The 139,953-nt window shown below is 41.4% G+C and overlaps 25 protein-coding genes across 25 annotated transcripts; 16 read left to right on the forward strand and 9 right to left on the reverse strand.

Annotated features, from left to right (window-relative positions):
• Positions 1-13,424: 13,424 nt before the first annotated feature.
• K441DRAFT_545313 (uncharacterized protein) lies at positions 13,425-14,398 on the forward strand (the record flags this gene model as incomplete). The annotated part of the gene is given in 5 exon segments (XM_067642805.1): positions 13,425-13,501; positions 13,514-13,589; positions 13,648-13,704; positions 13,829-14,092; positions 14,195-14,398. Coding segments are annotated over 5 exon segments (678 nt in total), but the record flags the coding sequence as incomplete, so codon positions are not given.
• A 42-nt stretch (positions 14,399-14,440) lies between these two features.
• Positions 14,441-18,221, forward strand: K441DRAFT_654789 (uncharacterized protein). The gene is made up of 3 exons (XM_067647740.1): positions 14,441-14,503; positions 14,553-18,086; positions 18,137-18,221. Exons 1-2 carry the CDS (start codon positions 14,500-14,502, stop codon positions 18,008-18,010), a joined length of 3,462 nt encoding a protein of 1,153 aa, XP_067507434.1. The 5' UTR covers positions 14,441-14,499; the 3' UTR covers positions 18,011-18,086; positions 18,137-18,221.
• A 1,537-nt stretch (positions 18,222-19,758) lies between these two features.
• K441DRAFT_693798 (uncharacterized protein) lies at positions 19,759-20,797 on the reverse strand. The gene has a single exon (XM_067652673.1). It carries the CDS (start codon positions 20,616-20,618, stop codon positions 19,902-19,904), a length of 717 nt encoding a protein of 238 aa, XP_067507435.1. The 5' UTR covers positions 20,619-20,797; the 3' UTR covers positions 19,759-19,901.
• Positions 20,786-21,716, forward strand: K441DRAFT_654790 (uncharacterized protein). Its single transcript, XM_067647741.1, has one exon. The coding sequence runs from the start codon at positions 21,107-21,109 to the stop codon at positions 21,293-21,295; it is 189 nt and encodes a 62-aa protein (XP_067507436.1). The 5' UTR covers positions 20,786-21,106; the 3' UTR covers positions 21,296-21,716.
• Positions 21,717-22,349: 633 nt separating this feature from the next.
• K441DRAFT_454632 (uncharacterized protein) lies at positions 22,350-22,568 on the forward strand (the record flags this gene model as incomplete). Its single annotated transcript, XM_067641728.1, has 1 exon — positions 22,350-22,568. A coding segment is annotated over one exon (219 nt), but the record flags the coding sequence as incomplete, so codon positions are not given.
• Positions 22,569-53,827: 31,259 nt separating this feature from the next.
• K441DRAFT_629748 (Pro-apoptotic serine protease NMA111) lies at positions 53,828-57,558 on the forward strand. Its single transcript, XM_067646246.1, has 7 exons — positions 53,828-54,181; positions 54,232-54,288; positions 54,344-54,461; positions 54,512-54,634; positions 54,686-55,432; positions 55,482-56,429; positions 56,484-57,558. Exons 1-7 carry the CDS (start codon positions 53,879-53,881, stop codon positions 57,236-57,238), a joined length of 3,051 nt encoding a protein of 1,016 aa, XP_067507438.1. The 5' UTR covers positions 53,828-53,878; the 3' UTR covers positions 57,239-57,558.
• Positions 57,559-57,805: 247 nt separating this feature from the next.
• Positions 57,806-58,892, reverse strand: K441DRAFT_674614 (oxidoreductase ucpA; the record flags this gene model as incomplete). Its single annotated transcript, XM_067650772.1, has 5 exons — positions 57,806-57,892; positions 57,992-58,072; positions 58,130-58,237; positions 58,296-58,691; positions 58,803-58,892. 5 exons carry the CDS (start codon positions 58,890-58,892, stop codon positions 57,806-57,808), a joined length of 762 nt encoding a protein of 253 aa, XP_067507439.1.
• A 2,453-nt stretch (positions 58,893-61,345) lies between these two features.
• K441DRAFT_510452 (uncharacterized protein) lies at positions 61,346-61,583 on the reverse strand (the record flags this gene model as incomplete). Its single annotated transcript, XM_067642092.1, has 2 exons — positions 61,346-61,420; positions 61,479-61,583. Coding segments are annotated over 2 exons (180 nt in total), but the record flags the coding sequence as incomplete, so codon positions are not given.
• Positions 61,584-63,630: 2,047 nt separating this feature from the next.
• On the forward strand, positions 63,631-64,299 carry K441DRAFT_685006 (uncharacterized protein; the record flags this gene model as incomplete). The annotated part of the gene is made up of 1 exon (XM_067651835.1): positions 63,631-64,299. The coding sequence occupies one exon, from the start codon at positions 63,631-63,633 to the stop codon at positions 64,297-64,299; it is 669 nt and encodes a 222-aa protein (XP_067507441.1).
• Positions 64,300-68,064: 3,765 nt separating this feature from the next.
• Positions 68,065-68,556, forward strand: K441DRAFT_501961 (uncharacterized protein; the record flags this gene model as incomplete). The annotated part of the gene is made up of 2 exons (XM_067642017.1): positions 68,065-68,201; positions 68,265-68,556. Coding segments are annotated over 2 exons (429 nt in total), but the record flags the coding sequence as incomplete, so codon positions are not given.
• A 1,798-nt stretch (positions 68,557-70,354) lies between these two features.
• On the reverse strand, positions 70,355-73,402 carry K441DRAFT_685008 (uncharacterized protein; the record flags this gene model as incomplete). Its single annotated transcript, XM_067651836.1, has 4 exons — positions 70,355-71,315; positions 71,365-71,583; positions 71,645-72,949; positions 73,005-73,402. 4 exons carry the CDS (start codon positions 73,400-73,402, stop codon positions 70,355-70,357), a joined length of 2,883 nt encoding a protein of 960 aa, XP_067507443.1.
• Positions 73,403-73,691: 289 nt separating this feature from the next.
• Positions 73,692-75,861, forward strand: K441DRAFT_703534 (glycosyltransferase family 33 protein). The gene is made up of 3 exons (XM_067653478.1): positions 73,692-74,106; positions 74,170-74,366; positions 74,646-75,861. The coding sequence occupies exons 1-3, from the start codon at positions 73,767-73,769 to the stop codon at positions 75,591-75,593; spliced, it is 1,485 nt and encodes a 494-aa protein (XP_067507444.1). The 5' UTR covers positions 73,692-73,766; the 3' UTR covers positions 75,594-75,861.
• A 176-nt stretch (positions 75,862-76,037) lies between these two features.
• K441DRAFT_629765 (uncharacterized protein) lies at positions 76,038-78,833 on the forward strand (the record flags this gene model as incomplete). Its single annotated transcript, XM_067646247.1, has 6 exons — positions 76,038-76,145; positions 76,202-77,234; positions 77,343-77,723; positions 77,774-77,945; positions 78,009-78,424; positions 78,483-78,833. 6 exons carry the CDS (start codon positions 76,038-76,040, stop codon positions 78,809-78,811), a joined length of 2,439 nt encoding a protein of 812 aa, XP_067507445.1. The 3' UTR covers positions 78,812-78,833.
• Positions 78,834-79,122: 289 nt separating this feature from the next.
• K441DRAFT_693806 (uncharacterized protein) lies at positions 79,123-80,981 on the forward strand. Its single transcript, XM_067652674.1, has 2 exons — positions 79,123-80,110; positions 80,424-80,981. Exons 1-2 carry the CDS (start codon positions 79,571-79,573, stop codon positions 80,865-80,867), a joined length of 984 nt encoding a protein of 327 aa, XP_067507446.1. The 5' UTR covers positions 79,123-79,570; the 3' UTR covers positions 80,868-80,981.
• K441DRAFT_339587 (uncharacterized protein) lies at positions 80,942-81,679 on the reverse strand. The gene has a single exon (XM_067641259.1). It carries the CDS (start codon positions 81,457-81,459, stop codon positions 81,016-81,018), a length of 444 nt encoding a protein of 147 aa, XP_067507447.1. The 5' UTR covers positions 81,460-81,679; the 3' UTR covers positions 80,942-81,015.
• A 25-nt stretch (positions 81,680-81,704) lies between these two features.
• Positions 81,705-83,395, reverse strand: K441DRAFT_629769 (mitochondrial carrier). The gene is made up of 4 exons (XM_067646248.1): positions 82,941-83,395; positions 82,838-82,886; positions 82,773-82,789; positions 81,705-82,720 (listed from the first exon to the last, which is right to left on the reverse strand). The coding sequence occupies exons 1-4, from the start codon at positions 83,196-83,198 to the stop codon at positions 82,073-82,075; spliced, it is 972 nt and encodes a 323-aa protein (XP_067507448.1). The 5' UTR covers positions 83,199-83,395; the 3' UTR covers positions 81,705-82,072.
• Positions 83,396-83,979: 584 nt separating this feature from the next.
• On the forward strand, positions 83,980-85,342 carry K441DRAFT_546038 (arginine N-methyltransferase 2; the record flags this gene model as incomplete). The annotated part of the gene is made up of 2 exons (XM_067642843.1): positions 83,980-85,128; positions 85,187-85,342. 2 exons carry the CDS (start codon positions 83,980-83,982, stop codon positions 85,340-85,342), a joined length of 1,305 nt encoding a protein of 434 aa, XP_067507449.1.
• Positions 84,913-87,265, reverse strand: K441DRAFT_604659 (NTF2-like protein). Its single transcript, XM_067645348.1, has 5 exons — positions 86,780-87,265; positions 86,573-86,664; positions 86,139-86,490; positions 85,187-85,936; positions 84,913-85,128 (listed from the first exon to the last, which is right to left on the reverse strand). Exons 1-4 carry the CDS (start codon positions 86,907-86,909, stop codon positions 85,398-85,400), a joined length of 1,113 nt encoding a protein of 370 aa, XP_067507450.1. The 5' UTR covers positions 86,910-87,265; the 3' UTR covers positions 84,913-85,128; positions 85,187-85,397.
• Positions 87,266-93,710: 6,445 nt separating this feature from the next.
• Positions 93,711-97,407, reverse strand: K441DRAFT_654805 (Pet127-domain-containing protein). The gene is made up of 4 exons (XM_067647742.1): positions 96,236-97,407; positions 96,127-96,190; positions 95,116-96,070; positions 93,711-95,066 (listed from the first exon to the last, which is right to left on the reverse strand). The coding sequence occupies exons 1-4, from the start codon at positions 97,356-97,358 to the stop codon at positions 93,891-93,893; spliced, it is 3,318 nt and encodes a 1,105-aa protein (XP_067507451.1). The 5' UTR covers positions 97,359-97,407; the 3' UTR covers positions 93,711-93,890.
• A 429-nt stretch (positions 97,408-97,836) lies between these two features.
• Positions 97,837-102,105, forward strand: K441DRAFT_339710 (leucine rich repeat protein-like protein). Its single transcript, XM_067641260.1, has 6 exons — positions 97,837-98,470; positions 98,519-99,169; positions 99,218-99,469; positions 99,545-100,396; positions 100,559-101,070; positions 101,117-102,105. Exons 1-6 carry the CDS (start codon positions 97,941-97,943, stop codon positions 101,797-101,799), a joined length of 3,480 nt encoding a protein of 1,159 aa, XP_067507452.1. The 5' UTR covers positions 97,837-97,940; the 3' UTR covers positions 101,800-102,105.
• Positions 102,106-102,410: 305 nt separating this feature from the next.
• Positions 102,411-103,182, forward strand: K441DRAFT_685016 (uncharacterized protein; the record flags this gene model as incomplete). Its single annotated transcript, XM_067651837.1, has 3 exons — positions 102,411-102,500; positions 102,739-102,821; positions 102,984-103,182. 3 exons carry the CDS (start codon positions 102,411-102,413, stop codon positions 103,180-103,182), a joined length of 372 nt encoding a protein of 123 aa, XP_067507453.1.
• An 837-nt stretch (positions 103,183-104,019) lies between these two features.
• Positions 104,020-105,636, forward strand: K441DRAFT_629785 (DER1-domain-containing protein; the record flags this gene model as incomplete). Its single annotated transcript, XM_067646249.1, has 5 exons — positions 104,020-104,054; positions 104,131-104,309; positions 104,363-104,460; positions 104,825-104,867; positions 104,929-105,636. The coding sequence occupies 5 exons, from the start codon at positions 104,020-104,022 to the stop codon at positions 105,348-105,350; spliced, it is 777 nt and encodes a 258-aa protein (XP_067507454.1). The 3' UTR covers positions 105,351-105,636.
• Positions 105,637-106,446: 810 nt separating this feature from the next.
• K441DRAFT_693814 (RNA polymerase I associated factor, A49-like protein) lies at positions 106,447-108,571 on the reverse strand. The gene is made up of 5 exons (XM_067652675.1): positions 108,400-108,571; positions 107,942-108,279; positions 107,279-107,883; positions 107,089-107,214; positions 106,447-107,027 (listed from the first exon to the last, which is right to left on the reverse strand). The coding sequence occupies exons 1-5, from the start codon at positions 108,530-108,532 to the stop codon at positions 106,859-106,861; spliced, it is 1,371 nt and encodes a 456-aa protein (XP_067507455.1). The 5' UTR covers positions 108,533-108,571; the 3' UTR covers positions 106,447-106,858.
• A 139-nt stretch (positions 108,572-108,710) lies between these two features.
• K441DRAFT_654809 (uncharacterized protein) lies at positions 108,711-110,033 on the forward strand. Its single transcript, XM_067647743.1, has 2 exons — positions 108,711-109,034; positions 109,114-110,033. The coding sequence occupies exons 1-2, from the start codon at positions 108,885-108,887 to the stop codon at positions 109,678-109,680; spliced, it is 717 nt and encodes a 238-aa protein (XP_067507456.1). The 5' UTR covers positions 108,711-108,884; the 3' UTR covers positions 109,681-110,033.
• A 5,340-nt stretch (positions 110,034-115,373) lies between these two features.
• Positions 115,374-116,125, forward strand: K441DRAFT_654814 (uncharacterized protein; the record flags this gene model as incomplete). Its single annotated transcript, XM_067647744.1, has 3 exons — positions 115,374-115,447; positions 115,513-115,723; positions 115,965-116,125. A coding segment is annotated over one exon (153 nt), but the record flags the coding sequence as incomplete, so codon positions are not given.
• Positions 116,126-139,953: the final 23,828 nt, after the last annotated feature.

Raw genomic sequence — 139,953 nt, forward strand, 5'->3', positions numbered from 1 at the left:
TTATAGCACCCTTACTAAAACAGAATAAAGGCGCTATGCTATTTATCCGGGCGTTTATGGACTTTACTATACTATCTTAATATATATTATATAATGAATTAACTATTTAGTACCTAGTAGTAGCTATTTATAAAATAGACAAGATAAAGGATGTATTTCTTTTATTTTAACTAAGCAAGGTAGGACTATTATACTTTAATATTCCTAAGCTATATGCTATTACCTACTATCTAAAGAGTATCTAGCGACTAGGAGTAATTAGAGGTATAGATATAAAGTATTTAGAGTAAGTATATAAGCTATAGAAGGCATTTTACTGTAGGACTAATAAATGGAATAACTATAAAGAGTAGATGCTATAATATAATACTATATATCTTAATACTATGCTTTAGAACAAACTTAAGCTATAGGCGTTAACTAATATAATTAATATAGTAGACCTAATAAGCGTAATATAGATAATATAACTAGGCCCTATAGTTAATATATGCGCATATCGCTTATATATATGGAACTTTAACAACTATATAACTTAGATACTTTAAGACTAGAGAATTAATATATCTATCTAGTATATAGTTAAGGAGGTATAGCGTCGGATAGAGATTACCGACCTTATATCTAAACTAGCCCCCTTTATAAGGGAATGCCGTAAGTAGATTAATAGAATCTGGTAAATAGACTAGGACGTTAACTAACTAGAGGCCGATAACGATTAGGTATTAAAGATGCCCTTAAGCATCTATTATAGCATTATATGCTATATTTACTTTAGGAAGGATACTACTAATACTAATAAGCTTAATAAGGTGTTTGCTTAATATACCCTATTATAGGCTGATACTAAAGCCCCCCGCTATAATGCTGTAATAGTATAAGAATATAAGTGGGTAAATGATAGCCTCCATAATAATAAAGTAGGGAGGCTTTATTTACTACTTATAATCTAGGATACTAGGCGATTAAATAGTAAGGGTAAATACCTAAAATATATTAGTGCGTTAGTAGAGACCCTCTAAGTTTATAATAGTGGTAAAATTAATATAAGAACTAGAATGCTTAGAGTATAGAGTATAAAGCTATCTAATAGTAGGATAAAACGTATGCTGGATGCCCTCTAGATATATAATATTAACTATATCGCGAGGCCTATTTTACTTATACTAATAGACATTAATATTATAGACTGTTTCTTTATAAATAACTATAGTAATTGGGATATATATAATACTATATATAACGAAGATTTTAAGTAAATAAATAGGGTATAGGTTAATGCATATATAAGGAAATAGGCTTATACTAGGCGGTAAATAAATATAACTTAGCTAAAATAGTAGTAAGTTATAACTAGTGGCGCCGAATTATAATAAAGGGGTAGATTGCCGTAACTATAATAAACTAGAATATAACACTACTACGTATTGCCCTCTACGCGCTAGCTACCCTTTATATCCTATATACTATACTATTTACTTTAAGAGTAGGTAAATATCGTGAGGAACTAGGCTTCTATGCGGTATAGAAAAAATATTATATAAAGTAGAACCCTATACTATAGTAAGGTAATCTAATTACCCCATTATAAAGCCTAATAAGTAGTTAGGCCGCCCTTCTAACTTATTATTATAAGTTTATTAAAGCTCCTTTTTATATACTTAGTGAGAAATACCTAATTTATATTATAAAAGTTAACTAGGTTATTGTTTAAAGTATATTAGGTATAAGACTTTAAACTATTTAGTGTTTTTTAGGGAAGTAAGGTGCGTATAAAAGCTAAATAGTTCTACTAAACTAATATACTTATCCTTTACCTATCCCGTAGAAAAGTAAATAAAGACGTTATAAGTTAAGTAGTAGCTCCTAAGATAATCTAGATCTTAAAGGGGATAATATTAAACTCTATACTATAACTATCTCTATTAAAAGGCAAGGCTGTTATTAATATGCTATAGTACGACCTATTATTATTAATTTTAATAATGTTATCCTAATAGACAGTCTTGTTCTTATTAGATAAAAGCCTATAAACCCTAAGCGACCATAAGATATCTAAAACCTATACTTAAAAGAAACGTATATATTACTTAAATAAATAACCACTATAGGATGACTTTAGACAATATATAAAGCAGCTACTTAGCCTAGTTAATATAATAATATATAGTATTACTTAGATATATCTTATTATATAAGTAATAATAGGCTCTATACCCGAAGAGCTTTATCTCTCTCCTTAGCTAAAAATAAATATAAGCGGTTTAAATACACTAATAAAGCAGATGTGGAAAGAGGCGATTATTATTATAGACCATTATAAAAACCTAATAAATGGAGCATTAAGTATGCTATTAGGGCTGGCGGCATATAAGGTTCGCGGTCCTTAGATTTAGTAGTACTATACTAACTAATTTTCTAGCTATATAACTAGCTTAGCGTGTTTTAGTGTTATATAATAAATATAGTGCGCGATACTATTACTAGGAGCTATAACTGCCTTAAACTAAATACTAAGGCTATAATAGAGGAAGTAGTGGAACTACTTAAAGATAACCGCTTTACGCTTAGTAGCCCGGTTAGTACTCTACCTTTTACTATACCTAACTAACTAAGGCTAGGATAGAGAGATAAGATTTAGGGCGCTAATTATTATATATTATATTAAGCGCGTATTTTTTAATACTAGGCTAAGGTTACTTGCCCTTAATAAGAATAGTACTAATCTTTTCTCGCCTATTATAGCTAATACGATATAGCTTATATATATAGTAATTTAATATACTTTTAAGGACTATAGAAGTAGAATATAAGTTATTTATAAGTTTAAAGCTAACGCTATAATTATAGATAAATCTATAGGAAGCCTCTTATTATACTTACTAAAGCGTATTATAGATAGTTAGGAGCAACTATAGAATACCTAAAAGAGCTACTAACCTAAGTATAATAAAGGGCTATATAGGCTACTTTTATAATAAGTTAATAAGATACGGAATATAACTAGAGATAAGATATTATAAACTTAGTAGGTAATTAGTAATCTATTTAAGGATATTATAGAAGATTTAGAGAAACTAGATCCTAAGTATAATAATAGGTTTATTTAATAACTGTATACTATAAGTGTAAATATATAATATTATATTAATTATATCGCAACGTTATATTATAATACTCGCTATATACTATAGCACTTTACCGCCGTTTCCTATATTATAATATTACGCTATTTTAATTATTATATATGGGCTAATAAAGATAATATAATAGGACAACGGTAGCCTAGTATATTTGTTATAAAGAATAAACCCTAAAACTATATATAAGGTCTCCTTCTTATAATATACTAATAAGATAATTTTAATGCTATATAACTATAATATTAACGCTATCTAAGCGCGCCTTAAATAAATTTAAGGTAATAATAAATAGGAAATAGGAATTAATTACCGTATTTTATAGTATACTTTTGCCAGTAAGTCTAAGGTTATAGATATTACGGATAGTGCTATATTAGAGGATATAAAGGCCTACTTATAAAGTAGAGATAAACTAGTAATACTAGAATTTACTAATAAAGAGAATAAGAGTAAAAAAGGCAGCGGAATAAATAGGGAAAATAACAGCGATAAAGAGAATAAGAGTAGAGAAGGTAGTGGGATAAATAGGGAAAATAAAAATAAAAATAACGGCGAGAATAAAGACGGTTAGGGGTTTAATATTATAGTGCTACTATTATAGTGGGACTTATATAAATATTAAACTTAAAATAGTAGGTTAACTAAAGGGCATTATTAGGCGTATTAAGGCTATATTATATTACTATTAGGTTAAAATATATTCTTTATATAATATATACTAGGCGTATAGAATAAGTAAAGGGTACTAACTATATAGAATAAGTAAAGGGTACTAACTGCGTAGACTAAGTAAAGTATATTAATTATATAGAATAGGTAAATACTACTAACCGCGTAGATTAAGTAAATACTATTAAATACGCGGGAAGAGCAACGCTTATTTATTACTTAAAGTAAGTAAAATATATAGAATACGTAAAGGGGGTATTATATATTAATTGTATATTAAGTATAAAGAGAGCTTAATAGAATAAAGGCACTACTTGCCTAGGTAGCTATAAATGCGCAATTAGCTATACCGCGTTATTGGATACGGCAGTATGCTATACTGCGTTATTAAATGCGGTAGTATACTTGTACCGCGTTGCTAGATATAGCAGTATGCTATACCACGTTATTAAATGCGGCAGAATACTGCACTATATTGTTAGATGTGGCAGAATGCTACACCGCGTTATTAGATGCGGCAGAATGCTGCACTGCGTTGTTAGATGTGGCAGAATGCTGCACCGCGTTGTTAGATGCGGCAGTATGCTTATACCGCGTTGCTGGATGCGGCAGTATGCTGCACTGTGTTGTTGGATACGGCAGTATGCTATATCGCGTTGTTGGATGCGGCAGTATGCTGCACCGCGTTGTTGGATGTGGCAGTATGCCGCACTTGAGTTGATACCATATGTTACACGTTATAGTGCGCGGATTGCGCATTTGGCCGCCAAATGCTGCCAAATGCTGCGAAAATGCTGGTAAATTTTTTCCTAACGTACTATAGTTATACAATCACCAGCTAATCCTATTTTATAGCAAGACTAATTAGTAGCGGTAACGATTTTAATAAACTAGATATAGCAGTAGAACTAATAGATGCTATAATAGGTGTAGAATGCTATATAGGTGGCGATACCTCCTTCTATATAACTAACTATCGCTAATAGTTATTTTATAGTGGACCCTACACTAAATATAAGATTCTCATTAGTGCCGTTATTATAGAGCGCTCTATTGGTTCTAGCTTTATCCTCTAAAACGCTTACCTATTATTATCTACCCCTAACTATACCTATAAGCCTACTACCTAGTAGCCCCGCCTATAGTAATATTAAATAATTAAATAGTAAGCTTAGTGCCTTTACTAAATAGCTATAAAGCTATTACCTAGTTATTACTAATACCTTTACTAAAGCGGAGTCAATTTTAATTAAGGAGGATTATAACTTTAAGTTACTTAAGTACGTGCTACTTAATAGTAGTATAGGCTATATAAAGCTGTATAGGATTGGTTTAATATATAGGCTTATTAATTGCATAGTAAACTACTTAGAAGACTTTAGAATAGATTAGTAACGTTCTAATACTATAGTAAAGGCTTTACTTAATGTCTTAATTAGTAAGCACCCTATATAGATATATTATAAAAGACTAGACCCTTATCCTTTTTATACTACCTCTTAATTCCTACCCATAAGAAATGGCTTTTTGCCCTCTTATTAAACCCTTATTACTCTACCATGTGGCTTAAAAAGTTATTAAAGTTATTCTATAAATTAGCTTTAAATTAATAAGCACGCAGCTACTGCTTTAAGTTATAGAAAAAAGTTTTAATTGGATTAAAATTAGGTAAGTAAGGAGGAAGATATTTAAGCCTAACACTAGCAGTATTACAGAGGCGTTAAATTTCCTAGGTTTAAGTATGTCGGGAATGAGGTAAGTTGCCGTCGTATGAAGCATATTGCCGTCACGTGTCGACGTAGCCCTAGCGTGGTGAGGAACCTTAAGTTCCTTACCCCTTTCCTTATTCCTATTAATAAGAATTAACCAACATTACTATAACCCTACTCGAGTAGTTATTATTAGTAAGTTACCCTATGTTTCTAATATTGATTAGTGGTTAAATATACAGTCAACTATAGAGCAGCTAGGTTTTTAAATAGAAGAGACAGTCTTATATAGGGGTGCTATATGCGCTTATATGGAATGGATCCCGGTAATACTGTGCTACCTTAAACTTACGGAAAACTAGTAATAAAAGTGTTACTAAGTACTAGGAGATACTAAGTTACGTCTATTATATAGAATAACTACGTTTACGAAGATTTGGTTAAGTACTTTAGGTTAGAAGTGTTACTAAACTTATGGTCCTAAAATTAACGTTTAAAACGCGTTAAACAACTACGTATATAAAGATTTGGTTGAGTACTTTAGGTTAGAAGTGTCACTAAACCTATGGTCCTAAAGTTAACGTTTAAAACGCGTTGATAATATCTTAATTGCCTACCTTTTAATAGTAAACCTACGAGATTCTATAAAGCTAAAAACCCTACCTACCTTCGATATACAACACCCCGTTAATTCTATACCTACTATGGCGTTAACCTACCTAAAGAAGTATGAGAAAAGTATTAACCTGGAGATATAGGATATAGATATTAACCCTGTAAACGCCGAGGAATAGGACCTGAACGGATTCTTAGTATACCGTATGGTATACTATACAGACAGCGAATACAATAATACTAAGCTATGGTGTTATATAAAGGAGGACTTTGTTAGATAGATAAAGGAAATATGGGCTTTTATAAAGAAGGACGTTATATAAAACTTCCGTAACTTCCTTTAGGAGAATAGAGTATTTGTCCCTATGGATGGGGGTGCTATTAGAGACAATATCTAGGAGTAAGTTATTAACGTAAAAGAAGAGCATAAATGGACTCTATAAGAGGTTAAGCACTAACTATATACTAAGAGGAAGCTTAACTTATAATGGAATCTAAATAATACGCTAATAAAGACGCGCTCTAATTCTATTGCTTTAGGTATAAGTTCTTATATTCCGTATTTATCGCTTCTACCTCTATTTCTAGCTCCCTAGGATCTACCAATTTAACTAGCAATATTAACTACTACCCCTTAAGAGCAAGCGCAAGATCCCCTTGCTTTGCGATTTAATAACCTTTAAACTCTACTATAGGAAGATTAGGTACTACGCTATATTCTACTAAGCCCTATATCTCTACTGTAGCCTATAAAGTAATCCCCACCTTAATCTTTAATGCAATTTTAACGTGGTTTAATACTACTTGGAGGCACCTTAAAAATGCTTATAGAGCTTACGAAGCTCTATACGGACTAGGAGAAGAAGTTTAGCGGGGAACTATATAACATCCTTAATTCGAAGCTGCGTATCTTCTATAACTATTGCTAGAAGGTTAGACTAGAACCTAACTAATATTATAATACTTATTCCGTTATACTTAAGGGCCGCGCCAGTACCTTCTATTATAATTATTTAGTAGGAAAAGGATACGATTTTAACCAAATAATATATAAGATAAGATGCTACTTTAAAATAGAAGAGAATAAGCAGCAATATATGTTGGAGTAGAGAGAGACTACCTTCCTAAGAATTATTGCTACAAACCTAGGTGTCTCTTAGCTTAATTGTCTTTAAAAGCTCTTTAATTAACTTTAGATAATTTAGCGTGGTTTATCCAAATTATATTAAAAGGACCTTAGCCTACGCGATTAAGTTATTAGCGCATACCGAGGTATTAAAGAATATAATCTTGCTCTCTTTAACCCTATAAGTACTTATAAAGGAGTATATACTTAATTAAGATCCTCTATTAGCACCGCTCTACGCTCTTAAAAAGTATAGTAATTTAACGCCTAACTCTAACCTACCTTAATTAACCCGGCCGACTAATATAATTATAACTAGACTAATTAAACATATAGTGGACGTGGTAGGGGATACGGTAAAAGGTACAATTAACATTAACTATAAGGCAATTATAGAGGTCCTTGTAGAGGTTTACTTCGGAGTAATTATTAGAAGAAGTGCTATATTTATAAGAAGCCAAATTACTAATTAACTAGACACCCTCTTAATAGATAAAAGGAGGCATATAATAGGTTTCGCTAAAGCGCACAAAATGTTGGAAACTAAGAGGTTACTACGGCCTACTTTTAAAACTTTTTAGTTTAATATAAAGGTGAAGAAGATCTTAAGGGTAAGGTTAACAAGGCTAAATAGCTCCTTATAGATATAGAAATTAAGGACTACTCTCCTAACTAATACTTTACTAANTATNGTAAGGTAAATGGNATATAAACNATTNCTATNCTTAATAANNAATCTANGNTCNATTNTATTATAAAGTTAGATATCTTTAATAAGCTAAAGGAAAGTTCCGCGTTCTCCTTTAATAATAGATACTCGGTGAACGTCTTCTATAGTATTATACCAGATACTAGAGCCACAGGAGTATCTATAGTAGGAGAGCCTTAAGTTTAAGCTCTTTAGCAGCTTAATAGCTCTATTTAAATTAACTAATTAATAGTAGGCTAATATATAATTCGCTTTAGTAAGGGTACTATAATCTCTTTTAGTATAATTAAGGTCCAAACCCCGTTAGGATATATTACTTTCTATATTATCCCTATAAACACCCTATTCCTATTCTGCATTTAAGATATAGATAAATTAAGTATTAAGCTTAATAACCTTAAGAATATACTTATCTAGGGAGATAATTAGGTGCCCGTTATACATAAGTAGGGTTACCCTTAGTTGCTCCTTTAATAGCTAGAAAGGAGCGTTACTTAAAGCCACCTAACTAAGTCAGAGTTACGTTAACTACACCGTCGTTTTAGCCACCTATCTATTCACCAATTGCTTAGGGTCCTTTAGCGAGTAGGTTATAAAGTTAAGGTTAAGGTAATTAAACATCTTATAAAGTACTGCTACCACTGCTAAATGAACTAGAAGTCCCCTAGCTGATTTAAGTTTACTCTTAAAGATAACTATAACTTTAACTTCTATATTATTATAGATGTTATATATCTTAGCGGCAAGCCAGTACTCTAAGTTATTAACTTCTTAACCTCCTTCTAAGCCGCACGCTTTTTAAAAGATATATTAGCTAGGAACGTATAGGATACTCTTTAATTATACTAGATTAATATCTACCTAGAACCCCCTAATTAAATCGTTTATAATATAGGAAAGAACTTCTTATCTATAGAGTTTTAATAACAGGTAAAGGCAATAACAATTAAGGTTAAGGAAGTCCCCGTTAAGGCATATAATAGTATTAAAAAAGTAGAATAATATTATACGCTATTACGCCGCGTATATAAGATTATTTCTTTAGAACTAGAGGGTGTTAGCGAAGAGCTTATCCTATAGATGGCTGTTAAAGCTATTAACGATACCGCTGGCCTAGATGGGCTCGTACCTATATTACTAGTCTTTAGCGCCTACCCTTGAATAACTAATAATTCTCTACTATTTCCCTTTATTGTATAATAAGCTAAGGCTATTTATAAGGCAATAAAGGAGGTATAATATCTCTACGCTACGCGCTAGGTTAATAATGTACTAGAAATAAGAAATGGCCTAAATACCTTAACTACGCTTAATCTGCCACTCTAATCGGAGGTACGCGTATAGCGTAAAAAGGGAGGATAATTAGGCCTATATAAACTCATTGCAATTAATAGTTAAACTTACACTCTTTAGATGCCCTATAGACCCACTTAATTCCGCTTAACTGTTATTAAGCCCTACTATAGGGATAATAGCTCTAAGCCTTTATAGGATGCCCTAGAGGATACCCTAGAGGAGAACTATAATTAATATACTTTAGAAGGCGAAGGCGATTCTAATATAATTATAGTAGATATACCGCAACTATAACGCGGTAGAGGTCGCCTAAAGGGATTATAAAATTACTAATATCTTATTAATTTTAAAGAGTAATTTGTTACCGCTATTAAGAATAGAGATAAACTATTAATGGCCTTTATAACAGCTAAAGAGAAGGCTAACTTTAAACTCACAAAATAGCTCTAAAAGGAAGGCCGTATTATAACTTTAGGAGCTCCTTTCTAAGTATCTAATAAGTAGGAGATCGACGGTCTTATTATAAGAGAAGTCTTTAAATTTAAGAAATATAACCCTACTAAGTTTAATGGAGTCCGCATATTTAAGTTAAGAATAGTTAATAAGATTAAAGGCAAAGCTACTAATACCCCATTTAAGAAGTTAAGGCTAGTTATTTAAGGTTATAATAATAACGGTAAGGAAGTAATCCTTATATAATCCCCTATAATTTAATAAGCTAGTTAATAAGTTATTATTACGCTAGCTCCCTCCTTAATAAAGAATAGGATAGCGGTTTACCTATAAAATATTACTTAGGCCTATACCTAATTAGAGACGCGCCTTTAGCGCTTAATACTAGCATACCTTTTAGAGTAAATTCGCCACTAATATCCCAAGGATATAATTATGGTTATACTTAAGCCATTATATGGAATTGCAGAGGTAGGAACTTATTAGTGGGCTACCTACAGTAAGCACTATAAGGAGAAGCTTTTAATAACTACTTTTATATTTAATCTCTACTTCCTTATTATAACTATAGAAACTCTATTTAGAATTATTGGCATGTAAATAGACAATATAATCATCTTAGGAGATAACTAATTCTTAGCTCTTAAAGAAAATAAGCTAGTAAAGGCAAACCTTATAGTAAAGCTAAAGGAAAGACTTAACTTAGTAACACTATTACTCTTTAATGGATGTATCCTCTCCCTAAATAAGGGCTCTATTACTCTACGCCAGAAGGGTTAAAGCAAGAAGATTAACGTTATTAATATTAATTTTCTGAAGTAAGGATATGTAGAGTAACGCGCTTATAGAGCTTATATAGCTTTTATTTGTTAACCTAAGGCTTCCTTTAATCTCTCTGTTGCTACTTAACACTAGAAACTAACTAAGGATAACATTTTTACCCTAAATAAGCGTCTTTTTTGGCAAATAAACCATCTTAATAGGGGACTACTCTACATGCCTATTAACCTTCCTACCGCTAAGCTTTTTATATTCGTTAATAGATCGTTTATAAATAATAAAGATTTTAGCTCCTAGCTAGGATATAAGATTATTATTATAAATGAATCTACTAAAGAGAATAATTTTATAATCTACGGTAACCTTATTTATTAGAGCTTAACTAAGAATAAGCGTGTTATTTAAAGCGTTCTAGTGTTAGAGATATATAGAATGGTCGGCGGAGTTAATATAGCAATTGTAATTGGAACTACCCTTAAGATAATTATAGACCGGCTCAAACTTCCCGCTATCCCTATAATTGTATGCACCGACTTATATTCCTTTTATAAGTGTTTAGTTAAGCTTAGTACTATAAAGGAGAAGCGTCTTATAATCGATATTATGGCACTTTAGTAGTCCTACGAGCGTTAAAAACTCTTTAAGATCTAATAAATTAATGGCTAAGATAACTTAGTAGATATAATAACGAAGGCAAACCCAAATAAGGCACTAGAGACGTTTATTAATATAAATACTCTATGTGTATAAGTTAAAGGTTAAGTTAAGAGAGAAATTTAGAGAAGTTAAGATCTTATAGAACTTTAACCGCTAGTTAAAGTTGTCTAATTGGTTAGATCCTTACTAAGAGCGCCACGCCTAATTAATTTAGGTGGCGGTGTGGACTTCTGCCAACTAATTAGGATTTTCTATGCCCGGCATGGAAAATCGCCATTGGCTTGCTTACTACTAGCGTCTTAGCGGCCCACCCGTTTTCGCGTTATTTATTAAATTCTGCTAACTGCCGCATTATCGTATATTATCTGGTTTTGTTATATATTATCTAGTTTTGTTGCATATTGTCTAGTATTATTATATACTGTCTATTTGTATATATATATATAGCAACCACAAAAAGAAGAGTTGCCAGTGTCGGGAATAAGGTAAGTTGCCGTCGTATAAAGCATATTGCCGTCACGTGTCAACGTAGCCCTAGTGTGGTGAGGAACCTTAAGTTCCTTACCCCTTTCCTCATTCCTATCAATAAGAATTAACTAACATCACTGTAACCCTACTCGAGTAGTCGTTATTGGTGAGTCACCCTGTGTTTCCAACAAAGTAAGCAATAGTATTAAAAACCTATCCTTTATAGACACTATATACCTTATTGCAATAGATTAACATATTATCTATTACTAGAACTAAACGAGGCTATAAATAAGGCTGCATATAAGTAAGAACCTTATTCTTTATCCACTTAATAAATATTAATCCGTTAATAGCGCCTTAGTATATTAACTAGCTAGGTATATAGCCCTAATAGGTATACGCTAGCAGCAAGCTCTATCTTTTAGATCTCTTTAATTTTAATATTTCTTTAGCAGGCTTATTAATTAGCACCCATCTATACTTCCTATCTATTATCTTCTTATTATAAGCTAATTTATTAATAAAGATAAACTAATTATATTTATAGCCACAGATTCGAATAATCTAGTTATCCTTTAGGCCTAGGTTACGCTATTATACAATTATCCTTATAACCTTTCTACTCCATTTTCTTCGCTTTAATCTAGCCGACAGTATGCTTCGTGCTACTATTATATTATATTCATTATATAGAAACTAGAGTATCTCTTTAAAATAGGCGTCTAGGCTATATATAAGGTATTTAAGGAGGCCCTAATTAGTACGCGTTTATTAGTAAAATTAATATTAATATTACCACTTAACGTTATACATCTAGAGCTTTATCTATAAGTAGTAGTGGCCTACTATTTCCCCTAATCGGTGGATTAATCTAGCCATACCTCTTTAAATTCGCCCTCTAGCGTTAAAGAGTAGATAGAGGAACGCGGGTCTTAACTTCTATATAGAAGTTATCGCAGCCGAGGTTAATTAGAGCTTATACAATCGACTTCTGTTTGGTCGACTAGGCGGGTTTACCTATAGCTTTAAATAGAAGATAATAATAAGGCGATGGGTGGTGTTATGCGCGGGTATAGAAAAGTGGTTCAAACAGGTGAGGATTCGGTAAATTTCTGTACTTGATCATGGTTTCTGACATAAACCCATCCTTTTCCGAAGCGACGTATGCACATGCGGCACAGCAAGCAAGGCTAGCGAACCACAAAGATATTCCAACTAGAGGTATTCTTACATGCTTATCCAAGATCACCCTCGAAGAAAGGTATCAACAGTATAAGAAACTCAGTAGCTAGAAGGTTGGGACTCCATGTGTGCGAATAGTCTATGAACAAACGTGCAATTCGAGGGTTTGCTGACATCAAGTCTCTACCGGTCGGTATTGGTTGGAACTGCTAGGCTAGGCGCTTGGGAATCTTCACTGCAAGCCGCAAGTCGCAAGCTTCAATCTACAGGCTTCACAAGGCTTATTTGCATGTGGTTATTACTGCCTAGAAAAAATATCTAGCATTATACCTTGAAATATCACGAATTCGAGAGTGTCAAAGACCGCATCGCCACCGCGCCTGTTTCTCAACGCTGTTGGCAACATGGCGGCCGCAGCTGGTCGACCATCACGGCCTACAGTGCACAACACTGGCATCAGTGTACTCTACGACCCCACTACAGCAGACACAGAGCAAGCCCCAGAAACGCAAGCATCAGGCCAAGCCTACTGACGAGAACGCAGTATCGTCTTCATCCATGGCATTCAAGGCAACCCCAAGCGAACGTGGACTGCGAAAGGACCTTCGAACACTTTCTGGCCGCTCGATCCGCTGCCCACGGACTGCCCAAACACGCGGATTATGACATTTGGTTATGACTCTGTTGTAACGTGAGGGTTGAGAGCTGTTAATCAGAACGATATTTTCGCTCATGCGCAAAGTCTGCGCCGCGAGCTTGCTCGAAAGAGACGAGACTGTGTAAGGGCACTAACGTCCACAGAGGAAAAAGGCTGCAGGAATTGTTGACATGCTGTAGACCGAAAGGCCTATCATCTTCGTGGCACACTCTCTTGGAGGTATGTCTCTTCTGGCAGTCTTGGCCACATAATCCACCTCGCATGATGACGCTAACAGAGACTTCAATTAATTAGGCATCTTGCTGGAAGATGTACGCATCTATGCACCCCGAAACGCGGCCCTGTTGCTCATAATCCTAGGTACTTCGAGTTTCCGGCCAAGGTTCAGCTCCTCTTGACGAGAAAGACATTTACCTCTCAACCTTCGCCACGCTTTTCCTTGGAACGCCATTTAGAGGAAGTAGCGCGGTAGAATGGGCGCTCATTGCTGACTCGTTCGTGAAGATGATTGGCATCGGCACAAACAGCAAAGTCTTGAAGGAGCTGAAACTCGACACTGGTGTTCTGAACATCCTTAGTAGTGAGTTCAGGGAATGTGTCAAGCAAAGGGCCATCAATGTGCGCGTCTTCCAAGAGTCAAAAGGTCTGTCGGGCATCAAAGGCCTCAACGAACGGGTGAGTTAGTCCCAGCCAGCCAGTGCACATACACCGCTAAGCATCGTATAGATCGTCCCGGAATATTCTTCCAAGCTCGATGACGATACGATCGCCCAGCCTCTCAACTACAACCATATGGAGATGTGTAGGTATGCCACACGGGATGACGAGGGTTACAGGATCGTTGGGGATGAAATAAAGTACTGGGTAGGGAAAGCCTCCGAGTTTCATGGTCACTATGGCAGAGGTACTGTTCTTGGGAGCGGAGATTAGAATAATTCTTGTTCTGTAGGCTCACAGTAATAGCAGTCAGTGCGAGCGGCTTGCAGAACAGCTCACTCGGAAAATCACATTTGTCTTCACCGGAGACAGTAATGAGTCAGTTGGTTCTCAGATATGTAACTATCATCTTGACTAATTCATATAGCTTCTCGTGAGCTATTTGAGGCATCCGAAGAAACCCTGCGAGCATTTCTCCGACCTGCGACCGTTGGCGACGACCTGGATGACCTGCTGTATCGTCGCCAGAATCAGACGGGGCTCTGGATCTTTGAGAACCAAGCACTGCAGGACTGGTGTTCAGGTGTTAGCACCAACCTGTGGATCACAGGAAAACCCGGCTCTGGGAAGTCCACGCTTGCGGCAACAATCATTGACCGGCTCCAGATAGATAGCCATATGGTTGCGTACTTCTTCTGTCGCTTTCAGGACGACACTAAGAAGAGTTTACCTTCAATCCTGGGAACGTGGACATGGCAAATCCTTAAGCAATTCCCTCAGTTTACTGACACGGTGCTGAGACATAGAACGAAGGGTTCAGGCATGCGCAGCCAGGATTCAAATATCAAGATCGCACTGGAAGAGGTCCTGGCAGCTGCTCCTAGCCGAATCTTTTTCATAGTGGATGGACTAGACGAATGTGAGTCTGTGCCGGAGGTTTCCAGGAAACTGGAGCGATTCGTTACCACAGTAGGTCGCCGTCATAGCTTTCTCGTTGTCAGCAGAAACAAGAATTGGGCTGCCCAAGGTTTTTACGGCGACACTGAGTACGGAAAGCAAAAGCCGTTCAAGCTTATTTCATTGGCAAATTCCGACACTGCGTCAGGTATCGAGTATTACCTGCAGGTTTGTATTCGATCTCTGCAACTTTCGAGTGAGCTAGAGAGCATCGCGTTGAAGAAGCTGATTCAAAGAGCTGATGGCATGTTCCTTTGGGTGGAGTTCCAAATCAAAGCGTTGGCGGAGCAATTCCTGCAGGAAGATGCCCGCATGGTCCTAGAACAGGATCTGCCTGACGGGCTAGATGCCACCTACCAACGGATGTTACAGTCGATTCTAGCGACCCCCAATCCGTCCCGCCGAGCAAAGGCACTGCGAATATTGCAGTGGATCACAGCTGCAACTCGGTCGCTGACACTTGATGAACTGGACTTCGCCCTAGGTATCAAGCTCGACACAGACCACTCGCCCCAAGGTCAAACGCTCATGCGTGGGGCTCAAGACGTTACCCAAGCCTGCGGGGCATTCGTAGAGGTCACAAAGAGAAAGGAGATACGCCTGATTCATGCATCTGCCAGAGAGTTCCTCACCTCCAAAGGCGTGCACGTCGGTCTGGGGATATCCCAACCAGGCAACCCTACAGAGGACGCTCTGAATGCCACGTACATCGCCAGGGCCTGCATGACCTGTCTGTCCTTCACTGACATTGGGTATGTCGGTGGGCCGCTGTCCAACAACTCGTTGAGACTTCAGATACAGCAGCACATAGTGAAGCACCCGTTCCTGGGGTATGCCTCTTTGAATTGGTGGAAGCACCTTAGCGACGTACCATCTTTAGAGCAAGGGGCTTTAGCATCCACGGTGGCACGATTTTTGGGGTCATCAGGACATGTGGTCAAGTGGCTTCAGCTTTATCAGTATTATACGCAAATACCCAGCCAAAGGCAGTCTTTCCATCCACGGCAGGAGCCCTGCTGGAAATCCATTTCGAGTGGTTGGGAAGCCAACCTCGGTTTTAATCCAGCCGGACTGTTTAACCGCTGGGAACGCTGGTTGATCGAGATCTGGTACGCCTTGGGAGTCTTTTGGCCTGTAGTGCATATTGCCGCATTCTTCGACTTCCAAAGTATCCTGGAACACGAGCTGGAAGCCGGCGTTCCTGTCAACTTCCGAGACGATTTGGAATTTACTCCACTCCTTCAAGCTGCTCATGGAGACAGCAAGAATGCCGCATTAACTCTGCTGGATCACGGTGCAGAGCTCAATGCACGAACACGATATGGATATAGCGCGGTCCGATATGCTTGTCGAAACTCATTGGACGTCCTCCCACTCCTGTTAGACAGAGGTGGTCGTCTGGATTTTGTTGACGGTGATACTGGCAAAAGTGCGTTACACGAGATCTCTCAATCAGTTCTTTGGCACCCACTGGTTTTCAAGTCCATCATGAAATCACCTAGCGCCCTGGAACTCGTCAACTCAAGGTCCGTGGTGACAGGTGAGACACCACTGCATCTGGCAGCTGCTATAGATGCTACGTCTTCTGCGACGCTCCTGCAGCAACGTTACCGGCGGGCATTGGATCCCAGATATCAGCGATCCGATGCAAAGCTGGGAATGCCTACTTGCGACCTCTTCTCAGCACAAGGCTCAAGGGCAGTGCAGGTGCTGAGAGAGGCATGGGCAGATCTTGGTGTCCAGACCCCTTTTCGAAACTCTGCTGATTGCTTCCTGCGCATGGTGATTGCCTGGAAAGCCCGACTTGTCCAAGACCTATTGCACTACGGAGCGGACGCGAACCTTGCGGATCGTAGAGAACACCTACCATTGCATCGAGCTGTCTCATCCATGTCTTCCAAGGAGGAATCCGTTGCCGCTTCGTTGTCCGAATCAATGCCGGTTGTGGTTCTTATCCGTAATACTCGGGATCTTGATCACCAGTTTAAGAAGGGAAGAACCCCGTTGCAGATCGCCATGCATAGGGAATTATATTCCACAGTACGGATCTTGATTCAGCATGGAGCTGGGCGCAGAACATTCACGGAAGAGGAACTCCGATCGATAAACGCCAATGCGGCAGTGCCTCACTCTTCTGCGTCCGCACAGACGGAACCGTGGACACGATCAGACAAGCACTCATCAATTAAAGTACTCGACGTCATTTCAGTCCTTCGTTTGCTTTCGCCCAAGCTCTCAGGCGACATACTCTCACGCATTGTGGACCACGCAAAAGTTTGGACCGCAACAGAGTACTTCAATATGTTTGGATGGTATGATAGAGACATAAAATGGCCTGCTAACGCAGTCCTAGTGACAGAAGAGATCACTGGTGCGGCACCAAGTCCAGTCCGAGAGCTTAGTGTCTGGGCGCGGAGTCGCGACCATGATTGGGGTTATCACCTACGTACAGGAGATTTACAACATGTGGAGTACTATTCTCAAAGTAGTCTAGACGCCTATATGGGCAACTCCTATTCCCAGCCTCGGTCTCGGTTTAGCGGCAATTCTCGTGCACGGCATGGCGGCTCCGAGACTCTAGGACTCGAGAGAAATGTTGATCTCCAAAGCGAGTATGACTATGACTCAGTTCTACTCCAGGTGGCTGTGCTCAGAAAAGGCGAGTCTACAACACTTGAGTATGGTCCGGGCATTTCTTCCGCTATGTCGTCTACAGTCACTTGGAGCTTCAACCCGACCGACAATACCGATGAGGCGGCCCGTAGCTGGCTGAAAGGACTCAGGCCTGGAGATCGAGTTGTTATTGCTCTTCGTTCAGAGGCGGCCTCCTTTGATATAAGCCTCCTGTCAGAGCTGCGACTGAACATTCGAACATCGTGGCTGTCTGATCTTAAGCCAGAATTGGATAAGCCTCGGAGTGATGTCTGAAGAAGGTTGATCAGCTCTAAGCGCCGCTCTGCGGCGCTGCAGAGGTGCTGGTAGTCACATCGCCAAAGATTTTAAGGTATGCATATGGTTAGCTAAGCGGAACTGCCGCAAGCTCATGCAATATAGTTCAATTTTCACAAACGGAGATATAGGGTATATTTAACTCAACACTATGCCAAGACTTGCGATGCAGCTTTAACCTATAGGGGCTTAAAGCTAGGGGGGTGTGTTAATTAAGATCGGATTTAATAATTACCCTATTCCTGTTCTAGTTGCCTATTACCTTATAACTTTACTATTTCTATTACCTTTTTATTACCTACTAGGAATGTTAATTAAGTAGCTATAAGGTAACAGTTTTAAATCGACGTTAGTGTTAACGTTAGTCTTTGCCACTTATCTAGTATATATATTGAGGCTCTAGAGCCTCTTGCAGTAGAATAGAGTCCTTATTCTATTCTTACAATTAATGTATAGACTACCGATTAATAATAGGATTGGCGAAGCAAATTCCTACTAACTAGCATCTATAGGTTAAAAGTCTTCTTTTACTAGTAGTTTAACAGCTCCTCTATAGTAAGGAAGTCTAATATAGGTATAAAAAGTAACAAGTCTGCTTTAGAAGCTATAATATTTAATAATTTATCCGTACGATATTAAAGTTAAAATTTTTTAAAGGGGTGCCAAGAAGATCTGCAAATGTTATAAATACGGCCAATACTCGCCAATATTAATTAGTAACAATATTGATCAATCTGATTGGCTAGTGATCTATTTGGACTGGGGCGGCGTGGAGCGCCAGTTTACGTTTATCAATTATAGGTTTAGCGCTTTCCTAAAATAGATAAACGTAAACTGGCTCCAACGGCGCTCCACGCCGGATCCACGCCGCTCCAGTCCAAATAGATAACTATGATTGGCCAATATTGAAAATGAAAACCACGCTGCCTTATCTATATAGAGAGCTTCTAGAGCTACATTTAATAAGACGGAGTCCTCATTGTACGTTTGACAAGAGGTAATAGAAATAGTATGAAGTTATAAAGTGATATGCAACTAGAATAGTAACAGGGTATTCACCAAAATCCGACCTGGATCGACACTACCTATATACATAAAGTAGGTGGCAAGAGGCTAACGACAATGCTGACGACGATATATAATTATTACTTAATTGCTACCCGGTCGATATTGCTACTCAGTCGGTAATAGGTAATAAATAGGTAATGGAAACAAGTCGATAGGTAGACATCAAAGACAGTAGTAAGACGGTTGGTAAGGAGATCCAATTTAAGTCAACACCTTGGGTCCGTTAATTGACTCGCGACTTCTCTTACCTCAGTTGGAGATAGTAGAGATAGTGGAGCGTTATATTTCTTGAAAAATGATGACTCGCGGAACACAACATTCTCGTCGTAAGGGAAAGGCCCATACCCGACCTTGTCCGAGACGGAAAAGGACTCCGATGGTTGATCTAGCTGTTCTTAGGCTCCCAGTTTTACGGCTTATTAGGCATATGTGATATTTAGCCTGCCCAATCCGTATTGTAGAGACATATTATGCAGTGTACTTCGTAAGGGCTAAGGGCTAAAGTAGTTTACATACAGAAACATCGTACGAGGTACGTACTTAATGGGGGAGAGGCTCATGTAATCTAAGACCAGGGCCATTTTAGGCATAACACCGGGCGAATAACCCTCGGTTCAGTTCAGGTTGCATTTACGAAGTATTAATGTTAGGTTAATGATCGCATTTTTAGAGGCTAGTAAGTTACATATAAGGTTTTTCCTAACTAGGTTAAAAGTGTCTCCTAGCCATTCAGCACCCCTACTTTACAATAATGCACACCTTGATGGGTGTGTGCGTGTGTCCCTTGAGAGCCGGGAGGAGTTCAAGTCCATGCATCAAATGTCCAGGAAGTAGGATTAACCGACGTGCCACCCGGGATTAGGCACATCTGTGAAGTGTCCTCCGGAATCCGCTCATATCCTGTGGGATCGTGTACCATATGTTGGACATAGTTTGACGCGGCATACTGGCCCAAACGCATGGCCGCTGTCCAAAACATCGTAACCGCATTCCCCGAGGCAGTATCAACGTAGCTGCCCTCCAAATCGACATCCGCGTCCACCCAATAGCCATTAGCGGTGTTGCCAGATACAGAACTTGTAAACCCTTTTACACACAGATTCACGTTCTGTAACTTCGTTTCTCCATCTTCGTAGAGTGTCGATGTTAATGTCTCGCGGCCACTCAAATCCGTGTGATATACTAAGGAGAATTTCCAGGTCAGCGCGGCGTTGGCGAGATGGATCGAAGTGGCGACGGCGGTCGACAGCCCGACGACCAACCGGCGCTTCAAGTCAGCTGATTGCCAGGGAATGGCGCGGGTTTGAAGGCTGCGGGTGTCGAGGTCGTCAGTGGCCTCAACATCAACGGCCCTCGAGTCTAACATTTGGTGCGTGGCGGCGTCATATAGAGCCGCGCGAGGGAGATTCCAGACAGCTTCTTTCGTATTGGGTGTAGAGGGCGACATGCCTGGCAAAGCAAGAGCCTGGTGCCATGTGAGGAGGATGAGTGCCGAGAGCGTTGGAAGCGTGAAGCGCATTGTTTCTGGAAGGGGTATTCAAAGGCGAGATAGCCTGATGTAAGGTATTGGAGTGTATAGGAGCGACGTATTGGAGTATTTGGGACGATGTATTGGAGCGTATTGGAGTGATGATCCTAGAATATCTACTTGTCGGCGCAGGTAGGCCGTCTTTATACATCCCCCCCCCCTTCCCTGGGACGGAGTTGTTTCAAGTGTAGCGAACCGTGACTAGTTAGCAACGGTAAAATGTGCGTTGGCTGTGAGCCTGGTAAGCTCTAATTTCCGGTTAAACTGCAGTCGATTTAGGGTGAAACAGTTAATAATGTCAAAATGACGCTGTTTGTGAGCCCAATCTAAATTCCGGCTTAACTGTGGTCGATCTATAACGACGGCAAAAGAATTAGCTGGGTAGGTTAGATCCGGGAAATATCGGACCCTTTTGTAAGCCGTGTCGAACAGAAAATTCGTTAACGCCAGGCTATTATGGATCTCGCGGTTTCAGAGCCATGTCAGAAAACATCATGGACAAGTTCTCATCACAACTGCGCAGGATTGCTATCACGGATAGATTGGTTCCTATCCCTCCTACTAACCAAAGTAGTGCATCCGTTATCCCTCCTCGTCTACCTGCTTTGCCCGTTCTCAAGTGTCCTGCTACACCCGTAGTCCGTCGTCCTGCTTTGCCTGTAGCTTAATGGTCTCCATGAACTGCTCGAGGATAATGAGCGCGGACAGGTCGCGGACTCCGCCGCCATCGAGCGCGAGCAGGCGGGGATCCTTGCCTAGCATCGCTGGGAAGTAAAGGTGGCGCTCAGTAAATATTGAGTCGCCGAGTTAGCATGTAAAGTTTAGTTGTTGAGTTGGGAAGTAGAGGTTGGATCCAAGCTGGCGCCTATATCGACTCAACTGAACGGCGTAACGGCGTCCTCGCGCAAAACTAGCCAATCGCTGGCAAAACACTGTAGAGCTGTGGGCCATTCGACGTTCATGGCAGTGGGGGCCGATGGCTGCGGCTGCAGCAGAGTTGAGCCATATTTATTTTTGTCGCTAAAGGCGCATCCCGATGACGTTGGGACGAGTCCCTGCCTCATCATACGGACTACCAGACTGCTCACGCTAGGTAATCCATTAGCCAGCCTGATAGCATCGACGTTTACGGCAGTTCTACCATCTTTGAGTGTGCTATTCTTACGGTAAAGAAATTTGGTAATATTCTAATCCTATGTTATTACATGCGCAGAGGTATTAATCGTAGACCAGAGCGAAGCTGTCTAACTGGGTGAGATAGAAGCAGCTAGCCAGAATGATACTAGCCATAGAAACTTCTTGGCAGTGTGGCTTAGCACAAATTCTCTAAGTGTTTAAGGCGGAAGCCGATTTCGCTAGCGACTGAATGGCCCGAGATGATGAGCTCGACACTCCTCTGCACCTGGCTTTGAAAGACCGTGGGGCAAGTCAGTTTTCTAGTGGGTGTCTCAGAACTGTGTAGTGGTTACTCATCAGCGGGGCTGATACTCGGGCCCCGTCGGGTTCTTCGAATGCTGCGCAGCCCCCACCTAGTGGGGGCCTACACCCTCAACACAAAAACACCCTCAATACAAAATTAATCCTATATATACAATCCTACACGTATTTTTACGGCCACAACCTTCCTGCGCACCCAAAATGACGAAACGGAAGGTTAATGCATATACTATTAAAGCTCAAAGGATTGTAGAAATTGTAAAGGAGCTTAAGGCCCTGCCGTATAAGCCCAATTTAAAGCAGGTTTCAGACGATTGGAAATGCGACTACGATAAGCTCTGGAGGGCCTATCAAGGTTATAATAGCAGGTCTACGCGTCGTGCACCTAATAGGCGCTTAGATAATGCAGAGGAGCTTGCCTTAAAGCAATTTCTTAACTATGTAGATAGTATTAGATTTGGAATTCAAAAGGAGATAGTACGCAATGCGGCCAATTTAATTTTGGCCTAAAATTACACCACCCTATACAACGACGACGAACTTCCTCTATAGGTTAAAATACACTGGCTATAACATTATCTGGATAAGTCCTTATATAAGCGTACGAAGGCTAAGCCTATAGAGACTGCCTGGAAAAAGGTATAGGAGCCTGCCTATATTAAAGGATGGTTTAATAACTTCTTAGTCTATTACCAAGAACATGGAATTATACCAGCTAATTTCTGGAACTTTAATAAGTGCGGCGTACGTCTTGGTATTATAAAGAATTAATTAGTTTGGACGAAGAAAGGACGAGAGGTATTTATTCCTTATTTAAATAGTCGAGAGCTTATAACTCTAGTGGAAACTATACGCTTAATTAGCGATTATATTACTCTAATAATAATTATTTCTGGCCAGAATTTAATAGAGGAATAGTTTACAGACTTACTAGCTGGCTATTTAGTAGCTAGATCGGAAACTGGCTATAGTAATAATAAATTGGCCCTTAATTATATACGCCATTTCTATCATTAAACTAAGGGCTTAATCTAAGGCAGAAATTGGCTTCTCTTAATAGACGGTTATAGCTCTCATAATACGTACGAAGTTATAACATATACTCAAGGCCATAGAATACACCTATATAGGTTACCCCCTTATACAACGCATTTTCTGCAGCTATTAGATATAGGTTGTTTTTAGCTACTTAAATATTATTATAGCCAGGCTCTTAATACGGCAGCTCAGTATACCGGAAGGGAATTTATAAGAACTAAGTTCCTAGCAGCTATAGGCCAGATCCGTTATAAGACCTTTACCTAGCGTACTATTATAGGCGCCTAGTAGAAGACTGAAATAGTTCTATTTAAACCTAAGGTTATTCTTATATGGCTACGGCGCTAAGAAGTGCAAGTATACGAGGAAGCTGAGCACCCGTACGTTGATCCTTCTATCCTAGATAAACCCCTAGAGAGGGCCTTAGAGACCCTTAGAGGCCCTTCTATAGGGCAATCTAGCCCTAGAACAGATGATATATATTAGGTCCCCTAAGATATATAAGATTTTAACCGACGTATAGCTAAGGCAGGTAGAAGGCCTATACCTCCATCACCTGGCGGCCAAGATTGGCATACCCCGTTAACTATTCGTACGTTAAAGCGCCAATCTAACGCTCTTTTAGATGACGAGATTTGGCCCAAGTTACCTTATCGTTCGTTTAAAGCAATTAAGACAACTCTTAAGGGCGCCCGTGTACAAGCCTATGCTGGCACCTTATTTAAAGAAGAGCTATTAAAGACGCAGGCTGCGTAGGCTGCGTATAATAGCCGTAAATTAGGTAGCCGGAAGATCCTCCTAGTTGGAGGGCCTATATACGCTAAGGACGCTTAGCGTATAAAGAAACAACGCCAAGATAATACTTAACAGGAAGAAGCTTTAGCTCTTATAGCTAAGCTAGAACTCTAAAGAAAAAGGGCTAAGCAAAAGTTCTATATAGAGGTTCTTCCTGCGCTTATAAAGTTCACTTAAAAGAAACTCCAACCCGTATATATCTTTAAGGGCGATTACCCCCCTCTGTCGCGCGTATTTTGGGTGCATAACTATAGGCCTGAGGCCCTTCCTGTATGCACGAGGGGCTTTATACGTAAAGCTATGGGCCTGATGACCCAGGTAGGAAGGAAACGCGTGGCTAAGATAAAAGCGTACGCCGTGGCAAAACGGCCCCGAAGTGCAACACCAGAAGAAGATTAGATAGAAGGGGCCCTTCCAATAGATTCGCCACGCGAATAGCTTTAATTCTAGCCTAGTTTGGTGGCAATTGGCCTAATATATATAAAGTTACGAATTATTTTGTATTGAGGGTGTTTTTGTGTTGAGGGTGTAGGCCCCCACTAGGTGGGGGCTGCGCAGCATTTGAAGAACCCGACGGGGCCCGAGTACGTATGCTCGCAATCGGAAAGGACAAACACCAGTTAGCATGGTAATGCAAATCAAGGGCTCGGACGTCGGATGTTTGTTCAAGAAGGGGTCTAGAATTGCGGTCTACAAAGCCGGCTTCCAAGGCTGCGAGCCGGGGTGCAGATCGACGTCGCTGCAGCGGCTATGGGCGGCTTACCCCGGCAACTAAACCGGAGCAGCCGTTGAGGCCTCGAGGGTAAAGAGAATCCAGGCAAATGCTCGGGAAGAGTTCGCTAAGCACAAGCTGCAGATGCAACAAGAATGAGAAGCCAGACGTCGCCATGCTGAAAATCACAGGCAAGTCGAAGAGAAATTAAGAAAAGAGAGGTAAGAGAGAGCTAAGGCGCTTCGAGAACCAGCAAGAGATGAAGGCTTCTCTCACACAGAAACAAGATGCTCTTCGGAGAGCCTGGCTTGATTTGAAAGCGAATGCCGAATGCGTAAACCAACCGACGGACTCGGTCGCAAAAGGCGGGTTAGTAAGTTGCAAGCAGTGCTTTTATCAATATTCAGCATTGATTGGTGAATATTGAATATTGAATATTGAATATTTTTGGAGTTGAGGTAAAAATAAGGTAGATATATCGGTAAATGGCTCTCGGGCCTCCTAATAATACGTACACAGATTTGTTAAGATCGGACCCTGGAACTCGGTTGCCCCCTGAACTCGGACGCCTAACTTAATCGGTCACCACCTCAATTTGAGCTATCTACACCTGATCAGTCAAGGTTGATCACCTCTATATACATAGATTTTGATATATTGGCCTTGGCCTTTCGAGTAGACACTCTTTGTCTCCTTTGCCTTTACACGTGTCTCTTCCTTCTCTACCTTACCTATCCCTTCGGCTGGTAAGGTTCTACGATAGTTGGACCGTGCGCGAACACCAGAATCAAAAGTACGCGTATGGTTACGGGGCCTTGATCCTATTGATTCTATTGGCTGGTTCTTGTCGATAACCGTAGGACCAAATCTACCAGCCGAAGGGATAGCTTCCTTAATCGAATCTACATTTGCAAACTTGATATTCAGATCTACGGCCACCCGCTTACGTTTTTTTAGGCCCTTAAGGTCCTTAAGCTGTGATTATAAGCTCTAAATTTAAGTCTCCTTATATACAACGTGCGCAGTAAGTTACTTAAATCGTCGGGCTACTTTTTATAAAAGTGCCCTTGTCTTCTAATTAGGCGTACGCTTAGCGCGAAGGCCCTATATTATCGAGTGATTTCTTTAGGGTGGCAACAACGTTAGATTAATTAAGGCCACTGCTAGCCATACACCCCCTAAATGATACGCGTACACCCCCCAATTGATACGCATACACCCCTACCTCATTTGGTTTGGACTTCCTTATTAAGTTAGAACATCACGTGCGTTTGACTTGTTTGCGTCTGCATCGCGAAAATCGAAATACGCGCCTATCCAAATCAACACCTCGCATTTGCCTCAACTTCGCATCGCCGCGGTCGGCCAATTGGCTCTATAACTAGCTCTACAATTGCCAATCGCGTTGACAGATTTACTTGTAGAGAGCCCTCAGCATTTGAGCGAAATACTGGCTAGACTACCAGGCGCAGGCGCAAGGCGCGGGCGTGGGCGCGGAGGCAGCTTGCAGACATCAAGCAGAGGTGCAGCACCTAAATCAGTTCGCGGGGTGCAGCTCGCAGGGTCACGGAAAAGTTGAACGGGGTCACCGATGGAGCGCCGGAAAAAGGTCGGCGGGGTCACACTTTTACCCATACAGAACGCGCATCGGTAGCCACAATTTAGCTTTAGCGACCTTATGCACTGAATATGCGATGCATATGCTAAGTATATACATATACCTATAAGAATATACCGCGGTAGTTAAACGGCTTATTAATAGTGTATATGCTTAGTATATATAAAGCATACACCAAATATATAGATACTCTAGCGCAGCCTATCTTATATAAGTGATATGGTGTATAAGTTAAGTATATGCTTAGCATATGCTTAACCTATACTTAATATATACAATGCAGATATACGCGCTTATATTTATAAGATACCTATATTGCAGTAGTTAAACAACTTCTTAATAAGTAATAATATAGGCATATGCTAAGTATATGCTCCGTATATAGAACTATAGCATAGCCTACCTTATTAAGCGTATAGAGTATGCATATACTTAGTATATGTAACGCATATACTTAGTATATGTAACGCATATACTAAGTATATGCATACACCATACACCAATAATCTAGCTAACCTATTTAATGCTCCAGTTAGTAGGAAGCATATGCAAGGCATATACAACTTCAGCGTTATAGAATTAATTTATTTATTTATTAAATGCTTTAAATTCTAAAAGAAAAATTATTTATATATGCGCTGCATATGCATAAAGCTCAGCGGGGTCACAAGTTGAGCGTGGTTAGAAAGGTTGTGACCCCGTTGAACTTTGTGACCCCGCCGAGTTTTTCCGTGACCCACCCGAGCTGTAAGCCCGACTCTACTACTTGTACTATAACTAAAATCAAGGCTTGATCGTGGTGTCGCGGTCATGGAACTTACATGGCGCGCACTTTGATTTTCGCAATGCAGGCACAAACAAGTCAAACGCACGTGCTGTTCTAACTTAACAAGGAAGCGTCCAAACCATATGAGGTAGGGGGTGTATGCGTATCAATTGGGGAGTGTACGCGTATCATTTAGGGGGTGTATGGCCAGCAGTGGCCTTAATTAATTTTAGGTTGCCTAAAGCTTAAAGCCTCCATTAGAGCCTTTTTTTAACCTAAAAGGATTCAAGACCTTTTGTAACGTGTCCCGCTCCATGTCGCCATACGGCCGAAAAGACAGTACTCGCGCACTTGTGCAACTCTCGTCGGATCTAATATATATGCTCTTACAATTGCTCTCTATGACGGCACTGTTACCCGTTATCTGAACATGGGCCTGGTCAGGGGTTCGGCTAAGGATTTGGCGGGTGACAGAAAAAGTGACCCTATAAATAATACAGGTTACAGGGAACATCAAAAGTCACTTAACTCTATGGATTTATTAAGCCACAATAACGTAGGTTTTTTAAATTTTAAATAGATAAAGGTGTTAAGGTACCTTAAAGTATTATACTTATATTTTTATTATTTTATATATTTTATAGTTATTATATTATATTAGTAGTGGGGGGTACTTAGATAATCTTTTTAAGCTTAGCGGCGTGTTACGTAATAGGCCACGTAATAGGCCACGTAATAGGTCACGTAATAGGTCACGTAATAGGTCACGTAATAGCGCGCGGGCTATTGTGTAGATACCTATTATATATTAAGGGGGGGTCATTTAGCGTGGTTACGACCCGGGTTAATACGAGGTTAGGGCCATCCCTACTAATAACGCGCCTAAACCCCACATAAGGTCGCGCAGCGCCTGCCCCCAAGTACCCTCGCACGCAATTTTAGGCGAAAAGGTATATAATATAAGTTTAATTGGTACTTCTAAGCGGCCGCGTAATATTGCTCTAAATTTATAACACTTAAACATATTCTATTCCTATATTAAGACGTCTTAGTTACTATAGTATAGTCTTATATTAAGGCGTTTTAGTTACTATAGTGTAGTTATATATTAAGGCGTCTTGGTTACTATAGTGTAGTCCCGCATTAAGATATCTAGTTACTATAGTATAGTTATATATTAAGGCGTCTTAATTACTATAGTGTAGTTATATATTAAGGTGTCTTAGTTACTGTATAATAAAGCCTTATAGGAAATACTACGGTAGACTTATTAAAGGGCTAGGTATATAGGTATAGAATAGTTAAACAATATAATATAACTGGTGAAGTAGGTTACCTAATAGATTAACTCTAATTATATTCTAAGATTTATTATAAAAAAGAGAACTATCTAGGTAGGGACTATAGTCCTTTAAATATATAATACTACGCCTAAGAAATATACTAAGTACGTTAGTACGTTTATATATTAGTATATTGTCTACATTTCTATATTCTAAACTTATAATATAACTACCTATATAACTTAGCTACCCCTTATTCTATAGCTTAATCGGTTTTAGCGCCTCCTATACTATCTTAATTAACCCGTTTATATCTCTTCTTAGTAGTTCTATTACTGCTAATATAAGGACTGTAATACTATCCCCTTCCTTTTTACTTTTGTTCTTAAAGATTTCTTATATCTCTAAGTTGTTTATTAAAGGTATAGCATTCCTATTTTTAATTTAATAACCTTTATTATTTTTAATGCCTTTTATTAAATCCTTTATATCTAATTATTATAACTAGCTAGTAGCTACTATATTATCGTTTAGTAAGGTTATACTATTCTATTCTTGTTATATAAAGAAAAAGTTAGTATACGTTATAATTACGGCTCTATTTAGTTGCTAACCTTTTTCCTATACTAAGTATACGCGAGTAAATATATAATTATTCTATAATATTTGTTGGTAGGGGGGGGGTACTTAGGCAGTCTCTTTAAGCTCAGCGACGTGTCACGTGACAGCGCGCAAGCTATTGTATAGATACCTTCTTAGCGTCTAACAACCTAGTCCTAATACTACCCCATTAAACAACGCGAACTAATAACCGCGGACGCGGTAACTATAGAGTCCATTATAGATGTAGCGACTGCGGAGCCTATTATAGCCGCGGTGGACAACCCCCCCCCCCCTTTAACCCTATAGCTTAGTTACTCTAAACTATACCCTATATAGGAGCCTAACCCGTTAATAACGCCTAGTATTATTGACTTCGCGCTAGTAAATACAAACACGGCTATATTATCGGCGAGGTATTATCTTTCTATACCCTAACCAAAACTAAGACTAACACTACTAGCCAGATAGACACTGGACCGCCCTATTAAGATAGCCCCATACCCTAGTTATTAAAAGGTAAACCCTTAAACTAAGTTACGTCTAAGGGTTTAAACTATATAAGGAGGAAAACAAGAAGATTAGGGCCCTATTACTAGATTAATTAGTCCTTTCTATTAGTAAACTACTACTTAATCTTAAATTAGCAAACAGTAATAAGAAATTAATCCTTATTTAAACCTAACTCTCCTTATTACGTAACCTATACCCCTAAGTTTATATTAATATAGTAAGCCTAGTATACTCCGGTAGTACTATAATAGTATTTACTAACGTAGAGTTTATTATAAAAAAGTATAATATTATAACTAAGAAGCTGCTAATACCTAGGCTACTATACCTTATAAACAGTATCCTAACTTTACTTATTACGGACTACTTTACCGCCTAAATATTAATTAGCCTCCATACTAAAGCCATGCTCTTTTTTATTACTAAACTCTTACTTACTACCCTAATTATCTTAGGTATACCCTAGCTTTAGAAGTATAAGCCCCGTCCTAGCTTTAGGAAACTTAAAATCCGCTTTAACTTAGACTACTACTTTAGGCATTACCTCCTATAGGGGATAACCGACGTTAATAGGGACGCCCTATATAGATACTTAATACTATTAAGCCTAGTGCCTAGAATTATATATAAAGCCTTAATAATAGAAGACGTTCCTAATAAAGGGGAGCCTATATAGCTGTAAAGAAACAAGATAGTAAAAAACTGAACTACCTTAGCACTTAAGACTAAAACGGTGGGCTAGCTAGTCCTGCTAAGACTAAGGAAGAAGGTCCGCTTTACGCCACTACTACTAAAAATTTAACCCTAACCCAGGCACTATTTAAACCCTAGCCGCTTAGCCTAATACCTAAAACTAAGCTATATACTATATATGTATACTATAGCTCGCGTTATAGTAAGGACTATGTTAGCGACTTAGTTAATCAAGGCATGGGCACGGCAAAAGGGGGCGCGCAAGCCTATATAATTGGATTGTCTATAAACGAGAATCTAAAGCTAGGGAAAGGAAAGGAGAAGGAGAGTAGCGCCGTTTAATATTTTATAAGATCTTCGCGTCACGTAACCGCAATATACGGCAATCTGTGGCAACTTACCGGTGCGAAGTTCTGCTAAGTTCTGCTAGTGCTATAATATTACCCCCCCCCCTCTAAAAAAGCCTACCCTTAGGCTTTATTACTAAAAGTCTTGGCAAGAGAATCTAACTAATTAAACAACTTTAACCGCCGGTTAAAGTTCCTAGATATTTTAATACCTTACATAACTAAGAAATTTTTAGGGTGTTTTTATCCTTATATTCTTCTAGTAGCTTATTATCTTTATTATACTAGCATTCCATCTACTTATCTAGGTACTTTAGCGGTCTAGGTTTATTAGGGTAACGGCTATAAAACTTTTAAAGCTTATAGGGACTACCTATAAAGTTCTATATAGGGTACTAAGTGGGGTCTAGGTTATATCCTTTCTAACTAATACAATACTTTAACGTTCCCTTTACAAGTTTATAGGCTAGTATTTCTTTAATTTCCTATTTATTATTACTATTAACTTAAATCGGTAGGGGAGGTTTATTCTTTTATCCGGGTAGTAAGTTATTTATAGCTTTCCGTAACTTATCTAGTAAAAAGATAGGGTAAACTTTAATTAAGTCTGGGAGCTTAACCTTATATAAGTTACCTACTTTATTAAAAATCTTATACGGTCCTACTATTTTATAGTCTAGCTTATGGCTAGGCCGTTCTATCTTTTAGTTCTTTATTATAACCTAGACCATATCGCCTATAGTAAAGTTAAGCTTGCGTTTATACTTATTTGCCTACTATTTTATTAATTTCTAGGCCTTTTTTTAGGTTTATATAGACTACTTTTTAGGCTTCTTCTAAGCGCTTAGCGTACTGCTAGGCTTCCTTATAAGATAGTTTTTCGCGTATAGTTTAGGGCGCTTTTAGTCTTTCTTAGTTAAAGCTTATATAGGGTAGGTAACCTATTTCTAGTTAAATAGGGGCAAATCTAGTAGAGTTATGGGGTAGGGTTACTTAGGCGTAGTTTATTAAGGGTAATAGTTTGGCCTAGTTATCCTAGAAGTAGTTAATAAAAGGCCGGAGTCTCTAGTCTAAGTATTAATTTATAATCTCTGTTTAACTGTTTGTCTAGGGGTAATATACTATAAAAAGCTTTAGCTTAATACCTAGAATTTAGGTAAACTTATTCTAAAAGGCTAATATAAACTACGGCCCGTAGTCGGATATAATAGTGTCTAGTAGTCCGTAAATTCGGTAAACGTAGTAGATATATAGTCGGGCCGCCTCTTTAGCGTCAATATTTTTATAATAGGGAATTAAGAACGGGCGCTTGCTAAAGCGGTTAACTAGAATTATAACTATATCATATCCGTTACGGTCTAGAGGTAGCTTATAAAAGTCTATAGAAATATATTACTAGGGGCGGTCGGGTATTAGGAGGGGTTTTAATAGTCCTAGGGTTTTATCTCGTAGAATTATAGACCTACGGCAGTTATTGCAGTTTTGTATATAGCGGTTAATATCTATAATTATTCCGGGCCAGTAGTAGCGGTCACTAATAATCCTACAGGTCTTATTTTTTCTAGGGTAGGCCGTAAAGACCTAGGTATATACTTTGGTAATAAGCCGAGTCCGTAAGTCCTGTTCCTCTACTACTACTAGCCGTTTACAGTGCTTAAGTAGTCCACTTTTAAGGGACTATAGGCTAGAAATATTCTTTGCCTTTTTACGGTACTCTTATAGAGAAGGGGTAGTACGGTTCGCCCGTAGTAGTTTATTAATAAGGTTTAGTTCTATAGAGTTAATAGGGCATATCTCGGCGTCTAAAGAGTCTATATTTAGTTCTGCCCGTATCCAGAAGTTAAGGTACTCTAGTTATAGTAGCACTTAAGTCCGTAATAAAATCTTTACGGCTGTCTAGTTATTTATATCCTATTTACGCCTTATAAGAGCGTCCGCATAGTTAGTAGCGCCTAGCCTATATATAATTAGGAAGTTAAATTAAGATAGGGTGTCCGCCTAGCGCGCCTGTCGGGCCGTAAGGGCCTTTATTATTATAAAATATTCTAAGGCCTTATAATTAGAAACTACCTAGATAGACTTAGGGGTGCCTTTTAGTTAGGCTCGCCAGTGCTAAAAGCTAGAGATAATAGCTAGCATTTCTTTATTATAAATTAGGTAGTTTAGCTTAGCATCTACTATAGTCTTTAAATAGTAAGTAATAGGGTGCTATTCTCCGTCTATCTACTTTTAGGAGTAAACGCCAGCTATAACACTATCTAAAGCATTGGTTTTTAGTATTGTATAATTACAGCACCTGTTGTACCAACCGCGTGCTTACGCGTTTGGTACACTAGGTACGCGTTTACGCGTTTAGTGTACTAACCACTCGCTTACGCGTTTAGTGCACTTATAAAGCACTAACTAATTAGGGGGGAGGCGTATTAGTATATAGACTACGTAGTCTGCTTTATACAATCGACAGTTATTACCATCCTAAAGAGCATATGATACTATACGTATTTCGTGCCCCGGGATATAACTTAATTATATTATTAAATTAATACAAATACTAATTAGTAAGCGCGTATAGATTAGCAATTACTTAATACCTCCCCCGAGCGATATATATAACAGCGACCACCTATTTAAACTCCTAGTACGACCTACTAGAAGGTTAAAAGTCGGGGATTACGGACCTATTACTAACTCTATATATTAATTTAAGTCTTAGTATGGTTTACTAGAAGTTTATAAACATAAATACAGACCTTTACGGAACCCCCTACCCTCCCGCAAACCACTACGGACCTACTAATTACCTTTATAGACCGTTATAAGACCTTACGGAAACCCCTTACCCTCCTACAAACCGTTACGGACCTATTAACCGCCTTTACGGACCACTATAAGACCTTTTTCACCCGCTACGTACTATACTACACAGTATAGCAGATATAAGCAAGCAGATTAATAAAGGTTAAGAGAAATAGAGCTAAGGAGTCAACCTTACGTCCATAACTAACGTTAATAACTATATTAAATACAAAATCCTTAAATACGGATATTTTAAGCTTATAAATAATAACCTATAGGAGCAATATAAGGAAGACTTTGCGGACTTTACAGAAGCTATTTTTAAGGCTTATAACCCTACTGCTATCTGTAACCTACGAACCCTTTTACGTTATTAAGGCGTATAGGTTAAAGGGGACAAACGAGTTACTATTGCATGGTCTCTATACGACACACTACATAAGGAGGACTAAACGGAATGGACTAAAAAGCAGATTTTAGATCACATTAAAACTAGCGACCTCTTTACCTCCTTTAAACTTAACAGAATCTCTAGCCTTATAGCTAACCTATTTAACTAAATTCGTTCTATAAACCCAAGTGGTATTAGAATTAATCTTACTGGCTAAAGTATACCTAATACTTAAGTTACAGACTATAATACCCCCATAACCTAAATTACGGACTATAATACCCCTATAAATTAAATTACGGACTAAACCCCTTCCGTTATTTAAGTTATAGATCTATAAACTATCTAAGTAAAGACCTATAGTAAGGAGCTAGCTAACCTAGCTAAGCTCTATACCGACGAATCTAAGTATAGCGGTAAAAACGATAACTTTAACTTTAAACTGACTATCTTTACGGACCTCTGCTAGAAGGCTGATATTCCTAAACAGGAATTTAGCCAAGCCTACTCTACTATACTGCGCGGCCTAGCCCTTAACCACTACTATACTAACCTTAAGAGCAACCCCCTTGGTGTTCCCTTTAATAAGCTATACGAAGCTATATATAACTACTTTAAAGGACCGGAATATAAGCGTAATATCCTTACCTAATAGAATGCGACTAAGCTACGGACCGTAATTAATAAGAATACTGAAAAATCGACTATAGAGTGCCTACAAATTCTTATTAAAGACCTCCGGCACCTATAGCACGGCCTTAATACTAAGCTTTAAACAGACGACTTCCTGCATAATAAACTTATTACGGCCTACTAGGAAGTAGAGCCCTGTAAGTACGCCTACTATAAGCCTGTAGATACCTTAGCTGGCCTTATTAATAATCTACGCTCCTCTATTATAACGTATAAAGTCTTAAACCCACTAGGTAGCACTTAAGCCTTTATTACAGATATTTAATATCCGCAAATAGACTTAAATGTCTACTTTACAGACCATCGCTACCGCTAGCAGCACCTATACCGACTAAGTCCTACCTATAACCCCCGTAGCAACCCCTATATAAAAACGTACCCCCGTAGATAAACTAGCCAGAAGTACTTCTTATGCGGTAAGAAAGAATATTAGTCTATAAGGTATACCTAGGAAGAACATAACAAGTCTAGGAAGAGACTTAATAGCTATATTAACTAGTTTATTTTGGAATACAAAGGAAAAGAAGTAGAAGAGTCCCCTAATAAGTTAATAGAAGCCCTTATAATTAACTTTAACTTAAACGCTTAGGAATAAGAGACCTTAGAGATATTTCTAACCACTTTCGGACCTTTTATAGATAGTTAAGCCTTTAATATTACGACCGTATTAGCCGACCGTTCCTTTATACACTTAGTTACGAATAAAAACTATTTCGTAAGTACCCCTATTATAGACATTATAGATTATAAGCAGGACCTATTTATATATATTACCACAGAACGCTATACCCCTAAGGAATTCTACGGTGTTATAATCGACATAGGTACCTCTAAGAAGTCTAGCGTAGGTTATAGATAATACCTTATATATAAGACCACTATAAATAATAATACGGATATTAATACTATATAAACTAGGGCCGTAAACGTCTAATTCGGCATTGGCTTAACCGCATTAATTAAATTAGTTAAAGTTAAGACTCTAATTAGCCCAGTTAACTTCCATATAATAAAAGCGGATACCCCTTTCCTACTCTGCCTTGCGGACATAGATAGGTTATAGGTCTACTATAACAACGTTACGGACACCTTAATTGGCCCTACAACTACCCTAGGAAATAAGCATATTACCCTACTAATTATACGACGATTTAGACACCCGTTCCTTATATAAGGAGAGACTCTACGGACCTATATTTAGGAATATTTTAACTATAACCCGTACTACCTTACTAGTACTAAAATCCACTGCCTGTACCGCCGTTTCGGCTACCTATTAGCTGAAAAGCTATATAGAGTCCTTAAACGCTCTAGACACGACGATATTAATAGGAAGGTAATCAACCACCTAACTAAATACTGCTCCTTTTGCTAGAAATATAGACGTTCCTTAGGCTGATTTAAGTTTACTCTTTATAAAGACCTTAATTTTAACTACTTAGTATACGTAGATATTATATATATTAACGGCAGCCTAGTATTACATATAATTGATAAGGTAACCCACTATTAAGCCGCCCGTTAGTTGCAAAATATATCTATAAAATACACTTAGGACATTTTACGGACCTACTAGATTGACATATACGTTAGACCCCCTAAGTATATTACCCACAACGCTAGTATAAACTTTATTAGTAAGGAATTCTAGCAGTATACTATGGCTATAGCTATATTAACAAAAGCTGTTCTAGTTAAGGCGTATTAGTTTATTAGGCTTATTAAGCGAGCTTACCTAACCTTATGGAAAGCTTATTAGATTATTATGGACGAATGTAAGGACATTTAAAAGGAACTAGCTCTATAGATGGCCGTAAAAGCCGTTAATAATACCGCTAGCCCGGACGGACTAGTACCTACCCTTTTGGTCTATAGAGCCTACCTAAGGATAAGCAACCTAGGCCCTCCTACCCTATCTATTACGGAATAAGTAGCTATAATACGGAAGGTAATGGCCGAAATAGTTAAATTACGGACTAAATAAGCAGTTAATAGCGCCCTATATTACCGTAACGGACCAAATATAACCTTAGTTTATAACCTCCCGCTTAATTCTAAAGTCCTTATATAGCGTAAAAGCGGCAATTAGATAGGACCTTACTGTTTATTAGCCGTAGAAAACGAAACGTACTGTGTATAACTCCCTAGCGGACCAACTAGCTTTAGGAGCACGTCCGTAAAACCCAACTTTTGGCCCGAAAACACCTATAACGTTAAGCTAGACAAACTAGAAGCAACTGCCGAACTAGATAAACTAAAAGCGACTGCCGAATTAGATAAACTAGAAGCACCCTTACCTACCCTAGAAGTTCCCTAGAAACCCCCTAAACCTACTAAACCTACTATAAAGCGTGGTTAAGGACGCCCCTAAAAGCACCTTATAACTAAGAACCCCGTAATAAAGAATTACCTAACCTCCGCAGGAATATCTGTAAGGCAATCTCCGCCTATAGATATATTAGTTCTAGTATAGGAAACCCTATTTACGGACTTATAATATAAAGAGATTAACGGACTACTTAAAAAGGGTGTCTTTGCGGTTATAATGGAGAGAGACGTTTCGTAAGGCGTCCGTATATTTAACTTATACTTTATTAATGAAATTAAGCACCCTGGTACTAATAAAGCTTTTAAAAAATTAAGGCTTATTATACAAGCCTATAATGACTAAGAAAAGGACTTAGTCCTTATGAAATTACCTATAATTTAATAAGTTAGCCAATAGATTATACTTATACTTACGCCCGGCCTATAGTAAAGTAAACCCATAGCTCTTTACCTACGGGATATCTCGTAAGCCTATATGTAGTCTAATACCTACCTAAGTAGAGATATCTTTATATGACCACCCTATAAGCTTAACCTATAACTAGAAACAATTCTATAGGTTATAAAACCTCTTTACGGAGTACTGGAAGCTAGGAACTATTGGTTTAAGATATATTACTAGCACTATGTTAGTAAACTTAAAACGGAACAGTTAACCTACGACCCCTACCTCCTATATACCTAATTAAACGGCCTTAATATTGTTGGACTTTAAATAGATAATACCCTATTCCTAGCAGACTAAACCTTTATAAACGCTAAAGAAACCAAACTATAAAAGGCTAAGTTCTTAGTAAAGCTATAAGAGTAGTTAACTAAGCAGAATCTAATTAAGTTTAATGGAGGCCTAATTACATAAAAGGGTAACCTAATTAAGCTAACTTAGGAACGCCAAGCCTAAAACCTAAGGCTTGTTATAGTAATGCCTGCGGACCTTACTAGCTCCTATAGAGAGACCCGTAAGACTATAAAGATAAAGGACTAGTATATTATATAGCGCGTAAGAGGCGCCTATATTACTATAGTCTGCCAACCTAAATCTGCCTATAATTTGTCCTTTGCGGCCTAGGCAGTAGACCTATAAAAAGAAAATATTAAGTAACTTAATAAGCGTATTTAGTGGTAAATTGATAATGTAGTAAGGGGACTTACTTTTGTACCACTAGATCTAAACTCCCTTAGCCTCCTAGTATTTACGGACGCCTCTTTCGCTAATAATAAGGACTTATTATTATAAATCGGCTTTATACTTATACTTACGGACCATAACTAAGACGCAAATATACTGTATTGGTCTTTAATTAAGTGTAAATAAGTAACCCGTAGCGTTCTGGCTTCCGAACTATACGTATTAGCTTATAGCTTTAATATAGCAGCTGCAATTAAATTAACAATTTAGAAGATTTTATAATTAGAGTAGTTACCCCTAGTCTTATATACCGATTTAAAGTCCCTTTATAACTGCCTAGTAAAGCTAAGTACGATATAAGAGAAGAGACTTATAGTCGACCTAATGTGCTTACGTTAAGCCTATGAACGACGCGAGATTACGGAGGTTAAATGGATTAACGGCGGAAATAACCTAGTAGACGTTATGACTAAGGCAAAGCCGTATTAAGCCTTTAAAACCCTAATTAACATAAATAAGCTTAATCTAAAGGTTATAGAATGGGTGGAACGAGACTAACGGAGCATTTATGGTTCGCTTACGGCTTATTATACGGCCTATTCTATGGACCGTAAGCTATTAGGTGGAAAACGGTGGAAAGCTGCGGTGGAACTTAGTAGAACTTATCTGACCTACTAAATTCTACTATATTCTATAAGGGTAGTTAAATCAACTAATTACGATTTTCTATACCCGGTACGGAAAATTGCCATTACAGCCATTTCAATAATATTGTTAACTCGCTTAGAGTCGCTCGTCGCGCGTCACCCACCCTATTAAAATAATATACCCCTTATAACTTTACCAACATAACTCTAATATATATAAATAGTAGCTAATTTTATAGCTTTATTCTAGAGCTATAAAATAAGGCTTTATTTTTAAAATATAACGCCATATTAGTGGAGCTGTAAATAGTGTCTTGTTAAAGTCGCGTATCGCCTACTATATGAAACAATATACCCTCTATAACTTTACTAAAATAGCTCTAATATATATAAATAGTAGTTAATTTTATAGCTTTATTCTAGAGCTATAAAATAAGGCTTTATTTTTAAAATATAACGCTATATTAGTGGAGCTATTAGGGGTGTCTTACTAAAGCTATAGAAATTTAAATTGAGGCTCTGCGAAAGAGCTGTATTGTACCCCACTAAAATTTGTATAAGGGGCAATTCTTTCAATTTTAACCACCACTAATGCGTTAACTACCTACTCTAGGTACCTAAATATTGAAGCTAGCGCGTTACCTAGTTAAGTTAATTATATAGAAATTTTGGTGTTACAACTTATAGCGCCCTAATAGCAGCAGCAGCCTACTATAGCTTTAAGATTAGTACGCTAGATCTCTAATCTCAAAGTCCAAGCAATTAAGATACAGTAGTATTTATCTATTAATCTACAATATATCCTGCCTCTTCAAAGTGGGCTCTTATATACGTTCCATATACTTAATTGATAGCAAAATATAAGAAGCTCTTAAAGCTCTCAAAGTCCTTAACTAGCCGCTAGTTCCTTCTAATCTAAGCCTTAATATCATTAAATATAGCCTTAATAGGATTATAATCTGGCGAGTATAATAGCAGAAATTTTAATAAGACGCTATGCTGCTTATAAAGCTCTCAAAGCCATACCAATTTATGAATTACCGCGTTATTAAGAATAAGGACTAATCTTGGCCCTGGATAAGGTGAACAATAAGGCAGTACCTGCTCCTCTATAAAGGCTTCAAATATCGCAAAGGTAATAGAGCCTTAAAAGATAAGGTAGCTAAGATATCCGTTAACTACTAACGCTAGTAGGATACTCCACCTCTCTAACCTCTTAAGCGGGCGTAATACACCACATATAGTCCCTTCTGGTAACCAGCCGTACTTCCTATTACCAGTCCTCTTATTCGCCACTAACTTATCAAGAAATACAAGCTGCTCTGCTGTCTAGCTCTTTTAGATACCAATCCAGGCGTTATAAAGAAGGCTGCTCCTTTTAGCCACCCGAGCTCTAACTACCTTCCGCGACCAGCGATTTCTCTCAAGGATATTATAGACAGTTGTAACACAGACTTAGGCGTTAAACTCATCAAATAGGAAGGCCTGCATCTTATCCAAATACGCGGTTGGCTGGTCTTCAAGGAAGTCAAAAAGCCTCTAAAACCAGTCAGCAAAAAGCTTAATACTATAACGTAATATATTACCATTTCTTAGTAGGGCAGCAGAGCTCTCGGTCGCCCAAGGACGACAGTAGGAGGAGCGTACGGTTCGCCCCAAATATTGAGGTTCAATCGCATCTTATAAATTGTCGGCTTGGACACCTTTACAGCCTCCGCAATAGCTAGTACTGCCTCACCAGCTTCAATGCGAATCCTAATTCTATAAACAACTTCATCTAGAAGGCGGCGGCCTATAATAACTTTAATTGTGGTGGTTAAAATCGAAAGAATTGCCCCTCATACAAATTTTGGTGGGGTGCGATGCGGCTCTTTTGCGTCCTAAGCAAGTTAACGATATTATTGAAATGGCTGTAGCTCGCTCAATACTAGCGCCTTAGCAGCCCTTAAGGATCTGACTTACGACCAGTTTGGAACACCGTTTAGAAAGCAGCCTAGACGGCACCTTAGGGGAGATTTCCTATGTATTTTCCCTTATGTTTTATGGTTTTATTAAAGCAATTACAGAGGCTGTATATAGGTGGCTTTATTTTTTAAGTACCGCTAGTGTATAATTATAGCACCTATTATACCAACCGCGTACTTACGCGTTTAGTACACTAGGTACGCGTTTACGCGTTTAGTGTACTAACCACTCACTTACGCGTCTAGTACACTTATAAAGCACTAACTAATTAGGGGGGAGGCGTATTAGTATATAGACTACGTAGTCTGCTTTATATAATTAACAGTTACCACTATCCTAAAGAGTATATAATACTATATATATTTCATACCCCAGGATATAACTTAATTATATTATTAAATTAATATAAATAAGTATTAAGGGCTATTTTAGGTTAAAGTAGGCGAGTAAGGGAGTAGAGATCAGTCGTTTCTTAAGCTTGTTAAAGGCCTACCTATATATAGTATTAAAGTGAAAGGGCCGGTCCTTATAGGTAAGTAGGCTTAGTGGCTAGGTAATCCTACTATAGTTCTTAATAAAGCGTTAGTAGAAGTTATAAAACCCTAAGAATAACTATACCCCCTTTACGGTCCTTAGGGGTACTTATTAGTTAATTATAGCTGTCTTTTCTAGGTCTGCCTTAATTCCGTTTATACTAATAATAAACCCTAAGTACTTTATATGCTTAACACTAAATTTTAACTTCTTAATATTGGCTTGGAGGCTAGCTTCCTAAAGCCATTATAGGACTTTATAGACATGCTCTTTATATTCTAGTTTATTTTTAAAGTAGATTATAATACTATCTAGGTATGCTGTATAGAAGTTGTCGAGTTAGTTAAATAGTATATCATTTATATATTATTAGTATATAGCTAGTCTGTTAGTCAGTCCAAAAGGCAGTACTTTATATTTATAGGTTCTGTAACGGGTCTAAAATATAATAAGGTCTTCTAATTTAGGGTTTATCCTAATTTAGTAAAAAGCCTAGCGGATATTAAGCTTCGTAAAGATCTTAGCTCTACTTATTTAGGCTAAAGTCTTATTAAGTAAAGGCAGTAGGTAGCGGCCTTTAAGGGTTAAATTATTAAGCTTACGGTAGTCGATATAAAAACGAAGTCCTCTATTTAGCTTTTTTGTAAAGAGAATAGGTAAGTTAAAAGGGGCTTAACTAGGCTTAATAAAGCCCTTATTTAGGTTATTAATAAAATACTACTTTATAGCCTATAATTCAATAATAAATTGCTATTGAAGGGGGCTATAGCTAAGGGTAACCACCTTATCCGGCTTAATTTTAATCTTATAGTTATACAGTTAGTGAGGCAGGAGTATATTAGACGCTACTTTAGAGAAGGTATTTTTAAATTTCTAGTATTAACGGGGCAGTTTCCGTTCTACTAGCTCCTTATCTATAAGCTCGCCTTTCTCTTAGGCTAGGGCTTCTTTCTCTTTAATTATTTAATTAATTTCGTATAAGCTAGTCGTAAAGGTAATAGTATTAGGCTAAACTAGGTTCTAGTAGAATCCTATAGTACTAATATAGTAGATATTAACTAGTAGGAGGTCCGTAGGTTTCCTTACAAATATTTATTAGGCCGTATTTTGTAGTATAAGGTTTATAGTCTTCCTTAGCTTACGTTTTATTTTCCGTAAGTTATCCTTCCGGTTTATTAGTTTAGTATATCGTCCAATATCCCTAGCCTTCCTTTATAGCTATATAGGGCCTAGGTTCTCCATTAGGGACTTAGCTAGGCTACTACTAACTTCCTAAGTCTTTAGTGCGGGTAATGTAACACAGGTAGTCTGGGGGCGGTGTAATATACAAATCCGTTGCGGATTAAGCTATATATCCTTCTTAAAAGCCTAGTCCCTACGCGTCGTATCGGCCTAGTAAATGGTGTCTATCTGCGGCCGTATAAGGTTTTCTATTATAATACTAATATCTTTTATAAAGGAAGGCGTTAGGGGCATAGTTTTAGGCTAGATAAGCTGCCTATTTTATACGTTAATCTATAAGCCTAAATAGGCTAGCCATTTTCTCCTTAAGATTATATTATAGCTTCTAAGGTCCATAATAAGGAAGGGGATATTATACTACCTTTATCTATTAACGCGGAGGTAGATCCGCAAGATAGTTATAATAGGTAGCCCTATCTATCCGTTATAACCGCAAATAGGAATTAGTTTGGGCAGTTCTTTAAGGGGTGCATTTAAAAAGTTAGCTAGTTTTACAGCGCACTTTGTAATAATTAAGGTAAAGGCATTTACTCCTAAGTCAGCTAAAGCAGAGGTTAAAACTTAATATTTATTACGAAATAAAATATAAGGGATAGTGCAGCTTTTTTTACTAACTAGCTAACCCAAATTAGTATATAATATATCAATCCCTTTTAACCCTAAAGAGAAGTCTTCCTCTAGGGTTCCTCTTTTTCTGGCTCTGTACTATCCTCCTAAATTAACAGGACCTTATTTATCTTTACCTTTATTAGGTAGTTCCTTATAGGGCAGCCTATTTAACCGCATAAGAAGTAAGCTCCTTAATCGCTAAGGGCCTATATATAGGGGTCGCTATATATAGGCCGGGTATACACCAGGCCCATAATAGGGGTAGCTACGCGGCTAGCTACTAGGTTAACTATAGGGGTTACTAATTATGCCGGGGCACTACGGGCCGTACTTATAGTACTTACGGCCTAGTTTATAAGGTTTTTAGTTTTTAGCTAACTAGCACATGCCTTAATTTAATAAAGGCCTTAGTTAATAGCTAGGTAATAGTCCGTAAGTTCCTTTAATATCTATACCGTAGTATAAGCTAATAATACGGCCCGCTATAGGTCTAGGGTAATCTTATTAAAGAGGTTTAGTAGTAGGTCTTTTTAGGGGATCTAGGCCTGTCTGGCTAGGTATAGAAAGCGGGTTTAGAAGGCCGAAAAGGTCTCCATTATTTTTATATTTAGGCTTTTATAGCTAAGGCGGGCGTTTTATACTTTAAAAGGGTCTTTATAAATAGAAGATAAGTATTTAATTATTTCTTCTTTAGAGATAAAGGTGTCTACTAAGTCTTTAGTGTATTGTAGGCGTAAATACGTTTAGGCGTCTTTACTAGTACGGCTAAAAACGTAGGCCATTCTGGCTTGGGCGTTAGGGAAATAGTCTATATTAACTTTAAGCTTATCCTGTAATTAAAGCTTCTAATTATTAAATATAGGGTTGGTTCCATCTATAAGTAGTAGGGGATCCGCGACCTTTACTAACCGCTTCGGTGCTATATAGGCCTTAGTAGATCTACTAAGGCGCTAGAATAGGGCCTAAAGGACTATAACAAGTCTTTAGTTGTCTAATAATGACTTATTATTAGATATAGGGGTATCTCTAGCTTTGAGCAGCTCTCGTAGTTGTTTAATTTCGGTATTAGCAGCCGCAAGCTCCGCCTAGGGGGTTAAAACGTTAATTATTTCTTTGTCTAAAGTATTTAAGGGTCCTATAGCTGCTTTACCTACTACTATAGTTTGTGGTATAGTAGTAGGGGTATTAGGTAATTCTGGGTAATTTCTTTAGGGGTTCTAGTCTATATGTGTCTTATAGGTCCTTTCCTTAGGGTTCTATTCTTTTCTTTTAGGTCCTGTCCTTATGGTCCTAGTAATGCCCTTAAGGTCCTATTCTATGTTCTTATAGATATATTTAAGTTCCTTCTTAGGAAGAAAGAGTAGAGAGAGCTTTAGATAATGTTAGCGACTTAATTAATTAAGGCATAGGCACGGCAAAAGGGGGCGCGTAAGCCTATACAATTGGATTGTCTATAAACAAGAATCTAAAGCTAGGGAAAGGAAAGGAGAAGGAGAGCAGCGCCGTTTAATGTTTTATAAGATCTTTGCGTTATATAACCGCAATATACGGCAATCTATAGTAACTTGCTAGTGTAAAGTTCTACTAAGTTTTACTAGTGCTGTAATAGACTAGCTATAGAACTACTAAGACCTAAATAATAGAAACCGCGCCACTATAACGCCTAACCTTATACCTATCTCCCGCGCGTACTATATAGAGCCACCGCCTTATTTTTGCCCCCCTAGGCCGACTAAGCTATACTAGCTTAGCTATAGTACTAGAGAATTAGATACGCCCTAACCTAGACAATATTAAATACACTTATACTATTAATTTCACCTAGTTCTATAAATAAAAAGACGTAAAGGTAATAAGGATTTATATAGCAGAGCTAGTAAAACTAGTTAAATAAAATAAGCACTAATAGCTACTTAAAGAGCTGCCTATAGGCCTAATAGAAGTACTAAACCTATTAAAAAGGTCTTTTCGCTGGCTAGTAAAAGGCAACTATATAATAAAGAAAGCCCGTAAAGTGCTCCCCCCCCATTTTTATAACTTCCTTAAGATAAATCTAAAAACCAAACCCAAGCTTTTACGTTAGAAGATAGTCGACACTAATATTAAAAAATTCCTAAAAGGTAAACCAGGATTAACCTATGAAGATATTCTATAATGCTTACTAAAGGAGTTTAGTAAATATATTAAGCACTTTCTTTCTAAGAATATAGATAAGCTGCCCCCTTACTAACTATAGGACTATAAAATTAAGATTACCCCTAAAAACTAGGCCCTATATTATAAAAATAGACCACTCTTACCTGCTAAACTTAGGTATATAAAGAAGTAGATTAATAAGATACTAGATAAGGGTTTTATCCGCGAATTAACCTCACTAGCTACCGTACTACTTCTCCTCGCTATTAAGCCCGGCGGCAGTATATAAATCTACTATAACTACTAAGGCCTAAATATAGTTACTATTAAGAATTAATACATACTGCTATTAATCCACAAGACACTTAACGCACTTTATAGTGCTAAGTACTTTACTAAACTTAATATAATTGCTATATTTAACCAGATCCGGATTATAGAGGGCTATAAATAGCTTATAGCATTTATTACCCAGTTCGGACTCTATAAAATACTAGTTATACTATTTAGCCTCTATAACGCACCCGCTATATTTTAAAACTATATTAACTATATTCTACACAACGCCCTTAACAACTACTGTATTACCTACCTTAATAATATCCTTATCTTTTCTAAAACACGCGCTAAGCACACTAAGTATATAAATAAAGTTATTTAAAGACTCGGTAATGCTAGACTTTAGATTAATATTAATAAGTCTAAATTCTACTCTACTAAAATAAAATACCTTAGCTTAATTATCTTAACTAATGGTATAATTATAGACCCTAAGAAGGTATAGGCCTTATAGGAATAAAAGGACCCGACATTAATTAAAGAACTATAATAATTTCTTAGCTTTGCGAACTTCTACTAACAATTTATCTAAGGCTACTTTATTATCGCTATACCTATAACAAAATCCTAAAGAAGGATATTAGATAGCTATAGGAACTAAAATAAGCTAAATTATTTAAGGCCCTTAAGGGAGCCTTTACTTTAGCACTAGTACTAGCATATTATAACTATATAAAGAAAATAGTAGTAGAGACGGACGTATTAAATTAGGCTTCCGGCGGAGTCTTTTCCTAATATAATAATAATGGAAAATTAAAACTAGTTATATTCTTCTCTATAAAGCACTTTACGCTAAAGTATAACTATAAGATCTATAATAAAGAACTCTTAGCTATTATTAAGGCTTTAAAGGAATAGCGTTCTAAGCTATAAGGGATTAAGGAGTTGTTTAAAATTATTACCAACTATAAGAACCTATAGATGTTTATAACTACTAAGCAGCTAAATTAGTACTAAGTCTAGTAGGCAGAGTTCCTTTTATAGTTTAACTTTATAATTATATATAGACCTAACAGCAAAGCTATACTCCTTAATACCCTAAGCTAGCTACTAGGAATAAGGCCTAAGGACGCTAATAATAAACGCCTCCGCTACTAAGCCTAAGTTATTATACCGCCCTAGAAAGTTAATCCTATAATTTTAGAAGAATTATTATATAAGTCCCATAACTCTAATAATATAAAGTTTATAGCCGCTTTAGACCCTAAAATAGCTAAAAAGTTACTAAATAAGTTAATCTAGCTAGGATACTAGGAGAACGAACTTATAAGAGATATAGTGGCAGCCCTATATAATTAGAAAGCTTGCCGTTAGCTAAAGAAGATTAGGAAATTACTCTATTATAATAAGTTAGAATGCAGTATCGTTAATAAATAGATCTACTTCTACTAATATCTCTTTATCCCTAACGCCCTAGACCTTTACCTAGAAGTTACCTATCGCTCTTATAGTAGCGGCCCCACTAATTACCCCAGCCGGGTTAAAACTCTTAACCTTTTAAACTAAATATACTGGTAGCTAGGAATCTCCTAATTTACGGCTACCTTTATTAAAGACTATACCCTATACTTTCGCACTAAGACCTCCTATTCTACCCCGCCCGGTTTTTTAAAGCTACTAAAATTACCTACCCGCCTATAGACCAATATCTTAATTAACTATATTATAACGCTGCTAGTATACTAACGCTATAGTAAGGCATATAAATATATCCTTATTATTATAGACCGCCTAACTAAAATGCGATACCTTATTCTAGTAATAGGACTCTTAATAAAGGAGCTAGTTAATAGCTTTATTAATAATATATATAAGCTCTACGGTGCACTAAGTACAATTATATCTAATTATAGCATATAATTTATTAGCGACTTTTAGCAATAACTAAGTAAACGCCTTAAGACAACCTTATAACTAAGCTTAGCCTAATACCTAAAAACGGACGGCTAAACTAAAATTATTAACGCTGCCGTAAATAAATACCTTTATGCTTTTATTAGCTTTATATAGGACGACTAGGTTAACTACCTACTACTTACTAAGTTTATTATAAATAACTAAGTTAATAAAAGTATAGGTATCTCCCCATTTTTTGCAAACTATAGCTTTAACCCTTGCCTTAGAATTAAGCCTACTAGCCTTTACCTACTAACACTATTAGTATAAGTAAAGAAGGAGTTCTTCCGCGTAGACGCTATAGCCAACTGCTTTAAGCAGATATTAATATAGCTTAAGGCCCTAGCCTGGATTTTATAGTAACGCTATAAAGATAATGCTAATACCTATAGGGATAAGAGCGCGTTATTCTATAAAGGCGATATAGTTATAGTTAGCTTAGAAAATATAAAGATAAAGAGACTTAAGAAGAAATAGGATAACAAATAGGACGGCCTATACCCTATACTCGCAGTATACTAAGGGGCAGTTATAGTAGACCTTCTAGACTATATCTAAGTAAATAAATCCTTTTATATATCTAAGGTCCGCCTCTAGGCTGCTAAAGAGATNCCTAGCTAAGTAAATATTAATACTATAAAGCGCTGTAATATATAAGGATGAGTAGTAAAGAGAGATAATAACGGAAATATAGAAGGAGTTTAAGAAAATCCTTAATATATATAACGAAGACCCCTAGGGCCTAAGTTATAAGATTAAATGGAAATATTATAAGGATATAACCTGGCAGCTAAAGAAAGACCTAAACGGTTGCGAATAAGCTATATAGCGCTTTTATAAGCAATACCCTAAGAAGCTAGGACCCCTAGACTAGGTATAAGATAAGGAAAAGTTATGCTAAGGTTGCGGCCAACCACCATATTAAAATTTGTGGTGGTTAAGATGTTATAGAACTTTAATTAGCAGTTAAAGTTATCTAATTAGCCAAATTCTCGCTAAGAAACGCCACGCGGATTAATTTAGGTGGTGGTATAGAGTTCTACTAACCTTACTTACTAAACTAACTAATTAGGATTTTCCATGCCCGGTATGGAAAATCGCTATTAGCTTAGTTAAGGGCGGTAAGCGGAACTAACATCTTTGCGGTAAAAATAAAAAAATAAAAAATAAAAATAGGCAACCCCATATACCGCCTATTTTTAAGTTATCTATTTAGTTTAGGGACTAAACCATCTAGGGGAGAGGAGTACTGTTACGGCACTGACCTAACGTATACTGTTTTATACTATCTTATACTATTTCCTACTATTGGCTAGCCTACTACTAGCGACTTAGCGGCCGGCCCTACTATTTATATACAATACCCCCTTTCCACCTTCTTCCCCTCTTTATACTACAACGTAGTTATTTAGTCTACTTTATTACAGCACTATAACAACCGCTATATCTTTATAGATAATTTTAGTATTGTTAATATAGGTAGAAATAATTAACCCTTTTTATTCTTTACTGGTGGCGAATATACTATAATCCGCGTATAGATAGGAAAGTCTAAGCTTTTCTAGTAGAGACTTTAAGAGCGTCTCATACCAAATTTAAGGTAATTATTTTAGTCTGTAAAGGGCCTTCTTAAGGCGGCAGACTTTGCCAGCTTCTTTATAGCCTTTTAGTATAATAATATAGAGTTATTAGTTAATCGGTCTATAGAGAAAGACTGTTTTAACGTCCATTTGTTTAATTTTAAGATTATAGTAGGCAGCGATCGCGAATAGAGCTCTAAAAGCTATAGGTTTTACTACTGCGGTAAAGGTCTAGTCATAGTTAACACTGTACTGCTATAGATTTCCCTTAATAACCTATCTTGCCTTATAGCGGAGGACCTCGCCATTACGTCCCCTTTTAACTTTAAATACCTATTTACTAGTAAGAGGCTTAAGGGAGGTAAAGTTAATAAGTTTTTATATCTAGTTCTTAACTAGAGATCCTATTTCCTCTATTATTACTTTTATTTATTCTTCGCTATTTAGGCCGTTAATTGCTTAGTCGTAAGTATAAGGCTTATCTTTATTAATTAAGGTAGTAAATATATATGTTTTAAGATTAGGTAAGCTAGTATATTAAATATAGCCCGCTAGTAGAGCCATAGGATTAACCGCGTCGCGGTCGTTTAAGTGAGGATCTTAAGGTATAGATTGTGAGGGAAAGGTAGATAGAAGGGCTATTAGTTTATCACCTACTTTATCGTCCTAGTTGCTTAGTAGCTTATTAATATTATCGGCCTATTAGTTAAGGCTTTAGTTTATACCTATAAGGCTTATAAGGAAGGCAGTAGGGTTACTTAATAGGTTAATTATTAACGTCTAGCGGCCTGATCAAGTAGTGGTAGTAGTAAGGTTTTTGGGTAGAGACTTAAGCTTATAGGGTAAGCCGTCACGGCCTTCCTTCTAATTAATTCTTTATTGTCTTTTTCTTAATAGAGGCTTTGGCTAAGGAGTAGTAGTATCTTTATCTTCCCTCCCTTATTTATTAAATAAGCTAATAAGTTCTTCTATAAATATAGTAGTAGTCTTTAAACTAATGTCACTTTTATAGATCTTAACGTCTTTAAGGCGCTTAATCTTCTGTTTATTTAGTAGCTAAACGCAATAAATTATCTTACTATTATAGCTAATTAAAACGCCCTTTTTTGCTTATAGAGCAAACCTAGCTAATTTTAGGCGATCTTCTTTAGCTATAAGGGAGTAGATAGTAGATCCTAGAGCCCGCAGGTAGTATACTAAAGGAGGTTTACCTTTAAGTTTTTTATAAGGTAATATACCACTAAGAGCTCTTATAAGGCGTTTGTTTTTAATATATATAGCTATAAGGAGTATATTAGGCTATAGAAAGTCTAGTATATTACTAGCGAGAATTATTAAGCGAGTAATTTCGGTAGAGGTTCACTGTAAGCGCTCTACTACTCCGTTCTCTTCCTAAGCGTATAAGGCGGCAGGTTTAAATTCTATACCTAAATCGTCTATCTAGGTCGTTGCTTTCTTACTACGAAGCTCTACTCCGTAGTTAGTACAAATTCTAGCGATTTTAAGGTCGAATTTAGTGTAGATCTAGTTATAGTACCTCTATAGAGTACTGAGCTACTTATCCTTTATACGGACAGTATAAACCATAGTAAACCTTATATAGTCGTTAGTAAAAGATACGTAGTATCTTTCGCCTTTAAAGCTAACGGGGGTAATATATCCCACTAGATCTGTATAAATAAATTAAAATAGCTATATAGCTTATTTCTAAGGTGTTTTATTATACTTCTTTTTGGCTTTAGATTAAGCGCAGGGCTTATAGTATTTATTATTAATGTTATTAAACTTAATACCAAGTTCATTTAGGTAGCATTTAAGGTTATTATAGTTAATGTAGCTAAATCGGTAATGCTAAATAGGTAGACTTTTGTTATCTTTAATTGTATAGAGGACTAATTCTAATAAGTAGTTATACTATTAAATTAGGTAGAGTTATTAAACTTTAGGCGCGTATCCTATTACCTCACTATTATATTTAAGTTCGTAAGTCTTATTATTAAAGAAAACGCCTATTTCCTTAAGTCGGCCTCTAAATAAAAGGTTTGCTAGTAAATATAGTATATAAAAAACATTATATATAGTAAGCGTGCTTCTATAGCTTCCATTAGGTAGTGCGGTTTATATAAAGACGGACTCTTTACCTACTAAATAAGCCCTATAGGGACCAACTGTCCCTAATAAGGTGTTGTTATTAATATAGTTAAAAAGAAGTCCGCGATCTTTATAGCAGTGGACAGTAGCGGCGGTATTAAGGATAAAGTTGTACCTACTTAGTTAAGCTTATATTACTGCTACTGCAAGCTCTTATTATAGATTTGCGTTAAGCTAGACAGACGCTTAAGTTCTAGGCCTCTTTCTTGCGCGGATCTTATTGCTAATCTCCTTTAGAGCGTTACCTAGCTTCCTCTTCTAATAGTCTTCTTCGTAGTGCGTATGTAACGGAACCTTGTAGCAAGAACTACGATGGGCTCGTTATTGGGCTAGGTGTGTAGGAAATGCAAGTACAAAAGTCAAGAACGTAATAACAACTGGTGGAGTGGTTGCCTAACAGATTAACTCCAATTATATTCTGAGAATCACTATAAAGAAGGAACTATCTAGGTAGGGACTAAGGGTCCTTAAATACATAACCGTACTCCTATGAAATCCTTCTTGTACGTGATGTACGTCTTATACGTAAGGTACGTGAGTTCCTCTCGTTCCTCTCGTTCAATACGTAGCACATCATGNGACCTCGGTTACCATTCCTCGTCACATAGTTCTATCGGCTCCATCCTAGACCGTGCCTGAATCAACCAACTAGCTTCTTCCGTCTCTTCTCCAAGTAGTCGTAACATCGTACTTAAAGCGTCCGTAACAGCGTAGTTCTATTAAATCTTACGCAGTTAGGGTGCTTACATATCCTAACTAGTGCTATTTTTCTCTTTATAGACCCTCTATTATTTAATTATGCTACTAGTATAGAGACTTCTTAATTAAGTTTGCTATTAAAAATAATAAGTTCCTTACCTAAAGCTCGCGGGTTAGTATTTTCCTATATCTAATTCGTTCGTTTTATTATTTTAAACTAAGTGTATTTAGTAGAGTTAACCCTATATAGAAGGGCCGCTTAGGTAAAGAGTTTATAGTTAATAGGTTAGTTTATTTTAATAAGATAATTAAGGTTTAATATAATATAGGAGATAAACTCCTTTATATTCTTAAAGTCTTATATATATTTAGTAAAGAGGGTAGCCATAATATTAGTAACAGCTACTGGATTAAGATCCTTAAAACGTTCTTTTAAGGCCTTCTATTTTTTAAGCGCCCGTTTAGTATTTAATATAAACGGCTTATAAATATTACTAACGCTTTAGTTAATAAAACCGGCTACATAGGCTAGCTGTTCCTTATATTTCTCCCGTTCCTTTACTAGCTTAGCTAGTTTAATTTTTAGCTATTTACTAGTAAAGCCCAAGTCCGCCTATTTCTCCTTAATTAACTTAAGTATAGAAAGAGGCCGCGGTAGATTATTAAGGACTTACTTAATATTCTTAGATCGGAGGTAGTTTTGTACATTAATACTAAATATTAGCTAGTCTTCCTGTTTAACAAGATTTTAAACAGAGGCTTAAGCGGTACGTTCGTCGCTTATATTAGCGGGGCTTTAATTATAGGTAGTTTGTAGTAGGCAGTCTGTAGGCTTAATATATTCCTTAGCTAGTATAGGCAGTTCTAATAAGCTTCTTTTAATCCCCTACTAATACGGATATTATAAAGCTTTATTCTTAAAACTCTATCGTTCTATAATAACGATAGTAAGGTTATTTACTAAATAAGAGGTCCTTCTAAGCCTCTAGTGCCGCTATTTGGTTACGGACTATATTAGGCTTATCCTCGGTAGGATCCTCTTATACATTTGGCGTAGAGTCCGTCAGTAGCTACATAGCTACTTATTGTAGGTTTTTAGCGTTATAAGTTGGTAAACATTTACCGACTTCTATTAACGCCCGTGTAGTAATATTACGACAGCAATTATCGTAACAATAATAAAGCAATTAGATTTAGCTTATTAGGCGCGAACCCGGGCTTATAACCTATTGAATTAAGGTTATATAGCTAAAAACTCTATATATTGCTTATTTTCTATATAGGTGGTTAAAGAGATTTTAAGGAACTTCAACCGCCGGTCGAAGTTGTCTAATTGGTCAGATTCCTGCCAAGAGCTTTCTCCCACAAGTCTCATCACGTGATATTGTTGCGGGCTTGTTTTCCAACATAGGAGGGGGGGCATTATATCCTTCTTACCTTAAACTCCTGCTTTAGATTGTACGTTAAAGACGTATTTTTAGGCCTAGTAGTACGCGTAAGGGCGAGGACATACCACGCGTTAGCGTGTAATTCGGCATTATTAGCGATATTAATCTCTACGCGGTTGGTCGGCGCTATCTTATATAGTAGGTATAATAGTAGACGTACTGCCGCGATCAAGGATTAGGCAGGGAGTACTTTTTTTATATACACTTGGGGCCCTAAAGGCCCTAATTACCCTATGGTCGGCGTTGATCAGCGGCTCGATCAGCGGGCAGCCCTTGATACGCGTATATCCACAGCTTGGCGCTGGTGGCGCTGTGGATATACGCGTATCTGCCCCAGGGTGGCTGGCTGAACACGTGATTTTTTCGCTGACCGACGATCAGCCGAGCCTCGAATAATATGTCATGCGGGCCTGTGCCCCCTGCGCGACCCTAGGGATGCTCGAGGGTTGAGAAATAGGTCGTACGAATATTGAAGACATCCCAACTGCACCGCTGCAAGTCCACATCCTCTCCTTGCAGTCGTGGTAGTCGCTTGCCGCTGCCCTGCTCTAATTCTCTGGATGCTCGTTGGCCGTCCTTTTACCTTGGCCGTTAGAAACTCTCCACGCAGCCTACGTCTTCCCGCCGTTCTCATCGTCCAACGACAACATCCGTCCACACCCTTCGCTGCGCCAAGGCCGCTTCCGTTCCTTTCCTCTCTCTCGACATCTGTGCAATCGCCTTCTATCATTCGCCGGACTCACCTCGTCCGCCCTATCCTCCACCCCCCGCAAATAGCACCTATATCTTCCGCCGCGGCCATGGAGCAGAACGGCGATGCCCGCACCAAGCGCAAGCAGCCACCAACCCCATCGAACGAGCGCCCTATGAAGCAAATGAAGCCAGAGGCCGACTATCACAAGAGGAACGGGACATGCATGTCATCGTCGCAGGGAATACCTTCATCTCAGGCCATGGATGGCGAATCCGACCTCGAGGACATTCCCTCTAGTCATGTCGCGGCTACTCAAGACACTGCGGAGTGGCAAAAGACAATAGAAAGGGTGGTCAGGAATGTTGTCTCGATACATTTTTGTCAGACATGCTCTTTCGACACAGATGCTGCTGTCTCGAGTGAGGCTACGGGCTTTGTTGTGGATGCCGAGAAGGGTTACATTCTTACCAACAGAGTATGAGGCTCAAAATCCACCCAGAGATACTCAGACTAACAAACAAACAGCATGTTGTGGGCGCCGGGCCATTCTTGGGATATTGTATTTTTGACAATCATGAAGAGGTATGTTAAGCTTTTATGAATAAATTTAAATTGCCATCTAATCTATAATATGTAGTGCGACGTCTACCCCGTTTATCGTGACCCTGTCCACGACTTTGGTATTCTCAGATTCGACCCAAAAGCTATAAAATATATGCCTGTTGCTTCATTAACACTCAGACCTGACCTTGCTCGTATGCGCCACCTGGGAATCACTTAAGGAACTAAAACTGACATGGTGCAGGTGTTGGAGTGGAAATCCGCGTTGTTGGTAATGATGCAGGAGAGAAGCTCAGTATTCTTTCTGGTGTAATTAGTCGTCTAGATCGAAACGCTCCGGAATATGGAGAAGGCTACAGCGATTTCAGTATGTCACGCATGCACGCCACTCTTCCTCACAAAAGCTGACAGGTGGCAGATACCAACTATATCCAAGCTGCTGCTGCTGCCAGCGGCGGTAGTTCTGGGAGTCCTGTGGTCAACAAGGATGGCTTTGCGGTTGCACTTCAAGCTGGCGGTAGAGCTGATGGGGCTGCTACGGACTACTTTCTTCCTCTTGATCGCCCCTTGAGAGCTTTGAATTGCATTCAGAAAGGCCTACCTGTGACTCGCGGCACCATACAAGTCCAGTGGATACTCAAGCCTTTTGACGAATGTCGAAGACTAGGGTTATCCAGCGACTGGGAGCAGGCGATTAGGTCTGCATTTCCTAAAGAAACTGGGATGCTGGTTGCAGAAGTTGTTCTCCCCAAGGGACCAGCGGATTCTAGGATCGAGGAAGGAGATCTTTTAATTAAGGTCAATGGCGAGCTCCTTACTCAATTCATTCGCTTAGATTCTGTACTGGATGACAACGTCGGTGGCAAAGTTTCAATGCTGCTTCAGCGTGGTGGTGAAGATATCAGTATCGAACTTGAAATTGGTAATCTTAGCGACATCACCCCTGATAAATTTGTAGCGGTTGCAGGGGCCTCATTCCATGACTTGTCTTACCAGCAGGCCCGACTCTACGCTATTGCAACGAAAGACCCTGGAGTATTTATTTGCGAATCAGCTGGGTCATTTAGATTCGATGGCAGCGACTCCGGTTGGCTTGTTCAGTCAATTGACCATAGAGAGACCCCTAATTTAGATGCATTCGTCGAGGTGATGAGGTCTATTCCTGGTAATTAAGATTCCCCCCCGAAAGTACTCTTGACTGACTAGGGAATCAGATCGTTCTCGTGTTGTGGTGATGTACAAACATCTTCGAGATTTGCACACATCTAATACTAACATCATCACTATTGATCGCCATTGGCATGCAAAGATGAGGCTAGCCAAGCGCAATGACGAGACGGGGCTTTGGGACTTCACCGTTATTGCTGATGCTATTGCTCCGACCCCTCCAGTTCCCCGGAAAGCCAACTTCATCCGAATGGACAATGCCAAGCATCCCGAGGCTGTCGACATCGTTCGGAGTTTTGTTCGAGTGTCTGCTTCCATGCCTGTCAAGCTTGACGGCTTCCCAAGAGCTAGAAAGATTGGATATGGTTTGGTCGTTGATGCTGATCAGGGCTTGGTCATCGTTTCCAGGGCCATTGTTCCTTATAACCTTTGCGACATCTCTCTCACTATTGCCGACTCTATCATTGTCGATGCCACTATTGTCTTTATGCACCCACTTCAAAATTACGCCATCATCAAATACGACACCTCCCTTGTCGACGCTCCCGTTAAAACTCCTAAGTTTTCCACCAATTTCATCAAGCAAGGAGAAGAGACCATCTTCTTTGGATTCAACCAAAACCTCCGGCCGGTCGTGGCAAAGACTGTTGTAACAGATATCACTACTGTTGCCATTCCTGCGAGCGCTTCAACCCCAAGATACAGGGCTATCAATCTAGACGCAGTGACTGTTGACACGGGTCTCGCTACCCAATGCGGTAGCGGAGTCTTGATTGCAGAAGATGGCACTGTCCAGGCACTGTGGCTGACCTACCTCGGTGAACGATCACCTCACAGTGGCAAGGACATGGAATATCACCTTGGCCTTGCAACACCAATGGTTCTACCCGTTCTGAAAGAAATCCAGAAGGGTAACACGCCCAAACTTAGGATCCTGAACATCGAAACGCACACCGTACAGATGAGCCAGGTCCGGATCATGGGTGTTTCTGAGAGTAAGCCATTGGTAGCAGCTTGTAACTAAAGTTCGGATACTAACGACCCACCAGAATGGATCGAGAAAGTCGAACACGAAGACCCGGAGCGCCACCAACTCTTCATGGTGCGCAAAGTGGACTCGGGCCACGAGCACGGGCTGCAAGAAAGCGACGTGATCCTGACGCTCAACGGCAAGCTCATCACGCGCGTCTCCGACCTCGACATCATGTACGACAACGACGTGCTCGACGCGGTCGTGGTGCGCAAGCGCGAGCAGATGCGTATCAAGGTGCCCACCGTGCCAACCGAAGACCTGGAGACGGACCGGGCCGTCATCTTCTGCGGCGCGACGCTGCACCGGCCGCACCACGCCGTGCGGCAGCAGATCAGCAAGGTGCACTCGGACGTGTACGTGTCGGCGCGCGCGCGCGGGTCGCCGGCCTACATGTACGGACTCGCGCCGACCAGCTTCCTCACGCACGTCAACGGCGTCCCGACGCCCGACCTGACCGCCTTCCTGCGCGAGGTCAAGAAGATCGGCGACAACGAGTACTTCAGGCTCAAGGTCATGACGTTCGATAACGTGCCCTGGGTCGCCACCATGAAGAAGAACGAGCACTACTTCCCCACTATGGAGTATGTCAAGGACCCTGCCGAGGAGCTGGGCTGGCGCAAGATCATCCATGAGTGCGACGAGGGCGGCGCTAAGGAGGAGATGACGGGCGAGGAGATGGAATCGGAGCCCGTGCGCGATCCTGAGTTGGTCCCGGAGCCCGCACCAGCGGCAGCATTAGCGGGGACGAAGGGCATTAAGTCGATGCTGTAATGCACCGCGCTAAAACAAAACTAGAGATTAGAGCAGATCTGGAGGTCGGTGTGCGTGAGAGGAGCAGCGGTGGTGGTGGTAATGGTGGGCTAGCCTGCTTGTATCATTATTCTTTAGACGGCGTGTGCCACTTTTTCAGGTTAATGGTGCATCGAAGGGTGCGGTTGTGGAAACACGGGCTTGGGAGGGGCCTAGTTGCGTAGTTTGCGGCGATAGGCATTGTAGTTGAGCGATTTTGAGGGCCACCTCTTAGATCTCTGTAGATTGCAACAAAAAATAGTATTATTGAAGACTCGCACGTCGTTTCTTTGGAGGGGATGCTTCGCCTTAAGACAGGCCAAACTTGGAAAAATTACTGGAACATGAGAGATTGATGGAGACATTGTTAGGTACCTTAGCCAAGTGTTAGAGGGGGCTAGTCTCTAAGCTCTCTAGTTGAGCATTGAAGAGCACTTGAGAGAGCTGCTTAGTGTCTTCTTCTCAATGCACCGAACCATAAGCTTAGGGAACTTTAAGATGGTTTCTAGCCCGATCTCATGTGTCGGTCTTACTCCATAGTTTTACATTCTATAGCGACAAGCCTCCATCTATACATAGATTCTGACCTGTCGCTGATCGACTCAATGCTAATGTCCGAACCTGATCTGCCACGTCCTGTGTCGAATAAGTATCTTGTCCGCTTGCCAGAGATAGTGAAGAAGCATTCGGAGGAGCAGATCATAGGCTTTGAGTTTGAATTTAGAGTCGACATACCTCTACAGTTGCCAAACGTTTCAGCTTGGTGTTGTTCTTCGCGGCCTCGCGTTTTGACTCTGGAAACTTCATGCCCCATTCCTGCCAGGGATTTTCTGTTATGTGCACTAATGGAGCAAGGGCAGGACGATTACTTACTGTCAACATCAGACCAGGAGACACCGAGTTTACTCTGATCTTAGGTGCGCAAATAACAGCCAGGGACTTCGCCAGATGTATCTGCGCCGCCTTCGTGACAGCATATGCCTACATATTACTGGCAGTTAGTTATCCTGAAACTGGAGATGGTGGACAGTGCGCTCACCAACGAACTCCCACTCGGCTTAACGCCAGCCACACTCGCCGTCGAGATGAACGTGCCCTCCGTCTCATCCAAATGCTTCCGCGCCGCATGCGCTAGCCACATATGCGTCTTGACGTTGAGCAAAAAGCACTTGTCCCAGTCCTCGTCGTGAACGCCTTCTTCCAGGTTCAGGAACGTCGTCATGCGCGTCCAGCCAACGTTGGAGACGACTACGTCCAGCCGGCCCATCGTCTGTACCGTTTCCTCAACGAGGCGCTGCACGGAGGGCTTGTCGGAGACATCGGCTTGGACGGAGTGGAAGCGGGGAGTGGAGGGTTGCTGGTGTGTGGATGGAATTTGGGAGAGCTCGTGCAGGAGGGATTCAGCGCGGGCGGTGTTGTTGGCGTAGTTGATTACCTGCCATCGGGGAATTGGAGCATCAGTGATTGCTGAGTGGTGTGATTGAGCTGCACGCGATGCTTAATGGCAAGGTAGATGGCTATTCTAATGCGAAGAGGGGTCACGTACAACGCGGAAGTCCGGAGCAAAGACGCGGGCGATTTGGGCTCCAAGGCCTGCAGAGCCAGCTGTAATGAGGGCGACTTTTTGAACAGACATACTCTGGGGATTATATGAAGTAAATTGGAGAAGTTAAGAGTTGTTGCTTTGGCGGAGTATTCATTCCGCTGCGTGGGGAAGGAGACGGAAGCATTCCGTTCCATGGTAGATCATGTCCGGAAGTGTTTGGCAGCAAATAAAAACGCTAGAATGTATCAAGCTGAGGTTTTGATAAAAATAGACTGCAAATAGTGGTGTTTTATGGAAGATATATAACCCCTGACTCAATACATAAATTCTACGCATGAACGTCTACAATTCACGGATATTGGATGTCGATGTTCATAGTCAACGCATTAGCAATGGATAGGGTTAAACGTGCAGAAAGAACTTCCGTTGAATGTACGATAAGTCTCTGCATTCCGACGCTCTGTTACAATTAGCCTAAAATGACGAATGTGTGTTTTGGCCAGGGGAAATTCACCTTCAGCTTAATCGAACCGAGGAGACAAACAACTGCAATGCTAATCAGAGCAGCATCGAACTGGAAATAACATGTTTAATCCTGCGTGCGTTTCGGATTTATTCGAGTTCGGACATATCACATCTAAAGCAAGCCTTCAGGTCTCGGTGTAAGGGAGTAAGCGTAAATGAAACATAACAGGACCACAATTAATTGCCTGCTCACCATGCGACAGCCACCATGCGACAGCCACATGCAGATAGTAAGGTGCCTATATGGTGCATATGTCTTGGCATGTAGACTGCAACATAGGTAGAACAGAGTCCGATTACAGCGAATGATCCACTGTTTCTTTTGTGATGAAGACGGGTCAGAACGTAGACTCCTTGCATATGGAGTACCGCCAACTCGTATTGAAAATGGGAAATTATGTGGTAGGAGAGATAAAAATATCCTCGCGTTTACCATGATACAGAACTGACGTGCTTATTATGTGGACTTTCTAGAAAAGTTTTGAACGAAGGATAGATCTTGGCTAAAAATGAGTAGAAGATGACAAAATATAGATAGGATATGCATGATATCCCACGAGTATTTACAACATGGAACGCAAATTGGTAAAGCGGGGAATCTACTGTGTTGTCGAATGTCGTGGAGAGAGACGATAACACCACTGTGCTTTGGCGCCATCCGACGCTTTAACGCAGATGAGTATCAATATGGTAACGCGCTTCGAGTGAGATACGAGGACTTGCACAAAGACCTTGCCAGGTCTTGACGCGAACTTCCCCAAGTGGGTTTTAGTATCATGTCGATGGAGATAACGTCAGTGCACGGCGTCTTGGACTTGATAACCCACTCATTTACGCGTCCCGAAGCTCAAGCGTTGCCACTATCCAAATCCTCCACAATCAATTTGAAGCGCGCTCGCGAGCTAGGGTTAATATCAAAAGATTGGTGACCCAGGTAATCGGTGTAGTCCATTTCTCCAAGTGGAGGAGAGCCGAGCGTAATTTCCCGCACTGGGTTCATTGAGGGCCCACATGGCAGCCTTGCGCCAGACTTCGCTTGGCTTACGCCCAAACATTAGCTGCGAAACCTCTACCTAGTAGTCTACGAATCCACGTCTGTTTCAGAGGTCAACAATATCAAAAAAGTGCTGGGCCAAAACTTGGCTTCCCAGGCAATGCGTCTTCTTGAACAATCGGCCCTGAATCTAAGCTAAGATGCAGTAACAGACTCTATAGGCCGCCGCATTGATATCTCATCGCAAACAGGAAGACCAATAAAACTCCCATAAAAGGATATCAATTAACATTACGTTTCGCAAGGCAACCAATGGAATGGCGTGCAGAAGAATAAAGTAGCGGAACCATGTCATTAAGCTTGTCCAAACTCTTCCAGGAAATATTACCAAGAGTGCTAGAGTTATTATGAACATGAAGATTGCCAGACCACACACTAAACAGTCCCCTTAGGCTTTGGCAGGAGCCCTTCCATCGATGTACCAAGCGTAAACAAGAAATTAAGGTGTACAATAAGTAGTCTCCTTTGCGTAAAGGTGATGCGCCGCACCGTTGGAAGAATGACTCCGGACTCCCATCGCAACGCATGAAGATCGTGATGAAGAGCCCGAAGCCACTGACTGTGAGAGAAACCAAATCCCCTAGAAACTGCCCATCCGCAAGCAACCCGCCGAACATCGAAATGATCCTATGCTCGGCAGGCCACCAAAGACAAGCCGTTTACAAGATGTAAGCGGCGAAGCCGAAGACGGCAGCGAGACCGGCACCGGAGGCGGCGAAAGCCTTATTAGCAGCACCAGTGAAAGTGGCGACAGGAGGAGTGTATGAACCAGTGCCGATAACGCTGGTAGCAGGAGTGTAGGCTGGGGTACTAGCATTGACATAAGGAGCGCTGTAGGCGGGGGCGCTAGAGTAGACTGGAGCAACGCTAGAGTAGACTGGAGTGACGCTGGAGTAACCCGGGACCGGGGTGCTGAGACTTGTTAGCAAGACCTCGACTTCGAGGTTTTGTAGATGTACCTGGTGCACGAGGTGACAATAGCGGAGCTGACGGGCTTGGTGACCGTGCATGGGCAGTTGGTGATAGTTAAGGTAGTGGCCTGGTATTCCAGTTAGCATCACGTGGCCAAGAATCTATTCTCTCCGTTTTTCGCTAACCTCAGTGATGGTGTAGGTGACGCCACCATGGGTGATCTCAGTAGCTTCCGGGCAGTAGGTGGTGTAGGCAGTCACAACCTCAGTCGTGTAGACTGGGCCGGTGGAGTTGCCCCAGGCATTGGCACCGGCAACGAAGGCGGCGGAAGCGGCGACAGCAGTGGAGAAACGCATGTTGACGGTATTAATTATTTACGTTGGTAAAACGGTAAACGGAGTTACTGGTGATGGAGAGGGTTTGAGGTTGTAAGCGTGTTTGTTGATTAAACGAGTGAAATCGGTGAAGACCGGTGTGTTGTTTCGTGAATGAGTGTGTGGTGACGAAGAAGAGGACGATGGGTGAGCGTCGACGCATCTTATATGACTTAGGCTAATTGATTCACTGGCAACGAGTGGCTGGCCCCACAAGCAAGGTATAATTGGACATTGGACTTGTTTCTTTCGTTTGGGCTTAGGCGGCCAAGGACGCGGCGCTCCGGCTAGAGGATACGGAAAAGGGGTGTGCGGAGCTTGGGGACCGAGACCCGCTGTCGGGGTTGTTTATTGACGGATCCCACACTCCCCTAACACTTTCCTATCAGCGTTGGTATTGCCGCCTCAAACGAAATTGCAGAGCACTATCAACGGTCTTGTGCTAGCCGGGGGATGGGCAGCATCCCATGTGTGTGCCTGCTTCTCTTCTGCCGCTTGGCCTATCAAGGGCTCGAAACGCTCTCCAGTTGTCGATGCAACCGTCCGGTCCAGCCGAAGTGGTCTGCTTGCTCACACTTACTCAGCGGTATGTTGGTTAACACCTCACTGCTGAGGTTGGAAAAATTATGACGTGCCGCGCAAAAGATTAATAACTCCTTTGTGCGGGTCTGGGGACTGAGGCTCTAACCGACCGTTTCACAACGCTGCCGGCGATCACGACAGACATTTAAACGCTAGATGTAACTATTTCTTGTGCACTGAGCCCGAATACAAGCTCTCCTCTTGCATATGTGGGAGGCTCTGCTGGGTCTCCAAGATCGATCTGGGGGTTGCTTTGACCTAGAGGCGTAAGCGTTTTCGCCGCCGTAGACGGGAAGTACGATCTGCGCACGTTGTTCTCGAAGAGTTCAAGCACTAGCATAACTCCAAATATAGGGACTTATCCTTGGTTAGTTTCTTTGGATGTTAGATGAAAACCCCTCTTGCTGCTTGAGGTCAAGTTAAGGCGATTGGTCGAAACGAAAGTAAGGAGAACGGGTTCCTGCATGACCTACGAGCGGAAAAGGGAAATTTTTTGGTTGCACGGAGCTGCTGAGGCCTCGCCTCTGGTGGCAAATTATTGATCCGTGAAGTTTCTTTGGATGACTTTGATATTTGGTAAGTGAGCACCTGAGATAGTTCACACTCTGACCAGCTAACTCATCCCTGAGCTGGTGTTAGACTTTACGATCGTTCGGTGGCTGGGCGTTGCGCTGTTCAAGCCAACGCATGATTCGATAGCTCAATTTTAATTTGTAAGTTTGCATTTCCACTCTCCGCTTTTTCCCGCTGCGCTTTCGCTCCAAACCTGCCAGAAAACGGTACTCCACGTTCGCAACCGAGCGCTATTATTACTGTGGGTGACCAACAGGATGGGTCGCTTGCGTGGATCTTCGAGTTCCGGAGATGAGTCTGGAATGGCGCACGCGGGAGACGAACGCGCATAAGAAAATACACGTCCGCGCACACGACCGCTTTCTCCTTTTAGTAAAGCTAACATCTGATATGCCACTTTGCCCTCAGGAGTTCGTCCATGGATATTTTCGTCCAAGGAGTCGTGACTAATTTAGTGAGAATGCTCACCATCAGCTGATGGAATACATTAACGAAGTGCATCGATTTCTTAGATAGTTGTTGTCAACGTTGAATAAACACCAGACGGTCATTTTCAGTCACTCACAACTGCTCGAGTCCTACACGGCCTGGCCTTAAGCAGAGTTTCGGCATATCCCACAGGCAGCGTCTCACATAATTTTCAACCCTGGCGCCGAGCTATTTTTCCTGTTGACTCGATCGATCTGCGGATGCCAAGTTAAGGAAGCAGATCGACCAGAGCCTGAAGGTCTGCGTGAATGTTTGCTTGGCGAAACGCACAGCGAGTTCGCTAGAGTTTCCATCTTCATCACGCTAGCACGGAACCAAAATGCCAACACCAAGTAGGAATCTATCGCAATCAATTTCCAGAAAGAACAAAAAAGCGACCAAGTCAGTGGCAGGTTCAGGCGTCCCCAAAGGATGGCCTTTAGAGGTCACATACATCCGTGCACCAATCTACTCAAAAGCCCTCTCAACTGATCTAAACGCACCGAACTCTACTGGCAGTACTTCCACTCTATCGTCTACTATTAGCTTACCTCTAGGACCCTCTCAAGTCGTTCGTATTGGTGCTATATCGGATCCCTCGCATCCTGCTAACGGACAGCATGGCCTTTTCGCAGTGCGGCACCTCGCACCGGATAGCCTCATCCTTCCTTACCTTGGTTTTGTTCATGGAAAAGAAGATGCGGACTCCAACTCTGATTATGATCTCTCCCTCGACCGCGATTTGGGTATTGGCGTGGATGCGACAAAGTTTGGTAACGAGGCCAGGTTTATCAATGATTATCGTGGCGTAAGTCCTGCAGGACCAAATGCAGAATTTAGGGAGATGTGGGTAGACACCGGTAATGGAAAGTCCGAGAAGATAATGGGAGTATATGTGCTTAGTGCCGGTAGGAGTGGGAAGAGATCTAAGGGTATTGCTAAAAGCGAGGAAATCCTTGTCAGCTACGGAAAAGGCTTCTGGAGTGAGCGCAGGAAGGATCAAGAGTGACATTGGCAGTTCGTGTGGAGTTGAATGAGATGGAAGGTAGTCGATGGATGCGCCTTCGCCAGCTGTTAACCTCCCTGCTAAGCCGGATCGCCCGTCAAGCACAGGACGTTAGGCACCGTCTAGGATGCTAAGAGCCAAATCTATTTGTTAGTTCGTTTGTCCACTATGCGGGCGTGTGGGGAGAACAATTAGGGCCGTTCGCGTTGTCGACAAGTTGGCAATTCAGGCGTACATGGCTTCATACAAACACTGCACAGGGAGTAGTACCACTTTAACAGCATCCACTCAATTTGAACTTTTTCAACAAGCATACATCAGACAACATCCTTTTCATTACGAGACTTATACCCACTGACGTTTCAGTCTCTGGTCTCAACTGTGATTCCATTTCTTTATCCATATTACCAATTCTTAGCTCGCCTCGTTGCTCTTGGCGTCATGTACCTCATTATTTCATCTTTTCTCAGAAACCCGCAACTCCGAGCGAAATTAGGGCCCTCCGTAGACAGGTCAATAGTAATTACTTAGAAGCTCAAGGCCTCGCTGCAGTAGATACCGAACTCAAACAGCTTCACAACAAAGTCCTCAACCAGCTAGCAGAGGTTCAGTCCGAGTTGGATGAGGTCTCTCTGACTGTATTTGATCAAGGTATGAGTTGGAAATTGGGTTAGACGAGCTTGACCGATCGATAAATGCAAGGCGATGTTACTGTGACACCTCAAAGGAGTATCGGTGTGCGTATGGTCGCGGTTCTGCACGTGTGCAACAATTTCATAATCATGAAAGTCTAATGATGAGATGGAAGTTTTAGACGTTCCTGTACGGAGATGCCGTATTGCGCGCCCCAAACAAGTGCAGCCCAGTTTGGAAGACGGGGTCACTGCAGTGATTAGTTGATAAGGTGAAATGGTCAGCTGGTGTGCTCTTCCGCGGCATTTTAGTCTGCGTTTTTTACCTTGCCCGTCTTTTTGTTATGTTGATGTTTCTGTTTCTAGTGTAGACGTTATTCATTTCCCTACGAAAACGAGAGGAATCTAAATTTCGAGGTCAAAAGCACTATCACTCAGTCTCAAAGAGAGTCACTGCAACCGCCGAGATCATGCCTTTGTCATAAGACAGGATCTGCGTGGAAATATGAGTACACCACAGGTCCGGCTACGACTAAAATAATCGAGTAGAATCAACACACAATTGTGCGGAAGTCTCGGTTCTTCGTTGAGCGATTCCAGCGACTCATGGGTGGTTCCGCAGGACTCCTTGGTGCTTTAACACGGTCTGGGACTCGGTTCCATAAGCGCTTGGAGTATTTCCTAGTATCGAGGACGAGCTTAGGTAGTTTTCTAGGCTAGGGATTAATACGAGTATCTCAACAGGCATGTGCTACCTGTCACCTCCGTTTATACCACCCAACAAGCAACTAAGGGATGCGCTAAACCTAATCGCTGTGAACATTGTACACGGTAAGTAGATATTCGACGTCCCGATCGTAAGAAATTGCGCTTGGAGTTCAGGAGTCTGCGGATGCAGATCAACTTTGGATTCCTAGAACGGAGAGTGTGGTGAAGGTTATAGGATATCCATTGGTCTGGAAATTCACCCCGAAGACCAAATAGCGACCTATTTAAGAAGTGCTCGGCCAGCATGACGTCGGGTGTGTCCGAATCCCAGCAACGTGACCCCAGGTTAGCCTTGCACACAGAACGTCTATCGAGTGTCCACCGATAGGGGATTAAATGGTCCACGTGAAAGAAACAAAACTTACGTTTATTTTATGAGTAGCAAAATGGTTTGTGGCAGGTGAGGCGTTTGAGGCGTCAGGATTGAGGCGCTGTTATTATTTCGAGCGGGAATGGCATCATAAGCTGTCCTCAGCCACACGTCAGAAACGACGATCGCCATCGCCGATGGAGCAATCGGCCTGTTTGTAAAAAAAAAGCGCAATCGCGATGGGATCGCACAAGATCGGGTTTGAGAATACGGATATCTACAATTTAGGTGAAAAGGCTGAATATCATCCCACTCAACAATAGCATATAGCTAACGGCAACGCTATGCTCTCCAACCAGCACCGAGGCAAGCTTGAACCATGCATTCAACGACTCTAAAATTCATACCCTAGAGAGAGAAACGGCGAGGGTTTGTGTGTAGGAGCCCACAATTATCTTCGTGATAGGTGGGCTGTGACCCGAGAGTGTCGAAGAAGAGTTTTCATGTGCGTGGACTTGTGGAGTTTGTGGGTTACTCTCACGACGTCATACTCTTGCCACCATCTCACAAACGTAGCCTCTCTCAACTCCCGAGAGGGAAAGTGGCAGCATGGGTCATTGCTCACCATGAAGTATTACTGTTGAGCAGCCTGCAGGTACAACCGGTATCAGCAAAAGTGCGAGAGGTCGGACCCCGTTGGTGATAGACAGGAACCGTGTTGCTTGGCAGGCCCGTAGTTGACGATGGCATCGACATCTGAAAGATCACATGGGCTTGTGACGTTTGCGGTCTCGCGTGCAACGGCTGGCCGACGAGCCTAGGCGGTTTCGGAATCTTGAGACGGAAGCGATCAACAGCCTCTTACATGGCGGCCAATCATCACCAAGCAGCCGCTCTAAGCCCCCAAGCTCCCCCAAGCCTTGCCCGGTGAGCAGGAACCGGATTTTTCTTCAGTTGTTCAACTGCCGCACTGAATCCTGCAAAGAATTACGGCCTGGGCTTTATTATTGCCAGGGTGCCGGGTTCACCGTCCGCGGCCATGTCCAAGGGGGGGTACATGTGCGGATTGCCAGCGTCGAGGCAGTGAAGGTTCCATACGTTAGCAATCCGCACATGTTACCCCCTTGTAAAAGATCCTTCTGGTGGCTGTTTCAACGATCGAATGTCATTGCCATTACAGGAGCCTGGAATAATGCTGAGCTGCATCGATAAAAGGGCCCAAACCTCAAGGCTGCTGTCAGGAACGTAATCCGAATGTCCGGTTATTTTCCCCGGCCGTAACTTCCCCAAAGGACTTGAATTGCTATTACAAACAAGACTCCTTAGTACGATATGGGTTTTGGCGCCAAATGTACTCCGTATCGTAATACCAATGGTATGGTTGTATTAAGAGTCAAGTATAGCGTGAATAAGCAGTAAAAACTTAATAAAAAGTAAATCTTAAAGCGTAAAGGGTATAGATTTTCCTCACGGGCAGGGTATACCCCCTTCCTATACGACCGGTTATACCGATATTGGTGGTAGAGCTTAACGATATCGTCGAAAGTCAGATAATCGTTAATTACACCAAAAAGTCTTGATCAGGGCGTGTAGATCGTAATACAAATTAGATCGTTATATACCCGTTATCGTAATGAAGGATTTAGTCAAAACCAACAAAACCACTTGCATATCCTGTTACCACACCACCACACCACCAGCCTCGTCTGATATCACCTTACCACTTCAGCCCACCAACCAAACATAGCCTTACCCATGCCTTCTCCCGCCCTAGTAGCTGCCCTCCCGGTCAGTCCAGAGAATTCGAGATCCAAGACCCGTGTGCACAACCTGCACGCTTTGCACACCGCGCCTCTATCAACCTATATCAAACCCCCACCCCGCATCCAAGCCTTCCTTATTCTCCTTCTCCTCACAATCCACACAACTTCACCGAGAAATACAACCGCGTCGAAAATATCATGGCGCCCTCGCCAAGACATAGCCTGACTGATGTAAGAACTCTCAATGCAGCCTTGCTGTTTCCTAAATCCACCATTACTGACGCTGCTACCTTAGGACAACTCCTTGCAGAAGTACATGCTACTCTCAAGCCAGCAAGAAGTTCTTCGTCGTCGACTCTCACTCCAAATTCCCCCTCCAACTCCAATGACGGCCTTCTCTCCGGAAATGCAATCACTTTCCTCATCACCAGTGTCTTCTCGCCCTAATTACAACTCTTTTAGCCCTGAGCCATTCCCTATATCTCCAGCATCCAGTCGACCCATGGGTGCTTACCCAATTCCCACCGTCCCAGGAGTCGAGCACCGCAGCAGCATGGGCTACGAGAACCAGAGCGAGAACGGCCACAAGCTTTACGAGATCAATCAAAAGATCAAGACAACCTTGACCGAGCTCCTTAACACCGACTCGGTCAAGAACGACGAAAAGTTCCGCACTTGGATCCAGGGACGGCTTATGGATGCCGAAATGGAGATGCGGCGTCAACGAAGACGTCGCAGCAGCATCGACCGCGAGATTGCTGAAAGCATTGCCGAGCGCTTTGAGCACAACGGGTTTAGGTACTCGNCATGACGTGGTAGGGGTCTCCTCGCTCTTACTTTTACTTTTAATACCTGTCAAACTACTGGCGGAAAAATGACACGAAAAGAGCCGAGTCACAGAAATAGATGAGAGTGACGGAGCTGCGTCAATTATTTTGGAGGAAAATGTCGATCATAGGCCACGTCTATCAGGACGTTTTGATTGCCTTTGTATGGGGTTACAAGCTCAACGGCTATTTAGGCTATTGGAAGCTGGCGTTACTATCAACATCGTATTCCTCAAGGCCTGGGAGGCACGGCGTACTCTCACTTCACTCGTGGGGTAGGGGGCATTGGTTAATCGGTACAAATGATATCTAAGGCATATTGGTTTTTTTTGGCTGGCGGCATAATTCTGATTGTAACTTTATTGGTGTGATGAAGGGATGAGTTAACGCAACTTACGAGTCATGACGTTTAGTTGAATGAATTGAATGGATCACTACGATTGCCATAACTTGCCATCTCTCATTCTTAGTTGTGAAATGTGTAATCGACTGCTCCATCCTCTCTTCTGATAGGTACAACGCCGCTACATCTCATCCAAGTCACCATGATCTCGAACCACCCGACCCTCCGCAGACAAAGCATCTAAATCGCGTTTTGTAATATCGCCACTCAAAACTGCGGGGTTTTGCAGGCAATGCATCCTTTCCCCAGCCTAGCATGCAACCAGGCTGCACATCTCCACTATTCATGGGAAACATCCTGTAGCTAATGCTGCACCCCAAGAAAAACGAACCACCCAGACCGCACCCTCAACGCACGACTCGCCCGTATCGCCCATAAAAATTTATCTCCTGCAAAAACCTTGGGAGGTGCCGCGCCTTCTATTCGCTCCAGCATGCGGTTTTACGAAAAGTCAATCGCGCCCCTCGGAACGGGGATCATCAGCCCCGCTTCTAGCTCCCCCAACCCTTCTCCCCCCTCCACTCCACACAAGAGCAGCTGAGATAGAGGGCGGCGGCGGCGGCGGCGGCGGCGACGGCGAAGGGGCCGGGAGACTCCGCATTGCGCGCTATTATGCCATTGCTTATTATTCTAGCTCAAGTTTCTAGCTCCAGCTCTAGCGCCAGCTATGTAAAGTACCTAAAAATAAACCAGCAGCGCCCAGTTTTCTCTCGCGGGCTCAGGCCAAACAGTTATGTTTTATATGCACAGCTCGGAGGCAGCCGGATCCGCGCTGATAAAGTACCATCCAGGGGGCGGGATTCGATTGGCCTGCCGACAAGCAATTGCACGGGCAGGTAGGCAGGCAGGGCAGGCAGGATGGGGATTGGGATGGGATAGGACGGGATGTCTGATATCTGGTTTTCTTGCGCGCGAGAGCGCCACGCGTCTTGGTTCGCTGCTGCAAGGGCATTACGTGCGTTGTGATAGCCATCTTTTCCTGCTTCAGGGGTTTCCCTACTGGGTTGGGGATGCAGGGACTAGGGACTGCTGGGGGAGCTGGGGTTGCGGCGGATGTTTTCGGTCGTGGCCGTGGTAGGTGGGTTGGGTTTTGAGGATTGGAAGGCTGGTGCGTGTGTGTGGAGAGTTATGTGTATCAATTGATGTGCCCATGCCCAGCGCTCCTCCTGCTTGGGCTTTAGGATCCAGTATAGCTATCTACGCTGGATCTTGTGACGGGTAGCCTAAGAAAAACATGGCGTAACAGGGCGCGGAAGTGCGCAATATTGAACAGAAGCCGGTTCGTTGGACGCAGCTTAAACATGGATGAAGAAAAGTTTAGATGGTCGAAAATAGTGGCACTGATAAAGACAGCGCTATCCACCAATCCTACTGCCCCCGCCGCACCAGCACCGTCCTTCGCCTTCCCGCTCAACGTGCACGACCACGTCCATGCCCTTGCCTTTCAAGAACTGCACGGTGCGCTCACGTACGTCTTCTAGATTGGTTGTGCGAGCTGCAATGATGTGGATGACGCCGAGGACTTTCTGGTGCGCCGGCGTGTGTGGCTGGGGCTCGTGAGTGTGTGCGTGAGAGCGTGAATCGGAATGGGAATGAGAGGGAGAGTGGTTGTACTCATCACGACTATGTTCATGCCCATGCCCATGGCTGTGGTAGTGGTCACGCTCATGAGCATGATGCGGAGAGTGAGAATGCGAATGGTCGCAGTGATCTCCGTGATTATGGCCATGGCCATGGCCATGATCGTGTTTATGCTCATGTGCATGCACTTCTGCGTGAGCTGCTCCGGCGTCTTCGAGCCAGAAACGAGGGACGGTATAGCCGACTACACCTCGTAGGGAGCTGATTTCCTGTAGTGCATTGCGGATACCGTACTCGACATCCGCGGGAAGAGAAAGTAGAAGTCGCATACCAGAACTCTTAACAAGCGGGATGGCGGAAAGGAAAATTAGGATCGCAATGATACAAGATGCAAGGGGATCCCACCCCGACCAGCCGTAGTACTTGGTAAGTAGCGTAGAAATGATGACAGCTAAGGAACCGAGAGTGTCGGCCATGATATGCAAGAATATTCCTTGCATATTCTCATTATCGTGGTGGTGAGAATGGCCCCCATGAGAATGGCCGTCATGATCGTGTGAATGCCCATGATCTCCATGGTCATGTCCATGGTGGGCATGCCCGAAGGCTGTAAGGCCCACAATATTGACGATGAAACCAAGTATACTGACGATGAGAAGCTCGTTGAGTCGATGTAGTTCGTGCCCACCCCACAGTCGTTCGAGGGCATCAAATACAATCTCAACACTTACAAGCCTAGGAAGTGGTTAGGTTGAGTGGGAAAAGTACTAGAATGCGCACTTACATAAGGAAGATTCCATTAGCAAAGCCGGAAATGGTATCGACTTTGCCATAACCGTAAGGAAATCGCCCACTGGACGGCCACTTGCTCATCACTGCTGCTGCCAATCCCACAGCCAGCCCAGCGCAGTCAAACAACATATGAATACTGTCTGTCAAGAGACCCAATGAACCACTCACAAAACCGTAGAAAAACTGGACGAGCATAAATGTGAGATTGAGCCTAGATAAAACATATGTTAGTGCATCAACTTGAATGACAATTAAGACCTCATGTTGCTTACATCGCAAAATACGCAATCCTCCTAGAGTCTTTCTCGATAAGTATGCTGTGAGCGATTGATCCTGAAGTAACTCGACGGATGAGGTATCCAGATATTCTAGAGTGATTGCCATGAAGATGATGATCGCCATGATGCTTATGGTCGTGATCTCCTGCGTCTTGTTTCGAAACAGAAGTAGTTGTGTCAAATGTGGCAGCCGCATAACACAAAACACATAGAACACCAATGTAAGGAAACCCTTTCCAGATACCCGGATGTTGCAGGTAGCTGAATCCTGTTATCAAGATGCAGCCAATGAGAACGCCGGGTTTTCGTTGAGTTCGTAAAGAAGAAGGTAATGAAAAGAAAAGAAGAGCTGTAGCAGAAGCCACAGACAAAGCAGAGAATATAATTGCATCATAAGAGATTGGAGGTGATGTAGACAGCACAATAGCGGAAGCTACCGTGAAGAGGCTAAGTGTCAGACCGGCCAAAAGGGTGAGTTTGGTATCTTCGGGGGATGAAATTAACGGTGACGAAGGTTTCGGGAGAGATAGCCTAGTAGAAGCTGGTGCATCCCATGNGGTTTCGGATGTAGCCAATTTTAACCTAGAGGCTCCTCGCGATATGGTTAATAAAGACCAGCCCGCTGTTGGCAGTGGAGGAGGAAATGCAAGCACCGAGGTAGCGAGAGCAAGATGACCAAGAATAAGAGCCCGTTTATTTGCCGAGAAGTTCAGAAAGTCGCATAGAAGCCCAAGCAATAGCACTATACAAGTGGTTCTCCTCGTACGGATTATTCTTTTCCAATTATCCAAGAATGTATGTTTCATCGGCCTTATATCGAAGCTGCCGATTCCAGTCGCAACAACAGTTAAAAGAACAATGGCTGTCCTTGAACCACCAAGCTGCATAGTAGCATAGAAAGGGAGAAGAATACTGAGTATTCTACCGCCTATTTGGCGAAGGGAAGCAAAACTCCAGAATCTTTCGTATTTCTTGCCTAAACGTTCTGAATTTCCCAAGCTGCTCTTTCGGCGATCCAGCGGCTGACCTAAGGAGCGTATCTTGGACAGTATTCCGACCAGTATCAGTGTCGCCGAGGAGAGTGTACATGCTTGTATGAGTGGAGAGTTGGTGGAGAAGCTTCGTAACTGGATACCGGCTGAGTCCTTAGTAACGGCATGTAGCAGTCGATCGTGAGAGGGGGTGATTGCGGAGGGGGGATTCGAGGGTATAGGAATGGTGGGGTACGCCAATGAGGCGAATAGATAAGGCAGAGGAATGAGAATTGCCGTCAGAACTTCTGGTAACTTCAACCATGAACTATACCCCGGTTAGTCGAACCAGATCCAAGATTGATGAGAGGGTTATTACAAACCTTGATGCCACCACCGGATTTTCTTGTATCGGAGAAAATCCATATCCATTCGAAGCATTACTTGGACGTTGGGGAGGGCGACCAAGGTCTGATTCTCCTCGAGGCCGGCCCCTCATTGAGGGGTTGAAGGCAAAGCCGCTATCGACTGATTGAGAGTGATTGTGGAAGTGGTCGTAGTGGTTAGTATAGGGCGACAAGCTGTCTATGCGCAATTGGTCGTCCAAATCAGAATGGGAATGGCCGTGGAGGCTGTTACTGGAAGCTGGTTTCTTTAGGGTTCTACCGTTGGTCCAAGCGGGAGCTCGTTCAGCCAAAAGGGCGCGATTGTGGGAGCGCGAATACCCATGACTATGTCCATGACTGCCTGGGTTCAGAGGAAGCGCGTATGTAGACGCCATGTAGGGTAAGAGGGCGATGTGATTCCACCGCCACTAAGTTCTGGGCAGACCAGTACCCGTGGCCAAAGGTGCAGTCGGCATGAGGGTCAAACGGCAAAGAATGATGGCAGCAGTAATGGGCGACTGCGACTGTGTGAATGGGTCAAACAACGGAGCAGCAGGCGATGTTGGTGCGATGTTTCTATTCTAAATGCATCGTCCCCGGCCTTCAGGGGTCCGCATCAGTAGATCGTCAAAAGTGTGGCGCAAACGCTCCATATCGAAAATCATTCTGGAACTTCAGTCCAACATCGACTTTCATATAACACTAGCCTTCCCCAAAGAAATTGCATTAGGCTTACTTTCCCTTTCTCCTCGTGCGAGGATGTTTGACTGGACGTCCAAGACTTTTGTAGATGTCGCTATTTTCGTAGCCCTAATAATTTCTTCTCTTGTCACTTTATTCCTGTTTACGTTGCCTACCCAGTATGATCCTTGCAACCCAGACTTAGTCCAAGAAGATGTCCCTGAGGAAGAGAAGAAGAAATCTGTCGATTCCGCATATGGCTACTTTAACAAACATCGAGCTACAAACAAGGCGTTAAAGGTAGAAGGGTCAACCCAAGTTGTCGTTCTTGGAGACATCGGCCGGAGTCCCCGCATGCAATATCATGCAATCAGCATCGCAAAGCATGGAGGTCGGGTGGACCTGATTGGTTATCAAGGTTAGTCGCAAGTGGAAAATATCTATTTCGAAATGTGCGGCAGTGTACTGAGATATCATAAAGAATCGGAAGTGCACCCTGTCGTCGCATCAAGTCCCTTGATCAACATTGTTCCAATAGCACCTATCCCCAATTTGCTTCGTACTAACAGCAAGTTATTGTTTCTTTTTGTTGCCCCACTGAAGGCTTTCTGGCAGGCATGGAGCTTGTATCATGCCTTGGGATATCGGGCAAAGCCTGCGAAATGGATGCTTGTTCAGGTGAGATCTACTTTTTCATTCTATATTTCGCGCGTATTTACCTTTCATCATTTAACTGTTCCTCTTCACCTCTTAATCGCTCATACAATCCATCAGCAGTCAATCTGCTGAAGATGCTTTCTTTTGTGTGAAGCCTGCTGTCTCCTTCGTTTTGGAAACACATGCTCTCATCGTATCAGCACGTCTCGTTTCTGATTACGCGTATTGGTACCTAAATATCACAGACCTCTACAACTATTGATTACCACTCTATATCCAGGCCACTAATTATGATTACAGAATCCCCCTTCTATACCTACTCTAGCGATAGCACAGTTTATCTGTTTCTTTCGCAACACCAACTTTGTAATTGATTGGCACAATTTCGGGTACTCAATACTTGCTCTTAAACTTGGATATGGCCATCCTCTCGTAATCATTGCTTCTTTGTACGAAAATTTATTCGCTCGCTTCGCTTTCGCTCATTTCGCTGTCACAAACGCTATGGCTCGCGTACTCAAAGAGAAGTACGGCATCACTGCTCGTCCCCTACATGACCGACCTTCTGCTATTTTCAAGCCTCTTGGCTCAGACGAACGCTCGGCCTTTCTTTCCCGCTTGGTCGAAACAGCCCAATATGCAAAAGACTTATCCAAAGGCCCGAAAAGCCCATGGCGCCTCCTCGTGAGTCCTACATCCTGGACCGCTGATGAAGACTTCACTGTTCTCCTCGACGCGCTAGTCAGCTACTCCTCTCTCGTCACCTCCAAGACCCAACTTCCCAAAATTCTCGCCATTATCACGGGTAAAGGCCCATTTAAAGAGCACTATCTCTCGAAAATCCGGGCTCTTAATCAAGATAAAAAGCTCCTGAATGTAGTCATTCTGACAGCCTGGCTCACGCCCGAAGATTATGCGCTACTTCTCGGTTCTGCCGATCTTGGGGTCTCACTGCACACTTCTTCCTCTGGCGTTGACCTTCCAATGAAGGTCGTGGATATGTTTGGCGCAGGCTTGCCGGTCGTCGGTTGGTGCAAGTTTGAGGCCTGGCCAGAGCTTGTTAGAGAAGGTGTGAACGGACGAGGTTTTCAGAATACCGAAGAGCTGCTGCATCTGCTTGTTGATCTGTTCGCAGAGAGGGAGGCGGATTTGCCGAACTTGAAGAAGGGAGCACTCAAGGAGAGTTCATACCGCTGGGATGATGAGTGGGATGGAGTGGCGGGAAAGTTATTTAAGCTGGTCAAGTAAAAGCTCACAATCTACGCGTATTTTACGTGGAGAAGATCAACCATTTTCAGTGCATTTTATGGGCATAGAGAGCATACGAATGACGTACTTATATCATGCACTTGAACTCACTAATAGCTTCACTTAGCTTTCAGATGCTTCTGGTAAATGTCCGAGTTGCGTATTGACCCGTAGATTCTCTCCTATAACAAATATAAAAGCAGCAGCGTGTTGCAAGATCTAATAGGCGACTACTTACTACAGCGTCCTTCATTTATCAAACATACGCATTAGAAACGCAATATTTTCTATCTACTATCCCAAACGGTCCGTTAACGAACATTTCGGGCCTTCTTCGGCAATGATGATTTTGACTCAACCTTCACCCTTCCTACGCGAACCCCGAGAAAACGAGGCTGCTATGCGTCTTTAGTCTTAACATGCTATCTTTATCAACAGCACCAAATGTCCGGGGTGACTCAGCTTCACAGCTGGCCGTCTGCATTAAACTGTCTTGTCTGGTCCCAGGACTGTGAAATAGCCGTTGCGGCTGGTGAGAACGTCGAAATTCTTGTAATTTTTCGTAGCCTAAAATATTCAGAGATTTAAGAGTTAATTTTTAAACACAGATCCCGAATCTTGAAGAACATAAGGGCACAGATAAAGAAGCATCACCTCACCTTGCTCAGTGGCATGATATTCGCATTCAGACGAATGTCTTCGCCGAGACGGAGTTTCCCACCAAGCTACCTGCGCCTTTCCAGACGTTTTCTACTGGCGAAGAAATATCCTTGAGCACCGTTGCTGCTCTTGAATGGTCGCCTCCTGGACTAGCCAAGCATCGAAGATGTGCTCTTGGCATTCTCACGTCAAATCTAGTACTGTCAATTTGGGTGTCAGAGTCCAATCCAAGAATCGCTGCAAGCTGGAGGCGTGTCTTGATCGTCAACTTGGAGTTGGAACGATACTTCAAGGACTTGCAGATTACAGAAGGTGGAAGTTCCGAAAATGAAAAGGTAGAGAGACTACGACTACGCCAACGTATCAGAGCATTCTCCTGGAGTCCTTCAACGTCCTATCCTGGACCGTTAACCACGATTGGTAGCCCTCTAAATTGGGGCACATACTTCTTAGCAGTGTCTAATGATAACAACGAAATCACTATTTTACGCATTCTATCACCATATGATCCTCTATCTCCTACCGAGGAGTGGTCAGTCAAGGCGACCACTCATTTTCAAGTGCATAATAACTCAACCTCCCAAGTACATGCCCCAGGTATTTTCGACGAATATGTACAACAGCAGAGATTTATTTCCCATTTAGCATGGAGTCCTTGGTCCGGAAGGGAAAGTGCGCGCCATCAATCTACCTTGGCATATGCTTCCAATTCGGAGCTTCGTGCAAGGAATATCTTTGGACACATACAGAAAAACGGTCACTTGTCTCTTTCTATCGCTGAGTCGGAATCCACTTACCAAGCTATCAACTTAAAGCATGCTGGCCCTTTGAGATGGGGTCCACAAGTCGGTAATCAAGACCGCATATTCCTGATTGCTTTCTCTCAAACCGATGCTCTCTGTTTCTCTGTGCTGGAAACAGATGCTTCAAACTTTGAAGTGTCAACACATGACCTTGATGGACGCTGGGATGCCGTTTCTGGTAAGTTTCGCTTTGCTAGGGAGTGAGCGTTTCCGGCTTTTCTGTCCACTGGATCCTTCATATTCAGGAATTGGAGGCCATTCTACGCCATCTTGCTGACTCTCACAGGCGTGGCGTTCAAAGTCTCATCATCGAAGGACGTTCTAGTGTACGTTACATCATTACTTTCGACTGCCCGGGCTCCAACCGCCTGCTTGAAACTTCCTTTGAGAGAGAATTCGGCCGTTCCATCGCCACCATGGCAAGGTCAGATTGTTGAGAGCCAAGCTCTATTTAGCGCGGCCCATGATCTAGGAGAGAACGCGATTGCGAAAACTTGGGGCTTGGCGTCCTCTCCTCTGGGCGATCTCATTGCTACATGCGTTTCGTTACATCCTAGCGATATGATCGAGTATTCAACTGCAAACGAGCAAAAATCTAATGTGACCTTGAGCAGCCTTAGTGATACTACTGAGAAATTCACTCTCCCCAAAGGCTCTGCTGTTGGTCGTAAGCGCCTATTCTTCCAGTGCCGACTTCAGCGACTAACGCATACCTAGATGTCAGTGCAGAAACAATCTTATTCAGCATTAAAAGGTGGTTTAGCCACAATTCTGAAAATGCGGAAATAGCTTCTACGTCAAAAGAGAACATATTACAAGAGATACTCTATTCTTTCGGGATCGACGAGTCTCAAGAGGCCTCCGCCTCTTCAGATGAAAAAGCTACGGAGTGAGTTGGCTGACTAAATCTCGATGGAAAAAGAAACCCAATCATTGACGAATTGAACTTTAGCTTATCTCCTAACATAACCTCACTAACTGGAGAATTTGAAGCCTTTGCTTTTTCCAAGTCATTGAAAAAGGGTGCCTACTTCCCTACGAAAACTTTGAAGGACAGATATGACATACTAGTATCCACGATATGTTTACCTGGAGTACCTACTGAAGTCCAACATATTATGATAACCATGCGAGTAGCGAAAGAGGTGCTGAAGCTTTCTCGTCACCTTTGTGATAATAGTCGGTTGAGTAAGAAAATCCTAGCTACGTTCTCTATTGTCGTCTCGAAATTACATGAGCTTGCTGGCCACGACGCAGCGGAATTTTCCGATCTTTTGGACGGAGAAGTGGAAGACTGCGATATTTGCGGTAGTTCAATTAAAGTTGAGAGTCTAGATTGGGCGAGGTGTACCGAAGGTCATCAATTTGGTGAGTAAAGCATCTGTAGCGGTTTTTTAATTATCACCGCTTGTTAATTTTGGCTTAGCACGTTGTGGTTTGTCGTTCCTTGCAATACAGGCCCCTGGCATTTCCAAATTCTGTGGTGTTTGTCGAAAGCAATTCTTGAGGGAAGAGTTCATTGTTCAAGTGGATGATATCGAGTTGAATGGAAGTGCTTCTACTGCAGCAATAAACGACACGGAGATGCTTGGTGCCCCGGGTTCTGCTGTGGTTACAGATGCTGCCGCGGGTGAACCTTCTCTAGCAAAGCAAGGAGAAACAGCAAGTGGTCATCATGCTCCCATGACGCTGGCTCGCTTACTGTTTTCGGCATGCGACGTTTGTATATACTGCGGCGGAAAGTTCGTTGGCTAGGTTTGTGTAACAGTCGTACTATAATTGACAAAGTCAACATTCCATCAATTTTGCCCTGATAATCTTACCCCCTTTAGGCTTGTCGCGATCGACTCAGAGGTATGTAATCATTCTCATGATATTACTTCTTTGTTTTGCTTCCAGATATGAGAAACCGGGCCTCCATGGCTAAGAGCAAATCCTTCCCCGTCAATGAGCGCATCTGCGGGTACTTAAACGACGATACACAAAAAGAGATTGAATATTGCAAACAATTCTCATTATCCGACTTACTATACTTAAGATTCACAGTCAGTTAATGGAATATCCGCCCGCAATATTTGGAGACAGAAGTGTCAAACTGTCGAGTTCTCCTGCAAGTTCTGCAAGGATTGTGCCACCATCGCTTGGTCGAACGAGGAGTGTCCCGAGGTGGAGCAAACTACGAAAGACTCAAACGATCTAGGCGCTGGTTTCTTCGATGATTCCTCGGAGGATAAAATGCCAACAAGTGCATTATCCTCGCCTACATAACGCCGTACTACTGAGGTACGTAGAGGTCCGTCGCCGAAAGTAAATGACTCCGAAGGCCTTGGCTTGAGATTAGAGCATCCAGAAAAGCAAGGTTGGCACTTCATGTCACCTCAGCTCGTCTTCCTACACTAAATCTTACCGCAGGCCACTCTGATGGGTCTTACTCCGGCTCACTAGAAGAGCGATCTCCCGCCCGAGCCCGCCACATCTGTCTGCGTAAGCCAGGCCAAGGCCGTATTGTGCATAATGCCTCTCCCCGCGTATCAAACACCTTCGACGACACCCAGAGCCATAGTAAAAGCCGACCAGATCCTCAGCGTGCACGCCATAACAATGCAAGCGCTCCTCCGCGACGAAGAAGCCCTAAGTGGCAGCTCCTCCAAACAACCCTCCCTCTCCTCCACCGCCCGCCACTCCCGCAACCGCTCGCAATCGCAATCAGTGCCCGCACGCAAAGCCTCCGCCGTTTCCCCTCCTCCCATCGACACCTCCGCGCCGGGCCCTCCCCACCCCCCCTCCCACTTCATCCGCACCCCCTATCCCTTCCGCCCCCACAAGACCTTCCGTAAACCCTCCCCAGGCCCCGCCTCCTCCGCCTCCGCCCGCGAAGCAGTCATCACGCTCAGCATCCGCCGCCACGCGCACGCACTCTCCCCCCGCATCGCGCGCCTCGCGATCCCAAGCACGTTGACCATCCAGGGACGCACAAAGGCCGGCACGCGCGCCGCGGAGCAGCGCTTCGCGACGCTGGACTTCGACGACGCGTTTCTGGCCGCGCAGCTGCGGGTACACTACGCTCGACTGGCCGGCCCGTAGCGCCTCGTGAGCGCGCGCGCTCTGCGACGCATCACGGTCAGCACGGCGCCGACGTGGAGTGGGGAGGGGGCGGAGTGCTGCGCGGCGGCGCTGGCGGCGCGGTGTCCGGCTTTGAGTGGGCTTGGAGGCGGCGGCGGTGGTGGGGGGGGGGGGGGGGGGGGGGGGGGGGGGGGGGGGGGGGGGGGGGGGGGGGGGGTTCTGTGTGCGGGGTCCGAGACTGTTAGTGAGTAGAGGCTTAACGGATACATTTTCGGAGGAGAAGCTGATGCGGTTGTATTCGCAGCCGAAGGAAGGAAGGGCGAGGTATGCGTGGGTGCATTGGGCGAGAAGGGTTGCGGTGGCGAATGGGACGCTGGAGGCTGGGTCAGGGCGGGAGAAGGCGGAGAAGGATGGAGTTGAAAAGGAGAGGGAGGATGTATTTGCGGGGCCGACGAGGGATGAGGAGGCGGATGTGGGTATGGGGTCTGGTCGTGGCGATTTTGTTACGGGGTTGGAATTTGTTGACGGGTGGAATATTGGAAGGATTTTGGTGGCGTTTGGGGTGGTGCTGGTGTTGAGTCTGCTTGCGACGTTGCTGTGGATTTTGTTTGGGACGACTTGGATATATGTGGGGTTTAGAGGAGCTGGTGAAAGAGTAGCGACAGGGTTGTTGTTGGGGCTTTTGTTGCTGTTTTTAGGATGGACAGGCGTTGGAGGTTGGTTATGGGTTAGCTGGCTTTCCTTGTAGGTCAAAATGAGGGTAAGGAGTTCTTCGATCTTTTAGTGTAACCTGCGGCTTGTATTGAATGAATGACGTCCATATTGGACTGTAACTAGGAAGCCGTGCAGCGACAGTCTAGGCCAGAGTTTTAAATTATTTTTCCACACTAATGAACCTAGAGTCGGCGAGAATACCGCAGGAATGCTAACAGAGTGCTGTATTGACCAGAAGATGCGAAGAGTAGGTTGCGACGAATATGAGCCCATGGCAAGCTGGTAGGAGTAGGCGCCTTCCTTCTACGACTGCAATGAGCACAGCGGCTGCAAATGCTCTCATCGTACTCTTTCTGTGAGAAGACCCCCACTGTTTTCGGAGATGCAAAGCATAGTATTTCACGGCTATTGACGTGGTTCCACCAGTCGGTAGCGTATAGCATGGCATGAATTACGCCGGGAGACCATAATAGAAATATCCAAAATACGTCGTACTGCAGATCTCTGCGGCGGTCTCTGCCAGGGATCCAGCCAAAGTAGATGGTCAAGGGTGGAAAGATGAAGACTAAAAGTATGAGAAAAAGATGGGCGGGGAGTTTCATCCATGTTCGAATGATTGCCCCCATCCTGAGGATGAATAGGAATTAACAACTGAGTGGAGGTAAGGATCAGGTATTTTCCCGAGGCAGAATCCGCTTCGGAATTTCTTCGATAGGTGTTGGTGTTTAAGGTGATTGGCAAAAGGTGCCTTTTCGAGATCGTTTCGTAAGCCATTTCCGAAACTTGTAGTTGCCGCTGATCGATCCAGGAAGGATCTTCTAAGCATAACCGACAGAGAGACCCGAGAAATCACACTACTTAGATCATTTAATGGCTCTTGACTTGAACTCTCATAATTAATAGTCAGACTCGAAACGCTCATGAACTAGCTTAGTGCTGTTGAAGAAAGACCAAGAGAACCCCGTTTAGAAACTCAAAGTATATTTCAGAGGTGACGAATACATAGGCCAAAGACGACAAGCAAACGATTTGAAGGTTGGGCTTCACTCTAATAATACAACACTTAGATGAAGAGATTTCATGAGTTATGGAAAGAAATGATCTAGTACCACTTTCATGCCTAAACGCCTTCATATATGGAAATCACTTGCCTCATGCGTGCTTGCCCATCTACAACCAAGGCTTGCGGACAGCCTTTGGAGGCAACCGTAATATCTTTTTACATGATACATGTACTTCTTAATCAAACATCTTCGTCATAGCCTGGTGCGCCAATTCAACACCCAGGAAAGTCGCAGCGTTTGCTGGGACCGCCCTAGCAAGTGCCGGGCCTATACCAGGGAAAAATGCTTTGAAACCACCTTTCCCGTAGATCTCCTTCACCACCCCTCCGATCGTCGGCCGGCCTTCTGCACTCTGCAATCGGCTCTTAATCGTATCTATGGGAAAAATAGGTATCCACATAGCAACACCCGCAGCACCTCCTGCCACACATACTGCTGGCAGACTCAGTTTGCCTGGGAGACCGTTCTCATCCTTGGGTGTTAACCGCCGCTTGACGACCTCGTATGCGGCAAAATATGCTGCTGAACCTGGCCCGTCTCTTGCAAGAGTCATTGCGCTGCCTCGGAACACACTTCGGATTCCTCCCTCCTTGTACAGCTGCCGCACCACATCCAGACCTCCCGAGTATTTTGGCTTCTCACCAGGCTTAAGCTCTTTCTGACCTTGAATTTGTAGCAAGACCTTGACACGCTCGAAGGGTGCAGTTATGAGAGTCATGGGAATCGCGGAGAAAAAGCCGGCGGCGGAGATTTGAGCTACACTGTACTGGCCGTTTTCCACCTTGGAAATGCTGCTGATGAGATTTTTACCAACATCATAACCCTGAGCTAGTGTTAGTACTCTGCTTTCAAATTTTTGAGTAGATTTGACATACCCAGAAGCTAACAGCGACTAATTATATGTTAGCTATAGCCTCTAAACTCATGTCGGGCTGCTTACACATAGGCGTGACGCCCACCAAAGGTGCAGATACACCCGCATAGAGGCCCTAAGTAGCAGCTTAGCAGTTGTGCTAGACCCCAAGTTATTTTCTCAAGTATACCCGTGCTATGCCTTCCCGTGCTATTGTCCTCCTCACCACATCCATTGCACCAGAGTACACGCCCCTCTCGGCCGTCTGCAATCGCACTTTGACCAAATCAAACGGATGTCCCACAATAACGGCGCAGACACCGCCGACACCTCCAGCCACTAAAGCGCGCAAGCTCTGCAGTGAGCTCTTAGTGGCCACAACAACATCCTCCTTCAATTCCTCTGCTGATGGAAGGTGATCGGGTTTTAGCGACGACTTGGACGACATTATGAAGGCGGGGAGATAGAGGAAAGGGAGAGAAACATAAAGAGAAGGGTTGTCGGGCGCGACGCAGACGGATCACGGCTTGACTCGAGGAAGAAAAGACGACAAGATGACGGGCGACGGTGGAGGAAGCAAAAAAATGGTAGTAAAGTAATTTACATGTGCACAGTGGCGGTTCAGCGGCAGCATCATCATCCTCGGCAACATGGGAGTGGTGGGGCCAGGGTCGAAATCAGGGCTCTCGGTCTAAAGGCTCAAGTGATGCACAAATTCAGTAGCGGTACCTGGTACTCTGGGGCTAACGATATGCTTCTCCTCCGCCGACCCGTGTTATCTTTTTTGATTATTTACCCGCTCTGAAGCTTGCTATTGGTGGTATAGTGCCGGAGGTCCAACAGGAGTGACGGAATCAATTCCGTTGCCACCCTTATCCCATGCGCGGTCGATAGGCGAAATAGCCAAGGTAGGACCTCAGAATAGCAACCGGACTCGACGCTTATTGTGCTTAGGAAAGACATTTAACTAGCGCAATAAAGTTCTAGATGTGGCACAAATCTCGACGATCCTTCAAGAAAACCATTTGCTTAGTCCAATGGTCTGGGAAGGTTTTAAAGGATCAAAGCGATCAAATGCTACTAGGTTTGGCTCCTTGGCATCATTTAACTGGGCTTGGAGTATTTTCCTCCAAGCTCTGTGCATGACTCGCCGAACAGACCCCACACGGAAATTTCAATAATATCTCTACATCAACACTACTCATAGCTGTTACCTCAAGCACATCAGGATGGACCCAGAGTTCGACATTGATACGGATCTTCAGACACAGAGCCTTCTGCTCGTCGCGGCGCACCACGATATCCCCGCGCTCCGGAACCTATTGCGAAATACCTCCGCTAATGTCCAAGACCCTGAGACGGGCTTTACGCCTTTGCACGCGGCGATTGCTGCCTGTGAACCCGACGATGAAGCGGAAACCCCGACTAAACACTCGAAACAGATCAATAGCCATACAAATGGTGATAATGTAACAGAGAAGCCGGCTAAGAGCGAAGAGAGAAAGAAAGAGCTTGAAGTAGCAGCTCAGACAGTCAAGTTACTGTTTCAGAATGGAGCTATCTGGAACGACTTGGACCAGAATGGAGAGACTCCTGGATGTATTGCTCTGAGATTGGGGCTCAAAGAACTGTACGAGCTCGTTGTAGATGCTGGGGTTCGGGCAGAGCTGCTTCTCAGTCGACTGAACGAGTACCAACTGCTCGGTGATGGCAACGACTCTGCGGATGAGGAGGACGACGATATTGAGATTATTGAAGCCGCCGAGGCTATTGAAGCAGAATATGCATCTGCAGAAAATACCGAAACCCAGGCAGCAACCGCACCTGAAGCTGTCTCTCAAGATGCTTCCACTACAAACCCCGCATATCTCACTTCCCCGCTGACTTTCACGCAAACCCGCCTCCTCGACTCTTCGGCCAACGGTGTCATGATGGCTTGGGAAACAACTCTCATGAAACGATCAGCTGAGTTACTTCTTCCAACTCCAAATCTACGGGTTCTCAATATTGGGCATGGCATGGGGATAATTGATGGAATCTTTCAATCTAAATCGCCATCTTCTCACCACATAATTGAAGCGCACCCAGATGTGCTGAAGCGCATGCGGGAAGAAGGATGGAATGATAAACCTGGAGTTGTCGTTCACGAGGGCAGGTGGCAGGATGTGGTCCCCGAGCTTATAGAAAAAGGGGAGATGTTCGATGCCATATACTTCGATACATTTGCTGAGGAGTACAAGGCGTTAAGGGAGTTTTTCACCGAGTATGTGATTGGCTTGCTGGATCCGTCAGGGGGAGATAATGGTGATGGAGGGAGATTTGGGTTCTTCAATGGGATGGGTGCAGACAGGCAAGTTTGCTACGACGTGTATACAAAGGTAAGTGATTGGGCTCTGTATGTTCCATCTCGTTAAATCACCCACTCACATGTTCCAGATTGTCGAAATGGATCTCTTTGAAGCAGGCTTCGACACAGAGTGGGAAGATATTCCAGTTCCAGATCTTCAGGAGGCCGGAGAATGGGATGGAGTCAGAAGACGTTATTGGGCACTCGACAAGTACAAATTGCCTACATGCAGCTTCATAGGCTGAAATATAACACCAAAACACCAACGCTTGAACCAAATACAGAAAAAGTATACCAGAATTACTGCAAGCCTGCGAGTAGTTTGTTGTACCGCTCTTTCTTGACGTCCAGAATCTGTCTCGCAGATTCCGCTCCCACTACTGGTAGATTCGCAAGACCTTGGGTGTGTCTGGCCCCGGGCATTATTTTCGGATCTAACAGTCCGACTTGCACTAACACCGATGCCTGATCCCAGTATACATGCTCGTGCGTTAATTTTCCACCTCTGACACCGACAATGCTCACCATCGCTATCTCTACCTTTTTATCTGTCGGCGGTACGCCCGGGAGTATCCAATCTACCTCGTCAGTGTGGGTAAAGGAAACTACCATTTCATCAACAACACGATCAACTCCCATTGTACGCGATATAAGCCGTATCTTGAAGTCGGGCACAAGCGATGGGATGAAGTATGCGCGATAGAAGTCACGTAAATCTTTCATTCCAATGCCGCCCGTAAGAGTAGGGACGTGGGTTACGTGGGGCGCAGCGTTGATCATAGTCTTAATCGTTGCGAGAGCACCTTCGTCTTCTCTGGTCCTGTCCGAGTTATATTTGCCTATTGGAGGTACAAGTGTCAGCTTCGTTACTCGAATATTCAAGACTCTCCTTCATAATTAGGGAGGTATGGATTAGATTTGAATTCCATAGAGGCCCAAGGAGGCCAAAGAAGCCGATTCTTCGCTTATAGCTCGAGTAGCCTAATGTCTCCAAATCTGAAGAAATCCAAGATACAAGTGGAAACCCAGTCTCAACCTTACCTTTAAGGTTCTCCACCCATGGCTCTTCCAAATCCGCCTCGCGCCTAAAACCTTTCCTCACACATCCTAGGGTCCTGCTCCACGCAAGCCCCGCTTCTACAGCGTTATAGTTAACGTTGTTATGCTCCGCAAACCCGGGTCGCGCTTCGTACTCGTAATGCTTAAACGCGGGTTTTATAGGTTGCGAGCTAGTCATATGAACCACCACTTGCAGCAGCGGCGGATATACTGTTTTTGGTGGCAGAGGGATGGTAGGGTAGTATGCGGCCAGCGCGCAAAGCTTTGGCATTGGCTTGATGGCTGTTTTGAGGCAAACGCTAGCGGCCTCACCGTACGCGACCAGGGCATATGTCTATGTAGGGAACAGTTAGGCATAATTGAATCTACCAGAAGGACAAAGCCAAGTCTGCAACTAGGCGGCAAGGGTAGCCTACCTCGCCCAGCTCAAGGTCGAGGTGGAGTGTTTTCAACGCGTCTTTGTAGGCCTGGCCGCCTCCGCTGTACGGGAGATATGTCACATCGTAGCCTGCACACTATTAGCTTCTAGAGCTGGGGCCGCGCATTGGAGTGCATTGGAAAAGAAAAATCGATGAAGACAGAAAGCTGAATTATATCGCCGGCGTCCCCAACATCCTACTCACCTTCTTCCCGCCAGTACTGGAATATGACCTCATCGAACGAGTCGTCATCCGCCGTAATCCAGAGCCTGGGCGGCATGCTGTTGAAGGACAAAAATCCCTTCCCGCTTTGCGTAGGAGGGAGCGCGCTCATAGTCGTTAAGTCCAATCCAAAATCCAATCCAAAAACCCAAACTCTTTCTTAGGGGAATAGAATTGGGAGAGAACGGCAGCGCGTTTTGGGGGAGGATAGAGGAAGCTTTCGAGGCGAGGGTGCGTGCTTCATAACCAGCTTAAAGGTTGCGCAAGAGTTGGCCTTGTTCCAAGGTTCGACGACTTTCGTACTGACTCCACAAGTTTTGGTTGGTAGGGATGGAGGACGTTGCGGAAAGAGACGGCTTATCGATAACGTGGCTTGACGTCAGCGGCTGTTCCGTCTTCTGAACTCCTCGAGTTAGCCAGCCGCGCCGGTAAACAATGAAAACTAGCTCTACAAAAAAATATGCCCGCTTTTTTGGCAGCTTAACAGTTCAATAGTCATAGAATCTGTAAATTAAAATAATACTGTTTAGGATTCTTAAAGTGGGCCATTATTATAGCTGAATGATCAGCAAGGCTATCAGCCTGTCCTCATGGTCATGGCAGGCAGTCAACCCAGATATTGCAGTTATAACAATCCAAACATATAGGGGACCGGTACAAATTATTAATGTGTATAACCCTAGGGTCAAAGGGGTCCTATAAACAGAGAATATTATATCGGTAATAAGCTTACTAGAAACCAAAGGTATAGAGTCTATCCTACTAGGAGACATAAACCTCCACCACCCGCGGTAGGGGGGTATCTATGTTGCTGTAGATTAACAGTTAGAGTGCCTACTAAGAGCTATAGATATCTAGGGCCTTAAGCTAGCTACCCCCCTAGGAGCAATTATATGGCAATAAGGCACCGCTAGAAGTATAATTAACCTTATATTTATAGACAAAGGCCTATACTAGAGACTTAAAAGGTGCAACCCTAAAGAAGAATAGGCACTTACCCTAGACTATATCCCTATCTAGATACAGCTAAACCTAGATACTAAAGCGTAACTAAATAGAAAAAGATACACAATAAGGAAGCTTAAGATAGACAGTTTCCTTAATATAGTTAAATAATAACTCTAAAACCTAGAAGAAATCTACCTAATACCAAACAAGCGAGGCTTATTGGCTACCCCTAAGGAAATTAACCGAAGACTAGAAAGGATCTAGGTAGTAATTAAAAATGGGCTAGAAGAGTACTGCCCAATCTTAAAACTGGGCCCCTATGCGTAACATATATAGTCTATATAATACGCAGTTTTAGTTACTAGCTAATAATAAGCAAGAAGGAAATATATAAGCAGCTACAACCCTAAAGATAAGAGATAATATAAAGATATAAGAAACCAGCTAAAGAATACCCTAAAAAAAAGAAGTAAGGAATAACTAGAGACGGTTTATAAACGAGTATACTTCTAACCTGAGCCTCCCCTATAATAAGGGCCTTTAGGCTATAGCAAAATAGGTAAAAAAAAAGGTAAGGCGCCTAGCAGAAAACCTACACCTACTACCCCTATAAAGAGTAGGAGAATTATAGGCTATAAATAACAATAATAAGAAGGTAAAGATCCTTATAGAAAGGTTCTTCCCCTAACCAGCTCTAGTAGACCTTAGTAATATTATAGGCGAAACACTAGTAACTCGCCTATAGGTCAACAGCGATATAATAATAGAGGAAATAGCTAGAACTATTAGCCGCCTTTTAAATAATATAGCACTAGAACCAGATAGGATTCTAAATAAGGCCTTAAAAACCTATAGGCTACTTATAGTACCTTAGCTTACAGATATAGCTAGAGTATACTTTACTATAGGCTACTACCTATAACTTAGAAGATCTATAATAACGGTTATCCTATAAAAAGAAGGTAAAGCAGATTACTTAATCCTAGAAAGCTACCGCCCTATTACCTTAGAAAATACCCTTAGCAAGATCTTAAAAAGGGTAATAGCGGAACATATAGCAGATATAGTAGAGAAATACACCCTACTACTATAAAGCTAAATAAGGGCAAGAAAGAACCGCTTAACACTATTAATACTTACGCTACTTACTGCTACCATTAAATCTATATAGGCGATATAAAAGGACTTTATAGTATTAATGCTTAGCTTAGATATTAGTAGTTGTCTGAATAAGGTTCTGTAATATAGTAGACACGGTTGCTTATAACTAATTGGGTTAACCACGTAAGCTAAGCGAGCTTAGGAGATCTATTAAATTCCACCTGTAGACGTAGAGAGAGAAGAAAGAAAGAAGAAATCGATTAAACCCAAAACCCCTCCTACCGTGATCCGAACACTGATCAGTGCTGTATAGATCAGCAAGGTATAATAAAGAGAGGCACTGTCTAATTCTCTAGACCTCTTGTCAAAGGCTAAGAATTAAGGTATTGCTTACTAAGCCTAAAGGCCAGTTTGTGAGGTTACTTGCGCTTCTAACCTATGTCTATCACGCCTTTAGAACAATTAGTTTATGGGTTTCCACGCTTCTAGTCCAACTGTTAAATTAAATTAACTGCGGAACCAAAAGATGGCTACCTCCACAATGGATACTGCAAAATAGAAGACCGGAATTAACGCGACTGTAACCGATATCAAGAAAGTTGAAGTATTTGTTAATTGGCGATTATCAATATACAAGGAGAATGGATGGAAGGGATTCAACCTATAGGAGAGCTTTATTAACGATTTTGAGTCGTTTATAAAGGATATACTTAATAACCTTGGCAAGGATCGATTGAAGAAGATCAGGGATTACCTCCGTAAGAATAGAGTATACATACGGAAGGAGGCAAGGAAGTTAATTATAGACGGCCTTTTAGGAGTTATACACGAACCAACTCCCTCAAAATGGCCTACCGATGACCCTACTAATAACCCTACCGATGACCCTACTGATGACCCTACCGATGACCCTACCGATGACCCTACCGATGACCCTACCGATGACCTAACCGACGACCCTACCGACAACCCTACTAATAACCCTACCCTAGCAACTCCAATCCCACCTCCGGCCTAAATTACTAAAGCTATAAACTAGCTTACCCTATAAGAACAAGGAAGCTTTGGAAGGGAAATTACTAACTTATCTAAGCTCTATATGGATAAAGTTAAATACTCTAGCGAATAAGATAACTTCGATTTTAAGTTTAAGATCTTCTAAAACTACTGCCTCCGAGCCGGCGTCCCTAAGCAAGCGTACATTATTGCTATTCCTACTATACTCCGCGGCCTTACTCTTAAATACTACTTTACCTACCTTAAAGATCTTAACCTCGAGAACGTATACGTAGGCCTTAAATTATACTTTAAAGGCGACGAATACAAACGCGATATCTTATTAAAATGGAATGCAATTACGCTTAAATAAGTTACTGCTTAAAAAGGACTTAATACAAGCCAAGCATTTTAGGTATTAATTGACGAGATGTGGCAGCTATAACGCGGGTTGGCAAAGGACCTTTAAAATAACACGACATTCTATAATAAGCTCCTTACTATATGCTAAGACGTATCAGCTTGCAAACCAGCTTATTTTCGACCTGCTACTACTCTTGCCGGCCTTATTAGCGATATTAAATCCTTAATCGCGACGTACGGTAAACGAGAACAAGAGACTGAATTATTCTATACCGACCGACAATACCACCCCTCTAACCGACGATACTACCCCCCTAACCGTTAATACCGCAATAAGGATAGTAACAAGGGTAAAAGGTGCTTTGTATGCGGCAAATCTAAATATTGGTCTACAAACTATACAAGGGATGAAAGAGACCGGAGAATACGTTAATATATCTCTGAGTTTAAGGGTAGTAATGAGAATAATAACAACTAAGAAGATTAGGGAACTTCTTACTTCTATCTCGATATAGAACCCTATTCTTATTATTACGACGATCCTGAGGCAGAGGCGTTTTAGACTGAATTTAAAAAGGGAGAGGGATAGAGACTACGGACCCATTTACTAGTATCTTTTTATTTCTTTTTCTTATTTCCTAGTTGTTGCTAGTGTCTGAATAAGGTTCTGTAATATAGTAGACACGGTTGCTTGTAACCAATTGGGTTAACTACGTGAGCTAAGCGAGCTTAGGAGATCCATTAAATTCCACCTGTAGACGTAGAGAGAGAAGAAAGAAAGAAGAAATCGATTGAACCCAAAACCCCCCCTACCGTGATCCGAACAGTAGTGCCTATAACAATATACCCTATAAGCGTTTCCTATATATCCTTAGGGTAAAGGGCTTCCTAAAATAGATTATATAATTTATCTAAGGGTTTATAGGCTAAAAAGAAACATTATTAGTCTTTAGCGGATACTAAAGCCCCCCTATCGCAGTTACAACAGGAATACTATAAGGATTACCCCTCTTACCTATACTCTTCCTTTTCTTTATAAGCAACCTGCTTAACTTCTTTAAAGAAGGGGCAACCTAGGGGATAGGCTTTATTAATAATACAAACCTAATTATATACGGGCTAATAGCCGTAAAGAATTGTAGAATACTAGAGAAAGCCTATAATACTTATATAGAATAGGCAAAACGTTATAGAGTCTAATTCTTACTAGAGAAATACTAGCTAATCTATTTTATAAGAAAACGTAACCAATCTATAGATCTTTAGCATATAATTTATATCTAAGGCTTTAGGGGTTAACTAGTTTAGGGCCTAAGGGTATTAGGAGTATAGGTAGATAGTAAGCTCTAGTAGAGCGCATATACGGCATAAGCGGCCTATAAAGGCCAAGTATAGTTTATTGCTTTATTTAGGATTGTTAATTCTATATAGGGTCTATGCTTTTAAAGGTTACGCCTATTATATATAGCAGTTATCTGGCTAACTATAATATATAGATTTAATATTTAGGCTATTAGAGAAACTAAAAAGGGCCCCCCTAAATTACTTCTTAAACTACTTTAAAAGGTCTAAACAGCCTATTTTTAGAGTATTATAGGCGGGTATAAGCGAACGGCTATAGCACTACTTAAAAAGGAATCTAATATTCCCCCCCTATAGTTATATATTAAAGCCGCTATAATATAAAGGACGTAAAATAAACGTAACTCTAATATTATAAAGTATATTAAGATACGCCTAAGTAAACTATAGAGGGACCCTAGGGTGCCCTATAGGAGAATAAACCAATAACCCTAAAGTAGGGAAAAGATATTAAAGAAATAGGTAAAGAAAGCAGAAGAAGAATAGTGCTGCTTTAGGGCCTAGGCCTATATAGAGGAGAAAGGGAGACGTATAAGAGGTTAGTAAAGATAATAGTAAGATAGAGAAAAGAGCTAAAGTAGAATATATAAGAATGCTGGGAAACCATTTACTATAATATAATACTGGTTAAACTAATGCTAAAGAGGCGAATAGGAGTTAAAGGTATAGAGGCTAACTTAGGTAAGACAAACCTAAGCCATAGCATAGTTAATATTATAGGGGGTAAATACCTAAGGGCTCTAAGAAGGCCTAATAAAGGCAGAAAATATAATAGTAACTATAAGGGTACTTTTGGTCCCTTACTCGGCTATATTCTGGGAGCTCTTAGGGGCTACTAAGGCTAGCCTTTAGCTAGGCCTTAGCCACCCCTTATAAGCTCCTCGGGCTTACAGCCTCCTTCCTCCCCTATTGGTTCGTCTCAGTACTAGGCTATTACCTACCCTCATTACCATATCGTCCTCTTCTATCGACTCCCTATATAACTTATGCTCGGCTTGCCTACTCCCTATTATACACCCTGGCAATACTGCCTTATAGTAACACTCTTAAGAATAGGAATAATAGGACTAAAAGATTGGCTTTACTAGGTAGGTATCCTAGTAAGTAACCCAAAATGCAAATATAGCTAGTTAAGACAGACACCAAAACATATAATACTACTATGCCCCCTACACACTAATTAAAAAATAATACTCTTAGTAGCTAGCATAGAGAACTATAATATACTACTCTTAATATAAAAAGGCCTTAAGGCGGTTACCTAGTGGCTTATTAGTTAAAATATACTAAATTAGTTTCGGGTTATAAGGGAAATAGTAATAAAAGGTAAGGGGGCAAGCAGTAGGTGCCCCCTAGTAACTCTACAGTAGTAGAGTAATAGTTTATAATACTAGCGCGTCCGTAGGCTTATTATAGCAGCAGTAGTTCCCAAAAAGGTCAAATAGTAAGGTAGTAGAGTACTATAGGCGACTCGCAGGCGCTAAATAGGCGAGTCCTAAAAGGCGGGGAGATAGATCACAGGGTTTTCTTATTTTTCTTAAATAGAGTTTTCTCCCCACATGTAAATAAGGAGTAGTCCGCGTGGGCCCAATAGGGATCCGAATCGGACGTTAAGCAATAAATTATTATTATTATAGCTGAATAGACCCGTAGAGCTGGGCAACTTTTAACGCTCTCTCTTATTTATATCATTTACAGGCGTGGCTAATAGATAAAATATAGCTTGCCATTAGGTTAATTAAAGCGTATCTAATAGTAGAATGCCGCCTAAAGTAAATCTTCCCCCAAAAAGTAAGAACGGAACGGAGTGAGTGGAGATTAGCTAGCTACTCTTGCTAACTTGTGGCTTTCTGGTGATTTCTGCGGCATGCTTTCCAATTGAACGATACCTGCGTTCTTCTGAATTTTAAGATATCAAGGCATTTTCAAGAGATCAAAGCTCTTAGAGTGGGCAGTCGTGACAACTTGGTTCTACTGAGCTCTAAGGTGGGGAGCTCTATATACATGATCGATTATACATCGATCAGTAAGAGTTTTTCGTCCGCGGTGACTATGTGGTGTTAGTATTTGATCTAAATGAGGTGTGGCGCAGGAGTAACTTGGCTTCCTAACAGAAGCGGATGTCTTTTTGTAAGCCAGAATCACCGTCCAAATAATCACCATCTGCTTTTCAATGTTTTACAGATATAGTACAGTACTTTTACAAAGTTGTCTAGACACTTCCCTTTTAAACCCGATTTTAAGGCCTTTCCTAATTTTACACTTCATGGTTCCCATAAACGCAAAAATATCTTACAGCAGAATCCAATATTGATCAGCCGTATCATTCCTCATGCGCACCCTTCCCATATAACCACCCAAGATAACCATTCACATCGTCCATTGCTGCCTCCTCCTTATTCTCTGCTACTCGTGGCTTAGTCGGTTGCACATTAGTCCTCGTGGCCCCATACAACCACATGAGATAATCGTCCACACCATCGATCGTCTCTTCTGTAAACCAAGGACCCTGTTTACGTATAACCTCCTCAGCATCGTCTCCAAGGGGGCGATATACTTTCACTCCCATCGAGGCATCAATTTCATCCTGCTTCCTTCTCCAATCTCTTCCCTTCTCGCTATACTTTGCTAGATGAGTCCGATAATGGTCAAAAGCTTTGTCTTCCGCCTTTTTCTCGAAACTCAGCTCGGAAGCACGACGGCGCTTTACCTGAGAGTAAATGAGCATGTCGCGGTCATTCGTCCCCGCGATTTCATCGAGTGAGTACTCGATCGACCAGGTATCGTCAGGGGTTAGATTTTCCGGGCGTACGACATATTGGCCGTTGACGCGGTTACGGATTGTGAGGGTGAAACCCAGAATAGGGGTGCGTTTGGTAGGCGGGTTGGTGGTGGTTGCGGCGTTGTCAGAATCGAGAACAGTTCTAAGCGTGGGATCCAATGAATTGTCCTCAGTTTCTCCAGCGGTATTTGTGTTACCAATGAGCCCCGTCGGAGTAGGGGTCGTTCCTTCAGCGACCTCCTCAGTAGTAACCCACTTGGCAACTTCTTCCTCACTGATATTAATTCCCCAAGGAGGATCTTCTTTGGCAAAGCCCTCCTGTTCGGGAATTGCCTGTTCCGCGGTTAGGTCACAACTAGCGCTAAGCTCGTCCCTCTCAACAAAGTCCTTTGCTGGAAGATTAGATTCCGCAGAGGCTTGCCTTGAAGTAGAGGCGCTATTAGGTATTTGCTCGTCATCCTGAACGTCTGCCACATCTTCTGCTAATCGATCTTGCTCCGTCTCAGCTTCGACTTGGGCTTTGATTTTCTGCCACTCCTCTCGTGTTTTTTCCCGGGTCACATTGGACGAGCCAAGTCCTATCGACCTTTCGAATTCAAGCATCTGCTCAGCACTCTTATTCTGTATTTCCTCGACCTGTCCTTCTGTCATCGGTTCTGCGAAGATATACATAAAAGGAATTTTAGCCTCCCGAGTTTCAAAGTGTAGCCGTATGGACTATATTTGTTAGCGCCCATTATTTGTTCTAGTAATGTAGATGGCCTACCTGTTCGGGGAACTTCGCCGCTGCCCTCTCGAGCACCTTATTGAGAAGTTCCACGCTACTTTTGAACTCTTGATCGCCTAAACAGGTATCGTTTTGGCCGTGTAACGTGAGATCCATGTCTGGCAAGCTGATATACTGGAAGCCGAAAATCCGCTCAACATTGTGGTAAGCGACGAAAATGCCGTCCATTCTGCCCATGCGCACTTGCAGCGAATATTTCAGCATTGTGGCCCTGGCCATGTCGAAGTACTCGCGCTCAAATGATTCCCATTCACCGTGAGGATACCGAATCTGATAGCCAGAACGCTGTTCGTATTCCGCTGAGTCCATCCGAACGGAAACGACGGCTCTCGTCTTCAAGTCAAAGATGCCTGTACCTGGCAAGCGAGGGTCGTATGCGTCGAGTTGAGAGCGCATTAGAACACTACCCTGCTTTGAATAATGGAAAGACTTTGGCCCCGAATCGTCTTCGCGGGGAGCTTCCTCCGGGTTCGATTTTCTGTAGCGTTCAAACTCATCCGCAGGGTTGGTTAACAGTTTCTCCATCGATTGGCCGAGCCAGCTCATGATGTTGGGAGTATCGAACTCTTTATCCGCATCGATGGCATACGTACCATCCTTCCAACGGAGGAATATCGCTGTGGGGGCGCGTTGGATCTTACTAAAATTATTCGAGATCTCAGGAAATTCTTTGGAGAGCATTTTCAAGTTTAGAGGCCGCCATTGGGACAGAAGATAGTGGAAATGGGTCAGGGCGCCTGACATGCTTGATGTTGAGCCTGTGTATTTTGCGCCGATCTCTTTCGCCATGTTGATGAGTCCTTTGTCTTTAGATGAGGTCATGTACTTGCTTAGAGCATCGAAGTCGAACTCCGCAGCAGGCATGATCTTCTCGAGATACGGGTCAAAGTTATACACTCGAGATCTTGGATCCTGAAGATGATAGATGCCAGGGCTGGATTCAAAATCAGCAAGAAAGTTGTTGTAAAATTGGCTCGACTGTAACCTCACTTGAATAGAACCCTGTCAAGACCATGGGCTAGCATGGGAACAGGCGGAATTTGAACGTTCAAAGCTACTGAAATTAGTATGTTGCACAGATATTTAGGGACAATCTTACGTTGGAATTGCAAATCCTCGGGTGACAGTCGTTCGATGATTCCCAAGGCTTTACCCTTAGCTCCGCGATGACCAGTAAGAGCTTCTTTTAAAGTGAGAGGGCCCTCGTCCCAACGAACCGCTGTACTTGGTGCATGTTCTGTGTGTTTGATTCCCCGTTTTCCTTCTTTTGAGAAAGTTCGAATGCGAAGTTTTCGGGGGCCAGTTCTCTGTTTGCGCATCTCTATGCCTTGTTCTCGGTAACGTAAACGAGACCGTACGCGTAGAGGAGAAACCAGGCGTTTTGTTGTATCTGGGGATGCCAAAACTGAAGTTAGGAGCCTTCGCCTTCTTAGGAGTGTCGGGGGGAGGCGAGGAGAGTCAGTTGTAACGAATTTAATTCTAGGCGCCTGTAAAGATTTCTGTTTTTCTGTTTTGAGATCTGAGCTTGTAGCAGTAAACTCGGTTGAATCGCTGGCCTGAGCATGGCTGCGGTTAGTATTGGATAGCTTATGAGCAGGCTGCTTTCTCTGTGCAGTACCCTGGATCTTGCTATGGCTTTTCGAATTTTTCGCTATTTCTGACTCTTTCGGAGATGTTGCAGGTTTCTGCTTCGCCTTCTTCCCCTTCGGTTTAGTCGCTTTGCTTTGCTGGGCATCTTGTGCTGATATTTTTAAGGGCGAATCTTCAGAAATTGTGGATTTCTGAGCTCGCTTTTTGCCTCTTCTTTTCGCCTTCAACTTTGACGGCTCCAATTGCGCTGCCTTTTTCTTTTTCTCTGTTGGTTGTGAGTCTTCGGAAGAATTTGCTGGCTCCCGACGCTCCTCCGCATTCCCCTTCACATTTATTTTCCCTTTGTTGCTATGTGATGGCGTTTCTTGAGGCGTTTCCTTGGTCTTCTTTGTTGGTTTCTTCGCTTTTATTTTCGCCGTAGGATGTTCAGATTTGGGAGGCTCGGCAGTCGTTCTGGAATTCTCAGTGCCATTGAAAGCAAGTGGTATATCGGATGGGGGTCCGTTTGGATGCAAGGTGATCGAGCTCTGGAGGCGCGTTTGTTCACCACGGGAGTGCCCTCTAGCTAAACAGGACAGGCATACATATGGGTTCGCGGGTCGGGAGACGCGCAAAAAGCTGCGACTTAGCATTGAAGGGCGTTAATGGAGAAGAAAAAATGCCTCTGATGCGGCGAGCGTAGATATCTCTGGAAACACCCTCCGCCTTGGCATTGCCAGCCTGGGTTGAAAAACATACAGGAGCCGGCAAAATTGGCGGGCCGAAAGGGGCATCCCGGACGCGGTAACCCTGCCTCACAGGCCTGTCACTGTCTAGGGCTGGGTCCCCTTGTCCGTTTTGTTTGGCGGGCATTGATGATGTAACAAGTGCCCATCTGCACATGCAGGGAGCTTCTGCCAGGTACTTCGCGCCGGCGACGAGCCATATCTTAGTCTTCACTCTTGCTAGTCTGCCCATTCCCTGGCAGCGGGCATGATATTCCCTCCTTCTCTGAGTATGGAACATACAGACCACGCACCAGCGACACCATCCAGTCTGGCCGTGTGGGTCGTTGACCCTCCTTCGCTGGCTCTCCCGATCTTGGCTTCGTGTTGCTCCCTATCTCTTGCAGACACCGCGTCGCTGTGCGGTCACTCGGCCATCGCATGATTCACTCTTCCGCCCCTGTGTTTCTGTAAGGCGACGGAAGGGAGTTACAATTTCCTTCCTTAAGCATGTCGAAGAGCGCCAAAGACGGCAAAGACGGCAATAGACGCCGAAGCTTCTTCGCACGAACTCCTCTTAGCACACTCTCCTCCATCCACGACAGCGACAGCGACAAGGAGAAGGAGCCGGCAAATATTTTGAGGAAGAGACGGACAATATCACTACTGACCAATCTCTCTGGCTCGGCGCAGATTGGACAGGATGACACTATCCCGAGCGTTGGGGCGAGTCCTGCGTCTTCAGCAAGGCCTCCATTTGCACGAAGAGGAAGCGGCAATCGCGGGTCAGTTTTTGGGTCACTCAGGTCACTACGTTCCACTGACGAGCATGACGAATCTCCCACCGCATCTTCAAGCCGAGCACCATCGGTCAATTGGGGCCCGATGGATGAAACCTTGAGAAACCGCCATGTCCTCCATCATGGAGAAGTACAAACAAGCAGTTCTGTGTTTAGGAAGAAAAAGGAATACCTTGTGCTTACTGAGACACACTTGGTACGCTTCAAGAGCCACCATAAAGCGGCAGAGACCTTCAATGTGTACGCGTGCTATGATTCTCCTAGCGACATGATAGCTGACGAATGTAGGATTCCTTCGCCAATTGGACGTATATCTACTATCCGCCATAGCCAGAACCCTTCTGCCGGATCCTCACACGAATTCCAATCTGCTCCTTCGGAAGCTTCGGGTGACCATGACATAGGTACACCACTTCGTCAAGTAGTAGCGTTATGTCACGTTGACGACGGGCGACCATATTTTGCAATTGAGATATCACATCTTGACGACGAAACGAACCATGCATCTTCTATGACATTGCAGTTTGGAGATCCTGAAGAAATGAAAACCTGGTTGGCAAAAATTAGAGACGCTGCGAACAAAGCACGTCTCAGCGATTCGAACCCACTCTCGGCTTACAATTCTCATCTTGCAGCCAGGGTGGTGGAGAGAGAACGTGATTACGTTCCTCCAAATTATGCCATATACAAAGTGGTGCAACGTCCGCTGAGGAAAGCAGGGTCACGCTCGTCGTCTGATGACCTTTCTAAAGTCACGTCGACTGTGTGCTTTCTTGCCATTGGTGTTCATAAGGTGCACCTCATACCGCTGTTTAAATCCCCTCAGAGGGCTTCTAGCCCATCCCTTGTCTCCTACAATACCCAAGCATCATATGGCATCCTTAACATTACTGAATTGCGGGTCAGCGAGAACGATGACACTTTTGAGTTGACTTTCCGGTAAGTCAAGTTGAAGCCTTGCACTACACTTGCTAAGTATAAATATAGAATGCCACTTCAGAGGCCAAAGGTTCTATATCTCGCATCTCTTGCTTCGCACGATATCTCGGTCCGTTTGCGCTATGTGGAGGAAATTTTAAGGCCTGAATGGGAGTCCCGGCCTTACACTTTCGTTGTGCCGGACGACGTGAAGCGCGACATACTCAGGAATGCTAGCCCACATCCTATTGATCAAGATTCCCTTGACCGTACTCTCATTGGATATTGCGTCGCCTATGACGTTAATCCAGAGAATATAAGGTGGGATGCCTTTTTTGTCTGAATACGCCAATAGCATCCCGCTGGTGACTGAAGAATGTGCTTACAAAATCTCAGGTATCAAATCACCTACCCTCCTGAAGACTTTCCATGGTTTGAACTTTTACCACCGGTTGGCCCTCGTAGAAGTCAATACACTGTGAACGAACTCCTTGCTATTATGCGGTCTCTGCGCTATAATGAATCATTCGGTGGTCTTTCATTCAAGGACGTGCAGTTGGATGCCTTGAATGGTCTCATGGATACATTCGGATCTGAACACGTTTGCACCAAAACTAAACGGGGGACGCTGGTCCGTATGGATGCGGAGGAGCTTGGACGATCTTGTCTGCTTGTCCAAGAAATTCGGGCATTGGCTCTTACGAGTCGAAGGCTGAGAAGGATGGACTTTTCTTCGTGCATCATAAGAAAGCCTCGCGACTACATGGAAACGGCAGGTAAAGCTAGAGACATAGGTTGCGGCATTGTCGAAGCACTTTTCCCTTTGTGCAAACATCAGACGACCAATGTCGATTGGATCGTTCTCAACAATATCCAGTTGGGTGAAACAGATCTGGATTATTTGGTTGCGGCAGCGGTGGAAAGGGTGTGCCATTTTCGTGCACTTGAAATGAGTGGATGTGGTTTGACGGATCGGTCTTTGTCACTTATTCTTGACTCTCTTCGCCCTCAAGAGAACACACTTGAGACACTCGATATTTCCGCGAACCCTTTCCGCCTTACGCCGTCAACGTTTGATTCCCAGATTGGTGTCTTTGCATTCATTACGAAACTCAATCTGGCCCATGTTGGTCGAACTTCAGGAGCCGAGCCCCTGATATCTATAGAAACTTTCCAAGTCTGGAGATTACGAGAACTTATCCTGAGTGGGACATCGTTAAACGCTGCAATGGTAGACTCTATCGCAAGGTAAGCAATATCTTCTGGCTACAACCCACCTATATCTACTGTCTATAGCCTCGCATCGTTTGTAAACATTGGAAGCTCTCTACTTCATTTTATTGTGGCCAGATTACCCAGCTCGGAGTGTAGTCCGATGACCTTGCTGTCGATCTTCTAACTTTGGAGTAGTTACCTGGTGAATTATAAGCAATCAAAAGCTTTGCGCGAGCTCCGTCTTGACCATTGCTACTTAACCGGAAAGGATGTAGCGTACCTGATGCACTCAATGACCGAAGAGCCTGGCAAGGCACGAGATCTTCATTTAGATGTTAGCGAGAACAATATCGAACAGTATCTTGATCATCTTACCACCGCGATAGCAAGCGGTCTTGCTCCATCTCATCTTGCTATTAGGTTGATCGAGTTCGAAGAAGAGAATGACTTTCGGCAACTCATGTTAGCACTTGCTATAAATAATACAATTCGAGTGTTGGATATCTCGCGAGCATCGCTGCCATGCGAGGCTGAGGAGGAGACATGTCAAGCCCTGGAAAAGATGTTCGCTGAAAATAAAACTCTAGAATACCTGGATATTTCTGGAGAAGACTCCCGGTTGGAAACGTCAAAGCTTGGTGTGGGCATCAACAAAGCCTTGCGAGGCCTCCAGAAAAATAGCACTTTGCGTGTTCTCCGTATTCAATGTAAGTTCTTAGACTTGCGTGAAAACCTGGCGCTCACATGTTTCAGATCAGAAACTAGGTTTGCAAGGTGCTAGCACCCTTGCTGACGTTCTGAAAACGAGCTCAACGATAGAGGAACTACATTGCGAAAACAATGACATCCCACTCTCTGGATTTACAGATCTAGTGAACGCTTTACACCGAAATACCACGTTGACATACCTACCAGCGATGCAGGAAAGCCGCCAGATGGCATTGAAGCAGACAGAAAATCAAGTCAAGCAGATGCGGGATGATGGCTCATTGAGTCCCGTCAAGAACTCTTCGGTTCGTGCCAAGATCACAAATAAAGTCGTAAGGAAATCTTCGAGGGAGAAGACTTTGCCAATGCATTTATCTAATCAAGATATAAAAGCCGCGCTTGGTCTCGTGGATGAAAGCTGGGACCGGCAGATATATAGGCTGGAGCAGTACTTGCAGCGAAACTACAATATTGCTCACGGCATTCCAACAGCTATGGAAGTAGACGACGAAGAGTTTGAGAGACCAGACACAGCGACCAGTCTCAGAAGAGTCATAGAGAAGGTGAAATATGATAGTACGCCAACGATGGAGAAGCAAGTCCGTTTAGGCGAGCTGGCAGAAGAGTCACAAAGCGAAACGGAGATTTCTTTGGCGAAAGAAATCGAAATGTCTCTTGCGGAGAACCGGGCGGTCTGGAGTCAGTCTCGCTTCCAGCAAAGTGGATAGTACAATATTAATGACTTCTATGGATATGATGGATTAAAAGGCTGGATGGACATCTAATTGGTTTTAGGATCGGGAAGCAAATGGGTTTAGGGAATGGATGGTTAGACAGGATCCGCATGGTAATTGGGATTTGGTTTTTGGTTTTGGGTTACTGTGATTGGTTAGGGAGCAGGATCGCACAGCGGCATCGCGTGGGAGTACAATGGATTTTATGTTGCATAGCTTTCTTTAATTCGTTGGACCACCATTTGTTGGGGGTTTCTGATTTATTCTGACTTATTTAGGTCGAAGAAATCTTCGCTTTTCACGTAATGGTTTTAGTCGACTGGCTTTGCTTCCGCGTAGATAGAAGCTCCGTACCTAGCACCCTAGATACGAAATTCGCTCAAAATCATTGAACAAGTACTCCAAGGCGCCTATCAAAATACCGACGCTGTGATTCGTTATTTCAGAGTCACCGTGGGTAAGTTTCAATTGGAGATCGGCGAGAAGTTCCGATGTTGCGACTAGACTTATCTCTCAGCTCTTCTGCAGCGCTTCGACATCACTCCTCTACGAAGGGACCTTACTAAATTTAACAAATGTGCTGCTGATAGAAGCAGAGGATAATCATGCGCCATCATGGAAGCTTGATAAAAGATGAGGAGATGAATAATGCGACGTGGGAGGCTGCGAGAGGAGCCACAGCTGGTGCTGTGAAGGTGAGCGCTATCTTTGCTAAGTTCATCAAAGATGCATCTGGATCAGGCTTGTTTCATTTCCAATATCTCTCTGGAGGATAGTTCTGTTGCATTTAGGGGCCTGTATTTCTATCCTTGGGCTCGATCACTCGCTTTTGCATCACGCGAGTCGCCAGGCTTCTTCTCAGATACTACCTAGCGTGTTCAAATCCTCAAATCCATAACCCAAATACTTAACAAATTCTCCGATTATGAATAGTGGGGTTTATATGCCGGAGCCGCCGGCACTGCTGCATATGCATTCAGTCCTATGTACCGCGGTCTCACGATTCAATTCAAAGTGTAAGTCATCATTTTCCTCACCTTAGCAAACCCGAATAATACTGCTGTGTTTTTCAAAGCTTCTCCCTACCGTAATCTTCCGGTGTTGCTACACTCTGCTCTCTCCGGATTTATCCGAGCTCTTCTCTAAAGTCTTCGCCACCCTTGCTAACAATGCATCAGTTATCTACAAATGGCCGGCATGATCGTTGGAAGCATGGTCGAAGCCGATAAGCGCATGCTAGCCTATGAAACCCGCGTAAGACACCATAAACGGATGGTGCGGGATATGGAAGTTTGGCGGAGGTATGAAGCGGACTTTGAGAGCAGAGGCACTCCTGGAGTTGGCGGAGAGGGTAACGTGAGAAGGAAAGATGGGTAATACAGTGGGATGCCTTTGAACTGGAAAGTTGCCAGATCATCGCAGTCTGGTAGGGAGTTCTTATACAAGCATGGAAGGATAGGATGGGCGTTTGGAGAAGGATGGAGCTAGATAAGGGCTACGCGAGACGCACCTGAGTATGAAGAAGTATACAAATCGGTTCGTAGCTTTTGCCTGGGAGTCTACAAAATATCTCATATTCAATAATTTGATGGCAAATTTGATATAGAAGGAGTAGCCACTTTAGCTTTAATACTATCCTTCATTTAACAAAACGTAAGGCAATGCCTTATGTTTAATTCATGGTTAGTACACTATCCCTTAACCCGCCAACGTCCACCAAGTATATGGTCCGTGCGGGAACACCAGAATGAGAAGTACGCGTATAGCCTAAGTAGATTTAATCAATACAATACTATCAAATATGCCCTCCAATTATACTTCCAATGATATAGACCTTGTTCAGCCGACTTAATATAACGGTCAACCAAATCGGGTCGCTAAAAGCCCACCACCAGAGTCGTGGCCGCTGCCCGATTTTACAACGGCTTCATATTTCTAATCACGACGATTTAATTGCATTGGTCTTATTGGTTGATTCTTATCGATACCGAGTGGACGAATTTCGGCGGGTTAAGGGATAACTAACATCATCTTCTAGATCAGACATTGATAGTGACCGCAATGCGCTCAATGTCCTGCCGCACGGACCAGGTGGCACCAGCGGCCCGGATCATCGTAGTGCCGCAGCAAAGCTGCTCTCCACCACAAAATGCCACGAAACACTAACTCCCACTCTTCGATCAATCAACACCATCATTGTTCAATCTCTTAAACATGGACGTCTTCTGGGCCCTCCCGCCTGTAACGAGGTCAGTATATTCATCTTAACTAACACGGCGAAATCCTCTCCACCTTGAAAATGCTGTTTCTGATGCTGATTCGCAGAACCATCACAGCAGCCACCGTCGTCATATCCGCACTTGGTTATGGAGGTATAATACCTCTGATGCCGCTCATCTTCATTCGTGAGAGGATATTGCATATACCGCCCGAGATATGGCGGATGGCCACCTCATTCTTGATAACGGGGCCGAAACTTTCGATCATACTTGATCCATACTTCCGTGCGGTATTGCTAGTCTATATGGAGAAGTACGGCGGCTGATTTAATTTGCAGTTTATAATTATGGGAGCTCCTTAGAGACTGAGTCTCCGCGGTTCACCCGACCAGGAGACTTCTTTACCTACGTGGTCTTCGTTGCTTTGGTCATTTTGGTAGGTTTCCCCCGCTCAACGCAAGCCTTACTTTGCACTTTTTTGCTCAGTTTGTTTCTACCCTTCATAATATAAACCTCGTATATCTGCCCGCCCAGTCTCTTCTAGCTGAAGCGGTTCCTGGAAACGAGGGAGATTACCCTTGCGCTTCGCCAGGCCCATCATTCGCATAATCCTAAAAGGGTCTGCGCGCGGTGTGAGCATGGTGGGATTGCCATTTGAGAAAGCCTTACGGACCACGGCTTCCGTTAGGGCGGTGTTGGCTCCCTACATACTATATACTACTACTCTTCATTTCGTGACGGACCTGTTTCTAGACTAGCATCTATTACATGGAACAATGCTAACTTATCTTATCGAAAAGGCTACAAGCGGCATGATTCTTCGGAGCTATATGTTTCTACAAGGTAACGTCTTTCTCCGTCCATGTCCAATTTCAAACGTTGCTCAAACTAACACTGTCTCTAGCCCTGATACTCGCCTTCGCCTACACTTACTCCCAAGACAACCCAACTCGTAGAGTTTCGTTCTTTATTATCACCTTCGAAGCCAAATACCTTCCTTACAGCATGCTCTTCCTGACCTTCATCATGGCCGGTCCTCAGGAAGCTATGAGCCAAGCCTGCGGCCTCCTCGCTGCCCATCTCTTCGACTTTCTGACCCGCATTTGGCCTATGTTTGGCGGCGGCACAAACTACATCACCACTCCGCGCATCGTACAGAAGTGGTTTGGCGCTGATAACCCAGCGCCAAGAGTGAGAGGGTATGGCACTGCCATTCCGGCCAGGCAGAGAGACCAGCCAGCGCAGGCAACTGCGTCTGGCAGAAGTTTTGGGTTTGGCGGCGCTTGGGATGGGAGAGGCCCAGGTAGACGACTGGGTGGGGAATAGTGACGCCAATCATTTTTGGGATACAGGACGAGCGGAAGGTTGGGCGGTTGGCTTGATAGGGCATGGGGCTGTATCGGAGCTTTGGAGTTTGGTCGCACTGTAGAAAAGCTAGAAAACAAATTCTACCACGTTTCTACATATCTTCTGTTGACATGGTTCTTCACTCGACAAAGTGAAGACATGGAGCTGCACCTCTATAGGCTTGGAGATTCTTTAAATCCACCCCAAGACGGTTTTGTTTTAGCTTCCTAGCCTTCACTTTAACGAATTCAGTCATGACCGCGAGATCCCCATCCCACCTAACCGTAAACAATTATGCTATTGTGAAGATAACGTACGCCGAAAGCCACTCACGTAGTCGTCAAACGGAAAGTATACACAAGTCAATTATAAATACACTGCCGCTGTTCTTACAACCCTAGTCATACAGTCTGATCAAATTATCATCCTATTTCTTCTCTGCCGAATTCCTTGGCCCATCAACCGCCTTCTCAACCGTCCCTGCTATCCCACTCTTACTCGCATCGAATTGGCTCCCGACGATCCCGTCCTTTGAGAAGGGACCCACCGATCTTCCCGCCGATCTGCCCAATCGAGCCTTCTAGGTTGAACTGCTTGCCGATGGCGCCGCTAGAATAGAGGATGCTGGAATTCTGGTAGGTGTTAGGGAGTATGACCAGCATAGTAGAAGGGGGACGGAAAATTAAAGACCAAAGAGAAAGGGAGGGAGCTTACCGAAGGTTGGGTGTCTTTATTTTCACCAACAGCCGAGGCGGATTTGTGGATGGGGTTGTTGGAGGACGTAATAGTAATTCGTTTGTTTGACGTGGTATTGGGGCGCGGGTTCTGGATGTAATGTTGTAAGACACGTGTACGAATGATATTATGAGAGAATGGGCGGCCAGGGTTGTGTGATATTTAATCAGTATTATATATCTGGGCACTTCCGGGTGGGCGTCACTATGATAAAAATGATGCCATGATCCGGTATACGCCGAGGTTTAAACACAGATGAATTCCCCAGTAAATTGTAGGAAGTTTAGCTGCTTTAGCCACAGTGAGATCCTCCTACCTTAAGGGCCTAACTAGAGCGGCGAAGGGTATGGCGGGTCGATACAGTGAAAGGACTTCGGTAGCGGAAAAGACTGCCGGTAGCGAAAAGGCTAGATGAAAGCCAAATCAAGTCGGCCCGTTGCGATGGAGAACTTCAAAACCTAGATGGCATATATATCAAGAGATCTTTCATCAATGTGATGGATGAATACGTTGGTCGTGAAGTTCTCTAGAAACGAACGGTGACGAATCTGTTCAGAGACGGTAATAGGCACAAAGCCGAGAACATGAATAAGCGCCAACCCACAGAAATTAGAATTATTTCAATTTCACCCATCACCATCCTGTCATCATCAATGTAGGCGGTATGATATATAGTTTATGGGGTATTGGGGAAAGCAATTTGTTCTCGCACCAATATCAGTACGCAGTTAGCAGAATATGAAGGCATTCCCTCAACGTCTTTTGTTTACAATAACCCTCTGTTTCGGAAACTGAAGTGGAATTCTAAGCTTCGCAATTTGGTGATTGATTGCTTCAGCTTTGGTGATTTTGAGCTTTGATCTTTCAGCTTCCGTAGCAGGATTAATCCTGCAACCAATCTCGGCAAAGTATTGCTTGATACTTGACGATAGTCAGGAATTGTTTTAGAATGTATTACAGGTTGGGCAGCTCAGCCACTTACGTCTTAGTCTCGAGCCTTAGATCCTCGCGCAGGTCAAAGACGTCAACTTCGTAGTTATCGACTATGAGAGCGGCAGCTGCAACGTGCGCTATTAAGTTGTCGATGTGCCACCTTGTTAACTCACCACTATTGGAGCTATTAGTTACCCTTGAAAGACTCCGACTACTTCGAAAAGCAAAGGGCCTCATACCTCGGTGGCACAAATTTCCGCTTCAATCCATCTACTAATGATCCACTAACATCCAATTTCTGCTGCAGCTTGTCTTTTGGCGGAAGAACTTTTCCTTTACCATATTTTCCAGGTTTCAAGGCAGCATTGAAATTAATCAAAAGAAGTATGTAGCGTAAGGCCTTCAGTCGTTTCACATCGCCGCTTCGGGCTATTTCTTGAAGACGTTTGGCAACGAATCGGCTATGCAGCTTGACTTCCCTCTTCTCCGCCACAGCATCTATCCAATCTTTCACATTCAGCGCAGTCATTATCTCGTTTCCTATAATGGTGGTTGTAGGGTACACTTCCGCCGGCGTGGTTGCCTGCAGGTTAGCCTTTGGTCGTGGTTTGGAATCGTCAACGACAGCTTGATGGTCTTCTCGCGAAGGCATATCAACTGTGGTTGCAGCCATGGAATCAAGCAAGGCAGCAGCAACAGTGTTGTTGACAGGAGGGCCATTACCACTGGCAGAATCAGCTCCAAGGTTACGCGGGGTAATAGCGTTTTCAGTGAGATCAGCGATGGCCTTCTTAGATTTTTTGGTACCAAATTCCATTCCAAGCTCTTGTCGCTTGCTACTTATCTATTGAAATTATGGTGTAAGTAGGACGCAGGAAAAAGACGAATAACTCTTGACGAACCATAGGTCGTTTTGCCTGAGCGGCCCTTTCTCGCTCCTGCCGTAGCTCCTCCAACTCACTCCGTAGTGTGCTACGCACCACTACTTTATGCGCCTCCATAAGTTTTAGTTCGCCGCTGTTGGGGTCGTAGACGCCAACGTAATGCTTGAGCAGGCTGTCAGCGCTGCCATCTTGTTCTTCTCTTGCAAGATAATCGAGTTTGGGATGGGCGGAGGATTGCAGAAGGACTTCGTAAGGAGCCGATTTGTGGCCAGGAGGGAGTATTCGGTTATCTTTCGCGCCCTTCTTGTACGGTTTGAGGGGAATGTTGGTGGGGAAGGAGAGGCCTGGAGTGGACGCTGTGCAGTGTAAGCTGAAGAAGCCCAATATAAAAACTGGGTTTAGCAGTAGCATAGGCTATAAGCCCCAAACCAAGCCTTAGTACATTTATATGAAGGGAATGAACTCCAGCATCTTACCTATCACCGGACCGAGTACATCGTTATCCTCTAGAAATGATACCTTTACAGTGGATGCGGGGAGGTCAATTGCGACTTTTTTGGCAGGGCGATTGCCTTCCTCCGATCGCCTCTTTCTTTTTTTCTCAGACATGGTGCGCTGGCAAGAATTCCGAACAAAAAATGAATAAATAGTGGGTAAGTGCCGATAGAGCTGTGGTGTCGGACTTTTTCTTGCGTTTGCAAAGTCTTGGCAAGTTTGCAGGGGCTTGGCATGCAGACGCGCCAAAGCTTGAAATGACGTTGATGGTTTCCCGCGTTGATCTCGGCGCCGTTGCTCAAGCTTGATTTTCTGCAGTGCTGTGAAAATTTATATACTCTCCATCTCTCCTCTTTCTTCAGTCAGCTACCTTTCAAAATTCCCGTCTCTCCCTCCACCCCTTAATCCTAACCCTTCCTGGTTCCCTTCATAGCTCTTCGACTTCTACACTTAATTCTCTATCACCATGTCGGGAATATTGAGTAGCCTGCAAGGCATCCTAGGCAGCCTACAGAGCAAAGCTCAGGGCGTCATCGACAGCTTGTTTCCGCCTGAGAAACGAGCGGAAGTCCTTGCTAGATTACAAGCCTTTGTAATCTCAAATCCAAAGCTCTCTGTACGTATCTTCGTCCCGGAGTCTCATGTCATCACACTTTACCCCCTGCCATTACAACATACTAATACATATGCCCCAGGCTTTTCTCCTTTCAAATATTGCCCTTACAGGCCTACCCCTGATAATGTTCGGCGTCTTTACGATAACCGTATTTGTCTTCTCGCTGGTAGCCGCTTTACTCATCGGCGTTCTAGCAGCCCTCCTTTTTACAGTTTTTATGGTCGGAGTGGCTCTTCTTGTCGTCATCCCAACCGTCTTCATTACCACTATGGGTGCTACCTTTCTGTTCTTATGGGGCCTCGGAGGATACTACATTCTCAAGTGGTTCAATGAGGGCGAATCACCGGCTCCTGAGGGGTCTGCCATTGGAGACACATTGAATAACTTGACCGGTGGTAGAATGAGCTTCTTGATGGATGGTGCACGTAAGAAGGAAGCACAAGGAGCAGGTGAGAAGAAATCCAACGGCACTGCAAATGGGGGTGTGCCGGATGTAGCCAAAAACGCGGATATTGGGAACGTGAAAGACCAGGCCACAAAAAATGTTGATGGGGTCCAAAAGAGAGTAGGGAAAGCCACAGGCGGTGCAACAAATGCAGTCGGAACCGCTAAAGGAGCTGTGGGAGGTGTCACCGGCCTTACTTAACGGTCCACCGCACCACAAGGCCATTTATAAGCATTAAGAGCGAATGACGTGCCTTTCTGAGACAGACTGATGGTATGTAAAAGATTTAAGTATTTCAGTTTTACATTTCTCCTTTGCATTACTACTACTGGCATTATTTCATGTTTTTAGTATCAGGCCGTCTAATTGGTTAAGGATTATATACCCCTATACGGAGGGGCCAGAAAGATATTTCTCCTTCCTTTATAGGAAAAGCGTAATGTTAAGCGCTAAGACCTTACTAAAATCAAATCAATTAACTTAATTAAAGCTTTTAATACTAGTATATTATCTATATAGCTTCTACGGAGGTCTTTAACAAAAGTACTTGCACGTTCCTAATTAAGAGGTTTTAGGAATAACAGTATTTATTACTGCTTTTTATATTTTTATATATTATCTTACTAAGTATAAATTAAAACCCTAATAAATAATTATTATTATATATAGCGTTAGGTTAGTAAATTAATCTTTAAAGTTTACATGCCTTAATATACACTAGGTAGACTTTAGTATACGCTATATAGGCAGTAAAACACGCACCTATACTTGCGCGTACGTCAGTTTGAAACTTCCTAATTAGGAAGGTATAAGAACTTTTATTAGGGTCCTCCGTATAACGTAGTATTTTAATATTTAGCGTTTATTTAATTAATCTCATTCTATTATAACTTATGTAAGCTTTGCAGTGTGTGGGAATTAAACAAGCGACTTAATTGTAAATCTATGGAAATCAAGTAGTATATATACATGAAGAAGGTGTAGGTAATAAAACAAAAGGGGAGACTAATATGTAGTCGAAACAGGGTAATATAAGATATACGAGGTATACGAGGGTAGTGCTAACGCTAGTGACTAGGGTAATATGCAAGGTCCAGTAGTCGGTTACAACTTATATTCTATAAAGTTTTAAAGCTTTAAAGGCTTTAATTACTTTTATTATTTTAAGCTCCCTATTTAGCTCTCTACTTATTTAATTACCTAATTGCGATTATTTCTTTAATGTCTCTAGTTATCTCTTCGCCCGTCGGCGTCCAACGCCAAGGCCGCACAGATGCCATTACCGTAATGGTAGCTGTATGTAAATATATAGCTACACAGCCAATTTATATAATAGTATAATGCAATACAATGCCGCCCGCATTCTTAAATAATATTAATCTTATACGCCCGACTTAGTATATTATTCTACTGGGGAAAAAAAGCCAGGCAGCCTGTGCCTAAGCTATAGAGTTTACCTACCTTCAAACCTCTATAGATTAACGACTTCTAGCTTTAAGGAGCGCCTAAAGTAGATAAACGCGTATATAACTTAATACTAGTCTACGGAGATAGAGCGAGAGAGGTTATAGCTATAGCGGCCTATATTAAGAGAGGAGCTCTACACGTCCTTGACGTGGTATTATATCCTAGCCTAGTTATAGAGCCGCGCCTTAAGTGTTACTAGAGATCCTTAGAAAGCTATAGTATTAAGCATATTATAAAGAGATATATTAGTAAAACTTAGTATAAGCAGCTAGACCGTTATATTCGCCTATCGCCTCCACGTAGTGCCTACGAGACTATATTTAACCGCGTTAACGCCCTTTTTAAACACCCACTCTTACTCTACTGGAAATACTATAGTCCTAGCGCCTACCTAGCTATTAATAAAACTATTAAGCGCTTTATAGGCCGCGTATATAAGGGATCTTTTATCCCTTGCTCGAGCTTACAGCCCTCCTATCCTCTTTATTAGCTTGTCTCTATATAAGGCTATTACGATACTCTTTACCATATCGTCCTCTTCTATCGACTCTCCTATAACTTATACTCGGCTTACCTACTCCTTGCCGTATACCTAGGCAATATACCTTATAGCGCACTAGAGATTATAAATATACTATTAAAGCCTATATAAGAGGGCTTTAAAATATAAGTCCTAGTAAACTAGGGCTATATACTAGATTAGATATAGTATATAAAAGGTAATAATATAGGCCTAGTTAATCTTAATATGGTATTTATAGAGGAGGAGGGCTTTACTAAAATATAGGCTATTGTCCTTAACCTACTTACGTAGCGAAACTTGTTACGGCACCGTAATGGATCTAGTTAGGGGGCTCGCTTAAGCCTTGGCATATGTATATAGACGTGTCCTTTTCCACCTTCTGCTCCTTATCTTAATATCTAGGTCTATAGACTACTAATTATATAGGCTTGTATACGTTCTTTACGGCGCTCGTGCCTTGATTAACTAAGTCGCTGTGATAAAACTCGTAGATAATGTAAGGTGAGGATGTGGATAGGGAGTCCAATGATAGAATAATAGGGTATATTGTACAGTAGACGAATCCTTAAGGTAGAAGGAGGAGTCTGAGGTGCGAGGTAAGGAAGGGGTTTCCCTAGGCACGTGCAGAGCACGTGCCTCATAGGCGAGTCGCATGCGAGTCGCCTGTGCCTCGCAGCTATATAACTATATACTCAGGTTTTACCTAATAATGCCCCCCCCTTTAAAAAGGGTCGTCCCCGATCCTTTATATACTTAGGCCTCAATAAAACCCTGTAAAAACCTTTAGACGGAAAAAATTGGAAGGGAAAGAGCGTCCTAATTTTACGCATAGAGAGATAGGTGGTACACTTGCGCGGCGTAAAGATATTAAGGAACTTTGACCGCCGGTCAAAGTTATCTAATTAGTTAAATTTAGCTTGCCAAGACTTCCCTATATTTTACTAAGCTAATAGCGATTTAGCATACCCGGTATGGAAAATCCTAATTAGTCTATTTAATAGGTAGAGCTAGTAGCTTAATACTATCGCCTAAATTTAGTAGATATATTCCAAAAGTTCACTTATATAGGTAGGTCGCTAGTACCTCGCGAGTAGGTTATAGGTTATTTGCATACAGCTAGATTTAGGACAGTAAGGCTATATGCCCGTTAGATCCGCCGCTAACCCTACTTTAGCCTTGCGCTATATTAGCGTAGCGCTATATATACTTTGCGGGTAGGTTATAGGTTATTTATATACGGCTAGATTTAGGACGGTAAGGCTATATACCCGTTAAATCCGCCGCTAATCTATGCTTTAGCCTTACGCGTTATTTGCGTAGTATATATATAGAATAGTATATAAGTTATCTGTATAGGTTACTACTAGTGGGTTACTAGTAGGTTATAAACCCTAGTTAAAGGACCCTAGTTATAGACGGGTGTAGGATAATATATAAGTTATTTATATAGGTCCTACTAGTAGGTCACTAGTGAGTTAAAGACCCTAGTTAAAGAACCCCGGTTATAAACAGACCTATCTAGTATAAGTTATTGGTGTAGGTTATTACTAGTAGGTTACTAGCGGGTTATAGACCTGTAAGGGGATCTTATAGATAGGGGGCTATAAGGACACGATTGGAATAGGATAGATTAGTAAGAGAGACGAATCCTTAAGGAGGTAAGGCCTCTAGGATTGTGGAGACTATATACTACGGGCACGTGCCTTTAGCATATAACCGGTAACCATCCAAGGGGCGTCTAAGGGTTGTCCTAAGGGCAACCCAAGGTGTCCGCAATAATATCCCTTACATTACCCCCCCCTTCTTACGGTTGGCCCCCAATCGCTATTACCTTACAGTAGGGAGATTATAAGGGCTCGTCCCGGAAGAGGTTTAGAGAGATATTAGAAAGGTGTCGGCATACCGCTATATATTATCTATTTATTTAACCCCTGCTTTAAACTCCTAAAAAACCTTAATAAGGAAAAAATATAACTAGAGAAAAGATGTAAGGATTACTAGGAGACCTATTAGAAGCCTATTAAAAGTATGCTAGTAACTACCTGGGCTAATATAGGGATTTTTATACAACTCTGCTTCTAAGCCTTTATGCCAGTCTATAATTAATTACGAGTATTATAGGCAATTTAGTGTTTTAGTATAGTTCCGTAGAACCTTTAGTATAGGATTTAACATATGGAGCCTTGGCTTACCGTCGTTTTTAACTGCTAAGATATAGTATATAATCCTTTTCTTATAATCCCCTGCGTTACTAACGCATTACTCCAACATTTACCCTTAGGTTATTAGATGTGGTTAAAGTATTAATTAGTTAGTTAAAGAGACTTATCTCTTAAGATTTGGTGTATATAGTTTTAAATCTAGTGGTCCTATGCCGTATATTTAGCATAGCTCTACTACCTAGTAAATAGGGACATTTCGCAATAGCAATTATAGCTATTATACAATTGTTAAGAACGTCTATAACGTTATTCTTTAATACCAACACTCTTAAGAATAGGAATAATAGGACTAAAAGACTGGCTTTACTAGGTGGGTGTCCCAGTAGGTAGCCTAAGGTGTGAATGCGGCTGGCCAAGACAGACACCAAAATACGTAATACTGTTATGCCCCTTACGTACCAACTAAGAAGTAATACTCTTAGTAGCTAGTACAGAGAACTATAATATACTGCTCTTAATATAAAAAGGCCTTAAGGCGGTTACTTAGTGGCTTATTAGCTAAAATATACTAAACCAGTTCCGGGTTATAAAGGAAATGGCAATAGAGGGTAAAGGGGCGAGTAACGGGTGCCCCCTAATGACTCTACAGTAGTAGAGTAAAGTTTGCGATACTAGCGCGTCCGTAGGCTTATTACGGCAGCAGTGGTTTCTAAAAAGGTTAAAAAGTAAGGAAGTAGGAGCACTATAGGCGACTCGTAGGCGCCTTGTAGGCGAGTCCCAAAAGGCGGGGAGATGGATTACGGGGTTTTCTTAAATAGAGTTTTCTCCCTATATGTATATAAGGAGTAGTCCGCGTAGGCCTAATAGGGATCCGAATTGGACGTTAAGCAATGAATTATTATTCTTTAATACTATAGTATTATTTTAGGTCTAATTTAACCCATATACGTCTTTAATTTGACGTCTTAATTACCTTCTGTTACGGGACTTACACGCTCTTATGTCCCTGCGCGTTTTAACGTTCTTAACCCGTGCTTACGTTCGTCCCGAGACACCTACGCACGTTCCCCTATAACTCCTATTTATACCCAACCTGGTATATAAAGAATCTTCTTCTTTATCTAAATGTCTTTATATTAACCACGTATAGTTACGCATATGTAGCCTTCTTTAATTACTACCCTGTTTAGTACATTATATTCTAGCTCGTGCCCACTTCCGTAACACTATATTTGGATCCCTTTTTAACGTACCTAGCGGGCCTATGGGCTACTGGTTGCGGAGTATGCCTTTTTACGCCTATGGGGTAGATATAGGAGCTGCTGGCTGCGGGTAGATTAGGACGCTAGGGTTCTGAACTGGTACGACAAGTCTCCGCGCCGATTTGCATACGGACCCGACGATAAGACACCACGCCGATACGCCTATGGAATTACAACCTGCCGACAAGACATCGCGCCGATACGCCTGCGACCTTAATGGCTTGCATCCTACTGCTATTACGAACAGGCATGTTACTGCCCCTCAGTTTAACCTGATGGCTTATATCCTACTGCTATACGAACATGAACATAAACACGGAAGCTAGTATCTTACTACTATCCTACCAACCTGCACGCACTGCCCTACGTACCGACAAGACCTCGCGCCGCTACGCCTGCGAAACGAACCCGATAACCCGTCATGCCGATAAGCCTACGACCTGACCCAAATACGACTAGGTAGAGCCTCGCTCCCTAGACCCCCGAACCCGTCGCTTGCATTGTACTGCTGCCTGAACCGATAAGCCTCGTGCCGATACGCCTACGAGACAACCCGTTGCTGGTATTGTACTGCTACCTACCCGAACCGATAAGCCTCGTGCCGATACGCCTACGAGATAACCCGTTACTGGCACCGTACTGCTACCGTCCGAACCTGCTGCCGAAGCTCTCTGCATCTGATACCCGAATTGTCCTAAGCCGCCTGAACCTATCGCTAGTATCGTACTGCCGCCGCCGAAGCTATTTGCATCTAATACCCAGACTATCTTAAGCCGCCCGTTGCTTGTATTGTACTGCTACCCAAACTAATAAGCCTCGTGCTAATACGCCTATAAGCCGAACATAACTAGGTAGAGCCTCGCTCCCTAGACCCCTAAACCCGTTACTTATATCGTACTGCTGCCTAAACCGATAAGCCTTATGCCGATACGCCTACGAGATGCCCCATCGCTAGCACTGTACTGCTACTATATAAACTAATAAGCTCCGTGCCGATTCGCCTACGGAACCCAAATACGTCGCTAGTACTATACTACTACCCGAATCTAATAAGATCCCGTGCTAATATGCCTACGGAACCTGCGCTAGCACCATACTATTACTAATAAGAACCTGCCTACGATATGAATACTGTACCGCACTAATAAGAACCTACTAAGAATATGCCTTACTACGACCACGAACACCGTACTAACCGTACTATACTGCCGTTTAGGCCGATAAATACTGCCTAAAACGCCCATTTTGGACTAAAAATTAGGGTAATTTTTTAGGGGGACCTGGAGTATAGGAAGGGAAGGCTGTAGAGCTGCTAGAAGTAAGAAAGGGACTATATAAGCTTTAGTAATGCGTCTCTAAGCGGCGAGGATAGGAGTATAGCTGGCAACGGAAGCTAGGCTATACTTTGGGCCTAACAAGTTAGTGGCCTAACGATTAAATATAGAAGGACCGAATTAGAGGAGCCTGTATAACGGAGGACGTAGAAGGGCGGAGAAGGTTAACAAATTTTTTTTTTTCCTATATTAGGTTTTTTTTCTAGTATATATAACATGATATGCCTCGTAGGAGCTCGGAAGTAAGGGGGGGGTACTATTACGGGACTTACACGCTCTTACGTCCCTGCGCGTTTTAACGTTCTTAACCTATGCTTACGTTTGTCCCGAGACACCTACGCACGTTCCCCTATAACCCCTATTTATACCCGACCTGGTATATAAAGAATCTTCTTCTTTATCTAAATGTCTTTATATTAACTACGTATAGTTACGCGTACGTAGCCTTCTTTAATTACTACCCTATTTAGTACATTGTATTCCAGCTCGTGCCCACTTCCGTAACACCTTCCCCCGGCCGCGTAGTTAGTTTTTATAAGGAAGTAATAGTTAAATAACTTATACGCGTGTTTCCTTCCTTCTAAATAGCGCTATTATAACGGAGTTATATCGGCAAGGTTGCGGTTATTCACTAAAAGGGTATTANAAGGTAAANTATAAAGACACCTTNCTTATNAAGCTGCTCCTTTTCTTAAACACCTTACTTCTCGCCATTAACCGTCGTCCAATTTTAGACGTATCTTCGATATATTATTAAGATTTTCTTCTTTTTTATTAATAATTTAATATGCCTCTTTGTTCTCCTGCTAACTGCTTTTCTAAGTAAATTCTATAGTATATCCTAGCCCTACCTTTGTACATAAAACCCTAACCCCTACTAACCCGTAACTAGTGCTAGTCCTACCTAAATAATTTTGCCTATACGTCTTTGAAAGACCAGAAATCTAATAATAGGATTCTGAAGGCTTATAATAAGACATACTACGTTAAATCCAATACCTTTAGTCCTTATAATTGATGTATACGTACTAAGAGCGGCAGTTATATTAAGGTGAGTTTTTCTATCCTTAATAGATTTCCATTGCTAACTTTAAGCTTTAATAATAGCCTGGGCCTAAGTGGCGACGTTCCTTTAATATCCTTAACTACTATATTACCCGGGCTCTCTTTTATTCTAGTATAAATGCTAAACGACTTAGCCAAATTTAAGACTATGCTACGGCCATTTATACTGCCTATAATTCCTAGCAAGCTAGCTAGCAACGCCTAATATAAAAGTAAGGTTAGTATACTAAGGATAGGGTAAGAGATGGGGGTAATAAGAAGAAGGTTGCCGTCTACTATAAGAAGGAGTTCGTGTATATGCGTTAAGTTTTAAAAAAGCATAACATAATGCGGTATTAGGTAGGTTACCCTTCGGGTACCTAGCGGATAGGTAACTAACGGTTACTATAGTAAGGTCTTGGTGGTTTTAGACTATGCCAGCCAGCTAACGTCTCTGTTTATTCTAGGCTTAAGCGTGTTTTTATTAACTATAAGCTTACGCCGCAAGAGCTTTATTGGTATTAGTTTGGACCTAATATTAGTATTAAGCGTTTAAGAGTCTCTGCTCTAGCTACACCTTATCGTCCTGCCCCTGTTTTTATACCTACTTATACGCCTACCAAGGCATCTAGATCCCATTCTCGTTAGCTATTACTTAGTGGCCCGATAGATACTAATCCTACTCCTAATAATAATAGGGCGTAGTAGCTTTTTAGATTGGGCATTTGTGGTTTGGACTTTTAGGATTCGTTTTTATATATAGTAGCAATTAAGGACCTTAATTAGGTGCTTAAAAAGGCCTTAGAAGGCTTTTAGAAAGGGCTTAAAAGCCCTAGAAATAATATTCCTGGTATAGATTAATAAATAGGAATGCAATTCTAGCAAAATACCCTATCAACTCTATGCTATATATGTGAAAAGGCTAAGGACCCGTCCTACCTTAGGCTATATAGCCCTAATCCTTATGGTTTCCGGAGCTTATCTATTCTATATCCAATTTAACCTATTTACTCTTTTCGCGAGTTTTCTTTATAGGTCGCGATAACACCGTAGTATTAGAGCGCTTTCTATAATTTGTAGATTATAGACCTTAGTCCCAATATTCTTTTAGAATATCTTTATAATAATTAAGGTGATCCTCTAGTTCCTATATAGAGTCCTTAGTGGGCTAGCCTAGCTATTTAACTTTAAATTGAAGCTTGTTCTTAATAGACTTATAGTATAATATAGCTTTAACCTCATACCGCTCGCCTACCACCTTAGGGTATTTAATTGGGCCTAGACGGAAGTTTTTTTCCAGTAGTGGTCTATGCTATAGCTCTAGTAGGTTTATATAAAACACTAAATACATATAGGCCATAGATGGGGGTAGCTGGAGATAATAGGCTAGCTTACTAATTTGTTCCTTAACTTAGAAGGGACCTAGGTATCTTACATTAAGCTTCTTTAATAGTTAACGGGTTTTAATATTCGTTAAACGTAATAGAACCTTATCGCCTACTCCGAAATGCTTGTTTTAGTGCTTGCGGTTATACCAAAGTCTCTACTACTCTTAGGCATCTTATAAGCTCTACTTTATATACTTTTATTACTCCTCCCATTCCTAAAGGTATCCTTATACTCTTTAGTAAATATCCTTAGACTTCCCAGTAGGATCCCATAACTAATTATACGGCTTTAGCTAGTAATCGTCAGGTATACCATTAAACCCAAATAGTTGGACGCCATAGGCAATCTAGATTGGTGCATACTTATATAATATATATTACTTTAAATTGTAAGCGTACTCCGTATACGGAAGTAGCTCGCACCAGTTATCTTGCTAATAGTTTAAATATATCTATAGGTAAGACTCTAGTTTCTAGTTCTGGCGTTCCATTTACCTATCCGTCTATAGGTAGAAAGCTATACTATAATAGTAGTCTATCTTTAAATGGAAGTATAGATCTGACTAGTACTGGCTTATAAAGACGCTGCCCCTATTAGTAATAATAGAGTGCGGCTAATCTACTTTAAGAAAGCATTTCTCCTTAATTAGGTTGGCGAGCTCTTATATATTAATTGTCTTATTAATAGGAAGGTATTAGACGTACTTTGAAAACTTATTAATAAGTATAAGGACCAAATCGTATATTCGTCCTTAGCTATCTTTAGATAGTAGGAGATCCGTAATAAAGTCTATGGCGTAATATTACTATAGCTTACTAGCAAGGGGAACTGATTTAAGTAGACCCCATAGCTTATGCCTGCGGATCTTATATACTTAATACTTCTCACAATAGCTAATATACTCCTTTACTTCCTAATTAAGCCTTAGCTAATAGTATTTACGCTAAAGTAATTCTACTGTCTTTGCTTAACCATAGTGGCCGCCTAGGGGATTATCGTAATTCTTTATAAGAATCTTCTGTTGTAGATTTGCTTCTTATAGCACCTAAACCTTACCACCTCTACGTAGTAGGCCTATTAGGTCTAGTTCCTAATAGTAGCACCTAGCAGCTTTCTTTCTATTACATTTCCGGTCTACTTCCGTATTAAGAATGGCATAGAAAGCGTCCCTCCATTACACCTCACGGATGAGATCCGTTAACCCTTCGGATAGTTCCTAGGTAAAAGCTATTTTATCCCATACTACTTTAAGTATAAGACTAGATAGTACTATAGATCTTGCAACTCTTTAATGCGCGTATATTAGGAAGGCCGCTACGAGGTTAAAGTCCTTTAGTTATTATAGGGCTCTGAGTTCCGATTGCTCTATAGCTTCGCTATTAGTTTAAGGGGATAGCTTAGTAATTAGAGATAGTATATTACTAGGTTCTAAGAATGTATTAGGGATGTCCTATCCAGGTATATTTAGACCCTTATCGGCAACGGACCGGGTACTAGCCGGAACGTCAGTAGAAACCAATAGGGCTTATACTGCCTAAGACTTAGTGCATAGAGCTGTAGGTGCTTAAGCATCCTATACCCGGAGCTTATTCTACAATATAGAAAGTAAGATATCTATTATCTATTTTCCTTCTCCCGTTTTAAAGCCTTTAGCATAGTCTGGCCGTCGTAACGGTTTATTAGTAGGGTTATTTTCCCCTAGCTTATATTTAATCTTAAAATTAAATCGCGCGAGCTCCTCTACCTATCTAGCTTATTAAGGTGTAAGCTCCTTTATAGTTATAAAGTAGCGTAGATTATAGTAATCTAAGAGTANANNAGTGGTATAGCTCGCGTNCTTAAGGTAATNTCGCNACTNTTTAAAGCAGTTAACTATAGCCAGNAGTTCCTTATCNTGGGTATAATACCTAACTTTAGGTCCCTGGAATTTTCTGCTATAAAATGCTACTAGTCTTTAATAGAGCTGGGTAGCGTCTGGATGCCTATTGGGTTGCAGTAGAATACTAGTAAGGGCAAAATTTGATACATTAGTTATTATTATTAATGGCTAATCTAGGTTAAAATGCCGCAGTAATAGAGCTTCTATAAACTTTGCGTAAAGTTTCTAAAAGGCCTCCTAAACCTTTCTGGGCCATAACTATAGCTTATACTATTTAGTTAGTCCCTTCTTAGTTTTCTTTCTTACCGCCTTTAAGCTTTTTGCTTCTTAGGTTGGGTCTTAGAAAGCTTCTATAATATAGTTAGATAGGTATCAGGCGACGTCCAAGTAGTTATAAATAAAGCGCCTATAGAAATTGGCAAAGCCTAAAAACACTTAAACATCCTAATAGCTCTCTAGCTCTGGCCACTCCTAGATTATCTACACCCGTACTAGGTCCATAACTATACCTATAGGCGTTATAATATAACCCAGGAACTTAACCTGCTTAGTGTTAAAGACATACTTTAACGCTTTGGCGTAGAGGCCCTAATTATCCAAATGTTCCAGCACTTCGCGGACGTATTACTTATATTAATTCTTGTCTTCTAAGTAGATTAATATGTTATCTAAATAGATAACGTATATACGGTCAACTAGTCCCCCTAAGGCTCTATAAATATATAATTGGAATATCATAGGCGCATTGGCTAGCCCAAAAGGCATTACCAGATACTTAAAGTGGCCGTATTAGGTCTTAAAAGCGGTCTTCTACTTATCCCCTTCTTTAATACGGAGCTTATAATAGGCGTCTTATAGATCTAACTTTGTAAAGATCTTCGCCCTAAATAGTTAATTCAGCATTTCACTAACCAGTGGTAGTAGGTAACGGTTCTTAATTGTAATCTTGTTAAGACTGCAATAGTCTATATATAGCCTTATAGTTCTATCTAGTTTTAGAATAAAGAGGATTAACACGCCTAATAGCGACTTACTAGGCCGGATCCATCCCTTTTCCAGTAAGCTATTAAGGTACTCCTATAAGATCTTAAGCTCTTTACACGAGAGGTTGTAGATAGGAAGGTTTAGCGGTTATTTACCTTCTTTTAAATTAATTATATAATTATACTCCAAGTTCTATAATAGGACTTTAGCTCTCCTGCCCAAAAATACCCTTAGTAAGTCCCTTAGGCCTACTAGAATATTTAACAAATTAGGGTCGCGTTTGTCCTCCGCGTTATTATTAGGTAGGTCCCAAAGCTCCCTTAAAATGCTCGCGGGCAGCGTTATACGCTATAGTGGTTGCTTATATATAGTTACCACCGTACATTAAACCGTTTTATGCGGTAGCCAATAGAGGGTAGGGAACTCCTTAACGCAGCGTTTAAGGTACTATAGCATACTCTCTATATATTACTTAAGCCAGAGTAACCCGTAGCGGTTAAAGTATCTTATAAGATCCTTAAGATCGCCGCCTCCCTATAATGTCTCCACAACCTATCCGGTAGTTCCCCGTAGGGTCTCTATTATAAAGGGGTTGTTACCTATACTAAGCTCTATACCCATCTTGCTATTAAATAGGGGTTAGATCTGATACTCCTTTAGATATAGAGCGTATACTATTTCGCCTAGGGCTACATTCTCTAGGATGTCCTTTAGGCTTATTAGTAATATACGCCCTTCCAAATCTTTATCGTTCCACTATTTAAAGGCTCCTATCTTAAAGCGTATTTTAAGATCTACTTCCGCAAGCTAAGGGTATTTAAGGATAAGGTTGTAACCTATAAAGTCAGCCGCCTAGAAGGGTTGCGGGCCAACCGCCTTAGTACAGTTATATATATCGGCTACTAATACTATAAGCTTATAGGCACTATATAGCTTAATCTAATGCTTATCTAGGAAGCCTGCAATAGGTTTCCGCTACCTTTATAATGGGATAAGTTTATACTCTTTTACCAAATTATATTATATAAGATTAATTTCGGCGCCGCTGTTGTATAGTGCTTAAAACTATCATACCTTACCCATAAGGAGTGTTATTTCTAGCTTAATAGCAATACGGAGAGTCTCTCCTTCCGTATCTTGCCCTAATTATAGCCAGAAAAGGTCCGCGACTAGGGCTTTTTTTTTTAGATTATTAGTGCGGTTATCGCCCTACTTGTTTTTCCAATAAAATCTACCTCCAGAGTTTTCTTTTAACTTCTTAAAGTGTTCCTGTAAAGGTGCCGGATAGGTGTTAGGTTGGCCCTAGGAGTCTTTCCCGTTATTTAAGGTTCCTAACTTTAACCCTTCTAAAGTTCTCTTTAAGAACGGCTTCTTTAAAGGTTAGATCTGCCCTATATTACTACTAAAGTGCCTACGCTTTTAGTAACCCCCCGGCTTTCTACCAAAAGAGGTCTAGTTCCTTACCGCGTCTTTAGCGTTTAGAACTACTCGTTTAAAATCCGTATATATAGTAATCCGCAATAGGGCTCCTACGCGCTTTATTTTATCACGAATTACTAGCTTAATTCTAGCCTAGATAAACCCGATCTTCTCCTTCTTATAAATACTACCGTTCTTATTTTTAAAGGGCTCTAGATCTATCTATTAAGTATAAGTTTCTATAAAGTTTATAAACTAGCAAAAGTCGTGGCGGTCTAGCTGTGTCCTATTCTAGAATAGCTCTATATTATCGTATTATATAATATACAGATCTTAAGTCTATTTCTTTAGAAAGGTTTACAGCTATAGCCATATAGTAATTTACTCTTTATTAAGCTAATTAAGTGCGATCTGGTTTAGCGATTGGTCTTTAATCTTACTAATAATCCAGCGTATACGCTCTTTAGTATTATCTTATATTATTAGCATTTTAAAGAAGTTGTCTACCTTATAAACCTAATCGTCTAACTATTAGGCGTTAGGTCTATAGCGGAGTTCTAGACTACTAAAGGCCTTAGCTAGTCAGTCCATATCCTTTTTCTATTTATAGCGTAGATAACTCTTTAAGTCTTCTATACCTCCTTAGGTAGGTACTAGGTAGCTCCTAGGAAGCCCTTAGCCTTAGCTAGGTTATAAAAGAATTTGCCTAGCTTAGATTAGACCCTACTAGATCTAGATTTACCCTTAGAGGGTTCTAATATATTTATTAGTAGCTTCCTCCTATATGGCTTCCGAGAGCCTTATAACAGCTTCCTAATATCCATCTTAAAGGAGATTAGTATAGGGCTCTTAACCTTCCAAACTCGGGCCTAAAGAGGCTCCTACTATAGAGGTAGTGTTAGTACTAGTAGCTAGTATAGGCTTCCCAACGAGGCTTAGGTCCTAAGTTAGTAATTAGCTTAGATTACCTAAAGGGGTAGGCCTACTTAGCTTATAAGCAGTCTATATACCACCACTATACCAATTATAGGCTAGTGGTCTTCCAGAAGGGTTCCGGTTAATTCCCTAGTTAAACGCGTTAGTATATTCCTCTAGCATTTCTAGCTTAGGGGAAAATCTTAGAGTTGCCTCTAGCGCTTAATCTTCCAATTGGCCTAGGTGGGGCTAAAGGGGTTCCAGTTGCTTTTTAGTAGCGTTATAACCGTTATAAAGGGTATCTGCGTTTTCCTTAGCAGTAACTATAGGTATGCAAAAGTCTTTAAGCTCCTAGAGTATCTAGGTATTAGGGCTCGTTCGGCTATCTTACCCAAAGGGTTATATTATCGCAATCTCTCGCTATTAGAGGGACCTTCCTGCCTTTACGCAACGGCTTTCTATAAGGTATCCGTAGAGTTTCCGTTTAGGTTATTACGAGATTTTAAGGGAGAATAGTGGTTATTAATAAAAGATATAAACAAATAATCTGGTCCTTAAAGCTAACTACCCTTCCAAAAAAGAGTAAAAAGGATTTAAATGTAAGGGGATCTTATAGACAGGGGGCTATAAGGACACGATTGAAACAGGATAGATTAGTAAAAAAGACAAATCCTTAAGGAGGTAAGGCCTCTAGGATTATAGAGACTATATACTACGGGCACGTGCCTCTAGCACGTGACCGGCGACCATTTAAGGGGCGTCTAGGGGTTGTCCTAAGGGCAACCCAAGGTGTCCGCAATAATATCCCTTACAAGACCCTAGTTAAAGGACCCTAGTTATAAATAGACCTGTTTTTTAGTATAAGTTATTAGTATAGGTTACTACTAGCAGGTTACTAGCGGGTTAAAGACCTTAGTTAAAGGACCTTAGTTATAAACAGACTTATCCGGTATAAATAGTCTATAAAGGTAGTATAGAGTAACGGACTAGGTCTAGGGAGAGTACTTTTAATTACTTTAGGGTTACTAGCAATACGCCTATAAGTTACCTATAAGTTGCCTATAAGTTACTAGCATAGCCGGGTTATGTTAGAGTGTGGCCTATATAGAATATTAATAAATTAAGCTTTACCCTATATATATACCGCAACTCTTACTATAAGCGTTAACTTACTCCTTAATCCCTTAAGACGTCCTCTACCTTTCTTTAATATAGGCTATATCTTAGCAGCGGCGCTTGCTTTTCGCTTACGCTTTAGCTATAAGGCTAAGTAGTAGTATACTAGTTTTATAAAACGGTCTATAAGGATAAGGAGGTGTCTTAGCCTTAGGGAGATCTATAATAGTTAAGTAAGTAATACCGCTAGGCTTATATAGGGGCCTTAAGGGCTATAGCTTACCATAAGGTGTATAGCGGTGCGATTTAAGCGTTAGTAGGTATTATAGTACCTAGGTATTTATAGAGGTCCTTAGTAAGGCTAGACCTTATTATACCTTAGGAGTCCTTAAGTGTTGCTAGTAAGAACTTACCCCTAGGTAGTCGCGTATAGAGCGTATAAAGGCGTCCCTTATACTCTATAGATGGACTAGTAACTTAGGGGTATTCTATAAGCCGTTTCGGCTATAGTAGCTACTACTATTATTGCTATAGCACGAGACTCTACGCGAAGTTAGTGCTAGTGAAGTAGCTCGCAGGGTTGTTATGGGGGATCGTTGCCTAGGCTAAGGGTCTAGCGCTATTAGGTTAGTCAAAGTCTTAATAAAAATAGCAGGATACTCTAGTCCGCCGGCGCTAGGTTATTAGTATAGTAGCACTAGGACCGCCTATAAGGTCTATAACCCGCAACTTTTATATAGCGTTAAGGGTTAATTTAGTACCTATTGTCGTATTAAGCATATAGGCGGACTTCGCCCTAGGGCGTATCTATCGCAATATATACCACAATGCGTTCCTTTTCTCCCTATATAGCGTCGGGTCGCGATACGCCTATATAAGGTATATATTTAGGGGTATACGGTATCTAAATCTAACGTTAGGTCGCGATGTCCTACAAATAATATATATTTAGGGTATGCGGTATCCTAGTCTTGGTATCTAATATTAGGTTATAATATCCTATATATAATGCGTTTAGGGTATATAGTATCCTAGTCTCGTTCTCTAATATTAGGTCGCGATGTCCTACGCATAATATATATTTAGGGTATGCGTTATTCTAGTCTTATATAGTGTCTGGTATACTTACTAGATACTCTACATAGAAAAATATATAAGCTATTAGTATAGGTCACTACTAGTAGGTTACTAGTAGGTTACTAGCAGGTTATAGACCCCGGTTAAAGGACCTTAGTTAAAGGACCTCGGTTATAGACGGACCTGCTACCTAATAGTTAGGCATTATTTATAGCGGTTTACCGCTAGTGTTCTTTACAGTTGCTGCCTATATTCTTCTTACAATGCGCAGGCGTATTGCTAGCGTCTAGGGGGTCCTCTAAGCTATCTAGCTATTAAGTAGTCTCCCCTAGAGCTTAGTTAGGAAAGCGTTGCCTTTTTAAGGTTCCGTCCTCTAAACCTAACCCTGCGAAGCCTATGCTACGACCGTGCTTTAAACGCAAGGATCTACCGCTGCCGGCTACGCGGTCTTCCGCGAGCTTTATAGTATAAAGCAGTTACTCTACACAGCGGATTTCTATAAAGAGGTCTTTAGCGGTTCTTACCCGTATAGCGAAGTTCTGGCGGAAGAGCTCTGCTTATAGGTAGGTTGGGAGGCGCAAGAACTAAAAGTCTACCTCTTAATTAGGGTCAACAAAAGGGGTATATAAGAAGAGGTCCTCCAAACTATATATACGGGCTAAGAAGGTGTCGCACTTCTAGTTCTCCTTTATTACAGTTATATAGTATATAGTAGCATTTTTAAAGCGTCTTACTATAGGGTTCTTAATCTGGTCTTAGACTATAGTCTTAAGTTCGTCCCATAGTAGAGGACCTTTATCCTTAGCGCCTAGACGGCGATATACTAGTTAGGTAACTGTCTTCTCTTTTACAAGACCTTTAATAGCCCAGCACGTACGTCGCTCGCAGTTATAGTCAGCGTCGTAGATCTCAAATTAATTCTTAACCGCGGTAATCCACCGGTCGAACCTCTATTAAGTAGTGCCGCCAATATCGGGTAGTGACTTCTTAACCAGGGCGTCGAGATTCGTTCGTTGTATACGTTCGCTACGCGACTCTTCGCTAAAGAGGCAACGGGAGGGCTTCATTAAATCGATAATGCTCCGTAAGTTGGCTATTTTATTAGCCAGCTTATCTAGCTCCTTTAGGTTAGTAGTATTTAGTAGGACGCTAGTAACCTTACTAAGCTCCTATTAAGCCTAGGTATATAAGTTAAACTAGTCTCTAGCGTTTATAGATATCTGATCGTCTTAAGATTTAGAAGGTCGCGTAGATTCTGCTAATATGCTTTTAGTACTAGACCCTGAGGCGTTCTGCCGTCGTGTCGTAGGCGTGTTGCCGTTAAGCGTAGGCGTTGATCTTATCTTCGGAGGCATTGTGGAAAGATTAAACCGGCTATCCTTCTAAAGGGATTGGTAAGGATTTGAATGTAAGGTGAGGATATAGATAGGGAGTCCAATAATAGAATAATAGGGTATATTGTATAGTAGACAAATCCTTAAGGTAGAAGGAGGAGTCTGAGGTGCGAGGTAAGGAAGGGGTTTCCCTAGGCACGTGTAGAGCACGTACCTCACAGGCGAGTCGCATACGAGTCGCCTGTGCCTCGCAGCTATATAACTATATACTTAGGTTTTACCTAACAGATAAACGCTACTCTTTATCTATCTAGTAAGTACGTTATTTAGCTTAATAATCTCTTCTATAGTATTAAGCTTTTTAAACGGCTTTATAACCTAGGTATTAGGAAAGTATAAACTATATAAACTATAAAGATAAAGTAGGAGGAGGATAGTAATAAGAAAGGCAATATTATAAAAGAATAAAAGGGTAGGACAAAGCGTAAAACTAAGTTACTAGTAGATGGATTTTCTCTATTACTTACTGACATTAAATTAGTATATACCACTTAGATTCTATAGGGTATATTCTATACTAAGCTTTTAAAGGGTTATATAGTAATAGAGTTTACTTAGGTAGATATATAGATCGTTTTATTTATATCTACGGTCTATAATAGTAAGCTATCCTTTTATTCTATTCTATTTTATATCTTAATACTATATTATAGAGCCGCTAATATTATATATTACTAGGTTATATTCTATAACGTTATAGGAAACCTATAAAGACCTTTACTAACGCGGCTATTAAGTATAAGCCCTTTAGCGACCTACCGGTTAAAGAAATAGATATTTTAGAGTGTATAGACTAATATAATCACTATATATATAGTATTAACGTAGCTAACTAGCTTAGGTCCTATTATACTACCTAAAGAGTCTATATAAAGACCTAGAAACCGCTATTCTACTTTCTCTTTAATACTATTATTAGTAATTACTATAAACTCTCCTCTTGTAGTACTACTACTGGCTATTTACGCTAAAATAGCTATGCTATACTCTGTTATGCCCTTCGCTAAGCCCTTCTTTAAGCCTTTATATAGCTTATTACGCTATAAGCGCTATAGCTAGGTAGGAAGTAGATGGACGATATTATTTAAAAGCTTTTAGTAGAGTATAACCTAATAAATCTATAGACGGAACTAAAGAACTACTCCACCTATATTAAGGCTAACTAGAAGGCTATATAGGGAAAGGTGTATAAAGGGGCTAGGAAGCTGCTAGCGGACCTCTTAATTAATACGATAAGGAAATCTATATATAGTAAGGATTAGAAACAACTAAGGAGGGCTTTAAGAACTCTTTACGGCTATTTTATGTACGATATTCCCTTCTATAACACTAGCGAGTACTAAGGGTCGTATTATAATAAGCTTAATACTAAGGGCTAGGCCTCTAGATAGCTATTATATATTAGGGGGTTATTTGGCGTAGTTATAGCCCGGGTTAATACAAGGTTAGGGCTACCTTTACTAATAACGCGCCCGAATCCTGTATAAGGTCGCGTAGCGACCGCCCCTAAGTACCCTCGCACCCGATTTTAGGCGAAAGGGTATATTATTTTAGTTAGATTGGTACCTTATAGGCGGCCGCGTAATATTACTCTAAAATTTAAATACCTATTATTACTATTATATATAGTAAGGCAGTATATATATATATATATATAAAGTTGCTATATTATATACTACTAGACATTATTAAAACGTCTTAGTTATAGTTACTATAGTATACTCCTATATTAAGGTGTCTTAATTACTATAGTAAAATAACTATTTAGATATTTTTATAAAGCTAATCTAAAGAACGCCGACCTTATAGCTATTTTAGGTAGTTAATAATTTATCTCTTATCTTTTACCGTACCGTCTTTTACACGCCATTTTATATTCCTAATTTGTTATAAAATAAGGGTAGTAGCTATAGAGCGTATGTATTTAAGGAGTCTATAAGACATTACGCAATTAATTGTAAGGGTTAAGGGCGTAAGGAGGTAATATACCTACGCGTAGCTAATATAAGCTATATATAAGGTGTACGCGAGAGCACAGGGCTCTCCTATAGAGGCCCCTACGGTAGGGTTCTATAATATTACCCCCCCTTTTATAGAGGTGGAGCTCTGGTAATACTGTGGTTACTATATATATATAGAAGGGACACTTAAGGTATAGAAAAGAAGAAAGGGGGGTATTGCTAAAGGCTTAAAACAACGTTATATAATAGGGCTTGGTATCTAAAAATCTAACTAATTAGATAACTTTAACCGCTGGTTAAAGTTCCTAGACATCTTAACGGTATTTTGGTTATATAATCGCACTTTACCGCAATCTAACGGCAATTTACCCTTACGTGGTAATATATAACGGTTTAACTCTATAAGGGCTCCTATAGAGGATTAGGTATAAAATCTCTGCTTAGGCCCGGTTTATATAGGTTTATATAGTAAAAGTTGTTAATTAAATCCTTTGCATTTTTAAAGTCTTCCTATAGTTGCTATTCTGGCCAATCTATATCGAATCCTATGTATATAGCTCTATAGTAAAGCTGTTGTCCTCTACCTTTACTAAAGTATTTAGAGTTAATAATTCGTTTAATAATCCACTCCTTATAGTTCTTGTCTTCGTTCTTATCTTAGATTAGTACTAGTAAGGGTTTAAGCTATATCTGCCCTAGTAAGGGGTTAGGCTAATAGAGGTGTAGTAGCTATATCCCACGGGTGGCTAGAGTAGGTAGGAGTTTTAGCTTATATACGGCTCCCCTATTAATAACTTATTTAATTAAATAGGGGCTAAGGTTCTTATAATTAAGTGACTTTATAGGCCTTTATATAGAGATATTATATATATTTAGCTATACCTAGTCGCCAATACATATCTCTAGTGGTGGCGTTTTATAACGGTTAGCAAAGTAGGCTTACTTTACTTAAGCCCAGGCCATTTCTCCCTTACAGTAGTTAAGTAGATTTTTTATATAGTCTGCATACTAGTTAGTAAGTAGTATCTTAAGGCGTTTTCTATATAGCAGTTTCTAATTAATAGGTTCTAGTAGCTCTATACCAGATTAGGGGTAATAACCCTTATTCGCGAAGAATGGGGTAAGTCCTATAGTAGTTAAGATATAGTTATTCGCTGCGAATTTACCTAGTAGGAGGTAATCTACCTAGTTATTTTAACTATAGGCGACTACCTATTATAGGTACGCTTTTATATTAGTATTAGCGTTTTCTGATTACCCAGCAATTTTATAATAAAAGAATATAAATATCTTAATAGAGATGCTAAGGCGTTAGCAGATTTGTCTTTATATATCGGAGTTAAATTATATACCTCGGTTAGATGTAATTAAGTTAGGTAACCCATATAGTTAGTAGACTTTATAAAGGAAGGCGTTAGTAACATCGCTAACGGCTACGCCTTTAGTTAGGACGTAGTGGCGTTTTTTTTATAAATTGGCATATTATTATAAAAATGTTCTTATAAGTACGGCCGTATCGTTTATAGGGTAGTAGGTTAACAACGAAATCTATAGTAATATCTGCCTATTATTATATAGGTACTAGTAGAGGGTATAGTAGTCCTTAGTACTTTATATTAAAGGCCTTAGCGCGCTTATAACTGTAGTAGGCGCCTATAAAGCGTTTAACTAAGTTTATTATTTTTAGCTAGAAGTAGTATTAGCTAAAAAGCTTATAGATTCCTTCTTTACCTAAGTAGCCGCTTAATTGGAGGTTATAGGCTATTTAAATTAGTTGCCGTTATAGATTTTCTAAGTTAGGGATAAATAGGCGGCCTTTATAATAGAGCCTATTCTCTTTTACTTCTAAGGCTGCTATATTAATTTGGCCTAAGCTTTAGAAATTAATAGGTAGCATACAGGCACTAGCGGTCTTTGCGGTAATAAGTTAATATAGTAATAGGTTAATAGAGGTATTATATACCGTAGTAATAAGCTCGTTAATTTTAGGAGGTAACTTTAGTTTTATGGTATAAAGCTGAGGTATAGTTAGCTCTATTATAGGTTGTATGCCTAGGGCCAAATTTTATACTTTTAGAATCGTTTATTATTAGAACTAATTATAAGGGTTATCTTTAAACTAAGAAAGGTCTTATAAGCGGCATATTAGGCTATTAGGTTTAGTACCTTATACTCCTAGTCTATATACAATTTTAAAGTTAAAACTAGAGAGAAACTTATTCTAATATACTTAGTGTTAATTTAGCTGCTTTAGAGTTATAAAGTATTTAAAATTATAATAGTCCGTAAGGACTTTAGTTAGCTAATTAGGTTCTACTAAGAAGAGTTTTAGTTAAAATTCCTTAAACGCTTATATAATTGTAAGAAGTTCCTTATTATAGATATTATAGTTACACTCTTATAGTGTAAGCTTAGATAAGTAAAATGCGACTAGGTAAAGAAGGCTATTGTTACCTATCTAGAAGAGGACGCCTATATTAACGTAGTCTAAGAAGTCGTTTTTAAGGTAGAGTTATTGTCCTAGTATAAAGTAAGCTAGGATAAGTACTTTAATAAAAGCGTTTTTAAGGTCTTAGAACGCCTTCTTATATTTAGGCGTTTAGGTAAAATATAGGTATATTTTTCTTCCTTTTACAAAAAGGCCCTTCGTTTATATTATTGCTATAAGTAGTACTACTACGCCTAAGAAGTTGTATATAAATTTCTGATAGAAGTTAGCAAAACTAAGGAAGGCTTATATATCCTTAATGCAGTTAGGGGCTTGCTATTTAGTAGTTATATATACTTTCTTAGGGTCTATACGGACACCCTTAGTAGTAATAATTAGTTTAAGGTATTTTACTTCTATAACTAAGAATTTATACTTCTTTAAATTAATATAAAGTCCTACGTCCCTAAGGCGCTCTAGGACTTTTTAAACGTGCTTAGTATACTTAGAAGGGTCGTTACTATAGATAAGTATGTTGTCCAGGTACGCAGAGTAGAAGTTATTAAGGTAGTCCTATAAGGCGTTATTAATATAGCTTTAAAAGGTACCTGGGCCGTTATATACGCTAAAGGGCATAATAGTATATTTAAATTAGCTAAAGCGTAATATAAATATAGTTTTCTATTTGTTACCTTCCTATATTTAAAAATAGTTAAAGGCGGCGATAATATTAAGCTTAGTATAAATTTTGGCTTAACTAAGCCGCTTTAAAGTCTTACGTATAAGCGGTACGGGGTATTAGTTCTTAATTATAATAGCGTTAAGTCCTTTATAGTTAATATAGAATTAAATACCTCCTTTTAACTTCTTAGTAAAAAGGATAGGGATAGCTATTAGGGATATACTAGGGCGGATAAATCCTTTATTAAGGTATTTTTTAATATACTTTTTTATAACTAGAAGTTCGTCTTTAGATATTAGGTAGAGTCTCTTATAAGGTAGCATTTTTCCTTATTTAATATTAATGGTATAGTTATTAGGTTAATATAGGGGGAGTATATCTACGCTCTTTTATAAGTATATATTAATAAAGTTATAGTACCTCTTAGGGAGGAGCTTATAGAGTTCCTTATTAGTGGGTCCTTTTTTAAGCTTTATAAAAAATTTAAAGTCTAAAGGTAAAAGTTTATAAAGTTTTATAGGGGCGTTATTTTCTAAAAGGTTGACTATATTTATCCTATTACTATAGAGGACGTAGTTTTATTCTTTATTAAGCTTATATAGTTATAATTAGGAGGCTATAGTAACAGTTTAGCCTTTCCTACGTGCTATACGGTAGAAGGCCACGGTACTTACGTAGTAGTAGTTAGTTATAGGTAGGGTAATAAGGGGTTTCTTAGGTTAATATCCTAGTAAGTAAATAAAGGTGGCTAGGCCATATCCTAAATAAGTTTCTCTATAGTATTTAGAGTTAAAGGTTACTTATCTCTTTTCCTAGTTAATAGTGGGGTTATATTATTTAAGCTAGCTTATTCTAAGGATAATAGGGTAGTTAGCAAGTAGTATAATATAGGCCTAAAGCTCTTTCTAGTGCCTATTTATATCTAAGTAGAGTTATACTATATGGGTAATCTTCTATATAGTAAAACTACCGTTAGTAAGTTATAGGGCGCGGGCTTTAGTAAGGGGTAAGGTAAGTAGGCTATAAGTATATATAAATTAGGTATTTATAAATTTATTAGTAGCTCCGTAGTTAATTATAGAACGGCTTTTATATTATTTTCTAGCAGTAGTTCCTATTATAGGTAAAACTATCTATTTCCGTCCGTTTATTCTTATTAAGTTATCTATTAAGCAGGCCAATATATAGATCCCTTTATTATTAGGGCGTCCTAACCTATAACTTAGGGTAGGGACTTAGCGTTTTCCACTTCCGTATCTAATTCTACTGCTATTACTATATCTTTATCTTATATAGCAGTGGCGTATAATAACATATTTGGTATTTAGGGTATTAGGTTAAATATTAGGCAGTAAGTACTAAACCTAGCTATTAGGCAGTTTAGGTTATTATAATAATAGCCTTCTTAATAGCATTTATAGTAGCGTCCTAGTTTCTAAAGTAGCTTACGCTCTCTATCTAGGAGTTTTTACGGAAAGGTTAGTATAGAGAGGTCAATATTAGCTCTAGTAGTACTTAAGGTAGTAGGCGTTAGCGGCTTAGTATATATAGGTTTAGTAGGCCTAAAGGGCTTCTATAGAGAGGTCTTTAGGTAAAAGTTAGCAGTAGCAATCTAATTTAGTTATTATTTAATCTTCTATAGGGCTGCTACTATCTTATAAATATCGTTATAATTATAGCTGGCGGCTGCGTAACTAAGGTAATAAGTAACTTTTTTAAGGAGATCTTCTTGGTCTTTAGTATTATCTTAGGTAAGGGCTCCGATATATTTCTAGAATTTAATATAGAACTTATTAAATAATTTAATAGGGCTTATCTTTAGGGCTTATAGTTTAGCTTAGTTAGTAGCTAGTAGGTTATAGTCGCAGTATATTAGGTTAAGATTATTAAGGAATTTTTAGTAAGACTATTACTTTTAGGGGCTACTATAACGGAACCTTGTAGCAGGTACTACGATAGGCTTATTATTAGGCTAGGTGTATAGGTAATATAAGTTAAAGTTAATAACGTAATAATAACTGGTGGAGTGGTTACCTAATAGATTAACTCTAATTATATTCTAAGAATTACTATAAGGAAGGAACTATCTAGGTAGGGACTAAGGGTCCTTAAATATACAACCGTACTCCTATAATATCCTTTTTGTATATAATATATATATGCTTTATTTGCTTTATAATAGATTATATAGATTATACAGATTATATAGATTATATTATATGACCTTAGTTACCATTCCTCGTCATATAGCTTTACCGGCTCTATTCTAGACCGTACTTATATTAACTAACTAGCTTCTTCTAACTCTTCCCTAAGTAGTTATAATATTATACTTAAAGCATCCGTAATACTATTTCTGTCGGTATTACCCAAGTGCACTTAATTGGCCTATTAACTGTTAAATTGATTCTTGTCTAATAGGTAAAGAAAGCAGAGGATCGTAAGGATCGCGGTGCCTAAGTAGGGGGTTAATTAGTTACCATAAGGATGACTAATCAAAGACACGTAACCACATAACCTCTGTCCATATATTCCGACACTGGCAGTTCTTTCTTTATGCTTATAGTGCTACAGAAAGGCAGCAAGGTATTGGTTTAGCTGTAGGTGAAAGCAGCAAAAGTCTGTTTGGGTGGTAGTACGGTACTAGCGGCGGTAGTGATAGTGGTCAAGTATAGAGCTTGTCTATCAGTCGGTCGGTTAATCGTAGGCGTATAGGCACGATTATTCAGTCGGTAGATCGCAGGCGTATCGGCGCGATCAGTATCGTAATAGCAGGCATAGCGGCGCTATCGGTTTATCCATAGTATATAGCAGTACGGTGCTAGCGTTAGGGTCGTTTGGGTGGCAGTATAATGCCAGCAACGGGGTCGTATTCGTAGGCGTAAACTGGCAGTTCTTTCCTTATGCGTAAAACAGCTATCCTAGCGGAGCTTGGTCCGTATCTAAATTCCCATTTACATCCTTTAGACGATAACATCCCCGAACGTGCTTATGGAGAGTAGTATTTAAGGGGAATGTAGATCCGTACTTAGTATATTAAAACGGTTGACAATCTGGCAAGTGTTTAAAGAGCGCTTAACCCGAAGGGAACGTAGTAGAGCACTTTTCGCAGGTTTGAGGTTGCGGCGGTTTATACGAGCTTAGCTGCCGTGGCTCTTTGGCTTTGGTTAATGAAGAGGGTAAAACTAGTGGAGCTTGCGCGGACGGAGCTTATGCGGACGGAGCTTATTGTTGCTGTAATTGCTTAACTATGCTTTATAACTCCTTAATCTCTTCCTTTTATTCTTAATATGCCTTCTAGACTCTTTCGTACTATTATTAACGTAGGTCTAGAATATCTTGCTATTGGCGTAATTTCATTTTAAAAGTCTGCTCTTATTGTTAAACTATATCTTATATATCCTAAATCTGTTTTTAGTAAGCGGTTATAGTTAGAAACTCCTATTAGGCTTTGTTATTATAGATATTAATATAGTAAGGCCGTCTAGTGGTTAAATAGTTCCCGCTTTTCTATCCTTTAGGAAGTTGTTGTGCTATATTAAGAGTTCGTAGCTGCCATAGATGCTAGTAGAGGGCAGAGGGCAGAGGGTAGAGGAGGGGGAGCGCGCTGGCGTTGTAGGCGCGTTGTTGGATATGGTATTTAATATAGCAGATCTGCAAGGTAGTAGACGGTGTTAGGGTTATAGGGGGTGCTGCTAATGCTGCTAGGTTATAGGATACTGCTAACACTGCTAGGTTGTTAGGTATTAGGTGCTGCTAACGCTGCTAGGTTATAGGATGCTGCTATAACGCTGCTAGGTTATTGGGTATTTGGTGCTGCTAACGCTACTAGGTTGCTATAACGCTAGAGTACTACATAAGGCTATTAGATATTGGTTTGTATGCTAAGACGCATACTAGATATTGGTTTACTGCTAAGTTGCGTTACTACGCTGGAGTACTGCGCAAAGCTATTAGGTAATTAGATACTGGGTACTGTAAAAGCTGGTATACTATATACGGCTAGAGCGCTACTATAGTACTGCTGGGGTAGCTGCTAAGGTAGCTGCTAAGGTACTACCTAAGGGCTATAAGATGTTCGGTGCTGTTAAGCTAGGGGTACAGCGCTTAGTAAAGAGGTCGTACTAGGGGTTAATTTGCGTGCTGTAGAATATCTCACGATATTCTAAGCTGGCTGGGGTTGGATGCTGCCAGAGCTGCTAGGTGCTAGTTTTGCTGCTAGGTACTAGAATGCTGCTTATAATTAAATGAAGCTGCTAGGGCGGCAGTGAACCTTATTGCTCTATAGCCAACCAGTGAGGTTAACTATTAATCAATGTTAGTATCACCTAAGTGCACTTAATTGGCCTATTAACTGTTGAATTGATTCTTATCTAATAGGTAAAGAAAGCAGAGGATCATAAGGATCGCGGTGCCTAAGTAGGGGGTTGATTAGTCACTATAAGGATAACTAATCAAAGACACGTAACCACATAACCTCTATCCATATATTCCGACAATTTCCCTCCTCTCTATCTTTGTCCTTAAAGATTCCTAATATCTCTAAGTTATTTACTAAAGGTATAATATCCATTTAATTAATTTGGTTAATATCTTTGCTTATTATACCTAAAGCAATTTCTTCCTCTTTAACTGTCCGTCGTACTCGCACTATTGCTGCGATACTATCGCTTAGTGAGATTATATCATCTCCGTGTTCTTGCTGTTTAAAAGAGGGGTTAGTCTATATTACGCTGGCAAGTCCATCTTTATAATAACTATCCTCTTATTTAGAGTGCACTAGAGCGAATATTTATTCGTCTTATAACGTTTGCTTTATCTCTAATACTAAATATACACGACCTATTACTCTTAATAGCCGTCTAGTTCTCTAATTAATTTATCTTAGAGTTTTGTATTTAATCTGCTGCTACGCGGCTAGATAATAAACTATCTATTACTCTGGCGGAATTGCGCTGTTCCTATAATATAAAACGAGAGGCTGCCGATACTTAGCAACGGGCCCTTAAGTCTCGTCTTACGGCGTCCACTTAGTTAATCCGTCTTAAGAAGGTTCGTAAGAAGGTTTATTTTAAGGAGTAGAAACTTATAAAATAGGGTCTATAGAAACTTAGTAATAAAAGAACGGATTCTCTTCTGGCCGAGAAGGAAATAGATTTAAGTAGTTTAGCAACTGCTCTTCTTAGGTCCCCCTTAGGTAACTTATTCTTTAGCGATTTTTCCTTATTAATGCTGCCTAACCTAATTTCTTCTAATACTCCTATACCTTTCCTATAGCGTTCTTTAAATTTTCTAGTAGTTCCTAGGTAGTCTTATTATAGCCTATCTACTTAACCTTATACTATATTTTATTATTAATGTCCTTATAACTAACAATCTTTAAAACTTGCTATTTATCTTCTTCTTATCCTCTATATGTATCTGCTTTATAAACTAGTAGTTTAATATTCCTATATACTAGCTCTAGCATTATAATATGCTATTTAGGGTAGATCTTTATCTTAGCTAGTAGGTTTAACTTAAATATAATTAGTGAAATCTTTTATATAATTTTAAAAGGTCCTAGTCTAACGTAATCTAACTTCTTACTTAGTTGTTAACTCTTAAAATTTTTATATAGTAGCCACACTTTATCTCCCTCCTTAAGATCTAGTCCCTTAGATCTCTTAGCATTATAGTATTTTTTTATTCTCTCTTATACTTTCTTTACTAATTCTATAAGGTCTATATAAAGATTTATTAACGTCTTTATTCTCTCTTTAGCTATACTACTTATTTTCTTTATTTATTATAGTAATAATAATATTCTTAGCTTATACCCGTAATTTGCCTTAAATAGTAATATGCCTATTTCTTCTTAAGGTATTGCATTGTATATAAACTATATAACTAGTAATAGTAATACCTAATTATTTTATATATAATTAATATAATGCCTTAGATGCTGTTCTAGTGTCTAATTTAGTCTTTCTATTTAACCGTCTATCTGCGGATAATATGCGGTAGAAGTTGCTACTCTAACTCTTTATTCCGCTAAGAATACTTCCTAAAATACTGCTATAAATCTTAGATCTCTGTCCGATATAATTTTACTTAGTACTCTATATTTTGCAAACACTTCTTTAATATAGATTCTAGCGACATCTTCTACTAATATTTCTTCTATATATACTATAAAGTATCCCTACTTTATAAGCTTATCTACTATTACTAAGATTATATTATAATCTTGTCCGGTAATAGGATCTTTTAATTTTGGTAACTTAATAATAAAGTCCCATAATATAACCTCCTATAGTCTCTTTGGTATTTTAATAGGTTATAGCCCTCCATATAGCTTATACCTTATTAATTTATTCCTTTAGCAATCTAGATATTCCTTTATAACTTTTCGCGCTAAGCCTTATATTCCGTTAATAATGTACTCCTTCTAGAGTCTTAATACTAAGCCCATAGCTCCGTTATGTCCTTAAGTTATTCCCTTATAAAAATCTTCCATAAATTATTCTGCTATGCTTCTTAGGATATACTTTACTTCTTAGTTTTTGTATATATCCGTCTATAGATCTTCTAGCTATACTTCTAAAATTCTTTATACCTAAAAGCTTTCTAGTGTCCTATAGACTCTATTTAGTTCTTCTTAAGTTACTATAATCTTTGGATAATTATACCTAATTAATCTATCTATATCTTTTTGTAGTAAAGCCCCTAATGGCTTCTTATTATTTTATAACTCAGCTTTTTAACTTAAAGTATCTGCTTATATATTATCTGTACCCTTAGTATACTAAATTTTAAAATAGTATTCTGTAAGTATCTCTACCCATCTAACTTATCTTTAATTAAGTTCCTTTATTATTAGGAATCCTATTAGGTTTTTATAATCTATCTTAACTATAAATGGTTTTTCTATGCCTTATAAGAATGCTTTTTATTTTTTTAGTGCTATAACTATACCTAATAACTTCTTATTATAGATGTTATAGTTTAATTCTAGTGGTATTATCTTCCGACTATAGTATACCACTAGTGCTATCTATCTTAATATTTCTATATAAAGTATGCCCCTAGTATAAAGTCTAATATATTTATTTCTACAACCGTTTCTAGTCCTAGTTAATAGATTTTAAGAACTAGCTTCTAGGTAAATAATGTCGGGAATGGGGCAAGCGGTCGTCACGTGTCATTACATGTCGCCGCGACACTACCGTAGCGAGGAACCTTAAGTTCCTCGCCCTTCCCCTTTTATAATATATAATAACAATTATTATACTATCTACGAACCGTAGCTACGTGATATCCCCTTATGAGTCCAACACTAATTAGTGGTTAACTTCACTGTTATACTATAGAACAGCTAGGTTTTCACCAAGAAGAGACAAGCCACTATACTAGTGCTACTCGTGCTAAGGGAAGCTATCTTTTAAGGTTAGAACTG

The sequence above is a fragment of the Cenococcum geophilum genome (genome assembly GCF_001692895.1).
Source record: "Cenococcum geophilum 1.58 unplaced genomic scaffold K441scaffold_8, whole genome shotgun sequence".
NCBI lineage: Eukaryota > Fungi > Ascomycota > Dothideomycetes > Gloniales > Gloniaceae > Cenococcum > Cenococcum geophilum.

Bases quoted from the DNA above. Each gene is read 5' to 3' on its own strand.
- K441DRAFT_693798 (XM_067652673.1), bottom strand. From the start codon at position 20,618: ATGCGCTTCACGCTTCCAACGCTCTCGGCACTCATCCTCCTCACATGG.
- K441DRAFT_654790 (XM_067647741.1), top strand. From the start codon at position 21,107: ATGTCAGAAAACATCATGGACAAGTTCTCATCACAACTGCGCAGGATT.
- K441DRAFT_629748 (XM_067646246.1), top strand. From the start codon at position 53,879: ATGAAGCAAATGAAGCCAGAGGCCGACTATCACAAGAGGAACGGGACA. The intron at 54,289-54,343 runs GTATGTTAAGCT...TATAATATGTAG, and splicing joins TTTTTGACAATCATGAAGAG to TGCGACGTCTACCCCGTTTA. The intron at 56,430-56,483 runs GTAAGCCATTGG...ACGACCCACCAG, and splicing joins GATCATGGGTGTTTCTGAGA to AATGGATCGAGAAAGTCGAA.
- K441DRAFT_703534 (XM_067653478.1), top strand. From the start codon at position 73,767: ATGTTTGACTGGACGTCCAAGACTTTTGTAGATGTCGCTATTTTCGTA. The intron at 74,107-74,169 runs GTTAGTCGCAAG...GATATCATAAAG, and splicing joins GGACCTGATTGGTTATCAAG to AATCGGAAGTGCACCCTGTC. The intron at 74,367-74,645 runs GTGAGATCTACT...TTATGATTACAG, and splicing joins CGAAATGGATGCTTGTTCAG to AATCCCCCTTCTATACCTAC.
- K441DRAFT_693806 (XM_067652674.1), top strand. From the start codon at position 79,571: ATGCCTCTCCCCGCGTATCAAACACCTTCGACGACACCCAGAGCCATA. The intron at 80,111-80,423 runs GTACACTACGCT...TTGTATTCGCAG, and splicing joins TTCTGGCCGCGCAGCTGCGG to CCGAAGGAAGGAAGGGCGAG.
- K441DRAFT_339587 (XM_067641259.1), bottom strand. From the start codon at position 81,459: ATGGGGGCAATCATTCGAACATGGATGAAACTCCCCGCCCATCTTTTT.
- K441DRAFT_629769 (XM_067646248.1), bottom strand. From the start codon at position 83,198: ATGTCGTCCAAGTCGTCGCTAAAACCCGATCACCTTCCATCAGCAGAG. The intron at 82,887-82,940 runs GTATACTTGAGA...GCTGCTACTTAG, and splicing joins CACGGGAAGGCATAGCACGG to GGCCTCTATGCGGGTGTATC.
- K441DRAFT_604659 (XM_067645348.1), bottom strand. From the start codon at position 86,909: ATGAGCGCGCTCCCTCCTACGCAAAGCGGGAAGGGATTTTTGTCCTTC. The intron at 86,665-86,779 runs GTGAGTAGGATG...AATAGTGTGCAG, and splicing joins CCAGTACTGGCGGGAAGAAG to GCTACGATGTGACATATCTC. The intron at 86,491-86,572 runs GTAGGCTACCCT...TTCCCTACATAG, and splicing joins TCGACCTTGAGCTGGGCGAG to ACATATGCCCTGGTCGCGTA.
- K441DRAFT_654805 (XM_067647742.1), bottom strand. From the start codon at position 97,358: ATGCTAAGTCGCAGCTTTTTGCGCGTCTCCCGACCCGCGAACCCATAT. The intron at 96,191-96,235 runs GTAAGATTGTCC...TAATTTCAGTAG, and splicing joins CGAGGATTTGCAATTCCAAC to CTTTGAACGTTCAAATTCCG. The intron at 96,071-96,126 runs GTGAGGTTACAG...TTTTGAATCCAG, and splicing joins CTTGACAGGGTTCTATTCAA to CCCTGGCATCTATCATCTTC.
- K441DRAFT_339710 (XM_067641260.1), top strand. From the start codon at position 97,941: ATGTCGAAGAGCGCCAAAGACGGCAAAGACGGCAATAGACGCCGAAGC. The intron at 98,471-98,518 runs GTACGCGTGCTA...TGACGAATGTAG, and splicing joins GCGGCAGAGACCTTCAATGT to GATTCCTTCGCCAATTGGAC. The intron at 100,397-100,558 runs GTAAGCAATATC...ACTTTGGAGTAG, and splicing joins ATGGTAGACTCTATCGCAAG to TTACCTGGTGAATTATAAGC.
- K441DRAFT_693814 (XM_067652675.1), bottom strand. From the start codon at position 108,532: ATGTCTGAGAAAAAAAGAAAGAGGCGATCGGAGGAAGGCAATCGCCCT. The intron at 107,884-107,941 runs GTTCGTCAAGAG...TAATTTCAATAG, and splicing joins CTCAGGCAAAACGACCTATG to ATAAGTAGCAAGCGACAAGA. The intron at 107,028-107,088 runs GTAAGTGGCTGA...ACTATCGTCAAG, and splicing joins CTAAGGCTCGAGACTAAGAC to TATCAAGCAATACTTTGCCG.
- K441DRAFT_654809 (XM_067647743.1), top strand. From the start codon at position 108,885: ATGTCGGGAATATTGAGTAGCCTGCAAGGCATCCTAGGCAGCCTACAG. The intron at 109,035-109,113 runs GTACGTATCTTC...CATATGCCCCAG, and splicing joins TCTCAAATCCAAAGCTCTCT to GCTTTTCTCCTTTCAAATAT.